Below are 144,179 nucleotides of genomic sequence, written 5' to 3' on the forward strand. Positions count from 1 at the left end.
GATAAACAGCTGAACAGGATCCTAGTTTAACAGAAGGATAAACAAGAACACTGATGACAATTTGTTACAACTGCCTTAATGTACCTTTTGCTTAATGAACATTTGAATATGCAATAAAGTATTTTTGGAGGACACCCCAAAAGAAAACAACTTGCTGGTTGAGCAACAGAAACAACTTCCTTTTTGCTATTATGTTGAAATCAGTCATTTATATATAAAAATAAATGTTATGTTCTAACAAGAACATTTTAGACAATTACATCTGTGCTTAACAAAAAATATTGGTCACTCAAGACTAGAATAATTAATATTTTAAAGGTTTTTAGATTATCAGAATGTATGGATACAACTCAACACAAACTGTAGCTGAAGGGAAACAGGACTGAAAATATCAATTTGTCCATCTGGAATAAAAATGTGACTAAATTAACTAATTAAATATTTAAAATACTACCATGGAATGTGACAGTAGATATGGTCCATACCTACTATATCAGAGAGAAGGGAAGTTTAACATGTAATAATTCGTACCTTACACATTTAGTTAAATATAAACATTTGTTATTTATACATAAAGTCGCTTCCAAAAAACTATTAATAAGTGATTTAGTTGCACTTAAAATCAGTTTCATTTCTCATTTGCCGAGTATTAACTTTTCTTAATCTTAAATCAACTGTCACTAGTGCACTTTTAGTTAAAATTTCCCCTCAGGTAAGTTTTCATCCTTTCAGAAGAGCCCCCTCACCTAAACCATGAATGTACAAAGTGGCGAAAGTTAATCCCTTTTAGTATAATCATAGTTTATATACTCATTTTATAGCCAATAATAAGATTAGGCTTTCCTTTGCAAAATCTCCTTCACGACTTGCAACAAATGCCACGCACTCAAAGGAAATAGTTAGGCATGGCTGGCACTTGTAAAATGCCAAGGTCTGACAAGTCCTGTTGCTTCCTCCACATCAAGCATCTCTTACACGAAAGAAGATTCCCTTCAGCTTGCCAAAAAGCTTCCGCAAATCCAAGTTAGATGCTTCCTGGAAACAAAGATTTTTCAGCTCTGTTTGGCACAAGACTGATTCATCCTGCAGCTTTATGCTTTCCTCCACAGCACCCACATACCTCACCGCAGTGGTGGCACGCTCTCAAGGGGAGGTAGCAGCACATACATGGAGCAATGAATGAGAGTGCCACCAGTGCTAACCAGCGTAAGCAGAACTTGTCATCACTAGTGTCACAGGAGCAAGGATCAGAGAAATCTCCTTCAGAGTCCGACATGCAGTGATACAGCATGCTCTCTGCGCAAAGCATGCAACTAACTTGGTAGATACATCTTTTAATAGGATCTGGCGCATCTTGACATTTTCCTCTGCCATTATCTTCATGATTAAACCTTTCCTGGCAGTATATACAGCGGGAACGCTCACCATCCTCTTTTCTTCTTTTTGAATTTTTAAATTTTGATGAGGAAGGCTGAGTTTTAAATACCACAGAACTCTTTGAGTCTTTCAGGGAATTCAGCTTAGTTCCATCCCCACATGGGTATAAATAGTCAGATTTTTTACTGTCTGATTTAGAAAACGGTATATTTGAGTCTGCGTCATCCCTCTCCAGGTCGTTCTTCCACATGTCAGGATGCCTGTAGTCTGCATAACGACGTATCAAAATGTCACGAGGGTTTATTCTAACAATTTCATCTTCATCCTGAAAACTAACATGTCTGATTGACTTCAGTGAGACCTGAAATGGCAAAGCAAGGTAAGTTTACTATAATGAAGTCCCAAATTTATGTTTACCTACAATGTAAAAATTAATTAGAATATTAAAAACCAGGATTTTTTTCCTTGCTGCTTGAAGATAAAAATTTCAGCTTCTTTTCTTACTAGTCCAATTTACAGACTTCCCCCTAATAATTAACCTTTTGCGTGATATTAGAACCACGAGCTTTAGTGTTCTTTCCCGACTTTTTAGTATCTCGTAAGAGCTTTGGGTATTTTGGTATCTGCATAAAACTCGATACTGTTCTTTGTATTATGCTCAAAATTCCGGTTTTAACATCTTACAGTGGCAACTAATACCACAGATCAATCACGCCTTACGTGAATTTTTGCTGATTTCACACCAGCGATGATTCACTGCTTCAGGATTAACTCCCTCATGCATCCACTTTGAGTTACTCGTGTTATCTAGGAGAAACTTGCCTTTATTCCTGCTCTAAGTTTTCAAACTCCCTCCACTTTTGCAACAAGAGGATTGAATACTGGTTACTTATTGTCAAAGCTGAAGTCTAGGTAAGGATTTTGCCACATAAAGAATAATATTCATTAGCATAATTGATCAATAACAGTGGCTTCTAAATGCATCTCCTCTTAGCTAATATACAGCACTTTACTTCAATCGATCAGTTTAGGACACCGGCAGGCAAACACCTGAGTGCTTTTTAAATTCTCAACTTGTAATGAACTGACCATAATTCAAGACCTTTTACCTCAAAAGGCAAGTAAGAAGGAACATGCCAAACACATACAGAACAAACAGCAGAGAGATAAGAGAGTTCTTGTTTATCCTGTCTTATGATGACAGGGCATGGGGGCATGAAAAAGTTGTTGAAGGTGGCAAATTTGAAACATCCAAATTGAAATACAGCAGGCTTTAGATTTAAGTGTAAGATAGTGAGTGGACTGCCACTAAACGTTACTGAAATCACATTACAAGTGACTTTCAAGAAAATATGCAATGACAGGATAAAAATTTAGCACATGTGTATGGAAGGAGATCCTGAAAATAGCAGAGTGCAGCAAAAAAGCCAAAGTCTCAGTATGTCCCAGTATTCCTGCCTTACAGACAGCAATTATTTTCCTACACTGTAGGGCTATTATAATTGGAGCCAGAATATAAGGGAGCTTCAAGTCAAATTCCGCCTTTCTCTCCTGTTAAGTGCACAGCCTGCAAAATATTTCACAGAAAAGACTGAAAAAAAAAAAAAAATCACTCTCTAATCCATTAGCCTTACAAATTCTTCCCGAATCATGAATCACTTGAGAATGCATCTTTTGCATCGGTATCCTTGCTTTGAGAGTGTTTACCTTATTAGTACTGATCAAATTAATGATAATTAATGTGTCACCATTCCGAAGTCTAGGACAACAGTTGAACTATGTGTTCCTAACCTGTTGCAGTGTGAAATAACACACTACTGAAGATGATGTTTTAAGTTAACATACTTCTGTTTCACTTTGCACGTGTCTATGCTCCTACTACACTGAAGTCTGCATGCCCTGGTTTTGGGGTAAGAGGCAGAGGAGGGAAAAGGGAAGACAGCTGGGGAAGAGGAAGGAATAGCTGCTTAAAATATGCCAGCTTCTGATTATGTAAGGGTATCTGTAGCCTGCTCTAACCATCACTTCCCTGCTTGATAATCCTTGTGTGATGTATTTTAAGTACAGAACTGTAATTAGAGCTGCTTTGCCCTGGAAGTTTCAACTGAAGTATGCTAACAAGAATATTTTTTTTTTCCTTGGCTCCAAGCCACGTAGCTGGACTTCCACAAGGTCTAAAGGATATAGGGTGAAGAAAGGTTATATCCTAATTCAGCTAACATCACTGCTTTTTTATACTTCCCTGGGCTCTGATGCAAGCAGTTAGGACTCCCCTTTGCTTATAAAGCAGAGTGCTTTTCAACTCTATTCTGTTTTCAAACAAGAGAAAGCCTATTGTTTTAGCATCAATAACTAGCTAGGGATAATTGGCTTTTTTCAACAGTTAACAGCATAAATTTATTTAAGAGAAAAAGCATCAAAAAGTCATTACAATTCGGTATGTTACATGCAAAAAAGGATCCTTATCCCACTGTCCACACAGAATTATGCATGCATTTAAGACATTAAATAAAATCCATTGTTTAAAAGAAAAGAACCCCCCAAAACCTCAAAGCAAAAAACCCACCCTTAACCTCCCATCCCGCAGACAGCTAACAGCCATTAAAGACCACTACAAACACTAACAACTGTAAAATCTGACCTCTCCTCATTCTTTGAAAGTGTTTTATCTGTTTGAGCAGAACACAACACATGCATAGAGCTCATTTCTTTTTTTTTTCCCCAAGTTCTCAGCCAAACACCTACTAAACCTGCTTGAAGCCTGACATGTTACAAACAAGGCAGCATTACAGTCTTTATGCAATTAATATTAAGAATTTAGTTTTTAAGAAAGTAAGTAGGAAATGCTGAAAAACAAGCAAAGAGGACAAACGTTGGAAAAGCTTTACTTAAAAAGTGCTTATATATTGGGCTTTTAATGGGACCTACATGAAAGCGCAAGATATGCAAGATACATAAAACCTTAAGAACAATACACAACTCAGATTCAGTTAGGTGCACACACCAGCAAAATCCACTGAGAATAATGCCCGTAGTCCTCTAGCCATTCAAAAATATCACTCAGCACAAGTGCCACCTCTGCGTAACAGCTGAAGCAGGAAGGGAGGAAGAATATTACAGCAAACCGAGATTCCACAGAGAAATCTCATTATGAAGATAATTAGCCAATTAGGCAGAAAGTTTTTGTCGGCATGACTGAACTCACTAATATTACACGTTACTTGAAGGGCTGCACCTTTACACCAAGCACGGACACTGGCTCGGTGCTGTAGCCTTCACTGTGTCTCCTTAAGCAGGTGCACCTGACTTAGCTCAGCCTGCAACTCCTCATACGACGACACCGGCAGCTGAATACATCAATGCCAAGTACTACCTTTAAGTAAACACACATCAGTGTATCAGAAGCTGAAAAGCTGAGGAACTTGGTATTTTTTATTAGCAGTCAAAGAATTACAGGTAAAGATCTGGACTGTCATTAATCGCTTTAGTTTTCCATGCACTTCTTGAGCTATTTAACTTCGAAGCACAGTAAGAGAGTTCAAACCTATTTATAGGTAATTGAAACAAAATTGCAGATGGTGCTACAATATGAGAAAAATATTTAATAGAATATTTACTTAAACTTCCGTGGGATCTTTAATAAATTCAGTCTACAAGAAGCGAATTGTAGCATCGTCATTTCAAAGAAATTCCTATTTGATTTCTATTGGACAGGCACTATCCAGTATACCACAGCTTAAATTATCATTTCCTCAGCAGCCCAGTCTATATCTCCTCTTCAAACATACGTGCAGTTTAGGCTACTGCACTCTTCCTTACAACTTGATGAAGACTAAGCACATATGTCACTGGTTACTGTAGCTAGTTAAGTGTTACCTGCAATAACCTATTCACCCATCTGTTCTTATTGTAAGAAATTCTTGAATTCTTTTTGCATGTAAACGGGAAGAGGGAAGAATATGTACCTCTTGACAAACACAACAAACAAAAAATTTGAGGTGACTTCTAGAAAGAGATAATTAGAGAGGATGAATGATTAAAAATCAGAAGTTCATAACTCCAAGCTCTTTAGTTCTCCAGATAACACTGTTTGCTTCTTTTGCACAATAAAGCAGTTAGAAAGCAGCTGATAAAAAGCTTTATTTCAAGGAATAGAAATATTTTCTGATGAAGCGTTCACAACTACTTGAACTTGCCTTCTGCTTTGACTTCTGTTAAGCTATTCCCATGTGTTTGCTTATAGGCGTAAGACCCTCAAATTAATTATTATCCAACTTACTATTAAGTCTACCTCTACAGTCTACAAAAACTGTAAGTTGAGGCTTAGAAAAAAGCAAAATGTATATAGTTGAAGTGGTAACATTGCCTTCCCAATCTAACATTGTCCAAATACGACCTCATTTAAAAAAATGCCTGTACGTCAGCCTTCCTCATGTTAGTGTTTATCTCTTTCAAGAATCTGTTTACCAACAGCTTACTACTTTTCATGCATAACTGATAAACTGTTTTCCTTTCTGTACCAAAACAGAGTATCATAGTTAAAAAAGGAAGTTAGAAAGTATAAACAATGTCTCATTAAAAATATTTAGTCAAAAGTGCCCCACTGTGTAATGCATCCAAGACATTCATTGTAAAGATAATTTTTAATATTTCTAATCAAGACAATATTAGTATACATGTAACCGAGACTGACTCAATGGCCAATTAACATTTTCTGAACAAATTTAAACAGTTTTTCAAGGCTGCAGATATATAAGTCTGTCATACAGAAATCTGACTTCAAAGAAAGTGAAAGATTTATTCATGTAGTCTGATGCACTTCAGCATAGGTAAATACCTTCACAAAGCTTTACCTCTGCCATAATACTGCTGTGATATTTCAGCTGCAAAGCTTATATTGATCATTTAAAGAAGCTGAGAGTATAACACTACATACAAGGGCTTGGAATGAAAGTGCTTTCTTGTCAGAAATTACATATTGTGCCATTAATACAGCAAACAAATGAGAATCACTTCTTTTCTTGGTCTTACCTGGTTAGGCTGGCTAGGAAAACAGGCTCTCCTGGTGTTGAAATCCTCAAATGTTGAAGGCCTTAAATTTGCACTGTTGTAAGGTTCACTGGTTACTACAGTTTCATGCTGGAAAAGGTGATCTTTCATTAATGAACCCGATGAATTTTCTTGAGTAGTCTAGAATACATAAGAAAACCCTTTAAATGATTTTGCATTTATACAAAACCCACACCAAGTTCATACATGAATGCATTAATATTCTACACAACGTGTTAGAGGCATCTATGAACACAAGTCTTTTTAAACATACGTTTTTAAAGTACTTATAAGTAGACAAGTATTTTCTTTACTATGAGTCAGCCTTGGAAATAAGAGTTCCTTCTCTGCAAGGCCTACGTACCTTGGGCATTAGAGACACATGCCTTTGTACCTCACTTGCCAAATCAGACTGAGGAACTTCTTTAAGGAAAGAGAGATTAGCCCAGCCTCTGAGATTATTTTTTCTCTAACTACCAATGAGGTTGCCAATATTTACAAATATACAATTGGAGGGAAAAATTTCTGGGACTAGTAAGGCAAAGGCTAGTCAGACGTTTTAATAAATTAAAAAGCAAGACTGTTTAACAGATCAGCTGGGAAGGAACGGAAAAGCAGTTTTAATATATACTGGCTCAATTACAATATCTAATTACAGCAAGTGTGTATTAAACAACTAATGACTGTCTTTTTGAAATTAAGGCTATATCAGGCAATTTGATATAAAAATGAGACCATGTGGCAACATAAAATGAAATATCTGCAGGACGTGTGCCACTCAGAATAAGGAAGTATGTTTGGGTGGAATATTGGCTTGTGAGATGATCCAATTTCTGAGAAAAATAGAAAAACAAACGGTTCTCATTCTTTAAGCTTAACTGACTGGGACATACTCAGGATACAGTAGATTATATTGATACAAATCCCACTGGGCTGCCAAAACTACGTACTGTACAATGTTTTGTTCGTATTGAGAGATGCTGAAAGTTATCTGGCTGTCATCATCTGATAGCACTGAGAAAACACTGGCATCATCCGACTTCCAGCAATGAGAAGGTTTCAGCTTTGTTATAAGGATTTGTATATATTGCAAAAACATTAAGGAGGAAACGAAAATACTGCAGAAAACCACCGAGGCAAACCTGAAGTTTTGGCAGGTGAAGTACTAACACTGAATCATTAGTTTTCGTTTCTGAAAACACTTAAGGAACTTATTCTGGGATTACATTAGCACCTCATGTACATAAAAGCCTAATGTATCGAGGTCTAAGACGTTTAGATAAAGTGGAAGTAGCTGTTCTATAGCTGATCTTTAGGAGAAATAAAATAGTTACATCACTAAGAATTTATATATTGTTCAGATGCAATCTGAGTGGAAAAACATTAAAATCAGTAATTAATTAATAATAAGCTTTAATTAATATTAGAGACCATACACCCCATGGAAGACAATAGCTCAATCAGGCAAAGTTCCACTGAAAAAATTCGAAGACAGGCAAAACTCCAGAAGTACTTTTTGCAGATCCTTGAGCACGACAACACCACTAAGCAAACCTGTTGTCAAAACTAAGCGTTCTGGTAAACACTGTTAGGAAAGGAGTACAAAAGAAATATTGAAATGTCTGGCAAGACTAGATTTCATGGATGTATACTTATTTTAAGAGCAAAAGGCATCAAATATTAGTGCAATATCAAACATCCTCCTCACAGGAGGTACTCCCGCAGCTACATTGCCCAGTGACAGGAAAAGCTTCCCAAACACTCATTCAAACCGAGGATTGCTGCATTCAAAGCGAGGAAGAAAAGCCTACAACTATTTTTGGTCTGAGCAATGTTATAAATGCCTACAAGCAGAAACTATTTAAGCTAGAAACACACTTAACAGCTAGAAGCCATTTTACAGAAACCACAGTGATAAGCACTACCTAACCCCCTTACTCCCTTGGCTATTATTATCAATTTGTGTCATATAGGAAGAAGGACGAGAGCTGCAAAAACTACTACTCCTTCCTTCCCAGGGTACAAATACATACTACCTACAAGCCGGTTTCCATCCCTGGGTGAGACTTGCAACAGGCTGCATCGTTTCCTCTCCCTGCAGGTGATTCACACCTTTTTTCTTCAGAAATAAACTACCAACACTATAGAGCAAAAAGGACACTTGCACATGCTCACAAACAGACACACACGCTCCCCTTGGCAGTCAAGAAAGGCTCCACCTAATGAAGGATACAGGCACTGATCATCTGTTACAGTGCTAACTGTCAGTGCCAGATACTCATGTACGGAATACAAACCCTGATCGTAAAGCAAGCCTTTGCGACCTATACACAGCAATTATAAAGGAATGCTTTTTTAAAATTCCAACACAGACACCACAATCCAAGCTAACTGACTTCAAGGACAAATTTGGGGGTGGCAGGAGACAGAAAGCCATCTGACCTTTGTAAGTCAAGAACCCATGAGACAACGGTTCAGAAAGCACAAAACTCAGCCTACCAACCTAGACACTACAGGTGAGCAGACAAAGCCGCTGGTATTTATGAAAAACGAAAAGCAATCAGGTCAGTTATGATCTTATTTAGCCTACAAATATTGACTACACAGAACTACAGAAATACCAGATTAATATCCTTAACTGCTGCAGTGACCATGAAATGGTGAAGCTCAAGAATCTTAGGGCAGCAAGAAGGGTGCACAGCAAGATCACTACCCTGGACTTCAGGAGAGCAGACTTTGGCCTCTTCAAGAATCTGCTTGGTAAAATACCATGGGATAAAGCCCTGGAAGGAAGAAGGGCCCAAGAAATCTAGCTAATATTTAAGGATCACCTCCTCCAAGCTCAGGAGCGATGCATCTCAGCAAAGAGAAAGTCAACAGAAACACCAGGAGGCCTGCATAGATGAACAAGGAGCTCCTGGACAAACTCAAACACAAAAAGGAAGCCTATAGAGGATGGAAACAAGGATAAGTAGCCTGGGAAGATTACAGAAAAATTGTCCGAGAAGCCAAGGATTAGGTTAGGGAAGCTAAAGCCCTGATAGAATTAAATCTGGCCAGGGACATCAAGGGCAACAAGAAAACCTAGAGAGGTACGTCAGTGATAAAAAGAGAACTTGGGAAAATGTGGGCCCTTTCCAGAAGGAAATGGGAGACCTAGTTACCCAGGTTATGGAGAACGCTGAGGTACTCAACAACTTTTTTGCCTCAGTATTCACTGGCAAGAGCTCCAGCTGCACAGCCCAAGTCACAAAAGGCAAAGGCAGGGACTGGGAAAATGAGGAACCGCCCACTGCAGAAGATCAGGTGCAAGACCATCAAAGAAACCTGAAGGTGCACAAGTCCATGGGATGTGATGAGATGCATCTGTGAGTCCTGAGGGAACTGGTGGATGAAGTTGCTAAGCCACTGTCCATCACCATTTGAAAAGTTGTGGTTGGCTGGTGAAGTTTCCACTGACTAAAAAAGGGAAAATATAACCCCCAATTTGAAAAAGGGAAAAAAGGAAGACCCAGGGAACTACAGTCCAATCAGTCTCACCTCTGTGCCCGGCAAGATCATGGAGCAGATCCTCCTGGAAACTATGCTAAGGTACATGAAAAATAAGGAGGTGATTGGTGACAGCCAACATGGTTACGCTAAGGGCAAATCCTGCCTGACTGATCCGGTGGCCTTCTACGATATGGTTACAGTGTTGATGAATAAGGGAAGAGTAACCGACATCATCTACCAATGCATTTGACACAGTCCCACATGACATCCTTGTCTCTATATTAGACAGATATTGATTTGACAGTTGGACCACTCAGTGGATAAGGAATTGGCTGGATGGTCACACTCAGAGTTGTCGTAAATGGCTCAGTGTCCAAGTGGAGAATAGCGACAAGTGGTATTCTTCAGGTGTCGGTATTGGGGCCTGTGCTGTTTAACACCTTTGTCAGCGACATTGACAGTAGGATCGAGTGCACCCTCAGCAAGTTTGCAGATGACACCAAGTTGTGTGGTGTTGTGGACACGCTGGAAGGAAGGGATGCCACCCAGAGGGACCTTGACAGGCTGAAGAGGTGGGCCTGTGAGAACCTCATGAAGTTCAACCAGGCCAAGTGCAAGGTCCTGCACGTGGGTCGGGGCAATCCCAAGCACAAGTACAGGCTGGACGGAGAATGGATTGAGAGCAGCCCTGAGGAGAAGGACTTGGGAGTGCTGGTGGATGAGGAGCTCAACATGAGCCGGCAATGTGCACTGGCAGCCCAGAAAGCCAACCGTATCCTGGGCTGCATCAAAAGAAGCGTGGCCAGCAGGTGATTCTGCCCCTCTGCTCTGCTCTCATGAGACCCCACCTGCAGTACTGCATTCAGCCTTGAGGCCCTCAACATATGAAGGACATGGAGCTGCTGGAGTGGGTCCAGAGGAGGGCCACGAAGATGATCCGAGGGCTGGAGCACCTCTGCTATGAAGACAGGCTGAGAGAGTTGGGGCTGTTCAGCCTGGAGAAGAGAAGGCTCTGGGGTGATCTTATTGCAGCCTTCCAGTACCTAAAGGGGGCCTACAGGAAAGCTGGAGAGGGACTTTTTACAAGGGCATGTAGTGATAGGACAAGGGGCAATGGCTTTAAACTGAAAGAGGGCAGATTTAGTGTAGATATAAGGAAGATATTTTTTTTTTACAATGACGGTGGTGAAGCACTGGAACAGGTTGCCCAGACAAGTTGTGGCTGCCCCATCCCTGGAAGTGTTCAAGGCCAAGTTGGATGAGGCTTTGAGCAACTTGATCTAGTGGAATGTGTCCCTGCCCATGGCAGGGGGGTTGGAACTAGATGATCTTGAAGGTCCCTTCCAACCCTAACTATTCTATGATTCTAACTCTGCTTTTTAAATAAAACTTAACAGTTTAGATACAGCCAAACCGCATTTATTAGTATCAAAAAGGCTTTCTTCGGATGAGACTTTCTGCTCCAATGTGATGTTTTATGACAAGGTCACAAACACCTGAAATCCCACGTTTACAATGGAAACACTGACAACCTGAAGGCAGAGGCCCTAGAAACAAAAATGCTATTGTAGTGAAAACATATTTAAGTAAAAAGCAAACATGTAAAGTTTTCCACAAGAACTAAGCTTGGTATATTAAATATACAGAGTATCACACACAAACACAGATGCACACATTCCCTTTTTCTACTATCCAAAGCAATTAAACCGCCCACAATCAATATCCTTTAACCACAGCCTGCAAAGTACAGTACTGGCATAGGTTATTCAGTATCATCTGTAAAGTAACCTACGCCAGTTTTTAATGCACAACGGAAATCTGGTTTGCTCCCAGCTGCTGGTATAATAATTACTGTCCTATGGTTGCTAAGAGATACTCTGAATTTTTTTCCAAGACTACTAAAACATTTCTGTGCGCACAGGCAAAAGGATGCTGGGTAAAGCAATAAAATGACTCCAGCTGTAGCTCTCCAGCAGAATTCAAAGCCAGATGACAGCTGTAGAGAAAATGAAAACCAGACTGGGCTTCTCCTTCGAATTTTCTCTCCTTACTTTTCCCAGTTTGCCAGAGTTAAGTCTGGGAGAGAATTCAACATTGTTCTGCAAACATTGTTAAAAACGTTCTGCTCTAAGTAAGTTTAATGATTACACAGAAGGATGGATGAGAGACCACATTTCCGTTGCATCTCAGTTCTTGTATTTACTTCCCATGAGGCCTGAAAATCTGCTGTTTGATGCTAACCAATCCAAGAAGCGTTTAAATGTCTTTTCCTTAATTTTAAAATGGTGGATAAATGATACAGGTTTCAAAAACATCTGAATAACTTCCTTCTGGTTTAGATATTTCTAAGACTGATGGAGCAACTACTCTAATACTTGGCAAAGAAATTCTATTATAATCAGGTATGTATTTCTGACATGGACTGAAACATTACCTAGATTGATCTGACTGTTTTATACAGTTTAAAGTAAAAAACAAGGCATTTGACATGCCTCTTTCTTCCAAGATTGTTCTACCTGAATATATAGAGCATATTAGAGGTTTTTTATGGATTCTAAGGAAGGAACAAATAAACTAAAACACAAAGCATAACTGTGAGGAAATAAGAGAGAGATGGAGATGTAAAGAGGCTGTTAGGGATACTGGTGAAGGGGAAAAAAAATTCCTCCTCTTTTTTGAATACTACTCCACAAAAAAAGCTTAATAAATCCATATAATTTTAGCACAATATACTATTTATTTGAAATGGGCAATATAAATCAGTATTCCTTTTAGTTCTAGGAACCACACCTAGCCAATTTATTAAGTGCACTAAATATCGCTAATTTTTAGTGTTTTATCATGTGGTATTTTATTCTCCATAAAAACAATACAGTGCCAAGGGTAAATTATTTCATTTTTCCTTAAAGGTCATAATGTTAAGTTATTTTTGTGATATAAAACTTCTGTGAACCTTTTGTTACAGACAAAATAAATTGAATGGTCACTAAATAGGGTATTTACAAAGAGGCACACGAACCATTTATGTCCTCCTTGCCTGCACCAAAGCCATGTAAGATGCATCTAAGTTGTAGGCCTTTCCTCCTTCATATTGACAAAAAGCCCAATGTGCCTATTTCTGAAACAACAAGCCAAAATCTTTTTTTTCTGCTTATAATTTATCAGTCTACAGATTTCTTTTGCCAGTAGTAAGAAACTCAAAAGTGTAACTGCTCCATTTCTTATTACTTCAAAACTGTTAAAATGTGTCGGTAGCCTATAAATAACACCAGTATGGCTGAATCAACAAAACCTGAAAGAAATCAAGACTCAACTGCTCTATTTTTCAGTTCTCAAAAGCAAGACTTAGGCATTTCAGTATCCAAAAACCACACAGAAATACTTTTAAATGGATGTGCTCTAGATTTCATTTAGTTAGATTTACTTCTAAGAAAAAAAATAATTTTGATTTTCTCATTTTTTCAGTTAAGCTAGATGAGTTTTACAGCAAGAAGTTTATATTTGGTAGAGGAGAAGAATCTGAGCCAATCTTTGAACAAACAAGCAAACTGACTTAAACAAGCTGCTTGTCTACTGCATTCAAAACACCTGGTTTTGTACCAAAAAATCCAAACAAATTCCCAGTGTGTATTTCCATATAATTATATATACATTCCCAGGATCCATTTACAAACATTAGAGGAAGTCAGATAGCTCTGCGTTAACTCATTTGTGTATTTCTATTTAAAATTAATCTAGTAAGACTAAGGCCTATTTAATGATAAAATCAACTTGCATATAATATGTTCATTAAATAGCTACTAGTTATTATAATCATTTAAGCAACATTTACAAGCAAGTATGAACATCCTTAAGTGATGGTATTTTTTTAATACTAAGATTTTAACATTATTTGTGAACAGAACATCTAAAGAAGCTATAATGAACCTATGCCATCTTAAAATGATAAATTTGATCTTCAGTAAGAATGCTTTCTCTGTGAGATTATATTTAAAGAATGTAAAAAATGAAATAAAATCTAGTGACTCGAGATACAATACAGTGAGCAAAACGCTAGCCTAGAAAGCATAAGGTTAAGAGCTCAATTTTTGGATTTGCATTTAAAAGCTGCACATAAAAGTTTTGGACAACCCCTATTTCTGCTTGCTACATCTATAAAATGTGATAATACTTATGACAAGTAGGCTTAATAATACAAGAGGTTTAATAGCAGTGCTACTGACTAGATCAGAAGGCTGCGTGTTTTGATCTTATTTGGATGATTTTATTTGCTCTCTGTAGCACTGAATATAACCAGCCAGTAAAATAACTTACGAAATATGTTTTGCTTTCTGCATCATTAATCATCTTCATTTTTAAAAAACACTGTTAATGAAATTCATGTACAAACTACATACTACATTCATACTTCAAATATGCACTAAATCTAGGATTCCTGCTGTCTAAGATGACTAGGATAGCATAGGGAAAACACTTTGACAGCAGATAATGTAACTGACAAAGACCTATTAAAATTATTGTTTTCAAGTGTACCTTGATGACATCCTGGAGACTTCATCTACCAAACTAACAATGAAATAAATAAAACCAAAAAATATCAATAGATATGATAGTTACTACAAGGTATAGACAAAAATTTGAGTGCCTTAACAAACATGCTATGAAAAGTCAGTGTGAATTAACCCTTCTCTCTTTCTGATATTCTGCTATTTTAGAAACAACTTAAGACTGCTTATTATTTTTAAACAAATGGAGGAGCTCCACTGCTTGATCTTTTGTACTTCATTCCTTAGAGGTTACAAATTAAAATTCTGGAAGATTGTTCTGATGAAACAACAAACATCCCATTTCCCTCATATTCAAGCATCAACCTGCTCTTTAACATTCTACCCACACTCTAAAGTGCCCTTGCATAGATATACTCAAAAACTTACTCAAAAATACTATTAAGAGACTTGGGAAAACAGCTTACAGAATAAACGGGATGGGTCGGGGAGCAATCATTAGGTCTTTTAAACTGTAGTGGGGTGGAAAGAACTGGGGGACAAGTCAGCATGACTCTTTAAATACATAACACATTATTTTTAAAAAATGGTCTTAGCAGCCTTTCAAGTTAAGAAAATCCTGACATATCAAGTTCCAAAGTACCAATCTTGGAAGGGGGAAAGAATTAATCATTTAGAGGAGAATACACACTATTTAGTGTTTCCAAGATATTCTTGATGACTACATCTAGTGCCTGTAACTAAAATGCTGTCACCTTTCTACACTGACATTCGTAACTCTGAAATTATGGTTTTATTATTAATACGTAAACTTGATTTAGATGCAGCATAGCTCAACCACGGTGGGTTCAGCCTTTCCTGCTTAGCCCCTCTTCCCCCCCTTCTTCTAGTATTGTTATCAATAGGCAATTCTAGTATCATTTATTTTACTTTGGTGTGCAGAGATATGGTATGGGAGACTGGCTGGCTTTTTTGCCTCTAGAAAACAGGTAATTCTTGTGATGTATCCACAGCACAAAACCACAATTAAGCCATGCGTGTTGTGGTGAAGTCATGAAATATGTTTTCCTGTCTGGAATGTAACAGATAATTCTACCACCAGCAGTTTGGACTAAACAGAATTGTTTGTACCTCTAAGTTTTTTATATATATGTGTGTGTATAAGTATTTAATTTTTTAAAATAAAAAGTAATTAAATGATAAAGTAAACCTACATCATCTATTTACACATCTAAATAAAATGATACTTAAATCTATATAGAATAGATGATGTAAATACACTTTTCTCTACTTTCTCAACAAAAAACTTTGTAAATATAAAGAATCACAGATATTTGCTTCAATTTTGGCAGCCTTATATAGAAACGTAATAACTAGGCAGCATAATCAAGAGGTAATTAGTTTCCTCTAATCTCATTAGGCCTGTGGAAATTGCTCAATTATTAATCCTTGCAACAAAGCATGTTTAAACAAGTCTTTTAAAAGCTGATTAAGGATTGCATTAACTTTGGCACACATTTCCTCCACCTTGTCAAAATCTCATTCCTATTTTAAATCCAAAATATCTAATATTTATAGCAATTTTAATTTTAAGTGCCTTAAAATAAAGCACTGAAAATGAAGAACAACAGGTGGTTGCACAGCCAACACTTGCACGAAGAGATACGTTTCTTCTACCATAAAATGGAAAGAAATCAAGAGACCCTTCTGCATTGCCCACTGCATTGCAGTATCCTTTCTAAATACTTGACTCTCAGTCTTCTATCATAATCTGACTCTTACCCATCTCTTCAAAGTAGGCTGCTAATTTTCTTGATTTTGTGTTGCAGAGGTTCTACGTTGCACCCATCTACACTGATAAAGAATTTAATATTGCATAAATGACAAAACTCTTTCGCTCAAGAAATCACTAAGGAATAATACCAGTTTTCTGAATATCAGATCTACGACCCCTGAGTCAACTTGTTTCTATATCAGTTTCATATTAATTTAAATATCTGCACTCTGAAAATTGAACATGTGTGTGAATAAAGCCAAGACTTTCCCTGAGACTGTAAACAGAAAAGATGACGACAAGCATACATAGACACAAATAGGTTTTTACTCAGTTATATTACAGCTATTTACTGTGTGTATGTATCCATAATGTTTGTTTATACTGGCTTTTTAATAACATGGATTCTTGGATATTACCAGGCAGTGCCACACGAGTGTTACAGTACTTGATAACGGTATTTGTGTAAAGCATTGTAACTCCGAAGCACAGCAGGAGATAAGTTTTTACACCTTTATGACCTATAGAAATTGAATGGTGCAAATAAAGATCAAGAAAAATTCGAATCTCAGTAAGCGACTGCTTTATCTTCAGTGTGTTTTTAAAAAATTATCTGAACTTCTGCCCTTGTTTGGACTAGATTCTTTTAAGTGTTATCTCAGTGTCTTTTCAATTCTAACCATACATTATTAGAAGCATCTATCACTGCAGAGTGAAATCTAGGAAAACAAACAGGACGTCTATACCAAAGAAGATTCTTGACCCCTCTATTTTTTTTTCCCCAGAAGAATATTTCATGTTCCCATGAGTTCAAAGAGGACACACAACCTAGAACAGACACTGTAAACTTAAAAATTAAACTCAAGATGGTTAATAATCCTATTTATTAAATATTGACTCCTTTGTTTAGGACAGACAATATTGTAAATCTTCTGGATAACTGCTTTGGAACTTATTTCATTAAACTGAATTTTGCTATTGCTCTTATTTTGCTTATTCTCACTAATGAAAACAAAAATGGTTCAACAAATTTCTTCAAAAAATAAATGCATATTTAATTTAAAAATTTAACTACTCACTTGAAAGCAGTCTTCTGCCACTTCAACATCGTTTTGGGCAGGTGGATAACCTACAGAAAAAGCAAAAACGTCAACACAGAGAAGGTTATTTTCTTCTTATTTACAGTTTACTACTTCCAGTAGTTCATATCATCCTTCAATATCCCATTCTGATGATTTAAATATGCTTGTTTACTTTTTTAGCCAGTAGATCAAGTTGATTTTAATAAGTACTGTTCATTGCTACGTTCTGTATTTTATACACCGAGTATTCCTAGCCACACTTCTCTCTTACTCACACCCTTCTTGTAAAAATATTTTCAAAGTGTCATCAGAAGTCAGAAGCAAGGGAGTATATTTCTTGTTAATGTAGCATTTTGAAAATTAAAGGCAGATACATTTGGTTGACATGAATGCATGCTGTGCTACATTTTGCTAAAAATCAGCAGAAATTGGAACTGTGAGACCCTAAGAGAGAAAAGGACTCGTATGTTCTCCAATTGTTTCTCTTGTAGGGATATGGATGATATCAGCACAATACAAAAGAAGCCATTCTATTATGTAAAAAAGCATTCACCCTCAGAAACATGTTTCTCCCTTTGCTAATATGATAACACACATTAAATTCCTAACTTTACAGCACATCACAGCACAGAATATTTTGTTTAAATTTCTCCCTTTGAGTTACTTCTTACAAGTCTGAAAGAGATGTTCTTTCCTTTCAATAGACACCTGTTCTTTCTCTCTTGCCATCCAGCAATACATTTATCATATTTTCAGCTCAGAATTGAGACTTGATGATCTTTTTCTGATTGCTCACTAGTTTCCATGAGGTCAGTGAAGCTCTGGAACCAATTTCTTACTATTAGAGCAAGTTCTTCTACTTGTCATACCAACTTGTCCCCAGAACTACTCTGTCAGCTATTAGTAAAGAAGTAAAACTATTAACCGAAAGTATGTGCAGATAAAGAGAACTCAACAGATCTCAAATCATTCAACTTCACAGCTTATCCTGTAAGAACACAGAAGCTGTAGCAAGCTTCTAAGAAGACCCATGTAAGACACTATAACACTTCAGCTTCCTCCATTTCTTCATCTCTAAAAAAAAAATAATCTTTTATTATGTAGGGATGTTTCAGGGAATTGCCTCAGTGTTTGCGAAACAATTTAAGACACTTGGATGAACAGCACTTTAGAAACGCCCGAAGTACTATTTTAAATCTGTTAAAAATCTCAACATGATATAGATTAATCCACATCCTTAAATACTGTCAGCATTAATGCTATGCAAAGTGCTTTGACTTACTTCATTTACTAAACACTCAGCCCCTCTCCCCCACCAACCCTTTCACCTGAAATACGTACCTTGAGAAATATCCTCTACTGCTCTCCGAATACCTCTGTCAAATGCTCTTGCATCAGCAGGACTCTGAAATGTGAGGCCAAACTTTTTGTCATCAATCTTCCAGTGGTAAAAAGTAGGAGTAACTTTGTTGTAAACGAGGTCCTTCTTTAATGTGCATTCCAAGACCACCTTCCAGAAAGAAGACAGGAGGAAAATATATGAATGACTAATATATGAAATTTGAGAACAAAATGACGTTTTCGTGAATTACCTGAAAACAGACATTGTAAGAGCAGATAAAAGTCTCTGTTTAAATTCCTTCCTGTTACAAGGATGTAATATTAACTTTGTTTCCATTATGGTCAAATTATTCACTAACAGTTGCTGATAGGTGGTATGGATTAAGGATGCTATTTGTATACTGACTGAATCTTCCTAGCCTCAAAAAGTATCTCATACCTGCAGCAAGCACTTCTGTCAGAACAGACTTGCCAGATGTTTAGCAAATGAAACAGGCCACATCCCCAAAAAACATTACTGTGCTGATATCAAGTATTACTGTATCACTGATAATTTTATTTGTATACTTATTCTACAAAAGTTTTGAGCACTGGACTAAATTTATGTTACTTTCAGACCACAACCTTTTTCTCCCAGGAAGGCTACTAGACAAAAGAGAAAATAACACAGGAGAATTGTTTTAAAAGCTGAAATTAAAACTGAATTTTTTTTTAATTCACTAAATTGTACCTAGATACAAATATATTTACAGCTTATGATCAACTACAACGAAAACAGTAACTAGGAAAAATTAACAGAATTATTTGGCTACAAAACCATTACAGGTATACATGCACATTCAGTTACAAAGCAAAGTCACAGTCTTCACATCATTCCCCCACATTAAATTTGCTGGGTTTTAAAATATACTTGCATATTTAATTTACCAGCAAAAATTATTTCATGCAACATTGTTACACTGAATTTTCCTTGTTCAGAAAAAAAAAAATCTCAGGTGAACAAGCAAGTACAGAGGGACATTCACTGATATGCTCCTGTAGCACTAGGTATAGTAAAATGCACAGCGAGACAACTTGTATCTTTATATTACTACTAGATTCTGAAAACCTACCCTGAGAAGTCAATGAGGAATTTTAATATTCTATAATTTCAACATTAAAGTATTTTCAGAATTTTCATTTTTAATTGTTACATATGCAGCTTTTTGAGAGAAAAATGCAAAATTTCTTACAGCATGCAGAAAAATGAGATTACAAATAAAGATGAGAAAAAAAGTCTCCAAATAGAGAAAAAAAAATAAACCTATGTATACTTAGATTATTCTTACCTATCCTTTGTGTTCTTCCTCTCCTTTTCTAATTATTACATAGGCAAATAGGGTTTCTTCTCCTGCTCTTCATTATTTATTCCCCCTACCCTACATTCCACCACTAATCATCTCCTCTCGAGTTTTACTGGCTTTTAGCTCTGTCTCTAGAAGGATGACATTCTTTCTGCACATATAACCTCTTTCAGCATTATAAGAAGTGTTGTTACTCAACTCTGAATTCCCTAAATGGTCAACAATATATAGGTACAACTGCCTACAAGAAAGTATAGGAAGGAATCTAACTATTTACTGTAGATGTGCAGAAAAAGGTGCTGCAGAAAAAAAAAAAAAGTATAATTCTACAGTTCTGAGGTGCATTAAATGATCTTTCTTTATTCTTTTGATAATTTTTAAACTTGCTTCCTCCTAAAAGAGGAGGTAAATATGAAGATTTCCCATATCAGTGCATTTTCTAGGTCTGTGAGCACTTTTGAGGGATCTCTATTCTATTAAACACCATTTGTGTGCAGTTTCACCCAAAATATTAACAAAAAGTACTGCAAGACTGACTTTATAGCATTTCAATGAACACCTTCTCCCAAAGGAGTTAATCCAGATTAGTTTATACTGAAAATTCATACCTGGATGACAAATATTTTTAAAAGATAGTACCACTGGAGACAGACTACCGGATTAAAATTTAACTGAGTAGACACTATGATTTTCAAAGAAATCCAAACCACACCAGAAAACTGCCAAACTGACCTCTGCAACCCAAAAAGCAACATTGCTACCACCCACCCTCCACCTCTAACCCTCACAACATTTTATAAAACAAGCAATCACTAAGAAAACAAGTAAACATCCTATCCAGCAATATAATTGTTTTCAGCTTCATTTAAGGAAATAACAAGTTTGACATGATAACACTGATTTTTCAGATCTAAAGCTGTATGAAAACAGACCAGTTAGCACAGTAGATATAAGTGGTTAAGGGCATTGAAAAGTGAAAAATTAGTTGCATTGAAATGGTATGTGTTATCAGACATAAGAATTCATAAAGGCAAGACTTTATGCCTGCCCACCTGAGAGAAAACTCAAGAACTGTAAGTCAGAATCAGCAGCAGGACACAAATCTATCAACACCTAGCCTTCAATAGTTCTTGTTGCATCCAGAAATACTAGAAACGCAAACCAAACAAAAACCGTACCAACCATCCCCTAAAGCATTTTTTTTTCTCCACAGAACACTTCTATGCTTTGCAGCAAGATCGTATTTTTCTCCTGTTAAACACAACGCTGCCAAAGGCTTCTTTACGCTTAAGCATGCGAAGTACCACTGGGGCTGAGAAGGAAGTATCCTAACACACATATCTCCAAAGCCTGGAAACGGAAACCAAGCTTTTAGCAATATAGGTGGGGTTTTTTGAGTCTTCAAACATCCAAAACTCCAATTATTTTTTTAATGCACTTTGCTATGGTTCGGAACTCTCCACATCATATGTGAAGATGGTATCATACTCTCCCACATGGTCACTAAAAATCTGCCTTCCCAAACCTTTTTAGGTAGACCTTCCCTAAGATCTCCAGTGATAAGCATAACAAAAACCTGCAAAACTGTAAATTAGGTGACCATGGCATAACAGAATTGCATTTTTTAATAAACATGGATTACTGTTCTGAAAGTTTTCTTCATTTGGAGACTTAACAGAAGACTTCCATGCCAATATGAAGCAGCCACCTTAGCACATAATGTGAAATGTTGCAGCGTTATCAGGCTCAAGACAGCAGAGCTCCAGATCCACATGACTGAGATCTAAATTCTTAGAGCATAAATAGGGCTGTATGCCTACTATTTACTGAAAAAATCCTTTTAATATCCAAATGTCATTAAGAGCAACACTAATGAGTACATAGCTACTCGTAAAAATACTTGCTTGCTGCATGTTTCTTTCTCACCTCTACAATCTACATTCTTTAAAGATATTAGAAACTATTTGACTTGTGTAGACAAGATGAATCTCTAAAGTAAAAAAATTTAAACTTCAACACATCAAACCCAAATATTTTTAAACAAAAGTAAGATGAGTATTTAAGATATTAGTGTCATTATGCAGGGCTTGTTTTGTAAACAAACATGAAAAAAACCCTTACTGCATTTGATATAAATTTCTATTTTGATAACAGACCCCATTACTGAACATTTCTAGATACTGTTTTACTGGTTTCTAGCTCTACTTTCAACAGCGTGCAACATTACATGTGATAATAGTTTCACAATTTCTCATCCCCAGCCCAAATCTACAAACATATAAGCACATACTTTTTGACGAAACTTTTGAATGTCTTTTCTGCTAAATAGATTTAAAAGCTTTTCTCTCATCTTGGGACCAAGCAGCACGACCTGGGTATACTCCTGCTATAGAGCATGTGGCCCCAGTGCCACCGTGACCCTGTGACATGATTATTATTCTGTGCATGCCTTTTTTTTTTTTTAATTCAGAAAGTAAGATGATGTAAGGACTGCACTACAGCCATTCAGAATCAATCTTTTCTCAAGCTTTAAAGCCAGTAAGTTTTTGAACAACACATTTCTACAAGAGAACAGTATTTATATTCAGTTGCAGCATTGCATCTCTTCCTTTACACAATCACCTGTTCTTCAAAAGAAAGATTTTAAACTTTGATTTGTCACTCCTGACTCATGATCCAAAAGATAGCAGTCACTTTTTTTTTGTTTCTCATTCAGCAAAAACTTGCACAGCAAAGAATTGGAGAAGAAGATAAAACAGAACAGAGAAATCTACTAGAATTTTCATTCAAGAAAGTAAAATTCACCAAAACCTAAAAACCTGTAAGCTTGAGTTAAGCTAAACACTAATGTGTGTTTAGCACTAGTGCTATTAAGATAGAAGACAGCTATCTGTAAACACAGTAAAGGAGAGCAGCAGACCTGACCAGGTTAGGAGGGAGTGCAATTATTCCAAGCAGACTGGCTGGAGCCAGATCTAGGAAGGCGAGTATAATAAAGGAGGAAACGTGTAATTATGTCAAAGTCTTCACAAAATACCCTTACATTCCAACGCAGATCTAAACAACCTGAGCAAACTAGCAGGGAGCATTCCCTCTTCTAAATTAATTCAACAGTGCCCTCACTTTGAGTTTCTTCTCAGATAACTAGGATGCTTTTTGTGAACCCCATGAGATGTCTTAAATAGCTTGGTACGGCACAAAAATTTTGGAAGCTCTACATGTAGCCTGAAGCTGGTTCGTAAAAGGGCCGAGAGCAACCTGTCAGGTACATAAACGATGAGAAAAACCCCCAACGAGGAACTTCAATATTTTGATGTTCAGTCCCAAAGTATTTCATTTATATAGCTGACTTATGGACTGAGATCTATCTATAGTCCTAATTAAATGTTCACATATCCTACAAAATATAGAGAGAGACTTGTCACATTGGAATGGAATGGCAACGTAGTGTCAGAAGTAGTACTTGGAGAAGCCGCAACTAAAGCTAGTTTACAAGAAACAATAAGAGAAGAGATAAAAGATCTCTCATTCTTGTTGAGTGTAATCATTTAAGAGACATCTGAAAGATACCTCTATCAAATACCTCAGCTATGGATTTCAAGTTCCTTTGAAATAAATTCCACCTTTCTACTGACACACGGGTTGAACAGGAACAATGGCGTTATGATCCCCATATATCTTAGGTAAACGGCATAGATTCGAATTCCATTTGCTCTCTAACTTGAGGTATTTCAAACCCCATGCTTCCCTGTGTCCCAAAGAAGTGCTCCAAGTTCGATGCTACAGGTTTTCCAGGATAAGGGCACTTCTGCATCTTTTCTGGAAGCTCAACCAGTTCAACAAAGAAAAACTTACTGGCCAGAGGAAATAAAAATATGATCTAGTTATAAAGGTATTTTAATAGTGTGTAATGTGACTTAGGGTGAGGAGGAAGACCCCATTTGTAAGCATTACTTTCTTTTTTAATCCATAAGAAGTATCTCCAGAAATGGTTTTGTGTCCCTTGCAAAACAGCAAGTTAAATGGGAATCGTGGTCCAGTTGAGCAAGCCGTAATGGCTTCTAGATACTACAATAGATTAAACATTCCTGAAGACACCATATGCTCAAAGTCTGAATAACTGAAATGTTCAAAATGGTTTAGGAAGCTTTTTTAAAACCATATTACTACTTTCCCTTCACAAATGCAATGGCAGAGCAACAAACTAAACAGCAGGCAATTAACTTCGAAGATTATTCAGGTACACAGATTTACACAGCAAACACGATGAACCCTTAACAACTTCCACTTTTACCTTTGTCATGGTTTGATGTCGGGGGTGGGGGGGGGAGGTTCTGGTGGCAGGGGTTTGCCTCCAGATCGGATTCCCATCCCCCTCGGGGCTTCAGCCAATCGGCTCCTCTGCAAATTGCCCTATTTACGTTGGGACAAAGGAACTGGAAAGGTGTGCCTTTGCCCAGGATCGAGGAGAGGGGAGAGGGGCCAAGTTCACCCAGAGAGGTCTGAGATCTGAGAGAAACGGCCACACCGACATCAGGTCAGTGAAGATGGAACAAGACGAGGTGTGCCAGAGCTGAGTTTCTCCTGCAACCGGTGGCGAGATGGCAGGCGGCCCCCCTGCAGCCATGGCAGTCTTTCGTGGAGCAGAGACCCACTCGCAGCCCGTGGAGAACCCACATCAGAGAAGAGATGCCAGAGCCTGAGGACGGTACGCATCTAGAGTCCATGGGACAACTCCCTGTCAGTGGGGAGGTGTTTTGTTTAAAGGAGATGCCTGAGCCTGAGGATAGTTGTGAAGCACGGGCACAGGTAGAGACGCATTTAGAGTCTATATGATGACCCACGCCTGAGCGAGTGGCAACAACTTCCTAAGAATCCGAGACTGTGGTAAAACCCACACTGGAGCAATCTGTTGGGGAAGGATTGCTTCCTGTGGGTAGGACTCACGCTGGAGAAGTTTGTGGATTTTCCTCGTGAGTAGGGGATCCACTGGAGCACAGGAAAATGGTGTAAGGACTCCTCCTTTAAGAGAGGAGCGGCAGTAACAACATGGGATGAACTGACCTGCACTCCCCCATTCCCTGTCCCCCTGCGCCGCTGGGGGGAGGAGGCAGAGCCGGGAAGAAAAGGAAAGGGGGGTAGAGAGGTGTTGTTTTTAAGATCTGGCATTGCTTCTTTTTATCCTTTCACGTAACTGGTTTTGCCTGTCTTTATTCTTTAAGTAACTGTTAATAAACTGTTTTGCTTTAAGAAAGCCAAGTCTGTTTTGCCCGGGACCATGGTTGGTGGGTGCTCCCTCTGTTCTTGCCTCGACCCTCAGTCCTTTTATTATATTTTGCTCCTCTCCACTTTACTGGAGTGAGAGAGCGGCTGCATGGAGTTTAGTTGCCGGATCGGTGTAAACCCATGACAGTCCTTCTTTTTAAAGTAAAAATTAAATAGCATTTTATGCCACTGAAGTAATCTTTCCAACAGTCCTTTCCAGGGTTGTCTTCTCCGCTCTCTCAGTTGGAACAGACAATTACATTTCAACTTCTTGGTGTTGTTTTCCTTGCTCTTTTCTTTGTATTATGACATATAATAGTCACCTGTCAATTGTATTTGGGCTAAAACCTCAATTATTTGGCTTCATTAAATAAAAGGTTTAAAATTGTGCTTGAACAGTGAATCCACAGAAATACTCTAAGAACAAATGTAAAACTATGAACTATCCTGAAAGCATAAGGGTCAGAACAGTTTTAGAATCAGTGACCAGATCCCTGCACAACAGAATTTCTCTTCCAGTCTCATCTACAGTCCTTCTGGGAAAGTGTCATGACCCAACGAGGTCCTCACATACCTTGGTGTAGGATCTTGTTTCTCTTATGCCAACAGGGGTCTTGTTGCACACTGTGCAACTTTGTTGTTAATTCATTACACATTAGCTGATGCTTGTAAGTGCATTATTTGATGTTTGAGGAAACACATGCATACATAGCTTCCTTTTATTCCATTACCAAAGCCTCTCTGGCACTACAGTATTCTTCTCTGCAGCCTAAACCTGTATTTGCTAGTTCCCTGAGCTTCATTCAATACACACTGGATAGACGTTCTTCCTAGCTGCATTTCTTCTATTTTTTATCCTCTGTTTTTGAAGGGCTGACTTCCAACAGCAACTTCCTAAAACTGAAGATCAAAATCTGCCTTGACAGACTAGTAGATCACATTTGGGGGAAGCAGCAGGGGAACAGATGGACACAGGATGGGACACACAAAAAAAAACCCACCACAAACCAAAAAAAAACCAACCCTGTTGAGGACAATAAAGGTTTGGAAAACATATTCATACCAATATGAGCTCAATTTTGGACAGGAAGAGGAGCAGTCATTTAAAGCCTTCTACCAGAAGTGGAAATGAAACAAGGCTTGCCCAGGGGAAGCAGGAGGAAGCACACAAACAGATCAGGACGCTGATGGCTGCAACATTTTCATATGCATGCGGGAGAAACATTAAACCAGCCTTCAGTTCTGAGCATTTCATTACCTTCAGATTCCGAAGGCAAGCTGTGAATTTCGAAAGTATTAAGAGAAAATCAAGTATCTCTAAATGCAATTAAGCTCCTCAAAAACAGCCTCAATAAGACTAAAAAAAGTTCTAAAGGGAACTACTACAAAGTGAGGAAGGAACTGCAGGTGCACATAGCTGTGCAGGAACACAGGGTACTCTGCTAATAGCACTACGCCTCGCTGAAACAACTGAGTCAGCAGAATTTCTATTTATATGTTCTCTTCCTACAACAGTCACAGTCAAGGCAGAAAACTCAGCAGTCCTGCCTCAAGGGAGAAACTGGTATGCTTGAGAAAAAAATCAGCAGTACAGTACAAGAAGCAATTCTACCTTTTAAGCTTACACAGAAGTCATAAATTATTGGCAGAAAAGAGTAAGTTCTTGACAAAAGTCACTAAGATGGAGGTTTTGTGCTTTCTCCACTTCTCTCTGTTTCCACAGCAAGACACTCCGCCCCTTCAGAAACCTACTGGCACACAAGCAAGCCTTAGTAAGCCAATTTTGTCTTCCATAGGTCTGCATGTAGGAATGGCTGACATTGTACACCAGTTTTCCTTTTGTGAGGCTGACTTCCGTGATGCTATTAAGACAGGTTTTATTACTGTTATTTTATTTAATGTAGGTGACAAACTAATACTGTCTATGTGTTTATCAAATCAGATCAATTCTTGGACCTGCCAGCTTCATGCTTTCTTCCAATACAAAAGTTGTTTTCATGTAAACCAGCTAATTTTTGTCACAGCCAAATTCCATAACTAAGAGAATCATTACTGAGGAATTTCTTTAAATTTTGTGTTTTTAACTAGCTATTTCGTTTTCCAACGCTCCTACTAAACACAGTATGATTGATGTATAAACAGGTTAACAAACTCTCCATTGGAAAAAAACCTAAATAGCAAAAAGTTCCCCCAAATGGATGGAAATCTGCAATGAAAAAACTATGTTTTTAAGTTTCTAAAAGATCAACATGCTTAACTCTAGAAACACATGGTGTTGCACCTAAGCCAAATAATTGGCTCTTCAGGTATATAACCATCGATACGGATAAAAGCTCAGCAACAGCATTAGACTGAGACTATAAATTTACTTTCTAGTCTACAAGCAACAAGAAGCAAACTTCTATTCTTAGATCCTATGTAGTTTTAACAGGAACATGAAACGGATGTAAATTGTTACCGTTTTATCCCTGAGTCGTTCTCCATGGATAAGAAAATCAGCACAGCTATTCTCTTCCTGGGGAATGACTTTGAAGACTGTGACACAGCTTAGTCCACCCCCTCCAAGTGGTAACCATCCACCACTTGAGTCATCCCGGGTCATCACCACAGCTCGCACTCGTGCATAACTATTACTGGAAGAGATGCAAAAGAAGAAATTAGTTTTCCACAAATGCAAACCAGCTAAGTCTAGTTAAAATACAAAACAAAATACACAACAAAACAACAAACCCACAACTAAGATCACAATAAATAACATCATGGAAGTTCAGTCCTTCCATAACAGTCATCTGGAAGAAACCAGTCTAAGACCACCCTCTAAAAAACCCAAATGTTCCTCTGTACTTTTATGCCTTCCTTAGGATTTCTTGAGCTTACATGCAATTCCTTGTAAAGAAACTTAACCAGACAATATAGTTCCTCAGAGTCAAAACTGATATTCTTCTAAAAACTTTACAGTCAGTGATCTACCTAGAGAGGGCCAGGGCGGGAAGAGAGTAATAATCAACTCCGGATTTATTTTAGACTAATCATGAAGCCAGTCAGCCACCATGAAATTGCACAGAAAAGAGAACAAGAAAGCAGAAAGAGGTCAGGCCTTCTACCACTGAAATCTAAACAAGAACAGGCTTCTAGCCAGAAAGCCCGTTTCCTTCATCCCTCCCTCCCTCCTCCCCACGCACATAACCCGTCCTTTGCAAGGGTAGGTCAGGACACACATGCTGCAGGGTTTGACAACAGAACCAGTTACAGCTACTTAAAACCCAATATTTGCAGTGTCTACTATCTGGTTCTCTCCTGTATTCGCAGTGTGTGGAAAATTACCTGCATTTTACAATTTAACAGCTTTTTCCATCATTATAGCCTTTTTACAAAATAAACAAATGGTTATCACTTCATTACTTAAAAGCCAAATTCCTTTTTCAGTGTTCCTTTTTGGTGATCTCTCTCTCAGCTTTTATTTCTTTCTTTTTAATTAAATGACACATTTTAGTTTTGGTTATGGATTTGCTTCTACATCAGCTGGAAAATCCCATGGTTTACCAAGGATGTTATAAGAGCCTACATTTGAACTATGGTTTACTGCATGAATGTGATAGTCCATGAATGAACATTTCAACACTTTAAAAGAAATAAGCTTCATGATATCTTTTGCTCCGTATTTCTGATTGAGGGTTTAAGTACTTATGCCAGTTAGCATAGTGATGTCAAACCTAAGGACAGAACAGGAATTATTAGAAAAGGACAAAGCTATACCTTCTGTACAAAATTATTTGTGATATAACCATTCACCAAACTGTTGTATTTTAAAATGAACACTGCTTTATTCCCGCCCCTCCACCTCAATGCCCAAAATAACAGAAGGTAGGCTTTTTTGCGTAATTAATATCACATACTTGCACACACATATGATTCATACATATGATTCACTTTTATGTATATAAAAGTATTTTGCTGCAAGCATCTAAAGCTTAAATACATAACGGTTTGCAAAATGGGAAGTAAACCAAGACTATCCAATTTTAGCTTATAGGCAAGTGAATTTGTTTATAGAGACTTTGTTTGCCCCTTCATGCAAAAAACCATCCTCCTCCTCCCCCTAAACCTCATAGTTAAAATGACAGTTCAGTCTATGTTTCTCACCATTTCTGTACCAACATCTTTTAGTAACTCCACCCACACAGCAGACAAATATAATCAAGAAAAATCCAATCCTTCATTGTACGCATCTATCAATTCTAATAGCTGCAAATAGAAGTGGTTATATCTTCATGCTTAATAATGTTACTGAAAGTTGAATTGTTAATTGGTCTCTACCACTGTATTTCACTCAGAGATAAGTTCCAATTGTAGTTGTACACTTCAGACACAGGTAGTCTTTTGTCTCATTTCTCTCAGGTGAAGAGCATCCTCTGAAGGAACTGAGGACACTGGGACTTTCCTCTGAAACAGCAGGATGCACCAATGGGTTAAACCTACGCACTCTCTTTGCTCTTCTCCATTAGAGCAAGTCACAAATTTACCTTTGAAGTTATTCATTCTATACATTTGGTTGTAAATTTGAATATTAGAGCTTTCTTTTGTATACCAACAGACTGCAGCAAGAGTTCAGTTAAGCCTCATTTAGGGCTATCGCAGAACTTCACTTAGGCTACGTGAGAAAACAACCTAAAACAGGTTAATTTTTTTTTTTTTTTTTTTTTTTTTTACATTCCACATCCATTTTCTTTTCAAAAACTGCTAAGGAGAAGCAAAGATGGAGGATACAGATCATACCTCACTGGCTTAGCTACTTCCATTTGCCAGAAGTTTTCTGTCACTGTCGCGTTTTTCCCTTGCTTCCTTGTACTGAGATGCCTAGTCTGGTCTAATTAACAATTCTATGTTTAGCTTCCATATTTTCTAAACTGTTTTAAACAACATTTATGCTTTAAAATAGTTTAGAAACTATGGTTGAATCCACCGCATTAGTGCAAGAGCCAAAATAAAATTCCCCAACAGATAATATTTAATGAATAACCTCTTAAATTGAAACAGAACAGTTTTCCCAGACAACTGCCCTGTAAATTAACTAGACAAATTCATTACTGTACTTGCAACAATGTCGAAGACTACGAAGAGATTGCTTAGTTCTGTGTTTGTGCTGTTGGTTGTATTTTAATATTATTTTTTATACTTTAAAGGAACTCACAATTGGTAACAGTAGCTACTTTCAGTAACAATACAAGCTGGTTTGCAATTAGCCACAAAGCAGCAGTTGGACTTAGGGTGATTTCCATTTCCAGAATCCTCTGCAAACAAAACAGCATCTGCCTGTCATACTACTGGTGCTACCAAAACCACCCAGATGTCTTGTACTCTAAGTGTTATAGCCCCATCTACTTTTGGGAATTTTGGAACAAATTGCTAAACCGCCAGTGTAGCTTAGCTATGGGAAAAAGGGCAGACAAAGCTCCAGAGTTTTATGGCACCACCTCTACAACCTAACATTTGTACCTACTCTTGCACTTTTAGCATCTCTATCAGGAATAACTAAACAACAGAAAACCAACCAAACAGGGCAGTCAGGTGAGCATTGCTCTTATGAAACCTTTTACTAGAGGCACCACAAACACATGAAATGTAGCAGGAAGAGCTGCACTGCAATGGCCCAAACCTCTTGTATCACATCCAGCCTTTCCCGAGACCCCCGATTTTGTTTGTGGCCACGGGAAACTCCTGAGGTATACAGGAAAAGCCAAATGGGATACCATCCATAGGAACATGCTGCTTCCCAAGAGTCGGTGCTGAGCACCTGTGAAGACTGGGGACAACCACACTGCAAACCAAGATCAATTCCTAACGACTATGGAAACGGATCTTCTCTCTAAAGCTGAGTGCCTCAAGTAAGAAGATGAGAGTACAGTGTTATGTGATTACAGTGAGTTATAAATTGTGAGGAAGTGAAAAAAAAGGAAAGGAGGAAAAAGAAAGGAGGAAAAGAAAGAAAAAAAGAAAAGTTATCTACAATGTTGTTTTTAGCTAGTACTTAAGAGCTACTGAAGAGTACAGCATGTGTCTGAATGGTACACCTATTGAAATTGAAATGAAGTCATTTTAAGAGAGCATAGCGTATCAGGTAAAGCTGCATTATAAAAATATTAGCAAATGAAGATTATTCTCGTACCAAAATCAAAAGTGCGAGTGGGGTGAAACTAAGCAGCCTGAGAAAGCATTAGGGGGCAGAAACAAAGGGCTACGAACTGTAAGTGGACAGGAAAGACCTAAGACTTACAGTCCTTGCCTGCCATCAGCTTTATTTTTAGAGCATCGAGCCCTAAAATCTGACCGCAGGTTTAAAGGCTGTCTCCTCCCTCCAAACGCTGTGTGTTCATATCATCGTAATGCTCTTGGGCCCAAACTGACTTATGACCTGGATGACCAAACTGTTGTTCAAGCCCAGGAAGCGCTCCACTGACCTTGACAGGCTGGGACCTTCAGCTCGACAATTAATGAACAATCCTGCTTTTGGCGGCTGGGGAGAGGAATGCAATTGTAGTTTCATCACTATGGCTTTTTTTTGTAAAAAAAAACCAAATTATTTTGATAATTTGGGGCATTTGTTATGTGTAATATCAAGCCAGTTAAAGATACCAAACACTATTACAACATTCGTCCTTTCTTCTATTAGTGATCCAAAAGAGAATGAAGGTTAAGAATTTTCTGCCAAAATATTTTTCCCAGAGAAAACGAAGAGATGTTGGGGGGGTGGGGGGGCATGGGGGGGAAGCAGCTATCTTGTTGCATTACATTTATTTTAACTCATTTTCAACAGTATGCAAATCTTCCCTCTCCTAGATTCATTTAAGCTTGACCATTCTCTTATAGAAATGTGCAAGATGCAATACGAATTTTAACACAGGACTGAAAAATACTAACAGTGATCTCGGAAATGTTTGTTAAGATAATCAAACTGCAATTGCAAATTATTTTTTAGTATTACAAAACTACCACCATCACCATCAAGAAACCTGGATCTTCAAGTGGGATTATACACTGAACCATACGAGAAACTGACCCTCTTAGCTTCAGTAAAAATATTTAGCATTATGGTTTCTTTCAAAGCTGAAAAGGACCTCGAGTTTCAGGGGGACACCACGTTGAACATAAGCTGGCAGTGTGCCCTTGAGACAAAGAAGGCCAAAGGGGTCCTGGCTTACATTAAGAGAAGTGTTGCCAGCAGGTCAAGGGAGGTGATCCAGTTCCAGGCTCCCCAGTACAAGAGAGATAGGAAGCTACTGGAGGGAGTCCAGTGAAGGCCACTAAGGTGATAATGGAGGTGGAGCACCTCTCCTATGAGGGACGGCTGAGAGACCTGGGGCTGTTCGGCCTGGAGAAGAGAAGACTTGTGTGTATCTTATCAACATATATAAACATCTGAAGAGAGGACGGAGCCGGGTTCTCTTCAGTGGTGTCCAGTGACAAGACCAGAGACAATGTGCACACATTGAAATACAGGAGGTTCCATTCGAACATCAGGAACCACTTTTTCACTGTGAGTGTGCCTGAGAACTGGCATAGGTTGCGCAGAATCTCCATCCCTGGAGATATTCAAAAGCTGCCTGGACATAGTCCTGGCTAACCTGCTTTAGGTGGCTCTCCTTGAGTAGATGGGGGTAGACAAAGATGACCTCCAGAGGTCTCTTCCAACCTCAATTATTCTGTGATTCTTTCTTTTATTCAATATCATATATCAAAGCACAATAATTTCAATAAAGTACAACTTAACAAATATAATGACTCTGGGTTAATTTACGAGAATTCATGATACCTTGAAATAAGAGTTGATACTGTGCACAACGGCTATTTAAACACTTCTGACAAGGCTAAGGGGGAAAAAAAAGGCATTCTGAAAAATTGTGACACACTGCGCTATGAAATGACACTATCTTTGCTGGCACACAAGTAGCAGCTCCAGGCCGATCTCTGAATGTGAACTGGTCATGGATCAAGGCTCTTTACCTTTGACTGGCACTTTACACACGTACTTTAACCCCTCTGACTTCTGGTGCAATATACGTATGTGTTTGTAGCCTCACCCAAAGAGCATACATGAACCACACTTGGCTTTTTATGGTTCTTCTTATCCAAACAGCTTAGCAGAAGATTTTATGATTCCCAGCTAGCGAAGTGCTCATGAGTGCGTGCATGCCCAGAGTATCAAAAGGTAATACCAGACCACTGAGCTGAAGTCTATTTTACTTGCAGATAACGTTGGTTGAGTATTGACTCAACTTAGAGAAAAATAATTAATTTCACCAGTATCACATGAACATATTGGTACACTGCTGAAGACTAAAGCTCTTTGTTGCTAAAGGTTTAGAGAAAGACTGCCACTGGCACAAAACTTTAATGACTTATCTACAACAGAATAGGGTGGATGATCTACTTAGGGATATGGTTTAATGGGGATTAGGGACGGTTGGACTGGATGATCTCTAAGGTCTTTTCCAACCTAGAAATCTATGAAATCTATGAAACAGGAGAAAACGCAAATACAACACTAGTACTAAAGACAACATAATTTACATCAACAAAACATATGACAGCATAACCCTATTACTTTTTATGACAAGGAAACTGCTGTATATATATATTTTGCCATAATAACAACTAGTATACGAGGCTCTGCCTGACATGACTGTTACCTTTCTCCTCTCAAAATTATACCAGCAAATCGGAACATACACCAAACTTATGCTGGTAGAAGACAAAACTTTGCAGATTTTCTCCTTTAAGAGAGAGGCGAAAGGTATTCTTCACAGTAAAGACAGGAGATACAGCAATCACGTGTGGCTCCTATGCCTAGGACATTCAATTTTGTGAGGAGCTCAGCAAGAAAATACATGGATTTCCAGGAGGAACTACAGACAAATGCTGTTATATTTAGGACAGTGATACTGACACTGATTTACTGAAGAGCTTTGAACTTTGCCTAAAAAATGTGAATGGGACATTCCTGCTCAAACAAAGAAAAATAATAATAATAAAAAAAATATCTGCTTACAGAAACCTAAACTACCAAGCAAAATGGCTTGAACCCAAAATGGCAGAAGGACGATGCTACATGGGAAACTGTATTACATAAGCGGATAATTGGTATCCCCAAAAGCCAAAAAAACTTGATTACATAATTATTATTTAGCAGGAGAGACTGTAAAATAAGGTGTTTGACAGTGCACCTACAATTCAAAAGGGAAAATGAGACACAAATCAACAAGTGTCCAGAACAGGAAACTGTCAAAACAGCATATTGGTGCTATGAAGTGCTCTCTTGCACACTACATCAGAAAAAAAAAAAAAATAGCAGCACTAGAACCATACTCCTATTTGAATACAGAAAACTTAAGATTTGTGACCGTGTAAAGTAACTGATGCTGCAAGGAAGAATGGCTACTACCACAAGAGCTTTTGCAAAGCACAAGAGCATATGAAGAACAGAGAAGCTGTTAAAAAGATTTGAAAACCATGAAAATTACAAAGTAGATATTTGACATTTTCATGAATAACATTTTAGCCCTGCTCCCCAGTACCTCCTCTTGTTTAATAATTGTAGCTAGTTTCTATTACTTCTGTATGGCATCCATGAGGATTGGTTAAATGAAGTAATATTTTAGAAGATTAAAGGAGATCACAACACATATCTGTTTTAAAGAAACTGCCTTCTGGAGGCCTAAGTTTTCATAATAGTATGGATTCTATAACACTGTCTGGTCAAGGCATATTAGAAAATCGCATCTGATATCAAGTAAATAAAAAACCAAACTCATTTTTCTTTCTACCCCTCCCCTCAGAAGTTAGGAAGAACTAAAGTAACATTCAAAGATGGGTCCACAGGTTTGGGCACATGTAGCAGAAGCAAAAGTACATAGTATGTGGTTCCCCTTTATAAGAGTTGGTGAGATGAGCCAGACATGGAAGATGCTTTTTAATGACTTCCACAGCTGCCTGCTTAACAACAGAGGACTGCTGGTAACGGGCTCCTGGATTAAACTCCCTCCAAATTTAGGCAGATGGGATAACAGAATTTGAGGGGTCAGATCCTGCTACTCATATGGCCCCCAAGTTTAACGAGCTTCCTCCACAAAACCCTAAATTTGTCTCATTCATGGCTGACAGCCATGAACTCCAGAAATATCCACTCTTCATTCCAGCCTGGTTTCTTCTCCCTCTCTATATTCTCGTTTTTTTCTTCCTCCTTACCAGAGAATTTCTGCAGATCCAGAGAAATCTTCACTCCATTTACAGCACGGAACTATCTGTACCTCTTCTAATTTTGCGAAATCACTATTTGTTTCTTATCAAGTAGCAATCAAGCTATTTGGCACTGATGCCATGTATTATTGTGACTTGCTTACCATGAAAACAGGTAGATAAAAGATAAAAAAGCCCACAAACAAGAGAAAGAGTTAATTTTTTAGATAAGAAAAGTTACAATTTCTTTTCAATCTTGCAAAAATAGAGAAACATCTAAAGAAACGATCGAAGGCAAGCTTTTAATTTTCCCCAGCACTTCAGCAAACAGGACAAGCACAAGTTTGTAGCCTAAGGCAGATTATACTGAAACTAAGACAACTCGACACTTCCAGTAAATGTCATCAGACAACATCCATCTAGTCTAGAAAGAATTATTATTATTTATTATTATTTTTTAAACGAAGCTTACAGATTCAGTTGTGCCTTTTATTTTCCTTAGAATAGCAACAATCACTACAGTTTATGATACATAATTTAAGGGAAGTTTTTCAGGTAACAGTTATATCTGAACAAGTCAAAATTATCTCTTCTCTCAGGACCATTTTCCTCCAGTCTTACATACTCACAAAGTCCCTGAGCTTCACTCAAGTATGCAAGTACAATTAGATCACCCTCATAGTCAAAGCTATTAGTCATCTAACCATCAAGATGAAGGATGGCAGGACTCTGGAGACCCTGCTAACAGAAGATGTGAATGCATTAATCAACAAGCCATTCTGTAATAAAGTTCTTGACCACTAAAATAAGATGAAGGTAACTCATACATTGAAAGAAGACTATAGTAAGATTCCTTATGAACAATTTTAGCTACTCGAAGGAGGTATGACAGGCTGTACTGCGCACGTTATTCTCAAACAAGCACCTGTGTACTTTTTATTCCACTGCTCCTTGCATTGAAGAATAGTCCTCCACAAATGTCCAAAAAGGTATCAATCTCCTTCTAACACACCTTAGAACTTATTTAGCAAAAATAAAGGACAAACCAAGTAGACTCTGCTATAGTTTCTCTAACACATCAGAAAACATTGTCTAATATTTTGTGTTTATTATGTCTGAATTTCTTTCAGCTCGTCCTGGACCATACACTCTTTGGGACAGGGATCATCTTCAATGAGCGGAATTCAATAAAGGTCTGAGTGCATGTTGGTATACAGAATACAGAGCTTAGCTGGTGAGCTGCTACATATTCTTAATTGTTTGGCAATACATTTATGAAAGAGAAAAGCACCAGTCCCACTGCGTTTACTCACCTCAAGCAACACTTGGTATTAGGTAAGCAACCACAAAGTTTAAAATTTAATCTTGTCACATTAAAGCAAATTTATAAAAGGTCCAGATCATTCCTGGCATACATTCTCTACTCAGCCTGCACAGAAAAGGAACAGAATCTGAAACCAAATAAAGCATATCCAACACTTATAAAAATAATCTTCCTTTAACTGTCTTGCTGAGCTGTGAGATTACTGATGAATGCTGTATAAGAAATAATGTTTTAGAACTATGTGTATTAAAACCATAGTATTGTTTGTTGATATTGTTAAATCTAAAGCTTGTCTCAACATTCACAGGGCTTTTCAAGGACTTTAACCTGCCCATATAAAACGATCTTGCAAAGTAAACTATATTCTAGGAAAATCTCTAATGTTAAATTGCTCTTTTACGTAAGAAGAAAACAACGAGCATCCAAAAGGATGTTTCAAACATACGCAAATGGACAAATCATAAATGTCCACACTAACACACCAGAAAGACTATAAGCCAAATTGCAAAATGCTTAACCAATAGCATCAAAATCAGAGTAAAAAAAAAAAATCTGAACAAGTCTTAAGGAAGATATCTTGTGAATTTACAATTTATCTATGTGACCAAAAGGAAGCTATACAGAACACACTTTGTGGTTTGAATCAGTCTTTTTGCAGTTTTAACAAACCATGAGTATTTGGGATAGAGGAAATAAACTGAGACAGACAAGTGAAAGACAAATGAAGAGACTTCTATTACAATAATCCATCAAACGAGAAGAAACAAGAGATTAACAAGATTATACAAAATGTTTCAATGGTATGCCCTTTGTAGTTGCAATACGTCAGCATGAACAATGTGACTTACACAGCCAATATAACTGTATGATCTGGTTTATAATCTGAGTAATAATTAGCATCCCAGCCAGCAGTCTCAAGCATAGAAATAAGTGATTCACAAGTCCTACGATCAGAGAACGTAGGAATGTTAATAGTGCATCAAAAAGCGTAACTAAGCTTTATGTAACTACATTCCCTGCTCCAATTACTGCTCAATTAATACTTTTCACAAGTTTCTACAAAAAGCTGTATGTAATGAATACATGGGACATGCATGAACATAACGTAGAGCAAAACAGCGCACTGAAAGGCCTCTCAGTTCAAAAGGAAGATAATTTAAATTACAGTATTTACTGCTGTTCCAGAAGAGTTTTGAAACTTGTAACCACCCGCACAGAAAAAGAGTATACATGCATTATCCCTCAAAAAAAAATATGTAGCAAAACAAGATAAGAATATATTCACACTTCATAAATGATAGCTAGTCATGAGAACTCCTACAACAATCACTGAATCTCTCAGTCTTACTCAGCAACTGAGAAGGGATCCACCAGCTACATTCTCCTTGTTTTGGCAACAACAAAGCTCTAAACAAATGGTTACAACACTGAGATCATGAGATGATTTAGTGTTATGATTACATTTTGTTACTTCCTCTTTGGACTTTTCAAAACCATTAATGCCATTAGAAGTTATGGGTCTGAGGTGGGACTTTGCCATAAGGAGGAAGTTCTGAAAACAGTGCTGAAGATAGCCAAGTCAAACTGCGCAAAATATACGACTCGAGTATCAAGAAAGCAAGTGGAACATGACACAATGCAAGTTCGAAACAGTTTTTTGACACTAGAATCCAAGCAAGGAGCAAAAGAAAAGTCTTTCTGCTCCAGTCAATCTATAAGACAAAAACATCTACAACTAGGTAGATTTTTTTTTTTGGTGCAGCTCTGACATCTATGTTGCACAGTTTTACTAAACAAAACAGATTGCTATCCAACCTAAAAATGTTTTAAGTGGCTATTTGCCACTTCTATTTCACAAAATATGGTATAATAGTTTATAAAATATAGTATGAAGTACAAAATTGAAAAAATCTTACTCAGTCAAGGAGATACACATTAAGCCGTTCCACAAATATTTGCGTTCCTGTATTTAACAGCACTGAAAATGAATCCTGACTGCATAATTGAAGAAATACAAACAGAAAATGAAATATCTCTGCTTAGAGAAACAGAAGATGACATTATATATTCAATGAAAATTAAACTGGTGGAATGGACAAATAGGTGTAGATGGTGAAGATCAAACTCAAGAAACAGGAATCAAAATCTGGCCATTTCATTTGTACCCATGTGTTTTGTTATGGACTATTGCTCTTATTCCAGCAACAGAAGGACCTTCTCTATTCATATCCCAAGCACAGGGTCTACTATTAAACCAGTAAGAATTACAAATAATTTTCCCTTATTAAAAGTAACAATGAATTTTGAGTACCTCTATCTGCAATGAGACTGTCCAAATAATCCCGATAACCCAGCAGAAGTCATTAACTGTTTTACTAGCTAAAGAAAAGCAATCAGCATTTTATTATGCATCCTGAAAAGCAAGGTCAAAAGAACAATAACATATTACAAGTAACTTCTTTAGTGATGCTAACAAATAATCTCTAATATTTGAGTCAGAATTTTCACTATTTAGGAATTTAAGACTAAAGTACTGGCTGCATTGTAAAACTTCATCTGACAGAATTCTGTAGCCTTTGTTCACAACCCAACATTGGGAATGCATTCATCACGTATAAGCTTTACATACGGGGTGCGCTATAGTGTTTTTGAGGACTCTACTTCTCAAACTTGGTTGCTCAGACATCAAACAGTTACTGTGTTTGAAGGGAAGAAAGAATATTCCCTAGTCACGCAGTAATTCCTAGATGGAATTCACTTGCCTATAATTTTTACCCATTCTTCCCAGTGTTATTAAAGACTTGTTTATTATTATTATTTTTAAAAACTTATTAACTAAAAGGAAAATCAAGAGAGAAATGATTGTTTGAGTCAAAAGATTCTAGAACCGTCGCTACGCAATTTTAAGTACCTGATGACTAAAGTAGCTCATCCTTGTTTTCTTAACCTATATGTTGACGGGGAAGTGTTGTGTGACTGGTACTCAACACGACCATCTATTTGAGGCATTTTCACAAAAGACTGAGTAAAAAACTATATTGACTATCCCATATAAAAAGCTGATGTTTAAAGAAAAACAGCTGACACAGTTGTTTCTTTAGGAAGCACAAAAAAGAAAAGATTGCCTAAGAGTTATTTAAGGGGAAGAAAGGGGAGCTAAAAATGCCAGAACTCAAGTAACAAAAATGAAGTAATAGATGTTTCAAAAGTCAGTGACATGAAAAGATCAGGGGTGGAGGGAGGGAGAACACAGCTTGCTTAAATTCTTCACTAACAAGTAAATAACATTAAAAGAAACAAAAAAAAAAAAAAAAAAAAGAGGGAGGAGGGGGAGAAATAAGGGGGGGAGGGAGGGAGAGGAAACAGCATCTCCTTTTCCCAAACAAGAAGCAGACACATGAGGAAAAACTGGGTGCCTTTCTTCAATGCGTGCAGCATAAACGCAACTGGTTTTAACCGTATGAGAGAAGCATATCACTGTTCAGCATGCAATTCTTATACTATGGCTTTCTAGAACACACTGGTTTTTTTTTTTCCCCCCTGCATAGAAAGGGAGGCATAAAATCTGGTAGCTAAATCTAAACTAGTAAAAACTTTGTTAGATTGGTTCCAATAAGAAACCCCACAGTAAAATACCAAGTTTTTCATTTTTAACTGTATATGGATTAAGTAATTTCCAGCAAATACAAGCTATGATATTACAATCTATAACATATTAATTGTGTTAAGTAACACAGGTGGAAATCTGCTAGGGATCATGAAGGAGTGGAAAGAAAGGTTCTAAGAAGCATTTCCACAGTAAGTAAGCAGAGACAGTTGAAAATGCACAGCAATCAGATTTCTTCTTATCTTTCCTGTAACCACTTTCTGCAGCCTGATTTCAGGAGGTCCTTTAACAAAGACTCATGAGAGAATACAAAACTACTGACAGTTCTACACTATTTTCTACTAACAAGTCCAAGGTAACTTTCATACCTGCACCTCCATTATTGCTATAAGCACTTTACAGTAATATGATGGCTAGAAGCACTCCCCATCCTTCTCTCGCCCTAATCATTTAATCCTGCCATGCACTTTCTCCACTGCTTCTGCAACTCTGCAGTGATCGACACTGGGAAGCTGATGCGAATCAAGAGTAATCCAGAAGAAAGGTTAACTTCAATCTGGAACAATTATCCAACCTTAATCAGTAAATGACTGATTTTGGTCACAAGGCTACCTCCTGACTGCTGAAAGTGGTTCTGTAGATATGATACTTGAACACAAGTTCCAGAGCAGCATCTGAACACGGGTATGAGCGTTTGCTCCACAGTCACCAACTGTTGCCAAACTCTCATTCACCTAAGTCTTCACGGATCAGGAAAAGAAGGTCAGTCACATCACAGCCCAGTTGGCGCTCAACTGCTTCTCTACATTATGTATGTATTTTGAGATTAAGCTACAACTAGCAATATGAGCACCTAGGATTTAAGTCACAAAGCTTGAAACATTTGATCTCTTTCTGCAGCATAAACATAATTTGAGCCTTAATTCCGTCCCCCGCCTTTTTTTTTTCTTCATGTGTGTGGAATAATGAGCACCAAAAGTGTAACCAAGTTATGAATAGCTTTCTTCCTCCCAAGAAACATACTTTTTTTTTCCCTCTAAATTCTTACCACGAGAGGTTTTGGCCCTCTTTGTATTTAGTAAAGCCCCATTTACATGTTAACAAAACTGACTGAATTTCCTTTATGTAATGACAGAATACACAAAGGGAAAGCCCTCTTGATTCCAGAAGATGCAAGGGGATTAACTCTGGTAGCACAGAAAACAGATATTCTGAACACTGCAAAAAGTGCATCCTACAATGTGGTGAAAACTCAGATGCAGAGAAACCATAATTTTCAAGAAATACAACTGAAAATACATCACAATATACGAATCCATTATAAGCACATGTAACCTCCATGTAGCTTTTAATTTTGGTATCATTAATCCATGTAAAACCTACTGTTTTCAACATGGAAATAAAAGAAATGAGCACTATCTTGCTGCAGATTAAAACATTGAGACAGCATATCTGGCCAAACTTTTACACTCATGAAACTAATTTTACAAAAAAGTAACACTAAAGATTGTAGTCCGACTATATGAATTTTGAAGTCTAAATGCAAACTGCAATAAGACTCTGTAAGGGTTAAGAGTACTCAGTCTGCATCTTTTTATTGGAAAGGAGTTACAGCAACCTCCATTTGGAACAAGTTTAATGTATACCAAATAAACGTGATTTGTCTGAAGTGATTCATCAGCTCATCTTCATTGATGCAGTCACCAATATTCAAGGAAATATCACCCTAAAAGTTTTAAAATAGAAAAGTAGCGTTTAAGAACAGCCTAGAGAAATTCATTTGACGACTGAACTTTTTCTCCTAGAAAACATTTATTCATTTTGAGTAATAACAAAAATCGATGAAATTACTATACCGTTAACTACCTGTAACCGAGACTCTAATTAAAATTTTAATTGAGACTAATCAATTTACTGGTACAACACATCTTCCAAATTGCAGTACTATTGGCACCATGAACTACTGTTGCTTGTTACCACCTTTTCTCTTTTTCTTTTTCTTTTTTTTTTTTACGTTTGTGCTCCTGCATTGTTATGCCAAGCACATAAGGAAGGGGAAATACAAATCTCCCCTCTTCAAAAGAGGAAGAAGAAAAGAAAAAAAAAAACCATCTATGAAAGCTTCAGGTTTTACAGCTATTCATCCTTAAACAAGGATCATTATTTACAGAAGGTTATTCAGTATTTGTTGAGAATGCAAGGAAATACAATATCCACAAATTTCAAGCTTTAAACACTGGGTTCCAGTACATGGGCACTCAGAAGAAAAACAGCTTCCAGATAACACTCATGCAAGCATTTTGACACAGACGATGCATCTCCATGAGACACATTAAAGGGTGATGCTCCATTGAACAGTTCTACGATAGGAGTACAGTATACTACGCATAGCACATAAATGCTACATAGATCTCTCGTTTTGTGAACGCCTTATTAATTGCAAGGTTTTATTCATAGGAGATGTCTAAACAGTCATACATGTAGAGTTCTACCAGTAATTCAGCATCTGTAGGTCTGCAACAAAAATCACCCGATTTTGTGGGATAATGGGAAGGCAACTAAATCTACTCACCTAAATCCAGCCTGAATCCCTACCCCTTTCTTCTCCTCCAGACTTACGGCACAATGCTGCTACTTCCTTTGTGTTAACTAAAACCAGTATGCAACTGAAGCGAGCTGACTGTGCAACCGAAACAGAAAATCCATCATCCTAAAACGATTGTTCTGACAGATCAGTGCCCCAAGTCACCTGCAGTCATGTGCCCCTTAGATCTAAAGCCAAGGCTGTGTAGGTGAATGCAAACTATTCTTTTCAATGGCAGTCCAAAACTAAACTTCATCTTTAGAAATGCAAATTTACACAATTATTTAAAGACTTACCTAAAATACTCATTTGGCAGGGGGTGGCATTTATATATAAAGTAATCTTTAATCCAGAAGAAAGCTATAAAAGTTGTTCTCTAGTCCATACACTAATTCTAATTCTAAATAGTTTTCTTTTATTTATTTACTGCTTTAAGTCCGGTTTAAATCAGTCTGAAACTGATGACCAATAACATAGTCATTTGTCCAAGATAAAAATCCATTTGTTCCTCCTGTACAGTATGAGAACAATTAGACAAAGTTACTCCTTTGCTTTAAGAGACTCAGAAACCAAGAAAAATTTTCTGTTGCATTTGATATATTTCAATCACTGTAGATCTGTTATACACACACTTCTATCACCGGGTGTGAATCTTAGGAAAACCTCATTCAGTCAGGATACTGCTACAGTAGTGTTTTCCAGATATAGCCAGTAGTGCTTACATTCAGTTATACATGAAGTTTGAAAAAAATAGAAATTTGAAACAAAAAAATCAAGCCATGATTAAATTCACACAACTAGAGGCTGAGAGCATCACAGCCTTATTTCAGATATGAAATAAATACTTTTATCATTTTAATTTGAAGTTAGCCCTATAAGTCTATTTATGCATTTACTCTTGATCCTCATGTTCCAGCCTCTTGAGCAGCAGTTACACAGTTAAAACCCAATGCCTATTAGAATAAACTTCTGGTGGGAAGTGCTAAGAATTCACCCTGCTGCCTACCAATCTATCCAGAAATCTGTTCTCACTCCTACTTCCTCCTGTCTGTTCCTTTCTGAAACAGCAGTAGGGGGGTTGGGAGTTTGCCTTTCCTCTACTGGATCACAGTTGTGTATGTGAACTATACTGGACCATATGGCAATCTCTTTTGATTTCTAAGAGGCAAAACAAGCTCCCTAACAGCTCAATCTGAAGAGATCCACGCAAGAGAGAGAGCCTACAGATACCAGTGTTCACATCCCCATGTTCACAGAGACCAGTTACTCTGCCAATATATTAAAGCAACAAGTAGGAACTATAGAAAACGATGCTTCAAGGTCAAGAGCAGCCCTGCCCATACTCACACAAGCATTTACGTCGCGCTCCAGCTTCTCTCTCCCCACCATACACAAGACTAGCCAGCTGCCCACACGCAACTTTGAGCAGTCCGGAGAAAAACCAAAGACTCAGACTATTCCGCACGCAGGAAAGCTTTGACAGAAAAAAAAATTACTGTATTGAAGGAAAAACAGTGCCTGTTTAATGAGCAACGCACGCGGAGGATGAGCCTCCTCACAGGAGAGCGAAACTGAAGAGGAGAAAGGTTGAAAGCTGAAAAGAAACCTCCGCAGCCGCCTGGAAGCTGCCAGGCGGAGGCAGGCCAACCAGAAACGTAGTGGAGATGGATTTTCCTTTCGTGAGGGGAAAACATTAAAGTTTTATTGAACACCAAAGCACAAAAATCCAACAGGAAAACAACCCCCCGACACAGCACCTCAGGAGAAATTCCACTACTTGCTCTCAGCAAAGTGCGGATGTTTCTCACAAGGGTCCACCTTTTGGATACATTAAGTTGTGCTTAACTCTTTGGTAAAACTAGGATTGTCTGATCAAATACACTGGAATAGGATGTCGCTCATTTTCTTTTCTGGCAAGTTAAACCAGATTTTTACAGACATTTTATTTTCAAAATTACAAAATAATCATTGCATTTTACAACAGCTTTTAGCACAGCAACCAAGTTCTTGTGTAAAATAGTACAAAATTTTGTCTATGTTTCCATACTAAGTTTTAGGGAACACAACTTACATCAACACTCAAGGAACTGACTTGACAGAAAATAGCTCCTTCAGCTGGAGCTGCCTAATTTTTACTTTTTAGTTTAATTCAACTAGCAGTCATTAAGTATGTAACTAAATTCTATTTGTGTAACAAAACAGTAATATAGTTTTCTTATTTTAACTTTACTGTTCACTACTATGTTCTGAAGTTCTTTACTACCACATAGATAGCTTATTGAGAATAACAAGAAGCAACTATATCAGAGGGAGAAAATCAAAAGCAGTATAAGGTGTTGCCCATTACCTGCCCTAAAAAAACCCATGAAACACACCAGAGACAGACAACTGCCAACTAGCTGGAGATATATCCAGGATCTGCCTACATTAAAACATAACTACAATAAGAATCAAAACTAGACTAGTTTGCCATCACATCATTTCTTCAACTTTAATATTGCACACAATGTGGAGACAGAAATGGGCCATACAGGATAAGATTGAATAATATTCTGCCTTCATAGGTTTCAATGCACCTTTAATCTGCAATCACAGATTTATGACGTTTGATTTACTAATATCAGAAGTGCTATTGTAAAGAACCATTCACTCCTCGTGTTAAGGTTGTATATTCATCCCTCTCAATTTAAGGGATTCAAACATTTTCTCTGTCCACACTTGATTAAAAAGAAAAAAAAAAGAGGACATAAGCAATTAAAGAAATAATTAATGAAGCGGTCAAGAGACTAACAAAAATCTCTAAGCACTAAACTAAGAGGAAGCCTGACAACATCTGTATTTGCCTTAAAGAGAAAACATAACTCCCTATCGAAACGCTGCTCTAGACATGACTAAAAATTGCCACTTCTAGAAAACACAGAAAAACAAATTTCTTTTCATTGATAAGCAGCTATGAAAGCACCTTTATTTTCTTGGTTCTGCTTCATGTGATAATTGCACGTTATGAAGATTAAATATCCAAAAACCTTAAGGGTTCAAATGTTTGTGTGAAAAAACTGAAGGTTTATAATTCTCCCTCACTTAAACCTTACAACGAACACTGACAAGAGGATGTCAAAGATGTCATTAGCCTATCACATTTTATCTTCAGAAGACAGCTGTAAAAGAAAAAATAAAAATAAATAAATTATAATAATAATAATAATTAAAAAAAAAACAACACAAAACCCACACAAACCAACCTTTAAATGAATTCCACGTTTACCAGAAATGAGTTAAAATACTAAGTTGTCTAAAAGTTAAAATGCTAAATCTTATAAGTCCTACAGGGTGATACAGATTTCACAAAGCTCACCGAATCTCTTTAGGAACAAGGTTCTCTAATTCGCGTGACAATAATTTAAGGTTCAGTTAGTGTCAAGCACCATTATTTCTTAAGGGCTTTTCTCAGACAGATTATATGTCAAATAAATTTAACCCCAGAGATGTAACATGATCTTATAATAGTTATGACTAAATTACAAGTTTTAAAGTAGACAGCCATCAAAGTAAGGAGAAGAAGCAATCGTGGATTCAGGAAATGTACATTCCCCCATAGTCAGCTAATGGCAACTTTAATAGGATGTGATGGATTTTTCTCCACCAGGAGAAAATACTGCCTGCATTTCTGCTTCAACAACCCACGCCAGCTGACTAATGGAGTTATATTTTTGTCTCATATGAGGACGGTTACTTGCCCATCCTCTAGCAGTTGCAGAATGAAACATTAACAGCAGCTGCAGGGCGAGCAGAAAAGCTGCTCTATTTGGCAGCCAAGAACCAAAGTACAAGCCTTTCCCCCCAAACAGTGGAGCTCATTTTCTGTCATGGGGTCACGAGAAGATGCAGCACAGAATAAGGCCACTTCTAGGGTTTAAAGTAGCTAAGTGAAGATAATTTTAAGGAATAATAACTCTTCATGGGGAGGAAAAATAAAGGATTTGCAGAAATTAAAAATAGCATCCTTGGACAGATAAAAGCCCTTGGCAGCTTGAAAGAAGTTGTTGGAAAGAAATACTGATGGATCAAAACAGGTTTCTTAAAACAACTTTTATCAAATACTATTAAATGTAAAAACTCTTTACCTTGGCATAATAACAATCCTAATCATAACAGACCAATCCCAAAGAAACACTTCTGCCACACTACGGAATAATCAGCATATGCCTGCAACTAGAAACATCTTTTTATGCAAGCACTTGGGCTTTGGTCCTGCAAAAATTTAAATATATCACTGAGTAGACCTACAGATCTCTGTGGAAGTCTGTAGAGTTTATCACACACATAAAAGCGAACACATATTTATAAGTCTTGCAGGATAATTGCTTTTGGCAGAATATAAATAACATTGCTCTAATGTGTTTCAGCGTCATGGTCTCCTGCCTTAAGAACCAGGCATTCTGGTGAAGCCTGTCATTCTTCATATAAAGAGTGGCAGCTGCATAGCCTACAGAGACATTTAAACTTCTCTTTGCATTTTCTTTAAAGTTTCAGAATAGTGTTCGGGCATTCTTTAAAAGTAACGAGAAAGCTAACAAGTGAAGTCAACGAAAACTGCCTAGAAATGCTTTCTTATTATGTCATGGATACCACCAGTAGGACCGTAAGCAATTCTTAGACAAACTATCTATAGCTTCCACCGCTTCCAAACAGTACAGCAATTAGGCTGTGGAGTTTACAAGGTATTTTTCCAGAACCCAATGCACTGGGTGACAGAGCAATAACTCAGTATCAGAAGAAGTCTTAATAAAGGACTCTAATGTTCACTATACTGTATTTCAATGAAAAAGCTTAAAAATCTGCTACAAGAAGAGCTTTCAAACTGCAAGACAAGTATCTGAAATAATTTTAGAAACTTAATGCCAGCAGTTTGCCTAATTGACTTTTAAATGCATACCTAAAACTAGGCCTTAGATTTCGCTCCTTGTCAGTCGTCTTTATCTTTTCAGCATTGTCTTACTGTCTCTATTGCCTTTCATTTTAACTTCTAGCAAGGATAAGCTTGAGCAAAGAAAGGGAACTTTGGTAAACTGTCAATGCCATTGAGAATTAAAAGAACAGTATATATCACCTCCTGCAGCCAACATTGCTTCTGCGAGCCCCACCTGGAACAGCACATCTGTCTTGGCAGAAGGCCCGGCTCTAATAAAGGGAAGGGAATTAATATGTTTTGTAGACATAGGTAGCTTTTACAGCAGGTTCGCTTTTGCCCTTCCATTCCCCTCATCCCCTTATTTTCATTTGCTACTTCCATCTCTCTAATCCCACCTTGAAAAAACAAGACAGTTGCACTGATGATACATCATCAAGATTTTACAGCTGAGAAATAAGTAGATTACACCAGAGCTGTTCTAAGAAATTGTCTACAAAAGGCCAACAACACTAAAAGCAATGAGGGGAAAAAAGTAATTTTTCAATACTTAGCAGCTCTCTCAAACCTGTCTCATTTCACATTTACAGTTTGTATTGTCTTGGCCCAAATAACCAGTTAGAAATTCCTTGCATTCATTTGACTTCTAATGAAACACATTTTGTTTTGTGTACAAAAATTATAGATAGATCTACAGGCAAGAAATCCTTTGTTTGCACCTCAGATGTGTCTAGTGTAAAATAGCATCTCTAAAAAAAAAGCCGTTTCCAAGTATTAATGAGCCAGCCTTGACTGAATGGAGACCGAAGGCAGGCGACACAGGCAATACCCTCTCCATTTCATGAGGTCCTCGTTCAAGGCCAAAGCCCAAGACCACCAGCACCTCCCAGTTCCCTTTCTCCTTCTGCCAAACACTACTTCAGCATCAGAAAGCAAGCAGTTGACACTGACATGACCATAAATTCAGTGCATTTCCTAACAAAACTGAATTGCTAAGTTTTTCACTAGAACATCGCGCTTACCGTTTTATCACCTTATTCATGTTGTTCTCATGAGACAACCGTTTCAGGAAAAGAAATACCCATGCAGTACACAATGCTCTGAAATACTTTGTTCAGACAGTAAGACTAATTTCAAGTTCTAACATGCAAACATTAACTGCAAACTATACCAAAGGATTAAAATTGAATAATCTGGCATAGCAATTTCAGTTTGCTTCAACTTCTGAATGCGTGAAAACATAACACTTGTATTAAGAACAGATAAGGCATCCAAAACCAAATTGCTGCTAAAATAAAATGAAGTCCTACCAAACAACCAAATGGTAAAGTTTTCCACCAAAGAGTCATGAAACAAGTAATATATTTCAGCTCAAATTTCCTGATGAGGAAACAGATGCATATATAATTTATCAAGAGGAAAAGTCAGAGAAAGGATGTCAACAAGAATTTTTGCCAGATCCTTTATGACAATTCTTATGCTTTATGTAAAGCAGTAATATCTTACGGTAATAGTAGCATTAACATCTTAAGATAATAAAATATCATACTAAATCATTATTAATTTGTGATGTCCTTGGAACACTTTGTGCAGATACTAATTGCATCTGTGAAGATGTACAGTATCTCAGTCATCAAGTTTCTTGAATATTTTCAAAGGGAGATTTCCAGTCTCCCAGAAAGGAGAAACTGTAGCTGACCCCTTTGTAGTTTCCAAGTAGTTCTGAACCATCAGGAAACTTCCCCAAACCATTTCAAACCACAGATCTGCTTTACCATTAAAAAGCAAACAAGTGAGCAGTTAAGTTCAGTGGATTTTAAGTAAACTTACTCCCACTCTCCCTCATTAACCGATCTCAACTGTACATTTGCTTTAGATACTTTAAGAGGTGGCTATTAACTACACAGAGACAAAGTTATTTTGTGTGTCAAAATGACAGCACCAGTGCTATTTATTTAGTGAAACTTGATTTGTCAGTGTTGGTAAAACGCAGAGCATTAATGGAATTCTTTTCATTTCTATTTTAAATGGCTTGTGTACTTATGCAACTTTAGCTTATTCTGAAAGACTTTACAGATTGCCAGAAAGTATCTGAAAAAACTCCACCATTTAATTCATTCTGAAGAGTTACGTATCTCAAATTATTTAAATAATCTATCAAAAAACACTAAAACAAACCCACCCATAGCACTCTCGGTTACACCACTACAAAACTTCATAACATTTGGAGGAGGGGGCATTTAAAAACAAGTTCAGATTTACATCTCAAAAACACCCACAGAATTATGAAGATTTGCTTTTAAGTACCCTTTTCTGCATAGTTTTACAAAGAAGCATCAATTTCTAGACCTCCAGAGCTAGAGACGGATAATTACATGCAATTTCAAATAGTATCATTAATACTGAATTCAGTTTAATTCCTACGGATCTTTGAACCTCATTTGGTAGCAGCCTCAACTACCAGACTGGGCAACTGCTGCTGCAAGGCTACATATTGAAATTATGAATAAACACTCTCCTGTGTGAAGGAAATGGTATATAATAGAGCTCAAGAAACTGAAGATGACTGAAACGAAGTTTTATCATTAGGAAAAAACAAACCTTAAAAAAATGATAGACAGAATTAATACATAATCCTCTTTACTTCTGCCGTCAGATATTAGAGCAATTTTTGATCATGCTCTCTATGGAAGTTAAATGCATACAAATACTACCTTGTCTATTTAAACCTTCATAAGTATCAATCTGAGCTTCTTGTGATCTACTCGAATAACGCACAAAGAGTTAGACCAAGAGAATTTCCTACTTCTTGACCAGCATTGTTATTGTCAAAGGACATATCCCAAAGTCAAACACAAGGAATTCCTGACAAAATTATTTGCTGAGCTATAATAAGAAGTCATTGCGGTGGAAAGCAAACATAGTCCTTTGGAGAACACCATTTTCCAGTGTAAATAAAGACAACAGAAGCTGCATCCTACTGAAAACAGTGCACAACCAAAGTGATTTTACTGGTTAATGATAAAAGCTTGAACAGCATCTTTCAATTTAACTGCTAAGACTGCATTTCGCAGGAATAAAATATACCATTTTATTATATAGACAAAATATGGGAATATTTGTCTCAGCTGAGGCATACCAAAACTCAAAAAATCCCCCTCTCACCAAATAAACCCTAGATCATAGATACTAATGGTGTAACTGGGAAATGACAGTTATGCTTTCCCCACTGCAAAATACATAACTATAAGTTAGACAAGAAACAAAATACATAAAAAGCAGATCCTTTCTATTGTAGGATACTGATTTCTGCACTGATTGTGATTGCCTTGGAAGCAAACTGCAAAGCAACCTCACAAAAGCTGGTCAAAATTACTCTTGCCCTTGAGAAGTGACACGTCCCTTCTTCCGACATGTGAAAGTTAATTAGGATCTCTCTTGCAACTTCTCTACTGAAATGATCTTTTCCTGAAGCACATGGCAGAGATTTGGATCCTCATGCCTTATTTGGGACGATACATTGATCAAAGCTCATTGTTTGAACCCTCCAGCTGGAAGGAGCATGAGGACCTCAAAGCTTACTTAGAGCTTTTACTTCATCCATTGAGCTTTCGTGGCAGGGATCAAGTTCATGCAGCACAGATTTGCCAAAAGATAGAAAAGCCAATCCTATACCTCCCAGTAGCTGCTCAGGCCTAAAAAACCTGCTGAAATAAAAGATTTGGAAAACTTATTTCCAGTTATTCCGTAAATCTAATCCATACGCTTCGATTTTATTTAGAAAAGAAACTACACATATAATTGTAGTTCTACTTCAGGAAGATTTGTTCACAAATATCTAAACAGTTGAATTTTCTATAGTGGAGAAGTCACTCAACATTGATTTTCAACATTTCTGTAATGTCTTTTCCTTTTGCTGCTGAAAGGATGAACTTGTAGCCTGTGGGAAGCATTCTGTCTTTCTACAGCAAAGGAAACACATGTTTTATTTGGGTTATGATTTTGTTGTCCTGGAGTGGCAAAAAACAGGCTTCTTGCTAGCACTGCTCAAGGGTAAAACCCTGGTATTAAGACCTGTAAGGGTGCTCAGTGGGCCAGTCAAAATGCCTCTTATTTCCTGGAGAAGCTTTTCAGGATAAGCTGTATGAGAACACTAACAGAGAAACGGTCACAAAAATGCTTCCTAAAATTCTAAAAACAAAACCAAACCTACAAGGATGGGTCTCTCTAAAAGTCAACACACTTCCAAACACTGAAAGATATGCCACTTTCAGCAGTAAAAACAAAATTAAAATATACAAATAACAAAATAACTAATGTAAGAAAACTACTTTAAAAAGGTACAAGCAGAGACAGAAAGAGATGGGGAGAACCTGAAGAGCTCCTCTAAATAGACAACCAAGCTTATCAGTCTTCCTCTAGTTAACCTGAACTTACTCCAGAAGGAGGAGAACAAAAGGCCCCCACAGGAAATTACACGATATTAAACTACAGCACTCTAAATTCGTGTCTTGTTCCGGAAGAGCTTCCTGGAATAGACCTGTTCTTCATCCAGAATTCACCCAATAGATGTTTTCTACCTTGCTTCAGGGAAATGAATGTGGACATACTCTCCCTTTGCAGGCAGCCTTAACAGAGAAATGAAAGGTAGCAAATGTCCACCTAGGGCGTTCAAAGAAAAATAAAACTAGTTTTGCATCAGTGACAAACAGACATCGTGCTTGCACAAGCATCACCTTTACACTGTGCAGAGCACCCTAAGCATGTGACATAAGACACTTAAAAAGCACGTGATAAGGCAACTCTACTTCAGCTTCTCCTGAAGCTGTTTCCAAAAAGTCCTCTTCGCCCTCCGAACAACCTGAAAGCAGAGCAGCATCTAATCCCATAACAAAATTCCCTCAGCCTGCCAGCAGTCAAGAGGCTGGGGTGGAGGTATGGTCACAGACTCAATTTCCAGAGGCCCAGGCAAACACTTAACTGATTTCTGCAAATCCTCCATTACCTAACGGGGTTGTTAACATGCACGATTCTTTTCCATCACCATAGTAACAAAGCACGTACATTTCAAGGTGCATATGGGGGCTCCTCTAGAGGATGTGTCAAGATGAATGCAGCTAAGACAATATAAGATATTTTAAGCTAGACTCCTTCAGTACAAATACAGAAAGCATGAAAGTACTGTGCTAGAGATCATCGCAGGACTGTTAAGGCAGTGGTTACACATCCATTAAAAAGTTTTCTGGAGGCTGAAAGAAGTAGAAGATGAAGCAAGATTCAGTCAGGGCATTTATGGGCCTTAATGCATAAAACCAGCTGTGTAATAACAGCCTGATTTTAGACACTCTAACTTCTTCAGGAATCACAGAGCAGAACATAGTAAAAAACTTTAAGAACAATACACTTTACTTACCAATTGTAAAAAAAAAAAAAGTAGAAAAAAGATCTACTTAGAAAAACATATTTGCTGTTTAAGAAATGACAAGTAACTGGCATTTTCACTTCAATGAGAGCTGCAAATATTTTGCACTTACACACCTGATGCACGACGCTACTCCTGTAGCGTACACGAGTGGCACCACAGGAAACTCAGGCTTAATGAAAATCCAGATGTTCGGTGCCTCCACAGCAAATACACTCACACACGTCAACAGCCTGCAACTGGCACTCTGTGACCCGCATGCTAGATGCACATATCCCACAGTGGCATGACTCCTTGTACAGATGTCATTATCGCCTCGAAAGAACCGAACCAAAAGCAAGTTCAGCATAACACATGTATTATTCTCTCAAATAACTTCTCATACTACACTAGAGAGAGCTTCCAAATTGGAGGAAAAAACTCCAACGCCAAAACCCCAACTTTCAGATAAGGATTAAGAAAAATCACGCTAGCAGAAAGAATCTAAGAAACAGCACGCTACAAGTCTGGATAGAATTACAGCAATATTACCAACATCTGAAATACTCCTATAGCTAAAATCTGAAGACTAGATCAGAAGGTGCAGTCGCCCTCTCTGACACAGGATGAACAGCAAACGAGGCAAGGGGCTGAAAGAAAGAAAATGTGCATTTCCTAGTACTAAAGGTTTGAGAACAGAACCCAGGCAATCTGATTGTATTCCTAAACTCTGTCTCATCATCAAAATCATCAAAATTCATACCCCTGGCCACATGGATTATATTTGCACAAACAATCTCAGTTCTCAAGCCTGAAAATTCTCAACCATTTATTTTATTTTACAACTTTGCATTCTCTTGGCACACTCATGATGTACCATTGGTACCAGCAATCATAATTTCTTCTATTTTTTTTTCTTAAAATCTTGTAAAATTAAAGCAAGAGACAGCAATCCCCTTTTTTTGTGTGTATGTGTAATATCAGTAGCACAGATCGGTAGCATTTGAACTACAAGTAGAACTTGTAATGAGATAGATAACTGCCCCCTGAAGAGGGCACAAACATACTTATCCTAAGCCTACCCTACTAGGAAACCTCCAATCTATTCTTCGTCCTGAAGGGGGCAAAGACCAGCGATTAGCAACAGTAACTAGCGCTTAACATACAGGTTTGGTACATAAGGTCAGCCACTTCCGTAAATCAAAAAACCCCCCAGGATTTCACATTTTAAATGTATAGGCCTCAACTCTAAATCCTGAATTAGCTTCTCTACACCTTTCAAAAATATGTTCCTGTTCAAGGCTCAACACATATCTGCCTCAATCACAGGCTTTATATTAAGGCATGCTGTACTGGGATCCAGTGTAAGCATCCCATGCACAGACAGAAAACCTAGGGCACAGAGTACTTCATCACGTCTGAGAGGCTGAAAAGTTTCTAGCAAGCTATATAAAAATTCCTAAATCAGAGCGGGCTCTGTACTCTCACCTTTCACTACCCTTACTTAATCCTTTCAAAGGTTGAAGAGAGAGAAATCACTTCTGCCCTCAAGGTTTATATCACTTCACCAAAACAGTTCTGCAAAATTTCTGAAAGAAAAAAATCCCAGGCAGGAATCCTCACTGAGAGTTCTATGTTACCCATTCCGGGTTGATTCAAGGAAGGCAGTCACAGTCTCAGCAGCAATTTTTAATAAACCGAATGCTAGTTTCCGGTAATTACTTGTTTTATTAATGAAATTCTTGATACTTTGTGTTGCTACGATTGTTTATTCACAGCATTTGACTTTAATGAAACTGAAATAAATTAGTTTCATTTTTGCTTTGAGAAACTTCAGTTAGTGTCGCAACTCATCAGTACAAGTCAAAGAAAAAGGGTAATTGTCCACTGTAGTCACATCATCTTGTGGAAGTTCTACTTATTTGGTACTATTTTTCTGGAGTTCCTTTTTTAAAAAAAAAAAAGTAGACAAAAAAGACAACTCTTCCGTAGATTTTAATGACATCTGCTCTTGCAAACCATTCAAGCCAAACGTCGGCTCACAGAATTTCTTCAGCGGTTCTGAACAGGTGAGTGTGACTTGCTATAGCAGAAGTACAGATCATAAGACTTCCTTACCTAACTAAAACATCACAAACAGCAGTAGTCAAAATTTTCAAACACAAAAATGAATACATGGGGGGGAGGGAGGGCGATGAAGGAGGAAAAAAAAAAAAAAAAAAGATCCTTACCACCTCATTTTTAAGACGGTTTAGATGTTTCAACAGTACACATATGGGGAATTCTTGTGTAGCACACACACATGAAATGTACTTTCTTCTGAATGAAGTTTGGTATCAGACAGCAATGCAGAATGGAGCACAGTAACTGCTGAAGGTTCTATGGCCTATTTTCTCTGTTTGAATTGTTTACTGCCATATGACAGTGAGTTCTTAGAGAAAAAATGCTTGTGATCTCCTTGCATATATAGATGCATTTATCATCATTATATTAAGACTATTATTGTTGTTGTCATTTATTTTCTCCACCTTGTTTGAAGCATTGGGAATTAGGGCCTGTAACTGTGTGTAGCAAGTCAGTTATTATCTAATATATATTATATTAGATATAATTATAGATAGATACATATTATATTAGATCTATTAGATATTAGATAATATTAGGTATATTAATATTAGATAATATTAGATATATTAACATATCTAACATTATCTAATTGGAGCCATATTTATAAACAATCCAAAGCACTTAAATGCACATTTTTGGTCCCTCGGCATATCTAAAGGTTTGTTGGTCATTTGGTTGGTTTTTTTTTTTTTTTCTAAATTCTTTTCTTGTCCTACATAGGAGAAAAAACAGTGAATATAAAGCACTCAACATAAAAAGCACTCATCATTTGGACTCGATGATCTCTAAGGTATTTCCAACCTAGAAATCTATAAATAAACAAATACATATTCTTTTAACAAACTAGTATCACAGATATCAGCATGAACATTATGTAAAAGATAAGCTTGAAAAGATGTGAAAACACATGCACTTAAAATGTCTGCTTACTTCCTACAAGTAAGTGCTGTTCAATACCACCACAGTCTTAAGAGACCAATTCCTATTACCGGTATTTTCGAGTAGCAGAGATACCATGTTTTACCCTGGTACCATAGAACATAAAATACCTTACCAGATACAACATGATACCACCTCATGTATGAGAAAAACCATAGGGAAGGAACAGTGCCAGCCAACAGATTTTACTAGATACTAGTCTAAGTGCTAGTAAAAAAAAGTCTTCTCTTACAGAGTACAGGAAAAATAAGTGCAACAAAACTATGAATTGCTATTGTCTTAAGTCTAGAAATATATGTTCATACAGCACACCAAAAGAGCACCCAGTCCCCTTCCTTCCCTCAAAAAACAAGCATCGTTGAAGATTAATTCTACTGAATAACAAGACTGGTTAGAAGACACATCTAAGAAACTATTAGAAAGTACAAAATATGTTGCAAATATGTTTACACCTTATTGAATTTTAATTCGGAATATTTGTACCACATTAGTCACCAATAATTAAATAAATACTTAACAACTAGAAGTGCTTTCGGAAAAAGGAATTAGTATTTTCGAGGGAGAGAAAGGAGGAACAAATTTTATATTTTCAGGACCATTTAATTTTTGTTTACAACCAATTCCAGCCATTCAGAAACTGTGCAAACTGTGCTAGTTAAAATCTGCTTGCTTAAATGTGGTTGCACATTAAAACAGAGAGGAAAAAGACAAAGATAGCTCCTTTTTAATATATCCATAAAGAAACTGGGATCCTCAACAACCCGGCAACTCTCAGCCATCTTTCATATCCCTTTAAGGAAACTGCAACATGTTCCAATTGAGAAAGAACAGTAAGAGACAGAAAGGAGATATTTAAACATTAGAACACCTCCATTTAAGAAAACATACATCGTATGCCGTATCATAGTTACTTCTTTTGAATCAGGAGAGTAAAAAGCAAAAAGTATTTCATACGATTTCTGCAGATATACACAAGAATGGGTAAATAACAAACAAAAAATGCCAGTGTTTAGCCTAAACCCACAAGGAATGCCCTCAGCTTTAATCCTGTGACTTCCGATCCTGTGAAGATATATACCTTTAAAGAAACGTCTCTACTTTCGAAACATATGCTGACATCTTCACTGCCACTTTAACACTTCAAGAACATTACATTTCAAATAAGCAAACAAGGAAAACACTCGGCTTTTTCTCATTCAGATATTATCGCTGGCTCCAGTTACGATGAAACATCCAGAAAGCATTTTTCTGCAATACCACAGCAATCACGGAATGTTGCTAAGGTGAACCTTTTTTTTTTTTAATTAAAAAAAAAAATAAAGAAACCACCACTCTGACTCCCAGATTATGTAACATGCAAATTCAGTTTCACCTTCAAAAAAAGTGCCACATAACAAAGCCAAAGAGACAGCAAGAAGCAGTTCATAAAACTGGAAAAGCCTCCCTAGGACTCTATTAAAGAACCACTGCCTCAAAAGAAAATATATCAGAACTGCAATGGTTTCACAAAATCAATTGGTTTAGAAGATGCTTTCCTTTAAAAAAAAAAAATCTTACTTCCTTTTACAAATTCCTTACGTTAAAGGATGAAGAATTCCAAAGTGTATATATGCTCTAAAAAACAGAATAAAAATTAGTCTTCTGAAAAGCATTAAAATCCTCCCAGAACTAATAAAATCAAACTAGTTGGCTTAACTTTCTGCAATACGACTTCATGGTCATCTTTCAGTATTTGGGCTTGCAACACAATGAGTTCTGAAGCACAAATGAAGTATAAGCAGTACTTTCATAAATATTGAAGGAAGACATGAACATATCAAGTAAGTATTTTATTTTAAAAATTTACTTGAGCTTTACTTTTTCAAATCAACACTTGAGGATATTTATAACATCATAATCTGGAGACTGTTAAGCACATAGCATTAGCATACACTCCACGTTTCTTTAATTTATAATCTCTTGAATCAAATTATCTAAGAGAACGAGTATAAGATTACCTATATTGTTGTAGCAAAACAATTACCATATGACAGTCCGAATCTGCAAAAATACAGGACGAAAAAGACCTCTGAATATAATTCAAGAGCACAAGCATTCCCAGAAAAAGAAAGAGGCCACCTGCAATACAGAGGAAAGTAAACAAGCCAATAAAGCGGTGCTCCTACTTTTCAACTCAGGCTCCATCTTAAGCCTGTCATCATTCATCCCTGCTGAATGGGGACTACATAACAATTATTCTCTTTTACCTAACACTGAAATTCAGTAGCATTTCTAGACAGCAATAAAATCTGCCACCAAAACAGGAACTGGGCACATGGCTTGCAGACCTGCCTGCTTTGACATTATTATGTTAAGTTGCACAAACAGCGAACTGACCCACCAGTGCACAAATCCTACTAATTCCTTCATTTAAAAACTGATAGTACAGTTAAACACATTGCATTCATGCTGACCACACTGACTGCAAAACACCACTGAGGGGAGAAAAAAAATAAATTATCTGGAGGTAAAGAACTACTCTCATTTAACTAACACCTAACCGAAAAATACAATAGCATCATTAGAAGAACAACGTAAAAATCACCAACAAAGATTCATCCATGGCAATCAGAATTTTATAAGGCTGCCTTCCATACGTTCATGACTGACAAGAAACCTAGCAGCCCTTAATGTAGGGCTTTTTAATTAATCTTTCCTACCACCACTGAGAATTTAACACGATTAACTGAGGTCAAACTCTAGACACCGCAAATATTTATATCTTACTCCATAAAATGAAGTTTCATAAACAAAGAATAATGCTCAATTACCAGAACATTCCCGGTAGCCACAAAATGCACTGCAAAGTACCCGTATTCGCCTTTATATGCCAAGAGATTTGTTAATGAATTCAAGGCCATCGATGTCATCAATTATACTGATAAAATTAAACACAGTGAAGTTTAATATACGATGAATTTCAATTTGTAGATCTGCCCTATTTTCACAAACAGTTTATTTGGAGTTTCAATCATATTTCCCAATCATTTAAAGTGACATGCTTGTGCTATGTGCAAAATCAACCAGAGAGGAATAATGACTCAGGCCTCAGCAAAAATGCTGTCAAAAAAAGCAAATGAAACCGAGAAGATAGGTATTTTTCTTATGTTTCTTCTGATATTCTAATAACCAAAGAAAAAAAAAAAAACACAACAAAAAAACCCACATTACTTGAGAAAAAGCACTGTTTATCGTGCTTTGTAAAGTTACACACATTTAGCTCTTTAACAAACCCGAATTAACTCAAACCAAATACTGCATTTGAGCCTTCTTTTCTCATTTGAAGTAAAGATTAGTAATCTTTCAGATATTCTCTTAGGTTTCACTAACAGCGAAACCTCCTCCACTCCATGAATGTATAATTAAGGATCACCTTAGTGAAATTTGTTAAGATAATGAAATAAGGTACTCATGAACAGTAAACATCACCATTTTAACACCGGCAACAACAAAACGGTTTCATCAAACAAATACATTGTCTGCTTCAGGGCTCCTTCACCACTCAGTTTCATCCAATTTTGTTTTTTGAAAGATTTCAAAATATTTAAAATCAAAGTCAATACACTGACCTCTAAACTGTGTATGCCATATGAAAAACATTTCTGTTATTCTGATATTTCAGAGGTCTCTTCAGCCATGGCATAGGTTACGGAAAAATGACGATAGCTAATCTGCCACAAAATTCTCAAAGTAAACAGACAAAAATGAACTGCGTTGCTGATTTCTACCAATTTAGTTGTCTTCACTGTTACCTGTATTCTATAATAGGTAAGATTTTCAGATGCTCCATTAGGTATGACCGACTTCCAGTTCTACGCTACGTTGATATTTTGAAGATGTAAGACAGTATTGTTCAATAAAATGTAAAATTATCCAAAAGGGATTAACATACTGTCGTGAAAACACACTCATGATAATGAATTTGCTTTTCAGTATTTTATTTTCGAGTCAGTGTTTCCGGAGGGGAAAATTTTTCAACGTTTTCTGAATAAAACTCTTCCCTGCTTAAATGTTAGACGGCACAGCGAGAAGGCGCTTCTGAACTAATGCTCCTTTACAGGAAAAGGACAAACAAAACCCAGAAAAGCAGCTCCTCCGCTCCTCCTCCCCCCCACCTTCACAGTAACTTCCCCTGCTCGCAGCCATAAGCCCTCTTTCTGCTGCCCTCTCCGCTAAACCTGCCGGCCTGGCCGCCTCTCCCTTCCCAGGCAGGTCTGATCCGCCAGGCTGCTGAATGCAGACACTGTACTGCACTGTGAATGGACAGCCAGGTATTTTATGAATGGAGCGGATCACGTGCTCCCAGCACCTCCCCGAGCTGATATTTCCCACATAACTGTGTCAACAAGCAGCGAACAGCACATATTAATACAGCAGCTCCTGGAGACCTTCCTCCGCCAGCCGCTGGCTGCAGGCTGGTCCTCGGCACCGGAGCGAGCAGCTTCAGGCGCTCTGCGGGGCAGGTTTTGCCGCAGGTCAGCGGTGATGACAGCAAGGGTGGTGTGGTGGGGTTTTTTTTTGTTATTTTTTTTTTTATGAATGGAGATTGTGGTATGCAAATGAGAGCGATTCACAAAAAAAGGAAACATGGCGGCGGCCCCGGCCCCCGGCCCCCGCAGCGGCTCTCGCCCGGCCCGGCCCGCTCCGCGCCGCGGCCGGCACCGCGCTCCGCTCCCCCGCGGGGCTCGGCCTGCGATCCTCCTCCTCGGGGACCGAGGCGCCGTGTTTTGGGGAGCGGGCGCGAAGGGGCGCCGGCCGTGCCCGGAGGCAGGCGGCGGAGCGGGGGATCCGCCGTTCCTGCCGGAGGAGCCCCGCCGGCAGCCTGTCAGCCGGGCCGCTCCTCACCCCCCCCACCGCTACCTACGAGCACAATGGGCGCAGCGCTCCCGCCCCATCGCCATGGCCGCGGCCGTCACCCGCATCATTCATAAAATCAGCCTGAGCAAACACCGACATCGCCGACCGGAACGCTGCAGCTCGGAGACTGCAGCCATCGACCGTCAACTTCCCGATCACAGGAAAAGTTTCAAAATACACTGTATTTGTTTTCCGATGCCATAAGGAACTCGGATGTTTTCTGACAAATATTTATCTCCTCCGACCCAAAACGTATTTCAAAGACAGATTACATGCGGGGGGATACAGCCGCACACACACATTCTCCTCCGGATTTCCTCCAAACCAGTCACATTAAAAATATTAAGAGATCCTTAAACTGCCCCTTTCCTCTTTTATATATATATATTTTAAAAACAAACAAAAAAAAGAGTCGTAAGTGCTCATTAAAAGGGAAAAAAAAAAAAAGGCTTTAGGGTAGGTTTAAGCTGTATTTACACTGACTGACTCATCCAATTAAAATTCAGGAGCAGTTTCCTGCAGGATGAAGCTCCCACACACTAGTTTCCATGTGAAATATCTACAAGTAATAGGATATTATCAGAGGTGGTACGTGCCGATATCTCTCTGGGCATTCAAAACTCATCCTCCCCCTCCAAGACACCATCGTTACCTGCACCGTTTCCTACCGGGCTTTACTTAAACCACGCTTTTCTGGCCGCTGGCTCGCAGCCCTTCTAAACCGAGCTCCTTCACAAAGAGGGAGCTTCTGGGCTTCCATGTACGCGAGCAGAAATGCGCAGTCCGCGCACGGAGAGGCCAGGACACGTACGTGCGCGGGCAGCGGCCCCGCGGGGCGCGGAGCCGGAGGGGACGCGCCGAGCCCGAGCCCGAGCCCCGGCCCCAGCCCGAGCCCGACCCCGACGCGGAGGGGAGAACCGCCACGGCGGAGGGGGAGAACGGCCGCTTACTCGTTGTTAGAAGTCGCCGTCTCTTCGCTCATTTTCTCCTCACCGCGATCCGACAGGGAGACGGAGCAGCACCGACGCAGCCAGGGCGCAGCCAGAACTCACCAGAAACTTCACCATTGTTACCCCCCCCGGTCTGCCGCCCCCGGGCAGGGAACGGGCAGCGACGTGAAGTGAGGGAGAGGGAGCGGGAAAGGGGTGTGGGGGGAGAGCGATCTTTATCCTGAAAACACGAGATCCTGTTGTCCGGCGCTGGAGCGTATTTCCCCCTGTCTTTAGTGATGATGATGCTGATGAAGGTAGTGGTGGAAACAGCAGCAACAACCGCGGGTCTTCTGCTCTTGAGCTGCTCCCAGTTAAAGGGGAACAGAGTGGAGACAAGGGAGGGCTCCCCGCCGCAAAAAGCTGCACCGCACCGTCCTCCCGCTGCAGCTCATCTCCCGCTGCAGCCGCCTTCGCTGCTGCCCTCCTCCTCCTCCTCCCGCTGCTGCTGCTCGGCCGCCTCCCTGCCCGCCCGTCTCCCGCGCCCAGCCGGGGCAGGCGGCGGCGGCAGCAAAAATTCCTCCAGACACCAGAGCCGCCACAGGCCGGGGCAGGCGGCGGGGAGGCGGGGGGGGGGAAGGGGGAAAGGGGGGCAGAGCGACTCGACTGGGCTCTCCCACCCCCTCCAAAGCGACGCCGAGCACTGCGGAGAGAAGACGCGCCGGCCCCGAGGAGAAGGCTGCTGACGGGGGGAGGGAGGCGTTTTAAACCAGCCTGGGGGTGGGAAGGGGGGGGGACGGAGGAGAGAGAGGATGCGTCACGGCTGTTTGTGCGAGGAGAGGAGCGGGGAGGGAGGGGAAGAGGAGCTGCCAGGCGAGAGAGGAGCCCTCGGCCGCAGGACGAGGGGGAGAGGAGGGAGAAAGCCCGCGGGGAAGTTCAGCGGCAGCGCTCCCTCCCCGGCAGCAACTCCATTAGCGGCCGCTGCCGCCGCCTCGGCTCCTCGCAGCCGCCTCCGCCCCCTCCTCACAGGAAAATGGGGCGGAAGCGTTGACTTCAAGCTCCTTCCGCCGCCACAGCTTGATCCAAAATAACCACAGGGGAAAGGGAGGAGGGAGAAGAGGGAAGAGCGAAGGGAAGAAAGTAATCCCCTTGACCCCGCGCCCGCCGCCGGACGGGGCCGCGCCGCCGCCCTCCCCACGGCGCCCGGCGACTGCCCTGCACTCGAGTTTCCTGAAAGTAGTTCCCTCCCTCTCCCCCCCCGCGCCGGGGCTGCCTCACGCGCTTCCCGAGGAGCCGCCGCCGCACACGCACGCACGGCGCCGCGGAGGGATACGCGCGCTGCCCCGTCGTCGCCCTCCTTCCTGATCCGAGGGCGCGGGGCAGGCGGCTGGCGGGGCGTTGCGGGGCCGCTCCCGCCCTGGGCCCTGCCGGCCACGGCAGCCCGAGGCGGGGGCGCAACGCTAGCGCGGCCGGCGGGCCCTGCTCGGACCCCCGGGGCCGGCGCCGTGGGCCGGGGCGGGCTGCTCGGGTGTGGCGGTTAGCGGCCGCCGGCGGAGGGGGGGGCCGGCCCGGCGGCGGCGGCGGCTTGCGGCGGCCGGGGAGCTCTGGCGGGCGCGGCTGATCCGCGGCGCGGGCTGGGTTTCCACTCTTTTCCTACTTTTTTAAGCCGAAGTGAATGTAAACGCAAAGTGTGCGGCAGCCTCGGGGGAGCGCCGGGGGCTGGTGAAGCGGGACCGCCTCCCCCGTGTCCCGTTCCCGGTAGCCAGCACCGGTGTCTCCTTCCTTACAGCCCGCCGTTAGCCTCCGTGTTCCACGGAAACGCGCCAGTAAAGAGGATGGAGTGGCGAGCGGAGAAATGCGGTCATGTTAACCTGGATCTGCTCTGCTTTAAGCGATGCCGTGTGAGGCCGACAGCAGGACACGGAGCTCGGCTTTCCTCCGCCCTTTGGAAGGGGAGCCCTCTTGTAATGAGCTCTTTAACTCCCGAGATCTGGCAGCGGTTCCCAGTGGGTGATGGCACGGGAGGGTGCGTGGAACCCTGGCTTGGCCTCTCTCTAATCGCACACTGAAATGGAAGTGTTTGTAGTTGATCCAGGTGAGCAGTGAAATGAAGAAGCAGCAGCAGCCGAACCCGAAGCCCTTTTCAGGAACTTGCGTGGTGAACGTGCTGCTCGATCTGATGGAAGAGCGGAGCAGTGCTGCAAACCCTGAGGACTCGAAAATCATGAGTCAGACCATCAAGTAAATTAGATGATAATAAAAGATTATATTGTGGTTTTGTCTGTCGGTTGGGTTTTGATTTCTTCCTGCCTAGTCTTTGTGTACGTGCTTGCCAACTGATGCATTTCGTCGTCCGAAATTTATGGAGTAAAATAATTGTGGTGCTATTGCAGGAGACATCGCTTCCCTGGTGCACATTCGTTATCCCTGGCTTCTCGTGTACTTCCTCACTTCTTCACAGCTGCTCTCCAAGAACCTTCCCTGCCAACTCTAATCCCGTTACAGTTCTTCCTGTAACTGTGGGATTTCTTCCCAACTCTGGTGGTGTCATAGGAGCAGCGATGAGCTGTTCTCTCTTCCTGTTTGAGAAGGATGGGGCGAGCTCCCTTGGCGATAATAACGTCTCTGATTCCCACACTACTGTTGGTTGGCTGCTTTTCCCAAGGGAGAGAGAGACTGGAACATGGGAAATCAGGAGAAAGAGTCTTCACCGTTTCAAAGGAACCTCGAGTGCCTCCCATCATCATCAGCCAACCTAGGAACTTGTTGCATCTCTTTGAATGCATGGAAGCAGGGCAGTATTTCATGTATCAAGGGTATTTGTTAAGGAAATTCTTCCTTTTCACCTAAGGTTCAAAGTACGGTTTGTCTATGGGTCTTAATGGTGTCCAAAGATTTTTCTTGAAGACTTTTCCTTTTTTAATGTGGTTGAAAACTGTAAGAAAATGTTGCAGTGAGGAAGAAGCGTATGGTTTCAGTCAGATTTTTGTTTTTAAGGGTGGTTGGTTAAAGCATTTTGAACATAGAATCATAGATAAATTTACTTGCACCTTATAGCAGGCAAGAAAAGGCACATTTCATTTCTACATAGTTTATGTTCATTGCAATATTCCTTTGGATCAAAATTCCATGTTTCTGTGAGAGGGTTAATAATGAAGAGCATAATGGAACGATTATACTAAACTGCTATCGTGCTCTGTCTGATACAGGGCCTATAACACGTTTCAAGCAGCACACACCTCAAGCTTGCCATGATAGTGCTTGCTTCCTTATCTGGGAGGCTTTTGGAGGAAAAATTCTGATTGTTTTGTAAAAATAGTTATTTTTCTGAAAGATCACACTCAAGAATGGATCAGTTATTCATGGCATAACCTCATCCAAATATTAAAAATACATTACAAACCTATTTTTGTACAATTTCACAATTCACATGAATCAAATTGAGGCGTCCCCCTCAAGTGTCTTGAAATGTAGCTGTGGGGACGTAATCTTATCCTACTTAGGAAATCCCTTCAGAGAACTTCCTGTCTTGTGACTGGCAGGTAACGTGACTTCCTGCTAATTTCATTCTCATTTTCCACTGGCTTCAAAGTTTATATATTTAACGTTCTGCAAGCTAATGGTTTTATTAAGGTAATTCCGTTATACAAGAAACCTCAAGAATCACCTCAGTTTGTCAGTGGTATAGCTTTGTTCAGATGCACCTGAAGAAAGACATGATAATGACAAGAACGAACACTAATTTGGGGTTTTATTTTAAATTCTTTAAATATATTTAATGTAAAAATTATTTTCATCATGGCAATTCAATAAAAGGAACTGTTTTGTAATACGCCACAAATAATTTCAAGTAATTTCAGTCTCTTTAAGGTTTTTTGTGAGTGTCTTTATTAACGATAAAACGTGTATTCAGTTGTCAACTGAAAACGTGAGGCTCATCCTGTGAGTTTTATTTAGGGTGGGTGACACCATTCAGAAACAGCAGACAAATTGCCACTTCATGTCCCAAGCACCAAATATTTTGGAATCTTGTCTTTCTTCATACATTCTGTGCCTCCTTGCTTTCTGATGTTCCAGACTTTGAAAATGATATATCCTGAATTGAAATCTGGCCTACCTGTATGTGACCTGGAAAAGATAACTAAAAATGAAAGCTTCTAGTGCTTTTCACTAGAGCTGTTGAGGTTTACTCGCTCTTTGGTGTATGTGCTGGGATGACACCTTAGCTAGAGGCAAGGTATGCCCAGTATGGAGTGGGACAAATGTGGTTGAAAGTTACGATTTTTTACATTGCTTTTGATGTTTTCTTACATCCAGCGCTTACTGTAGTTGCACGTTACAAAAACTAATTCGTACCTCAATGCCATTGCTCTGCTGCAACATTTTGATAGGTAAGGACCTCTGAGGTGTGAGTATTCTCTGGCCTTGTTTCCAGATAACCTTGTAAATGAGAGACGGGGAGGCAACAGTTACTGCTAAAGGAAAATGACAGCAAGGTATATAACTGGGAAGCCCTGTAACATACAAGGAGAAATTTATGTCAGTGAAATAATAATCCGTATTCTGAGTTTCTGTGTTTTTGTGATTTTCACACATGTATGCATCCCAAACTCATCAGCGTTTGTCCTTCTGTGATTAACAGTAATCTTAAAAATGCTCAGTTAACCAGGGATAATTCTGATGAGGCAGCAGTCTGCTCTATGCTGCAAAACGTTTTTACTTGACCAAGTGGGACTAAAGCATTTCTCTTACACTACTACTGGATGTAGAGCCAGTGTACATTTGACCCAATATGCTCATTCACCATTCCTTGAAATTGTTCAGTGTCCGTGAATGTCTCAGACGAAAGAGGTTGTCAGGAGCGGCCGTGAAGTGTAGTAGGACTCGTGAGTCTGCGGCAGAAGAATTATTTATAGAAGATGTATTGGGGGGGTTAGGTTGCATAATTCTGATCGGCATGGCATTCGCATCTTAAAATCCATAATAGGATCAGTGGAAGTTAAGTAATGCCATCCAGATTAGTTGGTCATTGCACAACTTAAGTGAACAGTTCTTAGTTGAGGTTTGAACTCCTAAATCTGAAAGTTTTGAACTCTGCCTCCACAAAGCACAGTGATGGTTGTATTCGTATCCAGATGCTAATGATAAATTTACAAAAAATGGAAGTCAGATGGACGTTCTGCCATTTTGAGAAAAATTATTAGAGGTCATTTGGGAATTTCTTCTGTAATAGCTTTCATTCAAAATCCTAATATGAGTTAAACACTGGGTAGTCATTACACACATCTTAATAAGTATTTACCTAAACTGAGATGATTAAATCTATATGAGTATTTCAGCAAGGTCATATTTGTTAAGTTCTAAACAGGAATCCTGTTATTGCATGCAGGATAAAAAAGTTGTTTGTTCTACTTGATGCTATTGTCTCAAAAAATGTTTTCCAGCAATATACGAAACTATGTTAGAGTCAAATCTGTATCATTTCCAATGTATTTGAGGTAGATCTAACTCATAAAAATACCGGTTTTGTAAATTATTCCAGTTGCTGATTTGTAATAACCTAGACCCGTTTATACTAGATAGAAGAATGCTAGCAATTGCTGCTACGTGTTGGAAAAATGGAGACCCAGGTGGAAGAATGGGGGCTACATCTTGTGTGTTTTCGGATGTATCAGCTGTTGTACCTTTGATGTGGCTGATGCGTCTGATGCACACAGCAATCGCCATGGTGATCTGTGGTATCAGTTGTTCGGTAACTTTGTTCTACCCTTCTGGAGCGTGCAAGGATGTTTCGGGATAAGCATATGGTTTGGTTTTTGTGATACCTTACATGCCTGAAGGTATGGCCAGCTAGGGCAGCACTGCCACTGAAAGAAGAAGCCTCACCTTCCTCCTACTCTACTCCCTTTCCTATCTTGCACCATAGGTGGCCCAAATATTTGTGTGCTGACCAGTGAACTGCACTGGGAAATTCATCTAGATTAAAACTGATTAGTCTTTCAGTATTTCCAGTTAACCACGCAACTAGATAAACACCCATGCTCGCCCAAGAATGGATAACATGGAGAGGGGAGCAAGACGATGGTGGCAGTGCAAAACTGCTTTTTATGGAGGCAGTGGTGATTTCTGCCAACCTAAAGTGTGCTTGGTAAAATACCACAAAATTTAGGGAAATAAAAGGAAGAAAACACACAATCTAAGTACACTGAAAATGACTGCAATCTCATTTGTTTGCTAATGGTTATGTCAAGAAGTAAATATTCTGTGAAGAACACGCAAAAGTCTTATTTAGAAACTCATTCTAAATTTAATATAATCTTTCATGTGTTTCTTCTCTTGGACTTTCTGGCCTGTTATTATCAATAGTCACCTAGAAAATCAGGCCCCAGGAACCTCCAAAGGGAAAGTCCCAAATATGTTCAGAAATTACAGTGGTGCAGGCTGGCCAGCAACTGGGGACAGATTCATTGCAGTAACTTCTGTCTATATAAAATAGGAAGCGGATACACATTTCTGTTCCATATGCAGAAATGTGTTGTCTGGGGGAAAATGTGGTCTAATGTGCTGAACACAGAGTGGCCTGTCAGCAGTTCTGGTTCTCCTCCCAGCCCTGCCACTCCTGTGTTGTGCGATCTTTGGCGATTTGTTTAAAAATCTGCAGGGTACGGCACGATTGAACAAGAGCTTGCAATGCAGTTGAAGAGATTTCAGCTGAGATGCTGTGGTCAATTGTATGCAGGCTTTTAATTAATTTCAGGGCACAGCTGGGAAATTAGTTTCAACCTGCCACTGCAGAGAGTTAAAGCAAACCGGTTTCTTTTGCAGTAAAAGGAACAAGGAGCATTGACACAACCGTTTAATATGTTCAGCCATGAGGAAGTAGGTTCCTACATCATTCGACTTCCATGGGAGGACAATTCTTACTCCACCCTGATTTCTCTCACTTGTAGAAATGAGAATGGAAATATATACTGTATTTTTAAAGATACCTCTGAGATTCGAACGGATACATAACTCTCTCAAGCTTTTCCATTCCAGCTGAAGCAGAAAGGAACCAGAAGTTCCTTTGGAGTATTAGCTCAAGTGCAAGGGAACATTGCACATAGTCTTCACTTTAGAAAATAGGCTGTGCGGTTCCAGGATTGCAAAGAGAGAACTTGCCTTGCACCACTTCAGGCACCCAGTTACTCCAATATCTTCTGCAACCATGCTTATTATTGCTATTTTATTGAAACTGTCAAATTTAAAAGGATGTTAAAACCTGAGCCTTTCTGCGTTGAGCTTGTTTCTTTTCCTACAAATAGGGTTGTGCCACAAACCAATGTGACAACTAAGCTGTGTGTGCCATTGTTTCTAGGAGCCGCACAGAGTTGTGCTAAATTAACTAATGGCATGATTATACCATCAAATAAATTCAATTAAACTGTTATACATGCATGCTGCCTCTTGTAGAAAAGCTTTAACTCAGGGAAGGAGAGCAAAAATTTGAAACAGCAATATAAACTAATTTAAAAATTAAGCATCCGATATGGAAGGTTTGTTAGTATTTATACTGCATGTTTCCATTCCTCCTTCTTTACTATGAAGCAAATTCATCCTGTTATTTAAAAAAATCACTGTCTTTCTTCTTAAGTAATGGAGATTATAAGTATTATTTTAGAATTGTAGTGTACTTCTGATTTGTGCTATTTTTAATTCCAGTCACCTAAGAGATTTTTCTTTTGCCCAAGAAGGACTTGAAGCAGAAGTCCTCTTGCTTACTTCCCAAATTCGAGCTCATCATGTGTAACCCTAGAAACTCACTACTAGTTATCAGCACTTGGACTAGGATATATCTCTGGTTTAGTGACTAGCTTTAGACCAGACACCCAACTTCTAGATGGCTAAACGAACCCTACTTAGGAGCACTTTCTATACTTTAAAAAATGATCAGTCTAGCAAATTGGTATAATACTCTAGGGTTTTTTGGATCCTGAATTGCTCTGATGTCTCTCGGCTGAGAAATAAAACAAGGTCCTGATTAGCAGTGTTTATTAAAAGCCCTGTGGCACTTTTTGCCCAAGCTGACTATAGATGGGTAATCACATCCATGGTTACATAACAAAGATAAACATTTCACGGCATTATAAACTCTCCTGCTGTGAAGCATAAGCCACCCACCAACTGCCTGATTTTAGGAAGAACCCTCTCTATTACATAAGTGTTCAGTATGGGGGTTTCTTGCACCTGCCTCTGAAGCATCTGGTACTTGTCACCTTCAAAAACAGGATTTGAGACTCGATGGACAACTAATCTGAGCCAATCTGGCAATTTTTATGTAACTGAAGGCTCTTTGTGACAGGAGGACGTGTCATAGTTCTCGCTGATGTATCTGCCGACTTCCCAGGGCTGTTTGAAATGTGTATTGTATGTTCTTCCTTAAAAGTTCATTTTTAAGCTGCTTGATACAAGGTAATATTGTAGGAATCGCTATATGAATGTGCAAACGAGTGGGACTGTATTCATATGTGTGATTGTGGGTGACTTTTAAGTACATTTCTGTTCATGAAGAAGCAATGAATTGCTAGCAGAGAAAGTGGGAGTACTATTACATAAGTTGGAGCTATCCAGGATATCTTTAACCCGTTCTCATGTGCCTTGTGCCTTTTTCCTTTCTTCGCAGAAAGGGCAGAACAGGTGTGACTATTTAACGTCGGCCGTATCTCACCCTAGATTCAACTCCTCCCTGCAGCGTTTAGGTAGAGTGGGTTCCTGATTGCTCTCATAAGCAGATCACGCAAATGCTCCCAAAGTGCTGGTGAAAGAATTTACACACGAGATCTGTATCAGGGGATTTTATAATTTACAGGACGAAAAATTTTAGATACCTTCTTTTAGAGTAACATCTTTGATTTCAAAGCAATCTTCAATCCTAGATGGGAAACCTGAGAATGTATTAGGCTCTGGGATGGTAAATGGTCATGTTTAAATCAAAGTATTTTCTTTCTAGCCCATATTTAAATCTCACTGATGTTTCTGAGAATTAAGCACATGCATAAAGCTAAGCGCATTCTTGACTGCTTTGCGGCTCTCACGTAGTGTAACTTGCTGCCTGTATTAAAACACGACTAAGCATTTCCTGAACAAAAGTCTCGCAGTGCACAGCAACACAGTGAAACATTTTATTGTGGGACATTAACAATACTGTATCTAATTGAAACGTAATGCTCTTTAAATAAAAAAATTGGCAGCATAAGCTGCTGTTTACACGTTCCTTCGTAATGATATTTAATATTTTAAACATCAGATTAATCTGAAGCTCTCCAACCAATAGACTTCATGAAAAGCTCTCCAAACATTTTCATCCATTGCTGTGGATTCCAAATGTATCGGCTCTTTGTCTTTTTCCTGGTTGCACTGATTGCAACTGTCACTGAGTCGCACAGCTTGCTTTGGGCCTGTGGCCAAGTTGATTACAACAACAACTTGTGAACGATAAAAAGGTAGTCTCAGATCTCAAAGAGAGCTGAATTATGAAGAAAAAGGACACGCTAAATCCATCTGAAAAAGAGTGGACTCAGAAAATATTTGTGCATAATTCTCACTGCTTTCTCAAGAAAGAAATTAGTTGTCAATAGTGAAATTAATTCTTTTCAGACATCACAGGCAGATACAAATGAAAAAGATGTTGAAGCTGTCTGTAGTCTATCAGATGTTAAGGCAGCACCTGTTGGTGCAAACATCATGCGGGTTTAGGGGCAAATGTGAGGAAATGATTTCTTGGTTACATTCAGTATATTTCAGTCTTACTTATTTCTCAATAAAACGACTGCTCACCAGCTGTTTAGGAATATTTAACATCTCCAGGGTGTAAACAATAAAACTAACAAATTTCTTTGTACAGTAACATTTACATGGATGATCTTTATACAATGGATGGTAAACTAGGCAAGAAGTTTCCTACTAGGAAACTAGGAGAGAACTAAGCTGTTGTCTTTTGGGGGACTCTGGAAAGCACAATTGTTAAAAATAATATCACAGCCTTTTGGATGACTAACTAAAAAGTTTTCTGCCTGTCTTTCATGGCACAGCATGGCTTTCATAAATCATTTGGGGAAAAAATACTTGAGTTCCCAATGTTTTAACCTATATATTTTAATTGCATGAATTCAGTGGGGGTTGGGTACATATATAACTTTCAAAGGTTCCAGTCCCTCTGGTGAAACACCACTTCAATTGAAAAATGAAATTTTGCTTTAGATAAGCTAAAAGTATTCTATAAAGTATTAAGGAGCAAGACATTAATTTGACGTATGAGCACGCATGTTATATAATTTTTCTTCTCTAGTGACCAAACTTCATGTTAGAACAACTCAGCTTGTTTCTCCTCCATACTCACAGTGGGAAGCTGATCTTTGCCTTCATTCCCTGATTAGGAGAAAACATCCTAATTTCCTGCCTAAATTTATTCACAATGAGATTATACTCACGTGTTCTCATGACAACACTATCTGCTAGTTTAAATAGTTACTTTCTCCCTTGATATATTTATAGTCCATCATCATACCAGTACCCATACTCTAGATGAACCAGACCATGATCTTTCATTTTATTCTCATATGCCAGGCTTTCGATTTCCAAGACCAGTTGAATAGCCCATCGTTGCAGCTACTTTAGCTTGAATTTGTTCTTCTTGAACATGAAACACAGAAGTTGTGCAGAATAGTTCATATGAGGTATTGCCAGGGCTCTACACTAATAGTGTTAATCCTTCCGTGTCTCTGATATAGCCTATATCTTATATATAGCATTTATCTTCTTCTTTGGTTAAAGCAGATAGCTCAGTTTTGTATCCAGTTAATGTATATGTATCATTCTCTTTTTGGGTTGTCTCTAGCTGAGGAGCCAGATTGTCTATTAAAACTTTGTTCTTCTTTTCTAAATGCTTGATTTTAGCCTTTGAATTTCACTTCATTTCTGTACTCTGGTCCTCAAAGTTATCCAGTTGTGATCACTTTTCTTTGTCAGTCCATCTCATAACCACAGATGTTGTCTGTGACATCTACATCCATCCAGATGCAAATAAGACTGATCCCAAGAGCAGTGCTTGAGGAACTCCTCTAGCTGCTTCTCTCCAGCTTGATGCATTGCTTTCAACATTTGATAAGAAACATCTGCACTTTGTAAGGTGACTTGGAGAGCTCTGCTCCTGCATATATTTTAAAATGAGATTGTAAGATGCATTTTTTAAAGAGAAGACATAGAGACAGGATAACTGATTTTTTTTTTTTTTTTTTTTTTCCAAAGAGATTAGAATCCTCATTCAAGGCCTTAAAGCTATTTTGGTCCATCAAAGTTCCCCTACTCCCTCAGACTGCTAACATTTGCAGGCAATTCACTAGTTTATATGACAGCATTTTAACAACTTTAGAACAATTAAGGGCAAATAAACAATATTCAGCATCAGTATAAAGAAGTATAATCTAATTTTGATGCTTCATTTGATTTAGAATTTAGATTAGAAGGCATAAGAAAACCTACAACTTTTCTTCTCTTTCATGAAAGTTTGAATAAAAACTATGAAAGTAAAACTAAAAGCCTTTGTGAGAAAGAAGGTCATCAGGCTCATTCAGATCCAGAAATTCAAATACCTCTTGGAACAGTAAGGCAGAAACCATACTTACTGTTTCAGTTTAATCTGCAAATCACAAAGCTGCATCAGAACTAGCAACAATTTATATAATTCTTTACAGTTTCAGTATACAAGGCAAGACATAAAGACTAAACTAACACCTACTATCTGCTTTCTCTCATTTCTTAGATTGTAAACTGTTTGAGGTAGGGCTAGTTTTAAGATTATTCTGTTTCCATAGCGCTTAGAAAAATGGGCTCTTATTCTTAGTTGGCACTATTGTAGGAAACACCATTTCTGAAGAAGTATGGACAAAAACTGCCCTGTTGTCAATGAATCATGGATAATAGTAATGCTTTGCATATTTCCTCTTAGCCTCCACATTCTGTAAAGATTTAAAAAAAAATAAATCTTCTACTGTACATGTATTTGCCGTACAAATAACAGTGTTCAGTTAATGTAATGACTAGATCCAATTCACAAATATAAAAAAATTTAGTAAGGTTTTAGAAACTATTTTTAATTCTTTCCATCGTACGCACAAGCTGCAACATGTATGATAGGACATTCCTACATCTCTGATCTGTATAAGAGGAGAAGGAGATTTTAAAGCCTATTCTTGATTTTCTGAGATTAAAATGCTTCAGCACAGCTGAATCGTGCAGGTGTAAATTGTCTGTGTGTGGGAGGAAGAGACAGAATTGCTTCTCTGCAGCCTGATCTGACTTATACTACAGCAAACAGCCTTTTCTCCTTTATGAAATGTGTGGTAGTCAAGAAGCATCCTGCTCCTCTTGTGATCTGGGGTACTGACAGAGTGTTTCCAGTTATTCATGTTAGGTGGGAAATGCAGACAAGTACACTGCGGAACACATGGTTGGAAATGTGCTGGGTTTTTGGTGGAATTCTTCCATCGCTAAATCAATCTTCTCCTAAACGTCTGTGAACTGCCATTGTTTTTCACTCATCTTTCATACACACCCATACTCATTCACAGACACACATGCATGTGTAGCTGTGCACACATACACAAGTGTGTGCATAGATATGCATACATATGCATGAGCACATATCTCACTTATTCCTGAAAGGTGAAGTGTTTATAAATTAATAAACTTTTGGCAGCTATTTTTCTTCCCTGATATTACACTAACTTGGCAGGCTTCAATGCTGCTAGTGTCAGGATGTCTGTAGGGCTCAAAGATCTAGGCTTATTGCACTAACCATTGAACGTGCACACAGAGAATAATTCAATAAAGCGTGGAAGTCTGATAGTGTTTGCAGACAGAAATGGGAGGCACCTACAAATATCATCTGTCCATTGCCTGGAGATGGATAGGGAGACTATACTGCAAGAGATGCACCTAGATCATATGCTTGAAGATATGTGTTGTGTTTTTTTTCCTGCTGTGATTTGCCCAAGGTTGTATTGAGTCTCTGTGGTAAGAGCATGAATTGATTCCAGATCTCTTGATTTCAGTCTAACATGTTAACCGCACGTTATTCTCCTACTGTTACTAGAAAATATGTGTCTGAATATGCTGTATATCTGAGATTGCTGGGAACTGTTGTTTGGCTTGACTGGCTGTGAATCAATTTAGAACCATACTAAAAGTGGGTTAGTAAAGCATTTTGGGAAATTAAGAAATTTTAAAAGCCCTCAGAGAAAAGAGCAAAACTTTCTTGCAAGTCAATGGAGAGAGCAACCGATTGACGTATTTTATACAGAACTCAAATCTACCTAGTGTGTAAGAGCAGTTGTTAATGTGAAAGCAAATAACCTTTGTTTTTTCAGTCACTTGACTAGAAAGAAACTTGCTGTTCACAGGACACAGACTACATGGAGACCTGCAAAGGGTCATCCAGTGGAAAATACATTTTGAAGACGTTGTTTGGACTCTTGTCTTTTTAGATTCCTGTCAATGAGGTCTTGAGATATCATTTCTTTGCTGATGTGCCCTCCTGAATGAACACAGTAATTACTTCTATTAAAATAGCAAATACCATCTGAGCAGCACTCCTATAACCACAGTTTAGGGTTCAAAACAGAAAAAGAAAAGCACATTTATCTTCAGGAATGAGGAGGAGTGAAGAAAAAGAGTCATTCAGCACATTTGCCTCTTTTATGTCCCCTGATCTCCTGAAAGCATCAGAAAGATTTTGCTGTGGTGTCTTTCATGGTGTTAATGGTCCAATAGTATAAATGCTATTTGTTAAAAAGTTTTTAAAAGTCCAGGAATAGACAAGCTGGGACAAAGTCGTAGTAGAAAGAATCAAGGAGGCCATTTTTCTTGGTCTCATGCTAAATCTCTTATACTTACAAGCTTTCAAAGATCAGCTGCAGTATTTTGCAGTGGAGAACTTGGATGCAATACCTAGCAATAAGTTTTTGCTGGTTTTTATTAGTTTAGCATTTGTGCAGTTAACATTGACTTAACAGCTAATTCAGACTTTCAGGCGATAATTGTGTATGGCCTACTATTCCTGTATGTGGTTTCAAGTGCTATGTCGTGTAAATCCTACTGGCAAGAATTTTCTGTCCTCCACTGTATTACTTTTCTAACAAATGTTACAAATGTTACAAATATTCAAACTTCCAAATATGTATATATTTAGATGTACATTTTCAATTTTGCTGTTAGAAATGCTATTGTGGTTTGTATGACTTATAAAAGGTTCGGGATCAAATTTCTGCCTAGTGTGAGAATGTAAAATTATATTACTGGAGAAACATTATCTTATGGCAGACATAAGTGTACATGAAATGCAAATAAAACATATTCTTCTAGGTTGTAGAAAATACATGCTTTGATATCTTCTTCTGCCAACCCTGAAGTGCAAGGGACGTTTCTGGAGGAAAGTCATTGTTACTGTCAATGTACAGCTTTGCAATAATTTGCAACACTCTCTTGATCTTATGATGTAGGTACAAGTTAAGGCGGCCTTGAAGCAATCTGACCTTGGGACCAACAACTTCAACTTGGGGAATGTGAAAGGAGTAGCCTCTTGCCACTACTAATCCTCTGAACATTTCAACTGCATTCAGCTAGGGTCAGCTAGATCAGGGTGTTTTTCCTTCGTCCTTTAATCTTTCCATAACTCTTTTTCCCTCCTCCAATAATGTCAGTGTTGGTTTTTATTTTATTTTCCATCAGTAATAGAATCATAATCCATGTTTTTCAGGATTGGTGAGCAACTGACATTTGCTTTGGGATTACCCCAAGCTGTCAGACCATTGCTATCTTCTGTGTTGGCCATGACCATATTTCACTGCTTATATACACACTAGCTACTGTATGGTGATTACTTATATTAAACGAAACACATGGAGGAAGCTTTGCCAGCATCTTAATGAATCTTCTGAGAATAATTCTCTTGTGGTTCAGCTGTCTTGCTGTAACACCCAGATCTTTAATTTTCAAATCTACCACTTCATTTTCTGCAGACTTTTGTCATTTGCTTACAGATAAGGCAAAGAAATGTGAAGTCCAAGAGTTGGTGCATGCTGTTTCCTTCCAAATCCCACGAAGATTCTTCAAATGCTGTAGACTACAGCAAATTTCTTAGGCAAGTCAAGCTATTGTAAATGAAAAAAAAATCAGTTGCAAAAAATGCTGATGTAAAATTATATGCACTTATGATTAAAATACTCTCATGGGATACAGAAACACACAATATATGCCACTTTCAAATAACTCACAGGATTGCTAAAGAAGTCATCCTGCTATTAAAAAAAAATCTGAGAACATTTCTTTTGCTGTATGATTGCAAATAAATCCTACTTCATCTCAAAACCCATAGAGACTCAGAAGCCACCTGTGGATTGACCAGGGTACCCCATTCCACAATTTTGGATGAATCACCAAATCTTTTTGAGCAAGGTTGCTACTATCACATAACTACCACCTGGATAATGGAAATGATGCTATCTGTTCTTATTGCTGACTGAAGAATCACCAGCTGGAAAAAGCAGTAGCTGATATTGGGCAATACACAAAAGGCAGGAGAATCAATATTCTTCAGCCAATGTGATGAATAACTGAGCTGGAGTATTTTTCGCTAACTTCAAATAATTCTGTTTATTTTTAATATTACATTCTTAACACGAGACTGAGGAAGTGTATAGTCGTTCGTGTGGAGGCTCTTTACATAAATCATGGTTCTCAGGCTGCACCTTACAAAATGTGGTCAGCATTTGAAGTAAAACCCCTTTCCTGATCAACTTGTCTACAAAACATATTTTTAAGGAGAGATCCCCTATACAGGCAATGCCTTCTATTCCTGTTTGAATTTTGCTCTCTTTCTGAATTTCAAAACTGTCCCTGATTTGGCTCCATACTTTTCTGATTTTGTATTCTGTTCTTCCCATCCCATCCATTTCCCAGTCTCTCTCTTCTTTTTCTGCACTTTTCTTCTGTGAATCATTCTTCCGTGTGTACTACACATCCTTTATTCCAAACAAATGTGGCCAGTAACTCTTACATGGAAACTAGAATTGGTGAAAATTGGAGTAATGCTCCTGAAAAAGCTACACGATTTTGACATTTTCACAACAGTTTCACTGAAGATCTTAATTTCTACTTTAGACATACTTCCTCTGCAATATATTAGTGATTTTGTATATCGAATATGATACATAAATCTGTCAGGTTTTGTAATGCAAAAATGCATGAATAAACAAGTTCCTAACAATCAGAAAGAGGAATTATATCTTCACAGAGAACAGAAACCTCCACTAAGACTGACAAATACACTAATGGTCCCTTAGACTTCCATCAGACTGTTTGCATGAGAAAGCCTTCCGTGGTAAAGCCATGCAATCATACAGTGTAGAATATTCCTATGAGGCATCTGCATGGGGTTTATTTTACCACTTCCATGTTGTGCTATTTTGGCATGACCATCATTAGGTTTTTGAGGCCTGAAACAACCCTACAATAAAATACTATTTTTTTTAGTATAGTTATAAAACATTCACAGCATGAAGTCCATCACTGCCTCCTCATACACCACAAGTTAGGAAATAGTGTGGGATCACATTTGCCAGTTGCTATTTTCTTAATGTCATTTGTATGTTTGTGTTTTTTTCATTTACAATCCTTGTATTTTCCACAGAGGAGAGTCAGCTACCAGAAACCAACACACAAAAAGCTATTCAAGATATATGAAAAGGAGACAAAAAAAAAAGAGAAATCTGAGGAGACCATTGCTATGTTCTGTGAGAAGTCAGCAGTGAAACACACTGATAAAAGGTAACGTGTGCCCATTTTTCTTCCTCTTCTTTGAAATGCCGTATTAGATGCTATCTTAGATTAGAAAACACACAAAACCAAATCTACGTATGCAACTAATTTAATCAAAGGCATGGGAGGAGTGACTAGAACAGATCAAATGCCTAAACCATACTTTACCACAAGAAAATGTGTGGAGCTGGGAGTGAAGTGGGTAAAAAATTTAGTCCATATGGTCTAATTATTGATGTTCAATGCCTTTGTCATCTGCCAAGCACAGGGAGGTGCAACTGGAAGTACGTTGTCCTGGCTGAACTTTCTAATGGTTGCTTTCCCCATATTTCTGTTCAAAGAGTGATAAATCACCAAGGACTACTGCATGACAATGTTTTCATCTTCAAGGATGAAAGGATGTGCCTCCATCCAGCACATCAAGGAAAGGATGTGCCTCCAGTCCCCTCTAATTATAGCTTAATCTAGAGTCTATGGAGAGAAGTACAAGAGAGCATGGGGTGTTTCTTACTGTGCAAGATGGTCTGCTTGTCTGTGGCACCTAGAGGGATGCTTCAAGCAACATAACTTTTCTTTTGATCCTGACAAAGATGCAGTAGTAAAACCACATTGTCCTTGTGAGAGCCCTTGGGTCAGGGTAAGCTTCCTGCCAACGGGACATGTGCACGAGGCCGTGCTGATCTTGCCCAGAGGAAGTGGTAGATGTTCTGGGAACTGCGCCAGAAGAGCTCTAGAAAATAGACCTTGCAGTTACAGAGAGGCTGATGAGATATTTTCCCACTGACCATAACTGTTTATAGTATCTCAGATTTTCTTGGATTATAAAATAAGGATCATGAAACACAGAGGCAGACCCTGTGATGCAGTTCCCCTGGGAAGCAGGAAGGAAAAGTGAGCAAGAGGTACGAAACAACCCAGAATTCATGGTTTTAGCTTTCAGATAGTGCTTGAGTAGTTGATACCATTGTGATTAGTTTTCATAAGCTACAACTTCAGCTTAGGAGTCATGGAGCACAGAGATGTTGCCGACAGTCTTTTTCCCGGGATTCAATTTGGCACAAGAAAGTGAGATGGAGGATGGAGGGGCCATAAGACCTGAGCAGCTAGTAGCACAGCACAGGTCAGCTGCGCTGTGAACAGCATGGTGTTTGTCCTCCTGGTTGTCTCATTGTTCTTCTGATGCTTTATCACGTCTGCGTGGGACGTGTTTTTGCCCACTATGAGAAATAAATGTAACTCTCAGTACTCTTATTACTCAAATGGGGTGAGGCATAGATGTTTAATATCAGTGCTGGCATTTTTGGAAAGCTTTGTAGATTATGTTTCCTGCTGTGTTCAGAATTCTCATCTGCTCAAGAAAACAGTTTCTACCCCTGTCCACTCCCCCCTCCCCGCCCCAGGCAATCACAATTGCCAATTTTCAAATCAAAATACTCCGGCTCTTTTCAGCTTCTTCCTCTTAGAAAAGGCATATCTAGTGCCAGTACTAATAAGCAGATTCCGTGCCAAGCTTCTGCTTGATTCAGTCACATGTTTTAATCAAACTTTCAGAATCGAGTAAAGCATTAAGCATACTTCTTCCACTGTTCATTTTTTAGTTAATTATTCAGTAGGTATAAAACAATAATTGGCTGCTGTATGTTGTGACAGATAGCCTCCCCCTCCAGTAAGCCACAAGTATGAATAATGAAGAAGCCATCTAATTCAAACTCAGGTTGTTAATGTATTGTTACACAACATTTTTTCCAGGTGGCCCAATAGCTGACATCTCCACTTATGGGCAACAGTGCTTTGATCTACAAAAGGGTTAAACATCCGACTGATGTTTACATGAATTTTACCACCAAATTCAACAAGATCAATTAGCTCTCAAACAAACCATTGGAAATCTAAGCAAATACATATTTACTACCCATTTTTTATCACTTCTGTATTATTGGTTGCAGATAGGTTCAAGTCCGTGAAAGGGGAAGTATCTGTCATTTAGCCGTCTAAGAAAGGTGCTTGTATACAAGCTGCAATTTGCACCTCCTTACTTCAGTGAAAACAATATGAATAGCCCTGATTAGTGCAGGGAGCTATATTGTACTCTAGTGTCTAATTTATTGCAAATTTTTATTTTCCAAATTAAAGCTGTTCGTTAGACATTCAAGAACAAATCTATATGCATGAAAAAGTCTAATTTTTAAAGGAACTCAAATAACTTAGAAATAACTCTGCTTACTAAGAAAACAAGTGATTTCCAAGCCATGAAAACCTGAAGTAACAAATGTGTTGCCAGGCTGAAAGTATTCTAAGTTTGCGGGGAAATTTAAATATTGTCTATAATTTTGTGCAAACTAGTTAAAGTATTACCATTATAGTTCCAAATGTTTGCCCTTCCTCTGCATAAGCGTAATGACAGTGAGATCTACACTGATCAGAATAAGTAAATCACATGGTAATAACACAGTGAATAAACACTACAAAGAAAATAGTATAATTTCTTTCATTAATTCTGCATGGCATATTCCCTGGCTAAGTATAAGAATGTCAATGAAATGCATAACACCTTATCATGCAAATATTACACATGTTAAATGAAGTGAAACCTGATCATTTAATTAACAATTATCTTGATGTATGAAAGACTTCAACTACGTTTGAGTGTATTAAAATATACAGTAAAGATTTCCTAAGTTTTAAACCCACATTTCATGCAGCAAGCAGAGAATAGCTCTGCTTGTGTGTCATATTATTATCCTGGAACTTCTGCTTCCTAGCAAAGATCAGTACTGTTAAGGCTGAAGTGTTACAGATTTAGGGAGCCATTTGGAGATTGGATATCTGTGCATATTTACCAGTTTTCATCCTAATGTATGTGTGCATTTCCTACACACACACACACACACACACACACACATATACAACAGAAGATGGAGAGGAATGTTGTAACTAACTTGTAAATAAGTAACTTGGTAGGATGCCTGCATATAAAGACAGTTTTACCTTAAGGACAATGCAAAAGCTTTATCTATAGCTTTGCCATAATGGAGGAGGCTGTGTTGACTGTCTATTTTTTACAACAAGGATAGCAATATTCAAGTAAGGTCCCTTAAGGTAGATTTAGACAAGCCAATTGAAGGAGTTCGTGTGCTGTAGAGAGTTTATGCTCCCGGTTAACCTGAATTAGCCTATTTTTAGCGCTGAGGAAAAGAGAATCATGGTAACTGTATCAGGTTTGGAATGGCAGTTCACTCCACTTAGGCACAGGTAATAAAGCATTGAAGGTAGCACAGTTATCAAAGGTTTCAGGAAGCGTTTAATTTTGGTTAAAGAATGGAAAATAGGTAAGCTGATTGTATTCATGAAGGAAAACAATTTCAGGCCAATAATATATCAAAAAAACAAAAGCCATTTCAGAGTACACATAGTCCTGTTTTATAACTGAACACAAATATATTGTCAGCTATTGCCTGACCACATATTTCTGAAATGGAGCTTTATAATCACATTGCCTCACAAGAAAAGAAATACAGGAAGAAAAGTTTTTCTTACTCTGATACCTGCCAGAGTCTCCAGCTTAGTCACTCTTCTTTCTTGAGGAGCAGCATCTAGCTGCTAATATGTTAGCACTTCACATGGCTTTCAAGATTTCAGGAAATGCATCCTACAAGAATTGCTGCTGGTAATAGGCTTAGTTCTAAACAGAAACTTGAAACGGTACTTTCCTCCAACAAAAGTTGAAGAACCAAGCTAGATTTTGGTAATTCTGTAACTACAATAACCCTTGCGCTTCCACACTGCTCTAAGTCAGTACAGGTTAACTTTTGTCCAGTAATCCAGCTTTTCTCAGGTCTGGGACCACAAACATTTGGGTATTCTTGGTACTCAGAAACTGTTTGGTATTTTGCACATGAAGGAAATAATTATGCATACTACTACTACTACTACTACTACTACTACTACTACTACTACTAAAATAGACATGTGCAAAACACGCATCACTAATCTATGACAAAAGATTCCAGCACTGAAAATGGTTCCTGAGATGGATGGAGTTACAACTCTGAAAAGGCTAGGAGCTTGAATCCAGCCAAGCTGGACTCACCACCTTCCTTATGTTTTCCTTGTTGACTTCCAGATACAAAGCACTCTTCAAATGATTTTCTTCTCAGTCCTAGGTGTTTTGGTGACAACAATAAGCAGTGAGCCTAGTATCTCACAGTGCTCTTTCTGTACCCCTGACCCCACACTATTATCAGTATTTCATGCTGGGATTGTAAGATTTAATTTAGAATATTTGTACAGTCCTTTAGAATTCCCTTGAATTTTTTATGCAAAAGGCATAGTGGAGATAGAAGTTATTTTCAATAATGAAACTTCAGCAATGATCCTTTAATACTGTGAAACATGATTTCCTTCTACCTATTTTGTTAGTCAATTAAAAAGAGAAACTAAATTCTGACTTGTATATTGACTAACAGGAGCACTTACAACTCAGAAATGATGCTACTAACAAAAAATTAATGAAGGGAACATATTCAAATTTTTTTAAAATAGGATCTTCCTAAAGCAAAGTTAGAACTAGAAACTGATTCCAAATATGTTCCTTTTCTTTTTTTTTTTTTATAAACACAAAATTCTTTCTAAATCCTAATTGATAGAATCTTTGACTCAAAGCAACATGATAGCTAATGAAGCTGCAAAATAAATATCAATAAAAAATCCTTTGTTTGTGTGTGAATTTGCACATATTTTATCCCATAAAGCATGTAATATAAGCAGAATAATACTTGCCCTGACTTTTCTTCTTGAAGTCCTGTTCACCATTGCTCTGTATCTTGAGTGATGATTTACACTTGAACTAACTGAGGGCAGAGAGTGTAAAATAGCATCTCCATATTTAGGAGCATTTTATACCCAGTTTAGACTGGCATTTGTGCAATTGCTATGCAAGAAGAACAATGAGTGAAGCCCTTCAACTGTAAAAATGGATGATTCAGCAAACTGTTGCTTATATGAGTCACCCTTACTCTGCTGAGCAGATGTTTGATCTTAATGACTCTCTACACCATCCTGAGAAAGCATCCTGAAGAAAAGCTGTAAGGAAAATAACTTCCACTCATTACACCCCTACTTTGCAGGTGAAGAGTATGTATTACCTATAGTCAGGTTGTGTGAATCTAGCTGGCAGGTTATAATGCCTCTGGACACTTTCAAATCCAAATTTGTCTTGCTGCAACAAAATCCATGTTTTCATGTTTGTTGTTCACGTACAGAAACCCAGCATTAGTAAGTAAATCTGCAGCACAGAATGATTCTATTTAGCAAATCAGTACTTTATCACTGGGACAAAACCCATTCTTACCAACCAATTTGAGCAGTTAGGCTGGTGACCTTGTCTTTGCGCTGAAATCCTAGGTGAAGGACTTCTTACGCCCCTCATACAGCATGAAAGGAGAGGAAAACCAAACCAAAAGTTCAGAAAATGTTTTAAATGCTTTTTAGGGCCAGATTTAACTATTGGCCCCTGACAATTTAATTCTTTAGCTACAGAGAAGCATTCTATAATTACCCTATTTGTAAAATACTTTCTGGAATGACCTCCATGTAAATTGAATTCTCAAATCAATTGTTGCCTCCATATGAGCAAAACTCAGCAGTGGAAACTGTGGCTTTTATTCTCAAATAGAAGTTTTGTACACAAGTCATAAAAAGTTCAATCCTAAATGAGAAACTTTTCGAAGGTTGTGTCCAATTACAAACCAGTAATTTAGGTCAGCACGACTGTGTGGCCAATTTGTAAGGCAAGATGATGCAAGGAATGGATAACTGAGTTCCCCACAAAAATGGTATTTTTTTTTTTAAAATAAGCCTAATTTTCCAAGATTGTTTGTTTTTATATTTGTTAAATCATTTATGCTAGTAAAGAGCACTGCCCAGTCTAAGATTCTTTGGTTTCTTATCTACCCTGTTTACACAATTGGCAAAGACCTACATGTGCAAAGCAGCAAGGGATTCATTCACTGTCCTGTGTTGAGAGCCATCTGCCAGAACTACACGTTCCCTTTTAAAGTGGGGGTGCTTTTTGATTAAAAAATGCTTTACTTGACAGATTCTGGTCTTAATCCTACAAACATACATACCAATATGGAAACCTTTTAAATCCTCTGACATTTTATTTATATTCCAGATCACAGACTAAAGGTGAACGAGGGGATCCATTTTGCTGGAACTCATCAGATAGATAGACTACTCCTTCATGTCATACATCAACTATGTCTTGCACTCATGAATGGGTAATTACTGGGAGGGCAACAAATGCGGTCTAGCCAGTTTTGACACCCACAAGAATGCTTTATTTTTGTGCCTATGATGAATGGCACATCAAAAAAGTTTCTTCTTTTCTTGCATGGTTGGCATCCTTCTTCTTACCTTGATGAGTAAATATTGTACATATCTCAAGCTTACAAATTATCCAGCTTTAAAAATTTGTTGCCGTACTAGACTGAGTCTGGAGGAGGTTGTTTTTTTAAACCAACATGTCTGAACAAAAGTCTTTTGCTTATATTCAGTGCAATCTTTAGGGTAATATCTTTTCAAAGTCAAGTACTGGTCACATTCACTATAGTAAAACTCAGGTACTATGTCACCAGTTTATCTCATAATCCTTTACAAAGAAGTAAAGTTTAACACAATTTTATAGCTGGAGAAATAGAGTGTGAGAAAGATAAAGTGACAAGACTGACACCATGAAAACAGCTAAGCAGAAACAGACAGAAGCTGTCTATATTGCAGTACTTTAGCCACATTCATGAGGGATTTATATCATTCTGGGTAGAAGAGATTCAAACATTGGATTCTGCTCTGAGTTTTGGAATTTTGAGTTGTGATCTCAGCTGAGATCAGTCTCTAACTGGTTTATGGTTGTTTAATACTAGGCTATTTTTGAAAGAATGAAAATACACATATTGTGTCTCGTATATTGGCTAATATTGAAACATGCTTGAAATCACAAGGAAGAGAGGGTAGCTTAAGAGACAGGTGAACACAGCTAAAAAAAGTCTTTGTGTTTATTAAATTTTGGGGCTAGAATATAACTTAGTTTTCACCAGAAGGTGACAGGTTGTATTCTCCTTCAAACAAAGTGATTCTGGGAAAGAACAAAGAGTGGACAAAGAAAAAATCTTTTCATTCAGAGAAGGTGAAGAACCACTACTTAAACGTCACATTTCAGGCAGAGATGAGTCTGACAGGAACATGATCACTTTCTCCCAGAGAGCTGTTTATGCCAGGTGTTTGGAAAGGGGAAAGCTGAAGAAGTTGTACCCACTGAAGCTACTCTCTGACCACCTGAGAATTCTCTTTATGTAAAGCCTATCAGCAGTTAAAACTGTTTTGTCTCACTGGAGTAGTGCAGAGCTGCTAAGCTGGCCTGAGGGTCAGTGTCTTCATGTTACAGATGAGAAGTTTAGAGACTACTCAAACTATAACCTCATGTAAAGAAACCTGATTTGTGGCCTTCATAAATCCAGTCTTCTATTTAAGGAAGAAAAAGGCTTTTGGATTCATTAACCATGCCAAGGAGGGATTTGGAAATACCAGAGTAGAAACCTCTAGCATTGCTCTAGTTCAAAAAGATAATTGTTAAGTAAACAGAACTTTCAAAGTAAGAGCTTTGCTCTACATAGCAAATAAGCACTTAATCAGGCATGTAAATGGAAGAGAGGCATCTCAGGTATTTTCTGAAGATAATTTAGGGGCACTTAGGACTGCCGTTATGCACTCAAGTTGGTACCCATAGTAGATTTATAGAAGTGGTCAAAAGAGGGTTTGAGAATCTAGATAAAGGTTCTTCAGAACTACACAGAAGACTGAAGATCATCCTGGAAATGCCAAAATTGCTGAGGAGTGCTTCAGATTTATTTTTCCTTGTTACACCTGGAAAAAAGGGCTCTGATTAGTCCCATGTTTGAGGAACATGGAAAGATTCTTGCTAAAGCAGAAAAAGGATAGTGGGAAAAATCACGGAAGAAGCTGTATTGAAAATAATTGAATTATGCATGCATACATCTGAAGTTCTATATTCAGAAAGAAAAGATGGCAACGAGGAACAGGAGGAAGTACTGGGAAGAGGATGCAAATGTTCTAAGGGGAATTACTGTTGCTCATTTCTCTTCCTCAGATGGTCTGCTTTTGGGTGAATTACTGAGAAGATGCGTCACAAGTTCTGTCTCTATTGCTGCAGGGATTTTTCTTAAAGGTGGACTTCACACATGTGATTTGCTCAGGTCTGCTGCCTAGTGTAGGGCTGGTTAGGAAGGATGGGGTCCTACCCGAGCAGGCAATGTAGTGCCACTGGGACCAGCAATGCCCTCTGGCAGGAGAGCAGTGAATGCTGTACCCCCGTACCTCCCCTCTTCCACACAATGCTGATGTGTGTGGGTCCACGCCTTAGCCAGCCAACACGGGGCCACCTTCACAACTAGGGCTCCATCATTTTTTGGGTACTGTTACTGGAGAAGAAAGCAACGTGGGTGTTCTCCATGGAAAGGACTAAATGTACTTGTTGTCTGGTAGTTCTCTAGTCAAAACACAGCGTAAATTCACTTGGGCAGCTGAGGTCTGACTTCTGGAAGCCACTTCATCATGTTCTGTTCTCTACCATGCGTTTCCTGTTTGACAGCGGTCATCACCAGTTTCCATGAATACCTAACAGGATGCAGTTTACATGTTTTTTCCTAAGTATACACTGAACATATTTAGAATAATCACATTAGTGATTTCCCTCACCTTCTTTTTTTTCAAGTATTGTGAAGGAAAGTGATCTCACTTCCAAAATTGGACAAAATTTGTCTAACATATTTTTTTTCCAAATTTTGACTTATGCATCCATAAAATGAAATTAATTGAAAAACTAACAGAATTTTCTTTTTAACTGTTCACATTTCCAAATGGAAATAAATTGCTTTTAGAGACTGTCTCCCAAATAATTAAAGCTAAATTCAACAGATAAATTGAATGACATTTTACTCTTCTCTTCAAACAAAAATATATTTTGTGAAAAATAATGAAAAATTAATATAAAAAAGAGCACTGAAAGTAGACACAAACATTTAAAGCCAGGCTGAGACTTCAGCCCATACAGTAAACGACATGTACAACCAATGTAGGATAATTCAGAGGTTCTTAAAATTACAATCTATTATAGCATGCCAATCATTTTCTAAATCTTCCATCAAAAACACATACCTCACTAAGAGAGCTTTTTTTAAAAAAAAGCAGCAAACCTGTTATTTTCATGACTTAAAGCCATATGGTCTCTCTCAGACTTTCCTCTGCAGCACAAATTCACTTGTAATATTGAGATTAATTTTCTATTCAGTAAATGCTTGCGAATCACGCCTTTACCCATCTGCCATCCTGTGTCAAAGAAGTGGCACTCCTATATCTACAAATATTTCATTCACCTTGTTTTTTTGAGTGCTGCTCTTAGACTACATTTTCCATAGATCTTGTTTTTATTGATCAGTTTCATGTCTGTCTGTCTCACATGTTCAGTCTCTTGCGGTTGATACACTAAAATGTGATTGTAATGGGTGAAGTTGCCAGACTGCTGACTTGATTCAAGGTAGGTTTTATGAGATCAGGCCAAACGATCCCATTTGAATAGACAATAGATCACAAACTATCCCCCACAGAAGTTCTTTGCATTGCCATTGAGCAGTTGTGCTTGCAAGTACGTAAATATTGCTTTACATTTTGTAATTAACTTTATTCTGACAAAAACTGATTTTCTGTTCACGTGCTAATAATGTCCTCAGGTTGTTTGCAAAGTAGTTTATGGAAGATAGATAGTTCTGTGTTGAGTTTTGATTCTTTTTAGAGCATATTTTGGCAATGGTGAGTACATTACAGTTTCCGGTCTCACACTGAGCCGAATAGTTAAGGTTATTCTTTAGGGAGGATGCATTCCTTTTCTCTGTGTGTGTATGTAGATACATAGAACCTTCCATAGATCTTGGTGATGTCAGTCTTTTGCTTGAACTTGCAAGGCCAACTGTATAATGAGCATAATATGACATTGTGAGGAGAATAAGGAACAAAAAATAATGGTGTTTTATGTTCCTGATGGCTTGTAGTTTTTTATAGATACAGGTTGAAACTAAGTTGGTACCACACTTAGAATATCTCAAGCCTATTCTTGTTCCTGTTTTCAGAGGTCTTACCACTGTTATGATAGAAGTAGGAACTACTGGCTTTACCCCCCATGCTTTTTTTTTTTTTTTCCTTTTTGCTACATAAAAGGCTGCTGACATTTCAAATGACGAATCTAGTTTCCTTCAGTTCTCGAAAGAGGAAACCTGACTTCAGTGAACATGTGAATCATGCCAAATGGAAATGGTGTCTTTTGGGGCTAAAGCTTCAAAGAAAGGATCCTGTATTAGTAGCACTGAGCTTGCTGCATATCTTGAACACAAAGTCAGAGAATGACCTTCAATTCTGAATATGCAGAAGGTACCTTTACTAGTAGGTCTCTCAACTCCCACAAGAAAAGAGGGTTTGGCAGCTGAACTAAGAGATTCTGCAATTGATTCCATGTCCATTAGACAAGTAAAAGCTGTGAAGGGGTAAAAACGGGCAATTCGAGTGGGTGGTAAGGTGAATATTATTTTTGCCTGTCCTTGCAAGTGCTAAGAGGAATCACTAGGTAGATAAATTAAGTCACAAGCCACAAGGATAATTTGGTCACTCTTTCCAATTTGTTAAAGCTAAAGTAGCAAGGAATTGGGAGTTCAGTGTGTTTGTGCATTTATAGAGATGAGGCCACTCATTAGTTTCACAGACAAAGCCTCTTGGTATCTGAAAAGGGGAAAATTACCTTGTTCTAGTGAAACAGCCTGCACTGTTGCTCTCTTATTTCTCTCTACAGGGTTCTCTTTCACAAGCTTTACTATGATTGGGATGCAAATTAAAAGACAGGGTGAAGAAACATAAATTTTGACCAATGGCAGAGAAGTTTAAAACAGAGAGAAGTTTAAATATAAGTGTAAATAAAATCAAGGCAGTATAAATAAAAGTAGAGGTCAAATCTACTCAGCACAGCCACTGTTGTTTCTTTTTTTATTGTGGGAGCGACAAGGGACTCCAGTAGAAGCCCAGATTCTTGCTATGTTCGCTGCTGTTCAAAGACAGAATGTAACAGGTATCTCTGCCCCCAAGAGCTTCTCAGTACAGCCTAATTTTATTCAGCATCTTTACAGAAGAATGCATTCTAAAAGAAAGTCACGTTTCTTTGAAAGAGGGAAGACACCGTAGAATGTTACATACTGTCACAAAAGGAATTGTGTCAGATATGCTTTCACTGATTCCACTGCAAAGAGAACAAATTTATTTTTATATCTTTGTCACATAGATTTCTTTAGAGATCATGTTATTTGCAGTTCTCAGGAAAGTACAGCCTTTCCCAGCCCCCTTTGAGAAAACCGTATATAATTATGGAACAGCACTGAGTGGCCCTAAAGCAGAAGTGTGCAGTGTGCTCTGAAAAAAACTACATAATGTTTAGGACACTATATGAATCATCTTTGTTATCACAAAAGGAAGCATCCAATTAGAAACAGACATCTGAAATTTCGAGTGAGGGCATGGTAGACCACAGAGATTGGTAAAGCGAGGAAAAAGCATAATAATATGCTTGTGTTAGGCTGGTATACTATTAGTACCAGTGCAACTGCGGATCAGAAGAATGTTATTTGCCAAATAATGTTTTTGCTTTAGTGATCTGGATACAGTTACAAAGTAGCTGTGAATGACAATCTTGGCACATAAATGGTTAGCAGATATGACAATCTTGGCATATAAATGGTTAGCAGATATTCATTCCAGAATTTAGGCAGCTGTCTGGTGCAACCCGATACATTTTGTGAGTAGTTTTCCATATAAAATGTCTCACAGAAGACTTTACAGCTAATCATTCTTTGTATATGCATACACAAGAGGATACCAGTTGCAATAGAATCCATATTTGGCATATAGAGACATAGAATAGACAGAGGCCAATGAATTAGGATCTACTGTAAAAGCAGAAACCTATAAGCAGCAGCTAATTAAGAGTTTATCAGCATGTCACTATGCACAACAAAGCCTAATATTTCAGTAAAGTATAATAGTGCGTGCAAGCACAGCTGTCATATCTTATCAGATTGGAGGCTTATGCGAGGTGAGGACATGACACTGCACATAGCACTGCGCTGTATGTGCGAGTAGCAGAGTAGAGTATGACAGGATGGTTCTGCTGTAAATCCTCATCACTGCTTACATTTTTCAGAATTAAGACCTTACAAAAATGCCTACTTTATACAACTTCTTACCTTTAGTAAGGTAAAACATTGAGCTCTTTTTCTTAAAACCAGAAAGCAGGAACTAAGTGTAAGGTATTAATATGAAAATGCATCCATTCAATGGATTTCATTTCAATATGAAAATGCTTCCATTATCAGAAGACAACTGCTTTCACAACACCAAAGCATCAGCTGAGCAAAGGAACAATGTTATTAACTGCTGCTGGACGTTCAAAAATATACCTATGATGTGATTGTATGAAGTATGTAAGCACATCATTCTTTCAGTGGGAGAAACATGACAGAACTAATGTGGTACTTGTTGTGCCAATATGAAGAATATTCTCATTTCCTTCCATTTTTTCTTAGTTCTACAGAACTCCCATTTTCCTCATCACAAAGTAGCAAAGATTGCACAGTGACCATATGAAAGGGATACTTTCTATCTAATGCTTTAACTTGTGATCCCTCCATGGTAAATGACTAATTGCGCACCTTAGGGCTCATTTTAAAGTCCCATAGCTTTGCAATATTGCTGAGGGGTCAGCTGGGACAAGGTAAAAATATTCTGAATGATCAGACTTGAGTTTGACAGTGGTGACTCTCTAACTAACTGATATCAGTATCATTAAAAGAGTCTCATTTCCAAGTCTTCCAGATCTGTTTTCTCAGGATCAGAAGAAAAATCATTACTCATGCTTGAAATCTTTCAAGCAGACAGCCTGGCTTCTGGATTGCCAGAGGCATTAGGCAGTGCTGCTGAAATCCAGAAACTCTGAAAGAATGGGCAGAGCCTTTGATCTGGAAAACCTTAAAGAAAGGAAAGTGACTGTCCTTCCTGTCAATGCAGAAAGTAGACCTGATGGAGCCATTTGCTTTTTGAAAAGAGGAAATGTGATTCTGACCTACATCAGAATCCAACTGACTGTAATTTTAGTCGTAACAATCTTTATTAAGAAGGATCAACTCTTTACAGTCTCTATCAAATGCAAGAAGTAGTGGCCATCAAATACAGATATTAGCAGCCAAGTTCAAAGCAGAATGGGTAGTAGACCTGTGGAACTTGCTACCAAAGGACACTGTGGATGCACAAAGTTTACAAGATTTCAGGGAAATTTTGGCTAACTGGGAGAGAGAGATCTGCTGGTGGATTACTGAACAAATGGTATCAGGTTTAGGAAGTCTTCCAATCTGAAAGAATCAAGAGGCTGGGAGAGTGCTAGAGAGTATATGTTTGATCAATTTTTACTGAGTTTTATGCATCTAGTTATGGACATTTTTGGAGACAGAATATGGGACTAGACAAACCCTAGGCTCTTCTGTTCTGTAAAGAAATTTCTGAATTACAAATTGCAGGATATCAGGATCTTCCAAATACCAGGGAATGCTGACAATATACTCATCCCATTCTATTCTTCTGTAGATCCCTACTGTTGACCAATGCTGGAGACAGGACATGAGGCTACAGGACCTTCAGATCTAGTATAGCTGTTCTCATGCTCAAGAACAACAGTCTAATTCAGGATGCTACTCTTCCAGTCACATTTTTTATCAAGACTGTTCGGAGGCATCTTCTGGCATATCCTATTGCTTTTCATATGTCAAGTAATCTCTGTGGGCAATTCCAGAAAAAGGAAGTAAAACCAGAGTACTTAGGAAAATGACTGTGATTGTGGCTTGGTTCCACAGCTGCAAAGCTTTGAAACCCCTCACTATTCAGAGTCTCACAGAACATAAGACTATTACAATTGGTCTCAAAAATTTTAAGAACAGTTATTTATATAAACAACTCTTTTATCTTCAAACAATATATTTTGGTCTAAATACTGTACCTATGATCAGAAATTTCTGCTTGTTATGTGGCTTAAAATAAATAAACAAAGGACAATAGAAAAATTGCAGTAGGCCCTTTTGCCTAATTTCCTGAAAATACAGAAGTGGCTTCTTGGTGGGACTTTCCAGACATATGTACTCAAGTCAGTTTTCTCTGAAACCACAAAAATGTCTCAAAGTTTATGCCTGTTTGTAATTGTACATTTTAGAACATTTATGATTCTCTGTTAGTCAGAACTTGATGAAATATTACAGGAATGTGTGCTTCATTTTTTTTTAATGCTAAAGCTAACAAAGGATGATTTTCAAAAATTATCCAAGTCGGTCATTTAAGCTCTTTTTCAGAAGTGACTTTTCCATTCAGCAGCCTAAGTTCCAATGAAAATTGAAGTCATCTATTCATGAGATATTTAATCAAGGAAATAAATATTTTAAGTAATTAACTAGGACTGTTTTCACACTGAAGTGTAAAGTGTCATCTAAGGTCACCAACTAAACTTGTAGGAAAGGCTTCTTTCTACTCCTATTAGTATTGCATGCAAAATACATGGAAAAAGGTCTACAGAAATTACTAGAATGGGAGTTTAAAATACAATTTTAATAATGTCAGGTCGGAGACGGGTTTTCACTGTCTTCTACATTATGAACTTTATAAACATCCATGCTTAAAAACACAATGAATGAGACTAAAGGTCCATGGTGACTTTTAGTGACCATGAACAACAAGGTAGCAAATGTCCAATTTCAGCATCCTTTACATATCACTGCTTTCTTTTTCACTGAGTCGCAGTGGAACGTGACATTTCTCTGGACCAATGAGGTCTATGTACTTTACATGCTGTCCCTGAGCGTGTTGCAAGTAAGTTGTGGTCGCATTTTTCTGGCTTTGTGTCAGACACTGTAAATCTAAAAAATGAGTGTCAAACTTTGTCCTCAACAGGTAAAACGCCAGTTCCCTATGCTCAAAAGAGCAAATATTCTGCAAAGTAACTGTTTTTATTAGTCATATGCGTTTATTATTTCATTGAAGATATGTAAAGATTCTGCAAGAAGGCACAATGAATGTAGTTTTACCAAAGAGGCTGCTGAATTATGTGGCAGGGATTTATTATACTAAATGCCATTATTCACTAGCTTGCTCCTGTAGTTCGAGCACATGCATTCTAGACGTTCTCTTCATATTGACCCACTGAAAGGAGTTCCTAGATTCCTTTAATGAAAATGTATTAGACCATGAAAAAAATCTAGAGTTAAATGGGAAAGAGGGAGAGCGTAGGTAAAGCTTCAGAATACCGTGGCTGTACTGTGGAAGCACATACTAGGGAACATTAAAGTCCCTTAATCTAAGTGAGTCCACATCTCGTTTTATACATAAATGATACAAAGATGGAGTTTCCAGTTTTCAAGAGGATCATGCGGAAGATAATTTCTCAGTAAGGGCAGGAAGAAAGGAAGGAACTATGAGCCAGGAAAGAGAGCCATTAATGGCTTTTTTTTTTCCCCCTCAAAATAGCACAAGGGAGATGGTAGCTCAGAGAAGGAATTACGTTTAAGAAGCTTTCGGGAATTTGCATGGGAATTGATCAGTTGTGAATGAATGTACTTGTCAATTTTTGATATAATTTACTGGAGGAAGATGTAAAAGCACAGTCATTTATAACTCTGATAATGTAGGAGTGCTTACATTCATTTTGCTATACTAGCTCTTGCTAGCTACCTCTAATTGCTGATAAAATTCCAAGTAAAACCTGGTCAGGTCTCAGACAAGAAAAATTGAGCCATTTTTGTAGATTACAGTTTCAGTCCTGTTTTTAAACATTTCAGAACATATGGCTTAGATTTTTGGCTATTTTACAAGTATCTTGAAAGTATCTGGTATAGAAATAGTCTAGTTCATCTGGGAGATGAAAGACAAAAGAAGGTTTACTCTGAAATTCAGTATATCTTACAGCGCCATTCATAGAATAAGCAACTGTAGTAATTAAGAAACAGATAATCTGCCTCCAGAAGAATTGAGTGCAAGTTGGGTTTCTTCTAAAAGAAAAAAGGACAGATTCTCCCAAATTTGCAAAACAATGCTTATTCAAGTCTATAAATTTTTCATAGATGTCTTGACAGAAAACTGTTCACAGCTGTTGATGTTAGATTTTGGCCTCTACATGCTCACTTAATCAGGGAAGCAAGTAAACTGATGAATGGATTTGTGTTTGAATAGCTAAGATAGAGGTGATTCTTAAATGCAAACTTTGAAAATAGTAAAAGCAGAGACTCTTAAGGAAGTGTTGGGAAAATTCTGCACTATAGTGAGTATGTAACACACCCTCAAGGATTTCCAGAAACCAGACTTGTGTACTGCTTGATGTCTCCTATATGTGCTTCATAGAACAAGTATTTCTGTGACTTAGCTTTTAGTCACTTATGTTTACCGCTTCACTGAAGAATTCTGAAAATTTCACAAGCAAGAACAAACAGAATGCTATCTGCACATGTAACATTCAGGAATTTGTCTCTCCACGTAAAAGCCTACCCTAATATTTTTCAATAATGTCTACCAATGGCTAGACAGAGCAATACAGAATATGTCAGTAAATATGAAAGTCTTACCAACAACATGTTACATACTCAGTCTTGAGATGCTAGAATCAAGATTTGATTTCTCTGTTATGTAAAGTGTGGCCATTTATTTCTATATGAGATGGTTATGAAATGCTACCTTCCCTTTGATCACTAAACGCAGAAATCTATAATGAATTTTTGCTCCATCTATTGTTAGGTTATATTTCCCATCAAGCCATATTAGGAAGTCAGGGAGGAATAGAAGGGAAACCTCTGGAGCCAAACTAAGGCAGCTTCCAATAGATCGTTCGTACAGATGACTCTGCAAATTTGTAGCTACCCAGCCCTGTAGATTGTGCAAACCTAAGTGGAAGAGACCCTCAGCCTGTGAAGACAAAACTTCTTTGCGCGCACTTGCATCCATCTTTACCACCATGCTGGTGGGTCTTCTTGGTAGCAGCTGCAGAGGCAGCTTCAAGGAATATTATGCTTCTGCTCTGCATTATCTTTCTATTAGTTTTTTATACAGAAATCCAGAGAGGATTGTGATTCAGAGAACAGCTGCTTCCTTGCTTCGCCTCTTCCTGTTCTCACTCAAAGGCTGTCGTACGTAAGCAGAAGGGCATCGGTGGGGTCGCAGGCAGGGAGGGGTGGAAGCCATGCCTGGAAATAAGCCCTGCTTTCCTCAGAACACAGATGGAAAGACACTTCAAGAAAATACCTGCCTCTTTTTATGTTCAATTGAAAGAGGAATTTGGCTGGAGTGCAGCATAAAGGTTTTTGGACACTGAGTAATATCCCAATTCCAAAGTAAGAAAGTAAGAGGAAATAGTGTCATTAGATATAATGACTCCTACATTTTAAAATATCCGTGAGAGTTCTTGACAGTTAGTAAGGAAACATACACTAATTTTTCAGAATTAGAAATTGTCTAAAAACCTTCACGAAAATGTAGGTTAGAGTTTATATCCCACTCAAAATATGATTTCCCTGTACTTCACCAACACCTGGAATCTAGTATGTATTTGACTGCCCGTGGTAGGCAGAATTGTTTAATTTAGCTTTCTATATACAGCCTGTAGGTTAGGAACAGCAGACAGTACTCTGCAATTTTAGTGATTGTTGTCTGTTTACCATAATTACAGAGATATTTTAAACTTCCACTTTTTGTTGTAGGCATGATATTAGGTAGGGAATAACAGCAGAACATTTTGAGTAATCTGTTATTGTGGACATATCCTGAAGACTAGCTGATGCTATATTTAGTCACTATGTGGTTAACTGTGACTAGACTGAGGATGTTATTTTTGTTTTGTGTTTGAAGTTGCAAATGTTGATTTTTGCTCAGTTAAAGAAATAATAATCTCTGTTTTAATTCAATGCTGTGCATATGCACACACATGAGGATTTTTTGTTGTACTTTCTGGTCACTAGTTTATATTGCTGTAGCTCCATTTAATTCAGTTAAGTTTCTCTTGAAGCAAACTAGCTGAATAATATAATAATATAAATTCACAGTCAACTTCAGAAGAACTGTTATTAAGTATATATCTTTTATGTATTCTTTACATATATGTATACAGATCCAGATTCTGTATCCTGATCTCGTTCCTGGTAAACAGAATCAGAGAACACTGTAAAGGAACAGAAGTTTAAGAAAAACATACTGCAAAGTTGTTCAGCAGGTACATTTAAAATAGTAAGTCTTTAAAAAAGATCTATACTGCTTTGAAAAAAATCTTTTAAAATTGGTAGTATTCTTAACTGCAAGGACCTGATTTAGCATTTTGGGTTAAGCTGTGACTGCCATAACCTCCTCTTAGTTTTGTGGTTACTGTAAGTACCAGCAGCAATTGCAGCCTCCATTTGGAGAAGTTCAGAAATTCGTTTTCTACAGAATCAGGAGCCCAGAGGCACAGAGGGATAGGGAAGAAAGCAGAAACATGCTATTTCCTCTACACAGGACAATATAGTTAGTAAATTGTAGGCATTATTTGCAAAAAGCATAGGTGAGGTGTGAAACAATTTAAATTGATTTTGAGCTAAGTCTAAAGTTCTGTTATTATCAAAGATTCCTTTTATTATACTGAAGCCATAAAGGACCCTGAAATTTTGTGACTAAGGTTTACTGAGATGTGCCTACACCTATGTAGTGTCTTATTTGTTTCTAATGTAATTTTTTGATTTCTGATAAACAGCACGGCTGCTTTTAGTAAGATGTACAACATGTACCTTTCTTAGGACACAAATGATCACCTAGAAGAACTCTGGGTTTCAAAAAAAGCATTCAACATCACAGAACTTAGAGAAATATTAATTTTGCAGCCATCAGTCAGTGCTGATATTATTTTGATATGCCATTATGAGCCGTCAGTCAGATATCATTTTTCCCAAGTTTGTCATAACCTCTCTGCAAGAAATTCCCCTTCCTGCTTCTCCACCTGTAGAATGGTTCACAGGGATGATTCCTAATCTATATCAGGCAAAACCAGGAGGTAAATTCAAGTGTTAGCTGAAGTAGTCTGCCTGTTTTTAACATGGTGAGTTAGGAAGTGCTCCAAGGAACCTCTCTGCTGAAAAGCAGTGAGGACCAGCGACCTGAAAAGCAAGGGGGATGATGCAGCTGGAGATACAAAATCTATGTAAGAGCATAAGAATTGCCAATTACTCCTAACCTTTTCCAAAGAGTACATCTGTTAATTAAGTCACATAGGTACTCCTGAAAATTTTAGCCTTTGTTAGTAGGAAATCATCCATGTTTCCAGGAGACCCAAGCATGTTAATTATGGGAAGATCCTAGCAAACCCAGTGCTTTCCAGCTTATAGTATGTACTCAATTCAAGAGACCAGTCTATAGATAGCCTGAAACAGTATCCCTTGACATAGACACTATTTCAAATCCTCAGTACCAATTGTTTTATTCTCCATATCCATGCTCCTTTTTAGCCTCCTCGCTTACTGGTAGCAACTTTAGCTCTGAATGAATCAGAATTGTTTTGTCAGCTTTCTTTCAAATATGGTCTTTCAAAATGCAATTTAGACAGCTGCTCCACTGCATTTGTTTCAGAGTTATGCCATAACCTTTTCTTTCTTATCCATATGCCTCTAGCCTCTTTCAGCTGCTCATGAAGCCTGTGATCTTTGGAGATCTATCTCTGTTCCTAATCAAAACTGTCAACTGTTTAGCAAAGACCATGGGGCATACTCACAGATGTTGACTTTAGGGATACATAGGGCTACTCTTCCTCAGTCACCTACATTAAATGGAGAGAGAAAGCCTCAGGAGTGAGGACTGAGGATGATAAAGTGACTAGAATTGTCAGCTGTCAAATGTCAAAATGTCAAATGTCAACTCCATATTACGTACAGATGAGAAATCCTACCTTCTGAGATATTCATAAACCTTTCCGCATGCCAGACAAACGAGTGCTCTGTATTTCCAGACAAACCACAGTAATCATCCTAAACTGCTTTATACAGTACAGGTAGCTATAATTATCCTCATAGTACAACCTGGGTGAACTAAGGCATAGAAAGATTTAGTGATTATTTGAAGATATGAAGCATGTCAGCATCAGAACACAGTTGTTTGACTTCTGTGTATCATTTGACCCCCTTACAATGCATACCTTCTCAAGGCAAAAACTGTATTATGGTAGATGAGACAAGAATAGAGTTTTAGCTAAAAAACATCTGGCAAAGAGTCAGTATTAACCATGATTAATACTGCAGCCCCCTGGATCCAGCTGTACCACATTTCAGTCTAAGATAAACAAAATCTTCTTACATTATCTGTTGGCTACACCCATACTACCTTGTAATGATCCCCTGTGCCATTCAGTGACGTACATACACCTTAGCAGAATCTCACAGAATTATGAATGGTTAAGGTGAAAAGAGACTTCTGAAGATCATCCAATCCAACTCTCTGCTGCTCAGGGCTTTATCAGAATTTTGAGTGTCTCCAAGGAGGGAGACTCTATGACCTCTCTATGCAACCTGTTCTATGGTAAAAAAGTTTTTTCTTATGTGTAAATGGAATTTTCTGTATTTCAGTTCCTACCCATTGCCTATTGTCCTTTCACTGAGCACCACTGAGAAGAAGCTGGCTCTGTCTTCTTCTCTGCCCCTCACCCCAAGTATTTATACACACTGATAAGATGCTTTCTGAGACTTCTCCAGGCTGAAAAATCCCAGTTCTCTCAGCCCGTCCCTGTATCGCAGGTGCTCCAGTCCCCTAATTGTTACCATGGCCCTTTGCTGGACCAGCTCAATTAAGCCCATGTCTCTTGTACTGGGGAGCCCAAACTGGACCTAGCACTTTGAATATGGCCTCAACAATGCTTAGCGGAGGGAAAGGATCGCCTCCCTCAGCCTTTTGGCAATGATCTTCCTTATGTAACCCAGGATGTTGGTTGTTGGGCTTCTTTGCTGCAAGGGCATGTTGCTGGCTTGTCTTCAACTTCTTGTCCACCAGTATGTCTAGGTGTTTTTCTGCTAAACTGCTTTCCAGCCAGTTGGACCCTGGCTTGTACTCGCGTATGGAGTTATTTCTCCCCAGGTGCAGGAGTTTGCACTTTCCTTTGTTGAACTTTATGAGATTCCTGTCAGTCTGTTGTGATCTCTCTCTTAATGGCAGCACAACCATCTGGTGTATCGTCTGTAAAGTTTCTGAGGGTACATTCTGCTCCATCATCCATATCATTAATGAAGATGTTAAACAATATGGGGCATTAGCACTAATTTGTATGACCACATTAGGAAAAAAATTAGTCTGGAAGTGGCTGCAATGGATTATAACAATCTGCTTCTATTTGTGGTGAAAAACATGATTTTATAATTACTTCCTAAAAAAGATGAGATGCTATAATTTTTCTACATCATTCCTCCTTTTTCTCCTTTTCCTTCCTCATAGGAAAACTCAATACGGTCCCATTCCTATCTGAGTGACTTTCTCCATTTTTCCTTTTAGTTGTTCTGTTTCATGGTCCATCTCATTTATTGCACTTAGCCAGCACGCCAGTGTCTACCAGCTGCCAGCTGTTTAAAGAAAATAAAGAGAAGAAGCATCCATACTAAACCATTCCTCTGCCTTTCATGAAAACAGTTTGCATTCTGCACAAAAAATTCATTCGTGGTGTAAGGGAATTGACGTCAGTACTGCTACACCCAGGATGATTTTGGCCCTATGTATCTATTATGCAATACTTTCAGATGCACAGTTCTGTGATGAACAAATGACTGCCAGATGTGAGAGTAGTATTTTCTCCTTTTTTTGAGGTCCATGAACTAATTCTCATGTGTGGACTGTAAACTTCCTCAGTGTATGTATGTGTATATGCTTTAAGAATAATTCTATAGAAAGTACTTACAATGGCATCATAAGAAAGAGTAACGAAAGAAACCCTACATTTATTGCTCTTTAAAAAATAAAGCTCTTATAACTTCTTTTCATATATGGGATATAGGCTCCTCCTTCCTTCCTGCCAGGCAGAAACTGGCAACCTCTACCAAAACATTGACCACATACAGCTTTGGGAGAGAAGTATCTGGAAGGAAGAGAAGATAAAATTGGTGTTTTGACCTTCTCCTGAAGTCATGATGGAATGCTGTATGAAAAGATCTATAGTTAAAGATGATAAACATCACAAGATTTGTGGAAAAATCCAGTGGCATGAAGCCGCCCATCGGCTTTCCAAGTATATCCACAATATTTTTCAATGAATCATGGTAAAAAACCATGAAGTTTTCAAAGCTGTATTTCTGCATTTGAGCATCTAAGTGAGGACCTAGAAGTCCTGCGTATTTGTTATTCCTATGGAGTTAATCTTGATTTCATGAGACTAGGTCACTGCAATGACATGCTTTGCAAGGATACTTCACCAAATATTGTTTTCCTTCTGTTATGTTGATTTCTGCCCTTTCTAGCAAACATCCTGGAATGCTGGTTCTTCTTGAAAAGATCTTCCCACCTAAACAGCTCACTTTACAACTGCTTCTTTTGCTTACTGTCTAGGATCCTAGTGCTACTGATACTGCCGCTAGCAGTTTGCTGCTGAAAATAAATAGCTCGAGTGAGGAAAAAAGTTCCTTCCAGATCATGTTTTCACTGCATTTTATTGCAATCTCATCTTCTATAAATGTGGGTGATAAGTAGAAAACATTTCTTGCTTTATCCTTTCCTCTATTTTAATTTGTTCTTTGTGCTAACCCTTCCCCTGAGTGCCAAACACATTGGACTCCCAGTATTTATGGCTGGGACTCAGTATCACATATGGAGTTAATTCCCATTCTGAAGAAACTGCATGCAAAAGTCAACACACTATTACATGACTTAGGTTCTGTTTGCAGTACATTTGGCACTTGAAGCTGACTCAGTCTCCTGCGCAGACTAGCTGTACTCTAAACGATAACAGCTTAAGCTGACTATCATTTAAGTCACTATCAGTACTGCTCGATGTTAGCAGTGAAGTCTCCCTCCATGCACTAGCCCATTCCTGCTGCCCCCACTGTTTATGACACATGTTGTAAAGCCGGACTAACAGAAAAGATGATTTTCACAAGTAGCACTGTTCATGAACATCGCATTCAGCAAGTGGTAATTACGAGAGTGGCATGAATCAGTAAGACACTTCTGATTTTAAGTTTTTCTCAGACTTATCAATGTAGATTTTGGCCAAAATACTTGGACCACCAGCATTAACCAGGCATCCTAGGTATGTACTTCCCATGTCTGCTTTGCAGATATTGAATGGTTTTTGAAATTCAAGGGAATTAGCAAAAGCAATGTTTCGCCACTGAATGACAGTAGGACGAGTAATAGTCTGACTTTTCAGTTTCTCATCCTAGTGTGTTTTTTTCCTGTACCTTCCATCAAGAATTCGATGTCTTCCACTATATTTCCTCCCCAACTCTGCTTTCCAACTTAACATATTATTTTTATAGCCTACTCTTAATACCAACGATAATGTAGCCTAACAATATCCAGGCAAATTGGGATATACTTCACGTACTATGTCTGTTGTCCCAGTGATTAGATTAGATCCCTGTAAATGATTCCTTTTTCTAGCCTTGTATTTCTATTGTCTATAACAATGTTTCTATTTTCTATATTTTCTATTTTTAGCCTTATATGTCTAAACACAGGAACTTCTGGGTGTACCTGGTCTGAGGTAGACTGAGGTACAATATTATTTAGAAGACTGTTGCTTTCAAAGAAACCGTTAACACTTCCTAACCTTTAGGACACAGGCTCAAAATGTGCCGAACTTTATTTCTGAACAGTTCTGTCCCGAAGTATTTTTAGTTTTTAACCAACTTTAGAGAGTTGGACCTGACTTGAGTTGTATACAAAAAGCAAATACAATGTAACTAAGAACTTCAGGATTGTGATGAAGCTGCCCCAAGAGGTCCTTTGAACAAGAAAGACCAGGTTTGGCACAGATTCCACGTTTTCAGTTTAACAATTAGTTAGGAGAACACCGGAAAATAAGCCTATGTAGTTCTTGATCTTTCTGAATGGCAGGCCTCCTTCTTTGGGATTATGTCAGATTTCCATCTCCAGTCTCCATTAAAGCTACGAAAAATTGTAGAAGCTCATAGGAAATAATTACAACTTAAAGGACCACTTCAGATGGATGGCTCAGGCACAGAGACGATTTACGTCTGCTGTAGGAAGTCACAATTGCTGCTGTGTGTATATTTTCAGACACAAAATATCTTAAATAAAACACGCTTTCCCTGTGAATCAGGATTTACTAGTTATTTCTCTGCTTTTTGGCCAAAGAGACAAATGCATTATATTTGTGACAGACAGGAACAAGATTCTGTTATGAAGCAACACTCATTTCCTCTTATGCCCAAACATATATAGGAATGGTGGTGGGGAAAGACTTTTGGAGGGCAACAAAATCCTCACTCGGGCAATAAAAGAACTAGCTTGGGAGATCCAGAGCAACTGGATCCAAGTCAATTGGAAGGAAGGGTGCATAAAACAGAATCACAGAAGCAGAAACAGTCCTCAGGTGAGAAACACTTTTGGGTGACTCATCCCAATTTGTTTTTCACCTTATAGACATGGAGGACTGGAAAGCATGGAAATACGGAAAGGCTCAGACGAAAGAAGGTCGACATACCTAAAATGGAAAGAATCTTGAGATCTATTTCTAGTCAGTGTTCCACATCTGTATGCATAACAAAAACACTACCCAGTTCATCACAGAATTAACAGCCTAGAGCTATTCATGAGCGATCCAAAACGAGAGTGGCAGAGGAATTGTGGACGAAGGCAGAGCGCTAGAGCTGGGGGAGTTGGGGAGTTGTGTAACACCTGCTTGCAGAACTCTTGGCACTGACTACTGCTCTGAGACTGTCACTTTCCAAGTTTCCTAAAAATTGTAATATAAAAATCTTAAGACAAAAGGAGTGGTATTTCTGCAGAATTCCCTTTTCTCATTCACAGCCGTTATATACTAACCAATTTCTGACATGGTATATTCAGTATTCTATGGAACTCTAATGAATTTATTGAAGTTATTTAGGGTATAAATCAGAGTCAGTTTTGCTGTGTTTCCTTTAGATTTCATATGCTTATTACCCTCAAAACTAGCTGGACCCTCCTCCTTTTATTTCTGCAACTCATTTCCCACAGCTGTAGTATTTATTCAAAATCCTTGGCTGCTTGTTTCGCCTCTCTTTCTGCTGCCTGAATAATTTGATCCTCTGGAGTATACTACTTTAAAACTGTGTTGTACACACCAGATGAGGGATATTTTTGCACCTCTTTTCCAAGGCCGGATTAGAAATGAAATTATTTCTGTTTAGATAGTTAAATACGGATCTCCAACTTTTTTTTCACTTGAGTGTGTATCTGTCCCTTTCAGCATATACATTGAAACACAGTCTCTGACATCATTATTAGGGCCACAAGCAGGGAGTTGAATGGGAGCCAGGGTGTTACTTATTAAGACATTCTGGGCAGTCAGTGATGTAAAAGCAAGTAATTTATTTTGTGTATCAGGCTCCTTGATGTTATTTTTGTTTGTCATGCTAATATTGTTCTGGATCTCTGCTGTGTCAATTGCAGTCAGGAAACTAGTCGAGAGTGGTGTGTCCTTGACAAAAAGTACATTTGGAAACAATAAAAAATAATTACTCTGAAGAGGCAGTAAGAGCAGTAATTGTTAATTTCTGAAGTCCTTGTGGAGATAACTGTTTTTAGAACTGCTAGCACTGAAGCAAAATGACCTAACAACAGTTTCTCGACATCTCCGTTTGTTTAAATTCTGGAAGAAAGATGCTCAAGATTCATGGAGTGGTCAAGCCTTTATTTCAAATAGTAATACAATATAAATACGGATACTTAGGTCTAAACGTAAAGATGGAAATTTCAGTCCTTTTTTCATGCTGGCATATTTTTAACCACCCACCATCAAAACATTCCTTCGTGTTGGATAACTTTTGATCTGTTTCCTCTGAACTTATTATTTTTATGTATTGATGGCTTTAGTCCTACAGCTAGTGCTTGAGGTCTGTCAAAGTTCTGGCTGAAAGTTCAAACTGATATTTTCTTTTAACCAGTTTGGTTTGACACCTGTTAGCTTGTATTCTGATGATACGTTTCATCTAAATGGTGATCTATAGCACTAGGCTCAGAACTAGGACCTGGAATGTAGTTTGCCGTAGAAGATAAGAGCTGGAGACCACACATATCAGCTCAATTAGATAATTAAAATTGTTTTCACCAATATTTATAAGAACCTGAGATATTTTATGAAGTTTTTGTCCACGCTTACATTCTTTTATATATATATGAATTTATCTATACTCTGTATATATGTATATTGAAATATTTTCCACACACACAGTGTATGTATGTATATATGTATATATACAAACACGCATATAAATAAAATAGGCATGACAGTTTACATTTTGTTACTACTGTAATGACTGCTTGGAATTGCAGAGATCTGACTTAGTCCAGAACAGAAGTCTGTAGCAGCAGTCTTCTCTGCTCTTAGGAAGATTTTCACTTTCTCTTGACAGATATTAAAATTTTCTATCAATTTGACCCTTTCTGTGAAAGGTGAAATCTGGTGCCTGGTGAAATCTGACAGACCTCCCTCTGCTTTACAAGTTGGACTGTTTTACAAGTTAGCAAATGTTCTCTCTAGTTATATTGTTTTACTCTGCTTTTTCCCAGAAGTAGTTGTGAAGCAATGCTACACATTTCCCTACCCAGTTTTAAATCTTTATTAGTCAATGTATTTAGAGTCTAATTATCTCTTCAGTCTTCCGTGGGACAAATGCAAAGTGGTGACAATCAGCAAGCGATTTCTCAAGGCTGTTAAAAAAACACCATTAGTTTTATAGCGATAGGGTGATCCTGTCATGGCTTTGGACACTCAGCAATCAATTGTTGCTAGTTACTGGCCAACACACAGTTTTTAAGCTGTAGCAGGGGTATAAGATGCCTTAGGGCATGCTTTGATCTCATGTGCTTCGGCAAAAATGGAACATGAGGGAACACAAACAATACAGATATCCCCTTTACTTGCCAAAGAGTATTTTTTAAATTTGGAGCAAAGTTTCACATTAAATGTTTCTCATTACCATTGTCAATACAAAGCTAGTGTTTAAGACAATGGTTAGCACGTTAATCATCCAGAGAGTGGAGGAAATGTCCTAGTTGAGCTGACTAAGTGGAGGCATTCTGGAGAATGTTTGCTCTAGGAGTTAGTCACCCTTCCACAGTCACAGAGCTGGCTTCCACTAACAGAGAGGTAGCTGGCTGTGGGGCTGACTATTTTTAGTATGAATGCATAAAGATGACTAACACTGCATCATGCCTTGGAGTGAACACGTAGCATTTGTCAGAAATACATGTTCAATGGAATTTAAGAAATATCATAAGTGACTGTATCTGTGTCTAACAAATTTACCACAGAGAGGAAGTGATTGAGCACAGAAGGCAACATCTAGGTATGAAGAAATAATTAGTTCTGTGAGCAGAGAGGAAGAAATGTGTCTCTCTTGAAATGGTCATCAAAGAAAAGACAGTAATGAAATAAGCCAGAAAGATCATCCTATTACAAATTGCCCCACTATCTATCATGATGCTAGTGAAAAGAAATCCAGTGGAAGTGGGTGGATATATAAGATAGATAGACCAAATCTCAGCAGAGAAGGTGGGATCTGAGAACAAAAAGTGAAGTGTGCACTTTGTGTTAAGTACGCAAAAGATGTAAAACATGTAAAGCTGTAAGATGAGGTGCTGAAGGACATATGAAATGTATCTCTTTATGCTACTATATTTTTATCACAGAAGAAATATTATTGTGACAACAATCAGTGGATGCATAAAACTGAAAAAGGGAACAGAAAACCAGTATAAATAGTGAGGAAGCCCCTAAATTACCCCTTCTCCATACATACAAGCAATACATCTTTTCAACAGTCAAAATGGACTTGAAGTTTAGCTTCTAGTGCACAAAGAAGTATAGCAAGTACCCAATCCACCTACATAAATATCAGAATATAGCATGGTAAAACACTCAGCCAACATGTATGACAGCATGAAGAGAAAAAAAGGAGGAATAAATGGAGTGAGCTAGTTCAGAGCAAACAGACAGTAGGCTGTCATGCAAATAAAATTATTCATTTTTCACATGCAAATCACCTGCAAATTTTTTTCTACTGTTGCATGGAGTGAATCTATTTCTAATTTTTATTATTTGAGGAGGAATATTTTATCCTCAGCAAGTACTATCTACATAAAGGAGCTTGTTCTCCACATGCTGACATACTGCACTGTGAGTAGTGAACAGTACAGGAGAACTCATGGTGTCATTTTGACCCGAGGACCTTCACAGCTTCTAACTTGTCAGAATTGCTTCTAACAAACCTGGTTGAGCTACTGTTGAAACAAAATATATGCATCAGACAATAAAGACTCATGGATACACAATATCCATGTGTAGCTTGCATATAGTGAGGGCTTTAGTGAGGATCTGAAGATGGCTAAATAAAGATGGTGAGAGGACTGGACAGAAATTCTGTCTCAGATTTCATTCCATGCAATTCAGTGACTTTTATACCTTGGTAAAAGTAGATACTAGAGAGAATGTGGTCTGTAAAATCCGCAGTGCAATCATGACAATTTTGGTGCTTTCCACCTACTGTGAATCATAGAATCATAGAATGGTTAGGGTTGGAAGGGACCTCAAAGATCATCTAGTTCCAACTCCCCTGCCATGGACAGGGAAACCCTCCACTACACCAGGTTGCCCAAAGCCTCATCCAACCTGGCCTTGAACACATCCAGGGATGGGGCATCTACAACTTCTCTGGGCAACCTGTTCCACTGCCTCACCACCCTCAGAGTGAAAAATTTCTTCCTTATATCTAATCTAAATCTCCCCTCTTTCAATTTAAATCTGTTGCCCCTTGTCCTATCACTACACACCCTTGTAAAAAGTCCCTCTCCAGCTTTCCTGTAGGCCCCCTTTAAGTATTGGAAGGCTGCTATAAGATCACCCTGGAGCCTTCTCTTCTCCAGGCTGAACAGCCCCAACTCTCTCAGCCTGTCTTCATAGCAGAGGTGCTCCAGCCCTCGAATCATCTTTGTGTCCCTCCTCTGGTCTCGCTCCAGTAGCTCCATGTCCTTTTTGTGTTGGGGACTCCAGAGCTGAACACAGTATTCCAGGTGGGGTCTCACGAGAGCTGAGTAGAGGGGCAGAATCACTTCCCTCAACCTGCTGGCCACGCTTCTTTGGATGCAGCCCAGGATACGGTTGGCTTTCTGGGCTGCCAGCGCACATTGCCGGCTCATGTTGAGCTTCTCATCCACCAGCACTCCCAAGTCCTTTTCCTCAGGGCTGCTCTCAATCCATTCTCCGCCCAGCCTGTACTTGTGCTTGGGATTGCCCCGACCCACGTGCAGGACCTTGCACTCTTGTTACTGTGAAGGGTCCTGAAAGATTTATTTTCTCTAAAAATCCCTCTTTTTATCAGAAATAGGACCAGCTGTCCTCTCTGTATGGGAGAATATAGTTATTTATGTTAAATGAAGGATGCTTCTGTTTGAAATGACATTAAAAAAAAAAAGAAAAAAGATGGGATACAGACTGTCACAGATGTGATTGGATGATGAAGGTCTTCAGTTCTCGTTAAGGTCTTGAGTGCTGCGTAGGAAACACTGTATGGTGTATTCTAGGGTTGTACCTGATGGGAGGTCACCTGCCATCTCTGTTTTGAGAACTGTGTGGAAGAGCACATAGTCAATGAAATTTCATTGTAAGTTTTCTAGCTTTTTGACATAGGTCCAAATGTGTCCAGTGGAAAGATAAGGGGAAGAGAAAAGTTTTACAATTGCTTCACCTTTGCGGCTGGATATGTTTAGCTACAGCATGTCAGGTGTGAGCTTTGGAGACCAGACATGCTGTCCTTCCCACACAGGAGAAAGATGACCAAACACAGCACAAACTGAAAATATAGCTCAGGCACTGAGTCACTCGTTTGTGACATTCTCTGCTATGGTATGAGAAGAAACATCAACATATTCTTTTCAGCCATAGAGCTAATTTCAAATGAAGCCACACACATATCTGACACACCCAAACCCATACTTCATTATGAGGGACATCCCATGGTTTAGACCCAAATTTACATCAGGCATGTAAGGACACAGTGTTCTCATTTCAATTATAGTAAATTACTTGCATGAGAAACACTGAATCATAAAGCTCAGGTGAAGAAGAGCCTTCCTATTTAATTTTAACCCCTTTGCACTCTTTGTTTGTATGTTCCTTTTTAGGATTTGGACTATGTCATTGGACTTGATTACAAAACCTCCCTAAGCCTTATAAAACACTGGGAATAACTCTTTTCTTTATAGAAATTAAATCAGTAAATAAATTATCTTGTGAACAACCTTCTGCATAAACCTTGCCTCAGAAAATACATTTTTGATCCTTGTTAATCAGTATAAAGTAATGACATTAGAGCTCACTAGTGATATACTTACTTATTCAATTATCAAAGAGAGTTCTACAAAAACCAGGGCATAGTATTCTATTTTTGAAGACAAATACATCTATTGATTCTTTCCTGTTTCCTTCTTTCTTTTTTCTTGTTTCCTGAATAAATATTTTTGAGAGCAAGTTTTCTGAACAGCATTTGTTCTGGAACATTTTTTTAGAAAATATTTTATTCATTGTATTAGTGTTTATATCCTCTTTGGAAGGGCTCAGATCCTTCACAACCAAAACTTATATATCTGTCACTGCAGTACAGCCATCTCTGAGGTGAAATACAGAAGCTACTCTGGTATGGGATTAAATAATAGCTCCTCTTTTATTGCTTCTGCCTTGATTATGTATTAGTTATTTAGGTGATTGTATTCTGGGAAACATCTATTAGCATTATTTTTCAGTAAACTCAAATCTATAAAAGCAGCTGGCCTCATCTTGCTATAAATACTATTTGTCTGTCAAATTTAAGTCAGCTTTTCACAAATCTCTGAATGTCCAGCTTATAAAGAGATCACTGTAAACTCGAACAGCTGTGATTTCCTAAGAAACGGATGAACCGGAGAACCTAGGGGAAAAGAGACTATTTTCCCAAGCTGTGCACATTCTTAATACACATATATAAATTCTGGTCCTACTTCTTGCTTTCTTTCTCATTAAACCAGTCTACGTTCCTATTTCTGATACTGAAGCTATGCCAGGTGCAGGGAGGGGGACCAAACTGGCAAATTGAGATAGCCAGGATCCTTAGAGACTCAGAAAGATACAGTAAAACTGGTATTGTACTACACTATCTGCTAACTACCCTTTAACCTCATTAGAAAAAAATGTAGTGTATAAAACAGGGCCAAAGAGATGAACTGTAAAAGCAGAAAGGAGTTTGATTATCTTGCTCTTACTGTATTTAACAGTAAATGTATTGAGCAATGTAGATTCAATTCATTTACTAGCATCCTTTATCTCTGAATAATACAGAGCTGTGCAGAATTGAAGTATATTGTGAAATCAAAGAAAGAGCATCAGCTGAAATGTAATTGCATTTCTGCCTTAAACACATATGCTTGACAGTACTAAATGTAACACATCACTGAGTCATAGGGAATGGCAAAACACATGCATTTTTCTCTATATTGTAAATTTGTTTACATTAGTTTTTGACAGCATTTTTGCTTCCTCTCCTATAAAGTCTGTCCCCCTCCCATTGCTTTGTGGATCTTTCAGACAGCACAAAGGATCTTAAGGAAAGAACAGGATTCTGAGTGATACTCCAGTACTTGAAATGCCTTTAAATATTTTTTTTTTTTTAAAGAGCTGAGATTTCAATAACTGCTACTTTACGTAACTGATAGTAACTGTATATGCACATAACACTACTAGAATTATACCTTGTGCCTGACTTTTGCCTATTTTCCTTCTACTAAAATGTTGACCACTTTTCATATTCAAAGCTTTATGTAAACATTTATTTATTCATCTTGAATGGTCACCTGTGAAATCAGTTAATATTGACATTTCTTTCTCCCACCATTGGAAAATGAGGATCGAGAAGCATCTTATCTTGTTCAAAGCTACAACAGATACCATTAAATTCTCAGATTTAGGAAAATTCTCTGGATTTTAGGCCTGCAAGTGGATTATAATATTGAACTTCTTTCAGATCCCTTGCTCCATTAATTTTTGTTTTCTTCATTTAAATGTGCTGGAGTTTCTAGACCTGCTTCCATTCTCCCCTCACAAGAATGACTTGGTCAGTTTGTAGCCTACTACAGAGCTCAGACATATTTTAAATATCACTTTCCTTCAAGAATGCTTTAACTACAGAGAAGCAATCAAGTACCAACTAAAATGACCTACAAGTTATCTGGAAAAAAACCCCAGAATTTGATGTTCAGTTCTGGCTCTAACAGGCAGGACTTGAACTGAATCTTGGACAGACTTTTCTAACACAACAATCAGCACAAACCAAAAAAAACCCGTGAAACCAAAACCCAAACAGAAACATTCAATCAGAGAGGGATGCTGGAACTACTGTGGAAAGAAAAGAGCGCTCAGGTTTTTTCTGTTTCAACTAGACTAATTTTTCCATGTTACTCTGCATGCAGCAGCAGTGCTGTGCGCTGCAAACAGATTGGCGGTGACGCTCATATAAGCCTTGAACTTTTAATTTGATTCTTTTTCCCATGTAGAACTTCACTGAATTCACGGAAGTAAGGATCTGTTTACATGAAGCTAAATACAGAATCCCAGCCACCATAAAAGATGTTGATATGTATTATTTTCAGTAAAAACAAAGTGAGAAAAAAAGAAATACCCTTCAAATGATTAACATCAAATGGAAAAACAGGAAGAAACTTTGGGCAAGGACAGTCTTCATTTTATGTTTATGCAATACTGAGGACAGTGGAGCATGGATCTCTAAATGATGCCTGAAGGTGTTGCAATGATTCAAATAATATTGATAAAATGGCTGTCACTGACTTTTTTTTTTTTTTTTAAATGTGGAAGAACAAAGGTCACAAAGCTTTTTGATAAAGCTGCCTCCAAGCATATGACTAGTTGTGGGATTTTGATTTTTTACCATTGTGTTTCTCTGGTTGTAAGTTTTAAAGATATGTAAGACCAATAACATCACAATCTTGTACAGATGGAGATGGAATTTCAGATAAGGATGAAATTCCTGTGTACAGAAGCTGGCCAAAACTCCATAAAACCGTAGTGCCTGTGACTAATATCAGATATTTTTTTCAAACCTGAACTGAAAGGGACTAGTATTCTCTGAATGCATGGATTCATTACAGATTTTCATTTGTAATTTCACTTTGTTATAAAATTCATAGTGCTCAATAGGCAGCTGTATTGGTTTCTTACTCAGACCAATGTAGACGAACATTGGTATTGTCCTAAAATTAAAGATGGTGTAACTACTTTCAAAGATCAAAATCTTTTAGGTGCTCCATTTCCTGGACAACATGAGGGTATGGGAAGAATTAAGACAACTTTGCAGCGCTACATCGTATTTCCCAGGCCACTACAGGAGGAAGTATCAGTTGACTGACTAGGCACTAATTTATGGCAGGTATTGTAATGCACTCTTAGACATTAAGCTAAAGTTTGGACTATTGCCTTTCTTTCGTACTGTACCTATGGCAGAGGCAGAACTAGAGCGTGTTATTGAAGAATGGTAAGGCACTCAGGCAGAAGCAGTATACTAGAATGTAAAATATGGTTGAAAATAATGGGTGAGATTTTGAACACAGGAACTCTCTACAGATGAAACTGACTGCAGGACCATTCTGTGGTGTGAAGAAAGACACACCGATTCTGCAATCAGAAGAACTTGACCATAGCTGCATGAACTTGGAAAAGTAATTTGTCAGCTTTTCCATTTATAACTGAGAATGATGATATTCTAATTTCACAAGTAAAAGGAGACAACTAATTTTTAAGTTTTTATAAAATACTTTGACCATATAAATACCATGTTTGATGAGAAACTGATGCTAGGCAGCTCTTGGTGCAACAAGCTACTTAAACAATTACCTGTGTTTAAACATGTGAAGTTATGCTGATGCAGGTTTCAGATCTTCATGTCTAACATACAAGGCTGCTAGATGCTTTAGATGTCTAAATAATACCAATTTTTTCTGACAATTATATGAACAGATAATTATTTTAAATTGGTTTTATTGCATTTCCACAACAGTCACAAAGTAACTTTTATTTATGTTTCTGTACTTACAATTCAGTTAAATCAATGCTGTAAAATAACTCATTTGAGCAGAGTAACATCTTTCCTATCTAGTACTTCTGTGGTAAGTCAATATCATCACATCTCACCCAGCATGGTTTGTCAGTGGGTGATTACAGAGGCGCCACAGAGAGGAGGGAGAGGTAGATTTAAAAACCCTCAGGCTGAGAAAGACATTAGTCCTTCATCTCCTGTGTCCTAAATAATGTCACTAACTATTATCACAAAAGTAACCGACAGTGAGTCAACATCTGTTTTCTGTGTGAGAACAAGTATAGGACCATCTCTTTTAGAATAGGCTCATGTTTCTCAAGTGCTAATGGACAGAGACTGAATTTTAACATACAGTCTTACTGCATATCCTACAGATGGATAAGGTTCTGGAAATTCCAGTACAATGAGAGCTAATATCATGGGAAACCACTGAGAATGTGGCAGTCTGAGCACTGAGATTTTTGGCTCATCTTAACTCTCCTGCACATGGCAAGAAACAAAACCTATAGAAATATTCACAAATCCCTACATAGCAAAACCATCAGGTGTCAACTGGCTTAAATCTACTTAAGGAATTTGAGTGCAGATCATAGAATCATAGACTCATAGACTCATAGAATCATAGAATGGTCTGCATTGGAAGAGGACCTTAAAGATCATCTAGTTCCAACCCCCCTGCCATGGTCAGGGACACCTTCCACTAGATCAGGTTGCTCAAAGCCTCATCCAACCTGGCCTTGAACACCTCCAGGGATGAGACATTCACAGCTTTTCTGGGCAACCTGTTTCAGTGTTTCACCACCTTCATTGTAAAAAATTTCTTCCTTCTATCTAATAAAAATCTACCCTCTTGCATTTTAAAGCCATTGCCCCTTGTCCTGTGGCTACACGCCCTTGTAAAAAGTCCCTCTCCAGCTTTCTTCTAGGTCCCCTATAGGTACTGGAAGGCTGCAATAAGATCACCCCAGAGCCTTCTCTTCTCCTGGCTGAACAACCTCAACTCTCCCAGCCTGTCTTCATAGGAGAGGTGCTCTTCTTTCCTTTTATTTTTTTGTTGGGCAAAAGAGACAGCATTCCCTGTGTAGTTTCAACTTTCACAAGTGCCGTAGTCTTGTCAACATATTGCATTGCTTTATGTCACCTTTCAGGTGTTTTTATTGTTCCTCCAATCACTTAAAATCATCTCAAAATTATACTCTTAGTAGGCTATCCTTCCTGATTGATTCCTGTAGACTTCCATTTCCTTTTTAGCTATCCTTTAAAACTACTCCTAATTAGAATGTGGGAAAAATGTAGGCATTATTTCCTTGATTTGGTCATTAGACTCTACAAAGTAAACTGTCTTTCATGAAATCCAGCAAAAGATAGGCAGAAAAGTAACAGAATTCTTGTCTGAACATCTTTAGGTAAAAGTATTGCTTTTTTTGCTCACTATGTTGTCATGAGGCACATGATTACAATTATTTTAAAGCCTTCCTTCCATTCAGATAAGTAATCAAATCAATGAAATCATCTAAATCTAGTCACACATGTAAGCTTTATGAAATGAGAAAATATCTGCTATGCTGATGCACCAGCACCTTACGTATTTAAAATAATTTAAAAAATTGTCAGCTTTATATATAACATAAATACAAATTAAAATGTTAAAAGTTGGAAATCTGAAAAGTTTTAAAAAATTGTGCAGATAGCAAGTGTTTTCTGAAAAATTCCACCTAAGGCTGTCAATTTAAGGAAGTGTAAATGATTTCAACTTGTAACAGTAACTTGTTAAATTAGTTGGCCAGTTAAAGGAGCCTCTGAAATTTCATCCTTAATTAAATGCTGAGATTAGTAATTCTGACAGTGTTAGGATATCTGTCATAGACATTTTGGTTTTGAACTATGTTACAGGACACTGCAACTGTAAATACTTTTTCTGCTCAGAGGTTATGGTAAACTGTTAATGGCATATATATATGGCTGCAAAAACAAGTGAAACGCATAAAAGCTTTAACTCCTTGTAAAGTCTGACTTTTACACTCCAAATGGCTCTGCAAACTGTAGACAAAAGTTAAAGGAAATGCTGATTTGATATTTTCATTATGATGAATAAATACAGGTACTTGTAGTGGACAAGTGCAGCCCTTGTTGTTATCAGAATGAATGCTAATGATATTCTTGACTAAGTACAGTGTCAGTAGTAACACCAGAGTTTTTCCCTCCAGTAAATGTAACTTTAACTGGGTTTCAGATGCTCCCATAATTTGTCTTTTATAATCTAATAACTGCCAACAGCAAAGAATAAAAGACAAACCAAGTGGCATGGCAACTTCACAGCTAAGGGGGAACGAAGCATGGTGTTGGTAATGCAGCACTGAAAACCAGGTCTCCAGCTGAGTTCTCCTGTATTAGTTTCTACTCGTGGTGTTGCCTCCTTCCTTGCCATGCAGTCCGACACAAGTCTTCCCAGCCAAGGCTTCCATCAGCACATATTGATTGAGTACCAACCGATGGACACAAATCAGGGAAGGTGCACTTCCATTGATGCTGAGGAAGCGAGGTAACTGCCATAACTTTTCTCTGAGCTGAAATTGTCACTAGATGAGTGTAGCCATTGGGACAAGAGTAGAGAAGATTGCCTGCCATACCTTTTCTTTTGTGTCCTCAAGTTTTATTTTAGTGGTGAAGAGACTCGCTTCTCCTGGAAACAACTGCAGCTTCTATGGGAATGATTTAGCCTACAAACCATAGAACAGTGGTTTCTGTCCTGACACTGGGGACTCAGCAGGCTTGTCCTGAGAAGCTTTAGGTAATATGAAGTTGATTCCACTAGGCTCAGACTTCTTTCTTCTCACAGATTAGATTAGACTGGAATATGTAACTTTGAAACCCAGAAAAACAATATCTCCACCATTTCGAATACTCATGAAAATGTGTGTGGAAAAATGTGAAGATTCTAAAAAAGTATATGACATCAGTGACTTAACAGCTTTGGAATTATCTTATTCATTTTTTGTTTTGTTTTGTTTTGTTTGATTTTCCCTTACAAGAGTCAGAAAACAGATATAAATTGGTAACAATATCATCCAGGTTTCACTTGACACTACACGGTAATGAAGTCAAACAGAGTAATGTAGTTAGTCAAAAAAGCCAGAGTAGAAAAGAAAATAAGGATGGTGTAGAATGGATTGTAAAATAGCTCCACTAGCCAAAATCTGATCATTTTTTTACCAGTTATCCAAATTACATACAGGATGCTTATAGCACACTGTAGCTGAAGTCAATCTGAGGTCAAAGACTTGAATATCTTACTCCTTAGAAAGGAAAATTCAAAGGATTTTGTGTGTATATTTGTATGTTGGGGGGGGGGGTTAAGCTGACTGCAGTAAGAGATGTTTTGGTCTGACATAATTACAGAAATATGATATAAGAAAATTAATATAAGACATTACTGCATTGATCTTATTTTTAATGTGGTTGAGTATTCTCCTTTTATGTGGTTACTGTTTTATGGTTTCCTATTTTTTGCTTCCAGGGTTCCATGAAGAAAACTGAAGTGTCAGTTCTAAGTCATGTAGGCAACCCAAAACCATCCTGCCAAATGTGAAAAAAATTAAGGTTGCTCTTCTTGGTGTTATTTGTTAGTCACAATATTAGTTTTGGGAATTCCACTTGTCAAAAATCCAGTTCTTTGGTGCTACAAAAGAATGAAAAGATGGCATTCTGCTGCTGCGGAATGGTAATAATGATATGCACAATGGAATCTCAAGTACACTTCTTGGATAAGTTTTGCCTCAGGAGAACTTGAAAATTGACAAGAACAAATAATGGTAAACGTGAAGTGCTTTTCAGTGAAGTTGGCAATGCTTTGAAATAAATCCTTCTTGATACACGAAAGAAGGGGAACATGTGAAAGAATTTCAAATACTAAGATGTTAACTGAGAGCAGATTTCAAGATGAACACCAGTTACTTAGACAATCTTCAGAAAATTCATGACAGTTACATTTTTCTGGTAATAATTGCAGACCTTTTCTGAAAAGAAAAAAAGGGAAGGGAAGGGAAGGGAAGGGAAGGGAAGGGAAGGGAAGGGAAGGGAAGGGAAGGGAAGGGAAGGGAAGGGAAGGGAAGGGAAGGGAAGGGAAGGGAAGGGAAGGGAAGGGATGTACTAAGTCCCAAATATTTAAAGCTAGATAAGTTACATAAGATGCAAACTAAGAGGAATGAACATCTCTGACAACTCATATACATTTTTATATACAAGTCTGTGATTTCTATGTGCAGATTTAGAAAAGTCTGATCTTTAGTCTTCTGGAATTTGAGTTAAAGTACTTTACTTAATTTGGTTTGGATGAGGAGTTAGAACCTTCCTCAGAAAGCAGAAATATTCCAAAAGACTTGCCAGTATATCAGAGCCCATGTTTCAGCATGTCTAAAACAAGACTGAATACATCATAAATATTATAAATAAATATAATTTAGTGATTAAAATTAGAAATATATTTAATTAGAGAAGAGCTTGAACAGATCCATCTCAGTGACTATGACTATTAGGATTTTTTAACAAGTTGAATTTCTGTGTTTCTGTGAGTGCAAAACTATGAATGAATGAGTTTCTAAATCTCATCATCTTGTTTTGATTTTAAAATAGAGTCAATGGGAAAAAAATAGAATCAGATTTCAGACCTTGAACAAGGCACATATATGTGCCTTACTACTACCATCTTACTTGAGCCTTCATCATTCATCTTCCACCATTTCGAAAGAACATTTTGAGCACTTCCTGGGCAGTGCTGAGCACCTGGACAGGACTCAACATACTATAATATCATAAGGCAGGAATTTTTTGCTAGAACTCCTCAGGACTATAAAGATCAGGGCCTACTTTGTCCTTCTGAAAGAACTTGATTCCACATAGTGCTTAAAATTAGATTCTAACTTGAGGAAGAAAAAGGAATAGGGTAGTAATAAAGAAAATACTACAAGTTTGGTTGATAAAGGTTAACATTGCTAGAACAGTCTTAAACTTTTGCAAGACATTCAACTAAATATTAAAAAAGAAAAATCAACCAGTAACAGAATTTTATGTGAGTACCACAATTAAGGAAGCTTGGTTTTCTGTGGCTCAATATCTCAGGCTTCTCCCTACATCTCACATCATATCATTGCTCACAGAACTTTCTATAGCCTATGGAGTTGTGCCATTAATGTATTTCCTTTGTCTCCACTTCTGTCCTGGATATCTTCTGGCTGTATTTTCCTAAAAGGTACACCTTAGTTCAAACAAAAATTTGGTCAGTCAGAGAAATTCTCTGTCCTACATTGTTAACAAAGTAAGACTAGAGAATAAGCTATCTGAATCTTTTAAATTTATAAATCAATAACTTTGGTCACTAAAATACATCATTCCTTCAGTGAGATCAATTATAACTATCAAAGAAACTAAAAGTGATCAGTAAGAAACTAGAAATACTTAACAGAGGAAAATTATGTTTTAAAACAAAAAGGCAATTTATTTTATTAGTAAGAAACTTAAATTATTTAATAAAAAACATAATTTATTTTACTCACATACACTATAGAATAATATAGAAACTGTTGTTGGAACTGCAGGGAACTACTGAGTCCTAAAATTGTCTAAAGAAACATTTGCAAATGAAAAATCTTCAGAAAAAACTTTTTTCTAAAGAAGGAAGTTAGGAAGAACAAGCACAGAAGAGACATATGAATAAGCACAAATATCGAAAGTATTATTTCCAGATACTCATGAAAAAAACTAAACCAACAAATGAGACACGTGATAAATCAAGGTGCTCAAATACTTATGCACTTTAAAAAAAGAAATTAAACATAATTATAGAAGGCTTACCATTTTTTACCCTGTTATATTTTCAGAAGAAGTAATAGTGGATTTATGTAGATATAAATTCGGATCCTAAGAAGGAAAAAACTTGTTAAACTGGTACAAGCCAGTAAAGAAAATGCTTTTCCACAAAATGTCTTGAAGTAAATCAGTCACTGAATTTATTCCACTGTCATGCCATACATGATCAATAGTTATAAAATAAAATAAAATAAGTTCTATATATACAAAGTGCTAATGGATGTTTACCAATTCATTGCATTCTAATTTGATGATGTGACAGAAAACCACAAAAAAAATCAGTGAAAAGCGAGCAGATTATAAATGTATTCTCTGTGGAGAGATAGCGTACCTTAAATTCATACTGATCCAAAGATTCAGAGGATAAAATCCTTTATGCACTGAAGGTAGTGGCAAGTGGCTATTTATTTCAGTGGAGCAAGGATTGATCATTTGTTTTAAAACCTTCATGGCACCAGAGACATAATCTTTAACATTAAATTCAATTTTTTGCATAACACAGCCATGGAACTTAAACACAGAGAAAACTTTCAAAACACAGAGAAAGGTAGAATGCTTCTGTTCAATAACTTATAGCCCTATCTTTGATGAAATGGCAAATGAAAGAAAGGAAAAACAGGAGAAATAAAGAGAACAAAAATAAATCCAGCTGATTTATACTTATGGCAGTGTGCATAGCTTCAGACTTGTATCCTTTAAAGAAATTAAAAAATATAGAAAAATAAATAACAATTCTACAAATATGCAAGCCATGTATTTATGAAAAAAAATACTTCCTTAAGAAGCATTAGAGAATGAAGAAAGGTTGGGTGTTCCAAATCTACAAAGTCATTGTAGATTATACTGATGAGACACAGATGACATGGAAATGAAGAAGTATAAAGATGATTAGAGAAGAGAACAGACCTCACAGATTCTACTGTCAGTTCTATCACTTGTTTTTTTCTGTGGCCTTTTACACGTGCTCCCCATTTTTTTAACCACTAAAGAGTCTATTAGCACCTGATTTTTTGCTTTTGGTATGTGGAAATAAAAATTAAATTCATTAGTTAAAGTTACAAAATAAATACAAGAAAAGCTTTTGTCCTAAAGCCTCTTTTTTTTTTTTTCACCTGAATGCTCCTTGCCCCACACTCTGTGTAAATCCATAGTCAAAACCAATGAATGAATATGTAAACCTGAGGCCCACAAAAAAGTGAAGGGCCATTAGTGAAGTTCCATACTTGTGATCATCAGTAACTGTCTTTGATGAATCCCAAAGTCATTCACATACTCTGACAGTTGAGAGTAGAATTTGTGTAAAATATTCTATTCATTAATATGTAATGCAATGGTAAATGAAAAAATTATCCCTCTCCCACCAGAAAAAGATAGATTTATGGAAAGTAGATTTCAATAGCTGAAGTGTGTACTGAAAAACCTGTGATAGAATGTGCATACAAAAAAGTGTCTTTGGACATGTTCATTGTAGCAATCAATCAGTGCAAAAAGCATTCATTATTTCTCTCTTTTGTAGATACTGGAAAGCATCTTTAAATATAAACAAATAAAAATGACTTTTTTTTTAAGATGTTGAAATCTCTGCATTATTTCTACAGCATAACATCATCTTTTTCTTTGATTAGTGATGTTTGAATTAAGCTAATGAAGATTATCTTCATAACTGGGGATAAACCACACTGCTTCTTGGTAGAGAGAAGTGATATTTTGTTTATGAGTATCATAGTTTATTGTCAAAATCCATTGGAAGCTAAATTCAGAACTTGTGAAATGATATGTACAATTTGTTCAACATGCAGGCAAAGAATATTTTCCTAGACATCAAGTAACTTAAAGAAGAGTTTTCACTAGGGCAGCTACCTACCACAAAACTGAATGTTCAAAAAGCTCTTTCTATCTACTCCCTTCTCTGTTACTATTAGAACAAGAGGTTCTGCTGATGCAGGTAGTATCTTTAAAGAACAAGTGATACTACTCTTCTATGTAAGCAAAGAATGACAGTAAACTTCAAAGTTATAAAAATTATTTTGAAGAGAAAACGTATCACTTCATTCAACTAAAACAAAGACCTGTTCATTCTTTAATCAGTAAGAGACCGGCTAAAAACAAAGTATCATCATAAAATTAGAGAATTATTTTGTACAGATTATATGTCTGAACATTTTCCTTAACGCACAAATAATTCCACTCATTTTACTGAATTTAACTTCTTTTTTGCCATCCAGTTTCATGTCATCCCTAGAAAGCTTATGGACTTCATATAAATACCCTGATCCACTTATGATGAATTTCTGTTTCTGTTTCTTCTGAAATACTTGGTAGTTCCCAGTCAATGACGAAGCAGAGAGAAACAAACTCACAACGAAAAAAAACAAAGGGATCTCACATAGTGAGTTCCAAGTCAAATGCTAGTGGCTCAGGAAGAAAAATAACTGCGAGTTTTCTTACAAAACCGAATGATAAAACGCTTAAGCAGACCCCTAAAACTATGTTTCTTACACAGAACTGTTTTGAATAATAAGCAAAATCAATGCAACATCAGTTCATGTGAGTACTTCTTGTGACTGATGGACATTCTATATTTCATTTTACTCTTAAACATATTAACCAAGATATGTCAAAGAACAGCCTTGCAGATTCTGTTTCTCTGCCTTCACAGAAACAGTTCAGAAAACAGACTAGACCCTAAAACAAACCAGGTTTTTACTGGTCTATTTCTTCTCTATATCAAGCCATGTTAGCAAGCAACTCTAATCACAAGTAAAGTAAAAGTACTGCCGCTTTAAAAGGTTCTTTGTTATAACTGTGGGTAGTTCTCAATTCTATTATAAAGTGGCTATTTATAACGTGTGTAAGCAAAAAAACACAGCAGGAAGTGAGTTACTGGGAGATAACCACATGCCCGGTGGCTTTCCTTTTATACCCATAAATATTCAGGTAAGATGATCCTTGCTCACTGAAGTTGGTGGCAAAACTTCCACTCATTTCAGTGGGAGCAGACCCAAGCCTTAGTGCAAGAAACACATAAGCTATGATCTTCTTCAGGTTATGGAATCCTCATGGAAACCTATGAGATTCTTAAGAAGACTCGAGACCAAAGTGCACAGATTGAAGTGATTTGGTTTGTACTAATAGGATGGGAAGTTTTTTCTAATCATGCTTGAGCTGAATAAAAATCAGAGCGTCATCTGTTTGAGACTAATAATATTGCAATACATCCTTTCATCTCAATGAAATAAAAGTTGAAATTCCTTTTTATTATGTTGAATAGAATGTTCTGAAAAATTCCAGTGCAGAAATAAGGAAATACTTAATTTAAGCATTTTCACAGTTGAAATATTATCATACGGACAAACTGAAGTGTTTTGTTTAACACACAGGTCATGCGTCTTTGATAAAGCACCATCCATCTCATTTAAAAAGAGAAAGTTTGGCCAAGAAACACTAGCACACAAGAGGGAACATGGATGTGAGACATCTACAGCTAAGCAGCTGCAGAGGGATACGCATTTCAGTATGTGCTGACTTAAAATGAAACATTTCAGATTAGTTCAGCAAACCAGAATATTTGGTTTCATATTCAGCCAACTGGAAAGAATCTGTTTCTTTTCTTGATTTTCCTGATGGGAAAATGGAGGGAATCTATGCAAAAGCTTTCTCTTGTGGAAAAAAACTCAAAAGATATTGTAACACTATATTTTCTATAAGGAGAAAAAGAAAGCACAAAACACTTTGATATACAAAGTCCTCAACCAGCTCTGAAGTATATGAAACGCCATGATAGTTGTGTAGGCCAGACCTGTTAATAATAGCACTCCAAAGATGTTGCTTCTTGACTGCTGCTTGAAAGTTTTCACCAGGCTAACAAAGACACAAGGTTGTTTTTATTTTACAGCTTGCTCTTTTTTTTTTTTTTATGAGCAAGTATATCAGGAACTTCTTTTTAATGGTCAAGAATTGTGATAAAGTAAAAAGCTAGAAAAACTGGAATTAATTAGCACTTTTTTTAGAGGTGTTAGATGGTCAGTCACTGAGTTGGAGACCTTTCTATGGTAAGAGATTGTAGGGTAATATTTTTCAGGTAATTAGTAGACAATATAGGAAAAGCTTGCATTTCCATGACTACTGCTTTGATTCATTTATCTGAACAATGGCTAACAAAAGAATTTGTGTCCAAAGGATTGTAAATCTACTGGCAACAACTAGCATTAAATAAATTGACAGATAATCTGAAAGGTCAGAAGAGAAGAAAATAGAATAGATGGACTTTTCATATGGTTATGCTCTATACCTTGGTGAAAAAAGACTAATTCCTTGCCCTTTGCAGCTCCTTAGGCCAGGTAAGGATTCTTTACTACAGTAGCATCATATTGACTACATCCTTTGGTTTCTTAAATGCTATCTATATCTTAGCTCTTTTTTTTTTCTTAATCAAACTCTCTCTTCCTTCCTATACTTCTTCATTACAAACACCTAAAAAGAATTGAGTTGATCTTTAACAGTATGACAGAAGAAGGAAAAAAAACAAAATAATCAGACAGTTTTGCAGCCACCAAAATTTGCAGGCACTTGTACAGTTGGACAACACTGCCTCATAAATTCTATTATAATTCACTGACAGTGTCTGTGCGTCCTGCAAGTATAAGGCTGCCACATCGTCAGGGCTTTCTTTAGCAGAAAGTGTTATATATGAATTTTGTTTGGACAATTATGTGAGCAATTGCTGCTTAACAGCTGTGTAGGTGTGTACCTTTCAAGTGGAGCCTGCAGAAGGTGGCTTTCAGGAATAAAGTTCAAATACATATGTGTGTATATGTTTATGTCTAAATATAGGATATGGGAGTATCAAATTGAAGTAATGAAGTATAAATCAAACACCCATAGGTTGTTTTCTTCAACTGCTTATTTGCAATTTATCTTCACTCTTCCAGAGGCTGGTTCTAAGGGGTATAAAAGTTGATTACTCAAATAAGTTTATGCAAATGATGACTCATTTCAATTACAGATGAGGAACCTTATTCCTTTAGAGGAAATATACGAAGTAAAACAGAAATAAATCAAAAGTCAGAAATTTTAGGCACTGTTAAAGATTATTCTCCAATCATGGCTTGCAATGCTGATGCAATTGTTTCAAAAACCCTTATTCACACAACTCCAGGGCTTCCTAATATAAGAGAATGCTGCCAGGTAAGGTGTAATAGGATTGTCTCTTATTTGCTGTAGTATACATGATTCAGTTGGTAACAGTATTCTTAATAAATCTAGCCATGCCACTTAGTCTCAGGATAAGTATACTACAACTTTAGAGGTAGGTTGCAAAGTGCAGAAAAAAATTTTTGTCAGCAGTCCAGTAATCTTTCTATGTAATTATGTGCCAGCTAGTTTTTTGCACTCCATTCAAATTGCTTTTTTCTCTGGAAAATGCTACTGGACAAATTATGTTTGGTCAGTAAATAAACTAGGGAAATTGTTGTGTGGAAATAGCTAGATAAGTCTATCTAGAATAAAACTGATGTGAAATTCAAGCCAACAGGGAGTAAATCTAGTATCTTAAAAATGTTTTGTAAGCTATTGCAAAGTTATTTCTCACGCCTCAGCACTTCTCTCTTTCAGCCAGCACTGAAATCGGAAATGCCAAAATACTGTGAGAAAGGCTGTTCTTGCACTACAGCTTACCTGAATGAAACAAGGAAGTACTGCAAAATCACAAGACAGGCTGGTTTCAGGAGATTGCCATCTAATTTCCAGACTGGAGACGTTTGGATGAGATCAGGTAAACTCTGGAAACCACTAAACTTCTGAATGTATATCTGAACTGAACCACCAAATCTTTGTGACTCATGCGTTACTGATGTCCACATTTTGTGGAGATGTGTATACATAAAACAGTTTTACTTTGGGAAAGAAAGGAGGAAACACAACATGGTACAAAAGTCAGAGGTTTGCTTGCATTATCCTTCAAATTACAACTGTACCATACATCCAATTGCACTGATCATAGCAATTTAAATAAAGAGTGTGTCCCTGGAGTCACCGGGTCTAAACTGGTTCTGCTGGGAGAAGATTTCTGCCAGATCTGTTCATGACATGTAGCTAAACTGCAGACACACTAGACCTTATTCACCCATGATATAAACTTCCATTGCTTCAATGATATTTCATTAGGTATAATGTTGATCCACTAATCCTAGCTTGACTCATCTTTCTCTTCAATTGCTGGCTTCTGATGTTGTACTGGCCCAGTTCATAATGGTAGCTCTGTGCTGAAATGATGTTTATGGTCATGATGACTTAGCCTCTCTCAACCGTATCTGTTGTTCATCTACAAAGCAAAGACTGACTTGCAAATCTAGTATGGGTATTATGCAACATAGAGCTTGAAAATGAAAGTTGTGACCTGGTTTTGCTCATTAAAGAAACAGATGTGTAGAAGATTGGCATGAATTTTGACTAAGAAGTATTTGACATTTTATGAAGCTGTAGCAATTTTTGTATATTTTTCATCAACTTGAAGTCTGAAAATGAACAAACACTATGAATAAGGTGTTTTTTCTCTTAAATGGTTTATAAATTAATTATTTAAATCAGCAAATGCCTACATTAATTTTCTTAAGCAAAATCATAAACTAAAGTAAAATCTTGTGTGCGCGTAACCTAGCAAATAGATATGGGAAAATACCTCATGTATATAGTTAGTTTACGAAGTCACTGGGGGTGGGAACTTTCAAGGGACTGGAGCAAAATGACACAAAAGTCAGGAAATGACCCTTGCGATTGGATTTCAGAGGCGACAGATTAGGAACAATGGCCTCTTACAACTTCTGTAACTTTGGAACATACCATCCCAGAACACAGTTGGGGTAGTGGAAGCAGCCACCTGAGCTCTAACGATCAATAGTTTTGTTAAGTATGGCCCTAAAGAATACATGCCTGTATGTAAAGAGTGGGAAAACAAAAGCAAGTCACAGCTGATTGTCAGTGCTCACGCCAGTGCTGAAAAGGAAGTCTTCATCCCACTGGACTAATTCAGGATGCTGAACAGGCGTCCTTGGGGAGTTTTGTTCAGGCAGTGAATCTTGTGTCGGTCAGATAGTGTGCTCTAGCCAACGTCGCCGAGGCCAGAGAGTGGTGCGGAAGGGAAGCTGCTCTCCATGCTGAATGGCGTCTTTGTTCGCCCCACTGCAGCAGTTACATTCTGCAGGCCCTGCAGATACAACAGTGGCTGTATGAGAGCAGAATGGAAATGAGATGCTGGCTCCCCCAAAAAAGTCCTGCTTCTTTCCATTAAAGCTGCAAAGGAATTCTGGCAACTGAAAAATAACCCTTCCTATCAAGCAATATTTTCCTGCCTCTGAAAGCCGAAGGAGCCAAAAGTGCAAAATGAAGCTAAAATACAGAGTAGATGAGCATACGTGAACATTTCATAGGTTGGATACCTTACAAAGACAGAACCAAGGCCTGCTGGTAAATTAAAAGAAAAATCATACAGTGACTGCAAACTACCTGCAAATCTGTAAATTCACCTAAGCCCTAAATAACAGAAGAATTGCAGTGCACCCAGGACTAATCTATTTGCTAATCAAGTTCTTTAATATGTTCCAGTTACAAAGGTAAACAGTTTAGCCCTTGTTCTCTCCACCTTTTTCATCTTTTTCTGGGCCAAAATTCCTGTCTGCTAATAAAGAAGGCTGTCATAAAAATACCATAGGTTGAGTTCTTTCAAGTTGGGGTAAACTGCCAGCAAGCTATGGGATATCATATTATTGTCTAACTAGAGGTAGGGAGTCTACTTCTCTAGCTTCTGTTTAGTGGGAATTAGCCTATTAGTAAAGAACCCTCTCCTATGTTCTTATAATCCACTTGAGAAAAGCAATATTGAAAGGTCTTTTTCATAATCCTTTTCTCCTGCACAGACCTTGCTCATCTGTACAGTGACATAAAATGCTAACATTTCTTTAAAAGTGAGGCTTTGGGATAGTCTTGTCAGAGAAACCAGAACTGTATAGCAAATGTGAAGCAGAAACTATATCATATGTTATAACTGAACTATGTTATTCTCTGTGGCCAAATTTGCTTTTCTATCCTATTTTATGTAATAAAAGGGCAGTTTGTTTGCATTAGGAGAGCTTTTTGCTGTTGTCATCATTGTTTTGCTCACCACATAGCTGTGATTTGCTTGATTCCAATGTGTGTATTCTAGTTGTAAGGCTCACAGTAGTTTTTCTGACTCACAGTGGTTCCTCAACATATATGATTTCTTTTCTAAGTTTTTTCAGTTCAGAGCATTCATGAAAAAAAACCCTTACAGTCACATGGAAAACTTCACAATTTAATTTTGGAAATGCTTATGTTACCAGCCCTTATTCAAACAAGAAGACTCACTGGTGTAAATAAATACAGGATGTAGTATAGATAGAACTCTTGCTTTGTAACAGTTCACTCATAGGACCCAGCTGTGTGTTTGCTCAGGGAAATAAAGGCAAGGTAAGAACTCTTATATTCCCCTGCATGGCCTAAATATTTCGCTAGAGCAGGCACAACTAGAGCAGCAGTTCCACTTTGCAACCTTTAAGTAGCCATCAACATGTTTGACTGGAGCAGAGGCATTCATCACCTTCAAGGAGGTGCTCAGCTGCGCAAAAGATCAGGTCATAAATATTTAACTGTTCATGAGCACAAAATAACCAAAACCATACTATTGTGTACCTACAGGAAATACCATTACAGTGAACGCTCTTAGTTAGAGGTGTATGGAGTGCTTGAGAGGGAATTTTTCTGCCCACTAGACATCAGCATTGTCAGTGAACATGAATGCATAATTTGAAACTGAGATGGCAGAATTTCCAACAGGGTTTCTGTGAAACTTTAAAGCTATAATCAAAAAGAGAACTTTTTAAAGGTAACTGGTATGTTAGATGCTGAGCCTTGAAAATCTGGAACATAGCAATCATAAATGTATGTTGAACCAAATCCATTGAGGTAGCTATCGACAGACTGCGACTTAAACATATATGTTCATCCCTGGTAAGTATTAACTTCCTAAGCTACATGAATATTGTGGCTATACATAGATAGAAGTTGAACTAAAATAACAAAATAAACAAATGATAAATCAATTTTTAAAAGTACATCTAGCCATTCTTTCAACTTAAGAATAAGTTGGATGCTAAACATTTGCAACTTGATACTAAACATTTGTAGCTCTTGAAGACGCATAAAGATAAAATACAACCTGGAAGAATAAAAGAAGGCATTCTTCATAAACTGGTGCAATCATTAATATATTCACGATAACATCTGCTACGATATCTAAAACAGATAATTTTTGAAAAGTTAAAAGCTTTATTTGCTTATTAACTCTTGGGTGCTTTTCTACACTTGTTATTTACCCAGAGGCTAGAAAAGTAGAACAAAGCCGAGCCTTTATTTGCTTAGCAACCTATCAAGCAATTGCCCAGAATTATTTTTAAGTAGGTCCAACGGCAGCTCTTTTGAGTTGCGTGTCGAGTTTTTGTTTACCTTGCTGTTACAGCAATAATAGCAAGGTGGGGTCTTATTCAGTCAGTAGGTAGGACCCTAAAATTCTGAATGCTTCACTGTTTACCAAGTCACCGGACACATGAGTGCTGGGTTGGACCATGTTTACCCAAATCCTGGTCCACTGACAACTAGGTGTGGCTTTATTGGACTGTTACTCATACAGCTTTGACAGAGAAGCTCAACTTCTTAGCTGCAGTGCTTTAAGGAAATTATAGAGACGTGCAGGGATGAACTAATACTTATTTATGGAAATATGTATTAATTGGGAATGTTTTGCTTATGGAACTATATCTGGATGCAACGACCAGAGGCCGGAAATTAACAGGCTGTGACAAAAAAAAAAAAATCTATTTGTGCTAACTTTGTGGGCAGCAGTTAAATAAAGGGAACATCTGTTTATCAAAGGCAATGTGCTGCTTCTAATTAAACCATCATCTTGCTTGATGCTAAATTAGTAACTAGGGATTGCAGATCACACCCTTAAACAGACAAACTTTCAGACTCCTCTCTTCAGTCTGCTATACTGTCAGGGAAAAAAAATACATTTCCGTTTCATATTTTGAATAGGTGTTGTCTCATAATTGTAGTTGTAAGACTCAGAGACATTATGTAATGCAGTTTTTACTGCAATGTATGTTTAAAGTTACAGCTTAATAACTTAAGGGAAAATTTAACTGATCAGGAGTTTAGCTGCTGTGACCTTTAACCAAGGAAAGTTTTCATATTGTTTACAATGACACAAATTTTCAAATACTTTGAAGAATGATGAACAGTTTGAAGTTCTCTAAGTATTAGTTACGATGATAAACCTGAGCCTTGGAAATTAGTTATTACAACTCTGAATGTCTCGTCTCCTTCAGCTGAAATAGTTTCATGGCATGGCTGATCTATTCCAAAGGAATTATGACATTTCCAAGAAGAAAGGAAAATGTTTTTTCAACAGTCATCTAAAGCAATAAATCATGACAGTATTTTTTTTCTGATTCCCAGTATACTTACTCATATAGAAAGAAAAAAACCTTACGGATCTGCGTTCTATTCTCTAGCAGTATTTGACAGGCAGGTGTGATGTTCGTAAAGATTTTAGAAGGCCTCTGTTTTGGCAAAGCTGATATAAAGTGGCTACAAAACACAGTGAATAATCCTCTTTTCCCCTTCCCTTTCCTCACCATGAGAAATGCATAGACAAATCTACAATAACACCGAAGGTCATAATACAGAACATATCTTAAGGGTACTACATAGCCAGGAATTCAGTTTCCAAGATGTTGCTGAAGTCATTAATTTTAATGGCATGATGTCCTGATGGACAGCTATTTCAGCCTGCTTTGGAGACTGCCTGCTTCAAACCTTGCCCAAGCAACGGCAAACTTCTCCCACCCTGTTCCTCCTATTTTTAAGAGAACATGTCTGTCTTGAAGCAACAGCCATATACAAACCTATGATTGTCTTTTGTGATGCTGCTGCTGTTTTTAATAACAATATCCAACTGATATCTGCGACGCTTCCTTCAGTAGAGTCAACGTTTGGGATCCCAAGCAATTATTAGGTTTTCTTTGTCTTATATGTGTTCATAGTCATGATGATCAAGAAACCATTTTCTACCCATGCTAGTATTCTTGGATTTATTTTCTGTTAACTAATGTCCAAATTTCTGTAGTTTCTACATTTTTTTGTTTCAAGAAATGATAATCTGATACCTTTGAAGAACAGCTCATAGAGTATTAAGACATCCTTTTAAAACTATCTGGAGGGGATAGAAATACCCTGCACAACTACCAGCTATGAATAATCTTAACTACTGACTTCAGAAATCTTTTCTCAGTGGCTACTCTGCTGGTCACAGTCCATGCTTCATCAAACCTTATAGGCTTATTTAAAATCAGATTTTTCACTAGACTTCGTTACTTTGTTTATATTTGTCAAATACTGCAGAATAGCTACCCAGAATCATAAAGTCGCTCCATCCTTGTATTACATTTACAAATCACACCTTTTTTTTAGTTTAAAAAGAATCTGCTTTCTTGGATACAGCTTGCAATTCAGTAATTGCGTTAGCATTCTTCTCTTATAAATATACCCTTATCCTATAAATGGAAGAGGAATAGTAAAAATAAATAAGGTGAAACTTTGCATGGTCAGGGCTTAAGGCCAAAGTCATCATCTTCTCTGTGAGTATACTGACAATTAGTTATTATTAATGCCTGCGGTGCGTAAAGTACTGGCCCCCACTTCTGATGAAAGAAATGTACTGTAGCCTGAATTTGAAATATCCATGGACAATTTAGTTTTGAACTATCCAGTACGTGAGTATTACTTTATTGCCTCTTTAAGTGCTTCAAGACGGCATTTTTGTTACGACTAACTCTACGTATCTGTTGAACATCTTTGCATACTAGTACTCCCAGGTTACTAGTTTGGTGACTTTGATTAGACACATCTTTCTCTTTACAGTTGATCACTCCAAGAAATCATAGAATCTGTTTACTTGTTATATTAGGTTTTTTTTCAGGTCTAGTTTTGCATTCAGAACATTGTGTTTGTTCTGGTACCATGTGCTGTTCAGAAATTACCCAAAGCCAAGGAACTGAATGATATCTCCTTCATTAACCATCTCAGTTCTTACTAATATACGTTGCATAATTTAAGTCTCTGCACAATAACAATCCATTCTCACTGGCTTATGCCAGAGCCGTATAAAGATGCTGTTCCCCACAGGATGAGAATATATATATTTACTGAATATCTTGTAATGGAGAATTCACAAGGATGCAGATTTAGAATACAAATCTATGTAATTTAATTATTCCTAGAAGTACATGATGGCGACTCAGAATTGATAAATACCTGCCTATTCACTTTTTGATAAAATGAAATTTACCTTTGTTCCATTGATCAGCAAACATCTTTTGGAAAGTGGAATTTGGATGGAGTGAAAGGTGAGAAAATATAGTAGAAGACTGACCTTCTAAATCTCACATGGTCCGGGAACTAGGCAGGTAATTGGCAGCATTGGAAATGGTAAACTTTGAGATGGACAGGGTTAACAGCATAGTTTAGGGGAGTCGTCGTATATGTAAAAGCCTGTCTAGTAAAAGCCATGGTGTAAAATGGTAACTGGATTCCATAATATACATTTGCTAGCACACTTTCTATTACTTCTCTTAATGATGGGCTGATTATTTTTTTGCACAGTATAAAATACATGTCATTTGTGGCATGCCTATTGAGCTGAACGGCGAAGGCAGGGCTAGCAGACACATGATCACAGAAGATATACAAAATTCACGACTTAGTTCCCAAGTGCAGGTTCAACCACAATAACACTACCTTCCTCTTTCCACTTCCTCCATACTTAGGTTTCCTTGGGAAGGAAATACAGGTGTATAGGCTAGAAACCACAGCACATTCCAGGCTCTGATCTGAACAGCTGCAGGACCAGGATTGTTGGGTAAGCTGTGGAGCATACTTCAGGATAGACACAGACAAAGCCTCCAACGAGTTCAACAGCAAGTGAGATGAAATGTTTCTCCTGGGAGATAGCTAAGCACAATATACTGTGCAATTACACAAATACAAAAAGCTGCACCAAAGCAATTGAGGTCTGGATCCTTATTATGGTTTGTACACCAAGATGAAGAGAACATAAGTGACATGGGAGAAAATGATGAATATTCTCAATAGATAGACAGTACTGCATAACATGAACTGTTTGCATGAATAAGAAAAAAAAAGGTTTTTAATCTGTAAGTGATAGTATTGATTCAGCTCATAGAAAGACAAGCTGCATGTAAGGTACCACGTAAAACTCAGTAGCTTAAATTTCTGAACAAATGCTATTCACTGCAAGCTGAAATCTGAATTTGGAGGAGCCTTTAGTGTTGCTAGTGTCACAGGGAAACATACTGAAACGCTACTGAAACATATATTGAAAACATGTTGATGGATTAGCTTTCCATAAATATGTTCTCACAGTGTTAAAGTAGAGTTGAAAAAAGCCAAACCAAAAGCAACAGATGGCCAAACAACCTCACGTGAGGAAAGGAAACAGCATGTTCAAAGCAGACAGGAAATTACTTGAAAACATGATAATCGTTCAAAGCTGAGACTTGGACATTAGAGAATTACTGGTACGTACGTACTACCAATCCTCCACCTGATGCTAGAAATATATGGATCACTACAAAAAGTAATCAAGACAAGCATAAATAGAGAAGAGTAGAAGAGTTCCACTGAAACTCTCCTCATGCTATTTGTATTCTTGGTGGTCAAGGAGGCAAGAGTGTTCATGACACATCTGGAGAATATGAAGCATTTTTTTAGCATTTAATACTATGTAAAGGTGCAGAAAGCCACAGAACTTAGGCTGTGTTTGATATTTACTGGAAAAAGAGATGCAAGACCTAACATCAGATTTTCTTCAGGAATGTAGCAGCAGATCAAAAAACTCAACAGTGGAGAGAAGCCTCACCAAATAATTATTTAAAGAGCGAAAAAGTTTATAAACATAGAGTACATGACAGTTCTGTACTCAGGAAGCAAGCTTCTACATAACATGCTTCACGCTAATGAAAGACAGCTCTGATAGATATAAGAACTTCATGCACGAGCTTTTCCTATTTGCTGCTGCACATATTCCCATGTTTGAAATGAAAAGTTAGTCGCACTTAGTGGTAAAGACAGAGACATCCTTGTGTGCTGCCTTGGGTTTGACAACGAAGGGGCTTGCCCAGTCTATGAGAAAGAGTTGGACAAGACTTACACAGAGAAACCAGTACGATGTCTCGGGAGTCAGGGAGCATTGACGGGACTGCATGGCCTTTTCCATTTGGTTTGGTGGCTTTTTTCAGGAGTTGTTGTGTGTTGATTTGGTTTGCTTTCTTCAGGTTTTGAACTATAACATTTTTAGATCTTTTGTAGGCAGAAGAAGTGTTTATGCAAAGGGAGAAAAGTCCAGACTTTAGAGTTTGGGCAATGGGAGCTCTTACCACAACTCTTTTAGAAATGGCAGGCATCGACGTGACTTCAGCATGCCTGTAGAGGTCTGATGACCGATTCAAAGTATACTATTATCAGCTGTTATCAGTAGATGTGAAACTGATTCCACATAATTATCACTAAGCAAAGACTGTCTGTTTTTCCATGCACTTATGCAAAAGCCCAAGCAGGAATTTGAAGACAATCTCTGCAGTGATATACACAAGATATGGCTGGATAACTCAAGCAAAAATGAATTTGAGTTATGTGGTAAGTGACTGCATTTTCAGTACACAAAGTAAACCTGAAGCTTAGAAATGCAACTGTGTCCATCCCTTTAAAAACGATACATTTCTATGCATTAGTAATGGACTGAAATGTTAAGAAAAGTGTGAGCTTAAAACTCTACTAACCAACATACCAGTGATGAAAACAAAGTGTTCATACTCTCAGCACAATAATGTCAGTAATCTGTTCTCTAGTGTATTGAATATGCTTTTATGATGAGATGATATCATGTTATGTATCTATAGCTTTTGGAACAGTTAAATAATGAAAATATTTTAGTTCTTTATTTCTTCTAATGCAAAAAAAAATTCAGCATGATAGGTTGTTGTTGGGGTTAATCTCAAAATTAACACTGAGCAACCACTCAGCCAAAGTTAATACAACTAAGAAATCCTGCAAGCAGACATCTTCAAAATGCACCACCAAACTTTGTACCTCAGACGGATGCATCACCTATTTTTTTAACCTTGATTTATTGACTAACACAGAGATATAGTAGGTGAAGATTTTCAGTAACGTTAGTAGTTTCAACTTTTACAACTAGCGTGCGTTTTAAATAAATCTGCAAAGAAATAAAAGTTTAAAATGTGCTTGGCTGTATTGACTTCTGTTTCTCAAAAGCAAAAGTAGAAGATAAGGGAGGCCTCAGCTCAGTTATTCATCACTCTTAACGTCGCCCCTCAAATAACTCTATCTCATTCAGCAAAGCAGTATACATTTTTCCTGTCAACACTGATACACTTCACTGTTAACCATGTGTTGTCTGAAACCTAAGCTGGTGAATCCCTTCTTTGGTTTATATCTACTGTAAATGAATCTGAGAAGATTAATGACATTATTTTTAAAAAGTCAAGACTCAAAATGCAAGTCATTTCATCTACTTTCAGGTTTGAAGAGGTACATATGTAATCAACCAGCTGTCTCTGTTCCTGGTAAGGGCAGAGAAAGAGAGAGATGGCAATCCATTCCACCTATGCTAGACATTTATCTTCAGATGGGATGAATCACCCTTTGGGAGTCTCTTTTCTCTTCGTTTACTACAGAAGTACAGATGACTAGCTTAGACTCAATGCCTAAATTTAGATTGCTAAAATTAGATGGGATGCACTCCACTTTCATTCATTCATTTAATTAAAACCAATTAAAAGAATGATCTATTAGTTGTACTGGAAATGAAGTGGTGCAATTTTGTTGAAAGCTATGATAATACTGTCCTGCCTTGAACAGTCTGGAGTTTAAGTAATGTGTGGGTGAAATGAAGTATCATCACCGTTTTACACACAGGGAATTCAGGATGCAGAAAGGCTATGTGAATCACTCTAACTTACACTAAAACTTTGTATCAGAGCAAAAAGACAGTGACAGCCTGTTAGCGTAGAAAACACTAGTCAGTTCTTCAACAGAGCCCCTGTATTTCAATTCGCAAATAGATACAATACATGATGTAAAAGTTTTGTTGCAAACATACTTAGAATGGGTTGGACTAGGGCTATCTAAACGATCACTAATCTCACAGCATTCATTGAAGTACTTACAGTCAGCCTAAGATCTTGAGCCCCCACTTGAATGCTAGAAGCCTGATGACACCAGGAAATACACTGTGTTGCATTTACAGAACGAAAAATTCCGGTATGGACTGACCTATATTTTTTCTAAAGCTACCTGTGGCAAAAAACAAGCTTTTACGTTTTCAAGGTTTTGGAAAACATGGTATTATGCTTTCACATTTGAACAAAGGGAGTTGCCTCACTATGTTTTACATTTAACCTTTGGCAATGGATAGATGTTATTAATCACAGATATTTAACATTGAGCAAATGGCTTCCTGAATCTTATTCATTACCCCTTGAGAATGTGTCTGGTAAATTCATAACATAACAAAGTCCTATAAAACAAGGCTATAGCTATTAAAGCAAAAATGTTTGCTGGAATACTATTTGGAAATAGTTGAAACTACCCTATTTTTGAAACTATCTTGTGCGTTTTAGAACCTTTTTTCCAGTTATTAATGCAGAACAATGTTAAGGCAATAAATTAAATCAAGATTTTGATACCAAATAAACAAAGGCCTTTTGGGTTAAATGGGAGATTTATGACAAATCCTAAGAGTACTGCACTAGCACAGTTCCACTCCAGAATGATTATACACCCATCCCATTCCTCCATTTGTTCACTTGTGTGTATATATGAGTTTGTGTGTGTTTGTATGCAAGTGTACACATACATGTATATAAGTGCATGAGCTTTATGCAAACTATATATGCCAATTCCAAGCTCGATTCATAAGTTCAGTCAGCACAGTGGAGTTTCATTCCTTTCATGAGAGGAGAGAGGAGTGCCAGGCACTTTTCTGCTATCCTGCATAGAAATATTTTGGAACATTAGGGGAATATTCAACTTAAGCTTTTACATTCAATAGAGGACAATTAACAGGTGTGTGAAGACATTTTGGCCTTACTCATCTGCATCCTTAATTTGATCTGCTGCACACCATACTTACAAGGTTTGCTGCACGCCATATTGATGAAAAGTCATAAAAAGGAAATCTTCTCTCCTCAAACATGCAATTTTACAATCTGCTCTGTTTAATTTAAATTATTTTTTTTTTCTGTGTGTATATTAAATTGTTCACAGTAAGTGTAACCTGCACGAGTTATCAAAATACCAACATACGGAAACATGCATTAATGCCTGATTTTAAGAGCCAATGGTGATGATCGCAGATTTATATAGGGCTGCATTATCAAATGAAATGCAACAGTTCTCTGTTGTTAGCTTAATGTTAGAAGTATATTCTGGATTTATTTATCTGCAAAATCCATATTATTTTTTCATCTCTGATACCCAGAGCCTTTTCTACCAGTATGTCAAACAATTTGCTTAAACCAAGATTAGCAACAAAATGACAGTGGTACAGTGTATGCTGCCAGTCTGAATCTTTCTTTGTATTGTCTACAAATATCTGAATATTCAGATTGTATAAGGTAGTAGAGTTGCATTTTGGCAGACAGCTTGTGGTGTAAACCACTGTATCATTTGCAGAGTGGCATTAAAACACATTTACAATGGAGCCACAGGCAATTTTTCAGCAAATATAATAGATGCTTCTAAAAGCACTATCTTGAAGACCACCTGATAACAATCAACTTGGTTGATAAGGCTTACTTTTACTCAAAAAATGGTTAGAATGCATTTATTACAGTGACAGTTGCCTATAATCATAATTAGCCTGTATTTGTGCCTTGTTATACTAGTGGTCCTTATTGTTACTTGGCATTTATTCTTTGCTCTGCCACATAGGCAATCTAGCTAATGATACTGTCTCCCATTTCTTTGATCTTTTTCTTCAGCATTTTTGCAGCATTTACATTACCACAGACAGCTGGTTTTCTAAAAAAATCACCACAAATATTTTGCATATTTTTCTAGCCTCATAATCTTTGTCATTCAAAATAAAATAAATAAACATCTATAGTCTCAAAGATGCACTGAAGTTTCTTGTTCAAGCCAAACATGAAGATGTAGGATCTTTTGGCGTTCTTTCTACCTCTCTTAGACTCAGCTGAAGTACGTGACTTAATCTTTTTAAATTTAATTTGACACCTTAATGTATAACACTACGTAGTTGAATAAAATATTATTTCTCATGTGTTTGCTTCCAATATTTTCCCAATGTGGTACCAATTTTACATTTCAGAATACACCATCTGTTTCTCCTCTTTGGCTTGGAGGGTCTAGTTTATGTAGTCACACATATCAAAACTGCAAATCCGTCTTTGTACCAATAAGACTTTGATATCCTGTTAGACTCTGAGGTACTCTGTTTTTGTCAATTTGTCCTTGCTTTCACTAACACTGAACATACAGTAAGTAGTATCTTTTAGATGCCACTAAAATGTTTTTCTTCTCAAATGTTACCAACAGAACTATTTCAGATCATCTAACAATTTTTACATGTGTAAAACATGGATGGCTTCAGTGAGAGTGAACAATCCTGGATAAACTTCATTTTAGATGAAAGCAGTCTGCAGAGCCACCAATTACTGGTGACACTATTATAGTTATTAAATTCCACAGTAAACGTGGGCAGATTAAACCACTAGTGATCAAGTAAGTGAAGAGATGATGAATTTCAAACAGAATACGGTAATGTAAGCTGCACTGAACAGAAAAAAATGCCAGCTCTTTCATATTGCCTCTTCTCGTCATATTATAGCACTATTGGTTCAGTTTTGGCAGATTGAATGTTCTGAGATCTTCATAGCTTCCTGAGGAACTTGGATCACAGAAACCCCTACATCCTTACGATGGGCAGATGGGTACCTGTGTTCCACTCCAACTTTTGGAACAGTACTTGCAGTGAAATACTGCAATACCAAGTTGACTGTGTGATCTAGGGATTTATACAACTACTGCACTAAGCTTTAAGCTTAATTGTTAGATATTGGTTCATTTTTCCCTATCTACAATGGCTACCTTAATGCCATTTTTCTCAAATTTTTGAATTACAAGATGGCCAACTGCAGCATTTTTATTCCAAAATATCCATTTAAATGAAAAAAGACTCCCTTAGTGCTGAGACTCCTGAAATCAGAAACATGTATACTAGTGTTACAATCCATCCTTGTTATGCTGCACATCTAATTCTTACTTGCTCATAGGTTAATGTTCTTGGGTCACATCTCATTGCTCTATTTACCCATGCATAGTATACTGCGGATATATCTTTACAAATTGGAAAGGGTACAGAGAAAAATCCATGAAAAATTAGCTGAGGGGTAAGAAACATGACTGACAATAATAGATTTAATCTATTGATCTATTTAGCTTATCAGAAAGAAGTTAGAGAGAAGAGATGACAGTGATGTGTAAAACACACATTGATAGACCATGCTAACTATAAAGTTATTTATTCTGATGAAGAAAGCTAAATAATTACTAGATAAAAAATAGTGGATTATTAAACTAGAAAATCACTCACTTCTTACAGATATCTCTTTTTCCAAAAAACCCATAAATATTAGGGTGAAATACATGCATAAAAATTAACCCTTATGATGTCTTGATGATAAGAGCTCAGATGGATGTTCTAATGGTAGCTTCAAAATTTTATACCGTTGAAAATAGATGTAGGTCCTGTTATATTATGTGAATGTCAAAAAAAATCCATACCATCCACCATTAATGATGCACTACTCACCTTCCTCATCACTATCCTCAATTGTAGGTTATATAGCATGAGTCTTAACAGCAATGCGTTGCTGTCAAATCTGGTCAGATCAGGCCAGACCAGATCAGGTCTGACCTGATCTTCTAAAACTGTAAAGCAGTGACTTATTTTCTGTTCTGACATCTACTCCAGATATAGACACATTTGGAAGGGATAACAATCCACTAAAAATCTACAATAGTCTTTCCACTCTTCATCCCTCCCTTAAAACAAGCTTTCAATTTGACATAAGAAAAGACAAATTTTTATTTGAGATCTTTAGTGTTTGTCAACACTCCTGAACAAGGAGCCATTTTCCTTAGTGTCAGGATACACACACTAGTGATCCATATCCTAATCCCTTCCCTCCACCTGTAACAGCTGCACTGGTTATAACATGAGTGAAGCAATAATGATAAGTTTGCCAGTCACAGATTAAATATTGTATTAGGATTGATAGGAGTTACTTGTAATATTGAAAAAAGGGACTAGTCCATTGCTGTATATGGGGGAAATAACATGGAAGTGTTACAAGCCTAGTGTATTAAAAAATATATTCATAGACTGGTCCAATATCACTATATGGTGAATATGGTACACGTCTCCCATCATTGTCATATTTCTAAAATAAATTGGTATAACACCAAAAGCAAATGCAGCTAAACTAATACAATTTAACATAGTTTAAGCATAGCTGTGATCACATTTCCAGTAAAAAAGTTCTCACTTTGTCACAAGACTTGTTTGAATTACTTAACCTAATTTTTATCACTTATCATTTTTATTTCTTTTTAATCTCTTTCCAAACTTGTTAGGATGTTTGCAAATATAGTGAAGGTACATAAGGTGTCCAAGCGACTTGAATTACCTTGCTGGGATAACAAAAAATGTAGATGATTTTTCAGATGGCATATATTTTAAAAAGTCTCTATTTTTTATAAGTGCTCCTCATATGATAGGATTCCTGTAGCGTGAGAGCTCCCTGATAGATAAACATGCATCATATGCCATATGACCTCCTGGTAAAAGCAAAAAAACTAGCAGGTGGAAGCTTCCCTGGTTGAAACCCCAACTAAGTTAGTAACTCGTGTCTATACTAGGGCACATCATGCTATTTTCTCATGCTTTTAATCAATGGTAATAAAAACTGGCTGAATAGGAGAACTGAAAGAATTACTGATAAGCATTATATTTTTGTTTCTAGAAATTACCTGACTTGAGAGAAAACGTTTGAGAATTAGTTAACTCTGACAAATCTTAAAGTTTTGGTAAGCACTTGAAACCATATTGGAAAAATTCCTCATACTCAGTAATCAGTAAGAATTTTTTGTTTCATTGACAGAAAGAAAAACTTTGCTTCACTTAGCCTTTCAAGAATCTCATAAACTTGTATACCAAGTGTTACCTGACCATTTTTGGAACACAAAAACATTGTTCCAGATTTCTATATGAAGGAAGATGCACAATTTTTCATCTATTCTTTTGTTATAACACACCTAGATTACTGAAAATCTTCTTAGAAATATCCCATAGAATCTTTACATTCATTCTTGCAGATTTATAAAGTTTCACCTAAAATTTTTAACTAAAATGTCCTCTCATAGAGGAAAAATGATGACACTGACTTCTTCTGTCACTGTAATAAGGATGCTAAAATGATTAATAGATGTGTCCTTTATGTAAAAGGCATTTGTCCTTTCTATTAAATCCTGTTTACAACTTTTCTGATTTAGCAATAACCTAGAATACTGGTTCCCTTCCTGAAGCATCCAAACCAGCTATTATTTTCTGCCAAGTCATCTACTAAGAATTCATTAAGGTTGCTATGCCTAAAATGTGGAGCTTGGTAATTTCTGGGCATGATTTCATTTGTTTATATACTTTAAGAATCTACCATTTGAAAATATTTTATAAGAAAGCAGGGAAAATGAAGGAAATACAACAGCTAAACACGAGCTGGGCTTCTGAGTCAGAGACAGAAAGAAGCTACAATCTTCTTTTCACTTGTTCCTGCACTCAGTTCTAGGGAAGACAGTGCATAAGAAGATGGAGGAGCAATTCAAAAGCAACTGACTACAACCCATGCCTCTCTGTCATGATGCTTACTGCTTCCATATTATTTGTTAAGATCTGCCTTTGCCAAAGGAGGTCCTGTTGGTACAAGATGTGACTAACAGTGCAGTTTTCCTAGTATAAATATGTTAACAGCATAAATGATGGCAAATACAGTATATATTCTGTGCAACTCCGATGCAGAAACAGGCCAAGAGAATGATATGAACATTTTTTGGTTTTCCTCTTTTCTGGAAAAAAAAAAAAATTCCTTTAGACAGCCCCATAATCACAGATAAATATATAAAAATTATAATGGATTTTCTATATTTACAATCCTTAAAACAGAAGTCTTTAACATGTCATAACATAAGATGGTATGCTTAAATCCACCTGGAAAAAAGTGCTGAGATTATTCTTGTTTCTCAGAAATGCAACCTCATTAGCAAGAATTTATGTAAACCATAAAAACATACACAGATATGCATGGTTTGTAGATAAGCTGCACTTTAAATAGTGTTCATCACTCAAACTTCTGCTCTGGATGCATTTTTATGAATAGGTCATAACCTATCATTCATATGTAGCTCATTGAGTGTATGTGATATTTTATACTCAAAATGATTGATTCCACAGATTATAGGATAGTCATGTGTATGAGCTAGTCAGTTTTCATTTGTTTTAGAATCGGATCTGTGTAACTAACACTTGCAAATATAAATACAAAATTTGATGTGTTAAATTAACTTTTAACACTATGTTTAATAATCATAGCAACATGAATACAGATTAGAACATGTATGGTGTATATAAAAAAGCTCAGAAAACAATAAATCAATCTAAATATAGTTTTTCTCCTGGAAAGTAAAAGCTTGTAACGTTTCACACCAGAAAAGGGCTCTTCCCACTATATTTTTCTTGGTCAGGTCTGCTACTCTATGCACTTTGAGATACCAGCACAACAGGAAGTGCAAAGGAAGCTAAACTTCCTCTGCAGCCTTGCAATTTCAAATATGCAGAACACAGATATAACGACAAAACAAAATCGATGCTTCTACCTTTGATTTCTCAGGACAAAATCTATTTCCTCAGCCACTTTTTGAAAACTCTCCAGTTTTCACATTTGTATTTATGGCACATAGTGCCCCACAAGGAGAAGGAATTAGGCTTCGGAGACCACTTTCTGGCATAAAAATATCCTACCACAGCTATTTATTTATATTCCTGTCATGCGTAAGAGTCCTAGTCTAAGACCATGTCCCAGTTGTGCTTGATGCTGTTCAAACACAAACACAAAATAATACCTTTCTCTAGTTCACAATGTAAAGATGAAATAAGAGATAACAGAAGTGTAAGTGAAACAATGACACAATATTCTTCAGAAAGACAGATGGTAGTTTCAGCCACTGAACCGCATCCCACTTTTTCTACTTTTGAAAGAGGATCATATATTAGCATATATGACCATTTTTGGATGGCCGTGAGGACTTCCTCTCAAGCATGAGAAACAGCATGAGATAAAACACAAATATGTAAATATGTTGAAAATGTTTCTAAGTCAAATGGAAGCTAATGTTGTGGACTGGTTAAAGGCAGGATCACATATCCTCAGGTTGTGAGGCAGAGCTTATGAAGAGCTTGAAAACTGTGTGCAAATTATTTGAGTTGGTACAGAAGCTTAGACATAGTCAAGTAATGAACTAGGGAAATGATTTTACAGAAACATGCTGTGTAGGTGCTCAGCTGTAAAAACCTGCATAGGGAAACGCATGAGAGATGACTGAAAACAAAAAATGAATACAATGCAATGGAAATAAGGGCAAGAGTTTGCTGTGTGAATGGACAGGATTATGTTAATTATGCAGAAAGAATGAATGAAACCTAAGCTCCGAACTAATAGGAAAATTTACAGAGAGATCAGAATTGAAAAAAATGCTCAAGTTAACAGCTTGAACAGCCAGGATGTGGTGTTGCTCAGAATGGATGTCAAAGGAAGTAGTGAGGAAGACCGTGGGGAAGGAATAATAAATTCTGGTTTGATCATGTTGAGCTTGAGCTGAACCTCCATGGATATATCAAGGTGAAATTTTAGTTTGGATAAGAAACAAATTTTTAGTAAACAGAAGGCAGGTAATCAGTATGAAGCACCAGTGAAGGAAAGTAATTTGAATTTGTGCTTATGCATTAGACTGCTGTTAGTTAAGATGCAAAGTGAGAAGAGGAGAAACTAAGTTGTGAAAAGACTGTTGGTGAGGGCATGTGAAGAATGTCTTGAGAGCATGCAGTTCAAAGGAACTCTCGTTATACCTGTCTCAAAGAAGCAAAGAGAGGACAGGATTTCAAGAGGCACATGGGTGATATTGTCAAAGACAGCTGCCGAGTCACAGAGAATGAAGTTGTAATACTAATCCTGAGTTTTAGCTAGGAAGATGTATGGCTAGGCTTACCTGGCAGCACTTTCACCAAAGCACCATGGCAAGAAACTAGAGAACATCAAAAGAATGCAAAAGGCACAAGAAAGGAAAGTCTCACCTTGGTTAGTGCGTTCTCAGCGTAAAAGGTTTATGCAACAACAGCTCGATCAAAATCTGAAGACCAAGAGACTGAAGGAAACAGCTGCCTCCACCAGCCTCCCAGCAGGACCTGTACCACATGCATTGCTATGTTATCACAAATATCTGCTCCCTCAAAGTGATTATCTTCATATCTTTGTTAGGACATGTCTTCAAC

The 144,179-nt window shown here is 37.8% G+C and overlaps 1 protein-coding gene across 1 annotated transcript; it reads right to left on the bottom strand.

The window, feature by feature from the left end:
- Nucleotides 1-1,078: 1,078 nt before the first annotated feature.
- On the bottom strand, nucleotides 1,079-61,292 carry SPRED1 (sprouty related EVH1 domain containing 1). Its single transcript, XM_086613616.1, has 6 exons — nucleotides 61,252-61,292; nucleotides 27,687-27,861; nucleotides 18,621-18,789; nucleotides 17,277-17,326; nucleotides 6,409-6,567; nucleotides 1,079-1,738 (listed from the first exon to the last, which is right to left on the bottom strand). The coding sequence occupies exons 1-6, from the start codon at nucleotides 61,290-61,292 to the stop codon at nucleotides 1,079-1,081; spliced, it is 1,254 nt and encodes a 417-aa protein (XP_086469742.1).
- Nucleotides 61,293-144,179: the final 82,887 nt, after the last annotated feature.

The sequence above is a fragment of the Tauraco erythrolophus genome, chromosome 6, assembly GCF_009769465.1.
Source record: "Tauraco erythrolophus isolate bTauEry1 chromosome 6, bTauEry1.pri, whole genome shotgun sequence".
Taxonomy (NCBI): domain Eukaryota; kingdom Metazoa; phylum Chordata; class Aves; order Musophagiformes; family Musophagidae; genus Tauraco; species Tauraco erythrolophus.

Coding starts and splice junctions, on each gene's coding strand:
- SPRED1 (XM_086613616.1), bottom strand. CDS start 61,292: ATGGCGATGGGGCGGGAGCGCTGCGCCCATTGTGCTCGTAG. Junction 27,862..61,251: donor TGCGCCCATTGTGCTCGTAG/GTAGCGGTGGGG, acceptor CATCTCTTCCAG/TAATAGTTATGCACGAGTGC. Junction 18,790..27,686: donor AACGACTCAGGGATAAAACG/GTAACAATTTAC, acceptor TCTTTCTGGAAG/GTGGTCTTGGAATGCACATT.